We start from the raw sequence: 101,504 nt of genomic DNA on the forward strand, positions 1-101,504 counted from the left end.
GCGAATCATCGAAATTCGCCAGGCCGCCACGGACACGCCCTTTAACGAAAACTCAAAATCTTCGCAATTTAACATCGCAAAGGCCTTTAGATTAGGCATACCAAATTTGGTGTTGATCTGAATAAGTTTCTAGGAGGAGTTCGTTAAAATGCAACTCATGGAAATGGCAAAAATGACACAAAATTTGCTCATAATATAAAAAATAACCGACTTCCTGTTGGGTTTAGAATTTTGCTCTAAGAGACTTTTTTGTAGGTATTGGAGAGTTACATGTGTGTACCGATTTTCATACATGTACGTGAAACATAGCTCGGGGCGCACACCGTTGAACATGTATAGGTGGCGCTGTCGAGCCATTTTGCCACACCCACTTCTGAAATCCATATCAGATGTCCATTTTCGCCGGTTCTGAGGTGTGTGCAAAGTTTCATGACTTTTTGAGTATGTTTAGGCCCTCAAAAATGCGATTCATTCTGGAGAAGAAGAAGAATAATAATAATTAAAGCTGCAAGCAGCGATGAACGGGCCCTCGCACCTGGGCTCACCGGCAGCGAGTGGCTTTAGTAAATAGGTGAACGGTGAGAAATATGCATTTAAACTCATAAATATAAGTGGAATATATCAAAGTTTATTCCATATATGTGCCAATCTTTCTGTTGCCAGCAGGTGGCGCTATCATTATAATGGAATATTGGCCTTCAGATGTATTCAGGGCTGCACTCTTATCGAACATGTGAAGTCTGGGGAAGATCAAACATTTTATGCCTGAGTTACAACAACTTCTCTTGCTGTGGCGAGACATCAAATTTTGTCATTTTTGCCATGGACATGCTCTTTAACAAAAACTCAAGATTGCCACAATTTAACATTACACAGGCCTTTAGATTAGACTGACCACAAAAATACATTAATGTCAAAAAATCTCTAGGAGTAGTTTGTCTCAGCGTAAAATATGTCACTTCCTGTTGCCAGCAGGTGGCACTATGACTATAATTGAATATGGGCATGTAGATCTGTTAAGGGCAGAAGTCTTATCTAACATGCGAAGTTTGGGGCAGATTGGACATTGTATGTCTGAGTTACAGCAACTTCCTTTTTCATGGCGAAACATCGAAATTTGTCAGGCCGCCATGGACACTCCCTTTAACGAAATCTCAAGATCTTCCCAATTTAACTTCGCAAAGGCCTTTAGATTAGGCATACCAACTTTGGTGTTGATCTGAATGAATCTCTAGGAGGAGTTAGTTAAAATACAACGCATGGAAATGACAAAAATGACACAAATTTGCTCATAAAATTAAAAATAACCGACTTCCTGTTGGGTTTCGGATTTTGCTCCAAGAGACTTTTTTGTAGGTATTGGAGAGATACATGTGTATACTGATTTTCATACATGTACATGAAACGTAGCTTGAGGCGCACACCGTTGAAAGTGTATAGGTGGCGCTATCGAGCCATTTTGCCACACCCGATGGAATATTGGCCTACAGATCTGTTCAGGCCAGGACTTTTATCAAACATGTGAAGTTTGGGGAAGATTGGACATTTTATGCCTGAGTTATAACATTTTTTATTCCCATGGCGAGACTTTGAATTTTGTCACGGCGCCATGGACACGCCCCTTAACGAAAACTCAAGATCTTCACAACTTAACATCGCACAGGCCTTTAGATTAGACTGACCACAAAAAAGACATTGATGTAAAAAAAATTCTAGGAGTAGTGTGTCGAAGTGTAAAATATGTCACTTCCTGTTGCCTATAGGTGGCGCTATGACTATAACTGAATATGGGCATGTAAATATGTTCAGGTTCGGAGTCTCATCAAACATGTGAAGTTTGGGGCAGATTGGACATTGTATGTCTGAGTTATAGCAACTTCATTTTTAATGGCGAATCATCGAAATTCGCCAGGCCGCCACGGACACGCCCTTTAACGAAAAATCAAAATCTTCGCAATTTAACATTGCAAAGGCCTTTAAATTAGGCATACCAACTTTGGTGTTGATCTGAATTAATCTCTAGGAGGAGTTCGTTAAAATACACCGCATGGAAATGACAAAAATGACACAAAATTTGCTCATAAAATTAAAAATAACTGACTTCCTGTTGGGTTTCGGATTTTGCTCCAAGAGACTTTTTTGTAGGTATTGGAGAGATACACGTGTATACCAATTTTCATACATGTACGTGAAACGTAGCTCGAGGCGCACACCATTGAACGTGTATAGGTGGCGCTGTCGAGCCATTTTGCCACACCCACTTCTGAAACCCATATCAGACGTAAATTTTCGCCAGTTCTGAGGTGTGTGCAAAGTTTCATGACTTTTCGAGCATGTTTAGGCTCTCAAAAATGCGATTCATCTTAGAGAAGAATAATAATAATAATAATAATAATAATAATAATAATAATAATAATAATAATAATAATAATAATAATAATAATAATAATAATAATAATAATAATAAACGGAGCAATTCCAAGAGGGTCCTCACACCATCGGTGCTCGGGCCCTAATTAAAGCTGCAAGCAGCGATGAACGGGCCCTCGCACCCGGGCTCACCGGCAGCGAGTGGCTTTAGTAAATAGGTAAACGGTGAGAAATATGCATTTAAACTCATAAATATAAGTGGAATATATCAAAGTTTATTCCATATATGTGCCAATCTTTCTGTTGCCAGCAGGTGGCGCTATCATTATAATGGAATATTGGCCTTCAGATGTGTTCAGGGCTGCACTCTTATCAAACATGTGAAGTTTGGGGAAGATCAAACATTTTATGCCTGAGTTACAACAACTTCTCTTGCTGTGGCGAGACATCAAATTTTGTCATTTTTGCCATGGACACGCTCTTTAACAAAAACTCAAGATTGCCACAATTTAACATTACACAGGCCTTTAGATTAGACTGACCACAAAAATACATTAATGTCAAAAAATCTCTAGGAGTAGTTTGTCTCAGCGTAAAATATGTCACTTACTGTTGCCAGCAGGTGGCACTATGACTATAATTGAATATGGGCATGTAGATCTGTTAAGGGCAGAAGTCTTATCTAACATGCGAAGTTTGGGGCAGATCGGACATTGTATGTCTGAGTTACAGCAACTTCCTTTTTCATGGCGAAACATCAAAATTTGTCAGGCCGCTATGGACACTCCCTTTAACAAAATCTCAAGATCTTCCCAATTTAACTTCGCAAAGGCCTTTAGATTTAACTGACCAAGTTTGATGTTGATCTGAATAAATCTCTAAGAGGAGTTCGTTAAAGTACAACCCCTGAAAATGCCAAAAACAACACCAATTTTGCAGAGAACATTCTAAATAACTGACTTCCTGTTTGGATTCGGATTTCGTACCAAGAGACTTTTTCGTAGATATTGGTGTGTTACATGTGTGTACCGATTTTTGTACATGTACGTGAAACATAGCTTGAGGCGCACTCCGTTGAAAGTGTATATGCACTCAGTTGAAAGTGTAAAGGTGGCGCTATCGAGCCATTTTGCTACACCCAATGGAATATTGGCCTTCAGATCTGTTCAGGCCAGGACCCTTATCACACATGTGAAGTTTGGGCAAGATCGGACATTTTATGCCTGAGTTATAACATCTTTTATTCCCATGGCGGCACATCGAACTTCGTCACGGCGCCATGGACACGCCTTTTAACGAAAACTCAAGATCTTCACAACTAAACATCACACAGGTCTTTAGATTAGACTGACCACAAAAATAACATTGATGTCATAAAATTTCAAGGAGTAGTTTGTCGCAGTGTAAAATATTTCACTTCCTGTTGCCAATAGGTGGCCCTATGACTATAACTGAATATTGGCATGTAGATCTGTTCAGGTCAAGAGTCTTATCCAACATGTGAAGTTTGGGGCAGATTGGACATTGTATGTCTGAGTTACAGCAACTTCCTTTTTCATGGCGAAACATCGAAATTTGTCAGGCCGCCATGGACACGCCCTTTAACGAAACGTCAAGTCCTTCGCAATTTAACATCGCAAAGGGCTTTAGATTACACTGACCAAGTTTGGTGTTCATCTGAATAAATCTCTAGGAGGAGTTCGTTAAAGTACAACCCCTGAAAATGGCAAAAACAACACCAATTTTGCAGGGAAAATTCAAAATAATCGACTTCCTGTTGGGATTAGGATTTCGTACCAAGATACTTTTTTGTAGGTATTGGTGTGTTACATGTGTGTACCAATTTTTGTACATGTACGTGAAACATAGATCGAGGCGCACTCCATTGAAAGTGTATAGGTGGCGCTATCGAGCCATTTTGCCACACCCGATGGAATATTGGCCTTCAGATCTGTTCAGGCCAGGACTTTTATCAAACATGTGAAGTTTGGGGAAGATCGGACATTTTATGCCTGAGTTATAACATCTTTTATTCCCATGGCGAGACTTTGAATTTTGTCACGGCGCCATGGACACGCCCCTTAACGAAAACTCAAGATCTTCACAACTTAACATCGCACAGGCCTTTAGATTAGACTGACCACAAAAATAACATTGATGTCATAAAATTTCTAGGAGTAGTTTGTCGCAGTGTAAAATATTTCACTTCCTGTTGCCAATAGGTGGCCCTATGACTATAACTGAATATTGGCATGTAGATCTGTTCAGGTCAAGAGTCTTATCCAACATGTGAAGTTTGGGGCAGATTGGACATTGTATGTCTGAGTTACAGCAACTTCCTTTTTCATGGCGAAACATCGAAATTTGTCAGGCCGCCATGGACACGCCCTTTAACGAAACCTCAAGTCCTTCGCAATTTAACATCGCAAAGGGCTTTAGATTACACTGACCAAGTTTGGTGTTCATCTGAATAAATCTCTAGGAGGAGTTCGTTAAAGTACAACCCCTGAAAATGGCAAAAACAACACCAATTTTGCAGGGAAAATTCAAAATAATCGACTTCCTGTTGGGATTAGGATTTCGTACCAAGATACTTTTTTGTAGGTATTGGTGTGTTACATGTGTGTACCAATTTTTGTACATGTACGTGAAACATAGATCGAGGCGCACTCCGTTGAAAGTGTATAGGTGGCGCTATCGAGCCATTTTGCCACACCCAATGGAATTTTGGCCTTCAGATCTGTTCAGGCCAGGACTCTTATCACACATGTGAAGTTTGGGCAAGATCGGACATTTTATGCCGGAGTTATAACATCTTTAATTCCCATGGCGACACATCGAACTTCGTCACAGCGCCATGGACACGCCTTTTAACGAAAACTCAAGATCTTCACAACTAAACATCACACAGGTCTTTAGATTAGACTGACCACAAAAATAACATTGATGTCATAAAATTTCTAGGAGTAGTTTGTCGCAGTGAAAAATATTTCACTTCCTGTTGCCAATAGGTGGCGCTATGACTATAACTGAATATGGGCATGTAAATATGTTCAGGTCAGGAGTCGTATTAAACATGTGAAGTTTTGGGCAGATTGGACATTGTATGTCTGAGTTATAGCAACTTCCTTTTTCATGGCGAAACATCGAAATTTGTCAGGCCGCCATGGACACACCCTTTAACGAAACCTCAAGTCCTTCGCAATTTAACATCACAAAGGCCGTTAGATTAGGCATACCAACTTTGGTGTTGATCTTAATGAATCTCTAGGAGGAGTTCATTAAAATACAACGCATGGAAATGACAAAAATGACACAAAATTTGCTCATAAAATTAAAAATAACCGACTTCCTGTTGGGTTTCGGATTTCGTACCAAGAGACTTTTTTGTAAGTATTGGTGTGTTACATGTGTGTACCGATTTTTGTACATGTACGGGAAACGGAGCTCGAGGCGCGCTATGTTGAAAGTGTATAGGTGGCGCTATCGAGCCATTTTGCCACACCCGATGGAATATTGGCCTACAGATGTGTTCAGGCCAAGACTCTTATCACACATGTGAAGTTTGGGGAAGATCGGACATTTTATGCCTGAGTTATAACATCTTTTATTCCCATGGCGAGACATCGAACTTCGTCACGGTGCCATGGACACGCCCCTTAACGAAAACTCAAGATCTTCACAACTTAACATCGCACAGGCCTTTAGATTAGACTGACCACAAAAAAGACATTGATGTCATAAAATTTCTAGGAGTAGTTAGTCGCAGTGTAAAATATGTCACTTCCTGTTGCCAATAGGTGGCGCTATGACTATAACTGAATATGGGAATGTCAATCTGTTCAGGTTCGGAGTCTCATCAAGCATGTGAAGTTTGGGGCAGATTGGACATTGTATGTCTGAGTTATAGCAACTTCATTTTTAATGGCGAATCATCGAAATTCGCCAGGCCGCCACGGACACGCCCTTTAACGAAAACTCAAAATCTTCGCAATTTAACATCGCAAAGTCCTTTAGATTAGGCATACCAACTTTGGTGTTGATCTGAATTAATCTCTAGGAGGAGTTCGTTAAAATACAACGCATGGAAATGACAAAAATGACACAAAATTTGCTCATAAAATTAAAAATAACCGACTTCCTGTTAGGTTTCGGATTTTGCTCAAAGAGACTTTTTTGTAGGTATTGGAGAGATACATGTGTATACCAATTTTCATACATGTACGTGAAACGTAGCTCGAGGCGCACACCGTTGAACGTGTATAGGTGGCGCTGTCGAGCCATTTTGCCACACCCACTTCTGAAACCCATATCAGACGTAAATTTTCGCCAGTTCTGAGGTGTGTGCAAAGTTTCATGACTTTTCGAGCATGTTTAGGCTCTCAAAAATGCGATTCATCTTAGAGAAGAATAATAATAATAATTAAAGCTGCAAGCAGCGATGAACGGGCCCTCACACCCGGGCTCACCGGCAGCGAGTGGCTTTAGTAAATAGGTGAACGGTGAGAAATATGCGTTTAAACTCATAAATATAAGTAGAATATATCAATGTTTATTCCATATATGTGCCAATCTTCCTGTTGCCAGCAGGTGGCGCTATCATTACAATGGAATATTGGCCTTCAGATGTGTTAAGGGCTGCACTCTTATCGAAAATGTGAAGTTTGGGGAAGATCAAACATTTTATGCCTGAGTTACAACAACTTCTCTTGCTGTGGCGAGACATCAAATTTTGTAATTTTTGCCATGGACACGCTCTTTAACAAAAACATAAGATTGCCACAATTTAACATTGCACAGGCCTTTAGATTAGACTGACCACAAAAAATACATTAATGTCAAAAGATTTCTAGGAGTAGTTTGTCGCAGCGTAAAACATATCACTTCCTGTTGCCAGCAGGTGGCGCTATGACTATAATTGAATATGGGCATGTAGATCTGTTAAGGGCAGAAGACTTATCTAACATGTGAAGTTTGGGGCAGATTGGATTTTGTATGTCTGAGTTACAGCAACTTCCTTTTTCATTGCGAAACATCGAAATTTGTCAGGCCGCCATGGACACTCCCTTTAACGAAATCTCAAGATCTTCCCAATTTAACTTCGCAAAGGCCTTTAAATTTAACTGACCAAGTTTGATGTTGATCTGAATAAATCTCTAGGAGGAGTTCGTTAAAGTACAACCCCTGAAAATGCCAAAAACAACACCAATTTTGCAGAGAACATTCTAAATAACTGACTTCCTGTTTGGATTCGGATTTCGTACCAAGAGACTTTTTCGTAGATATTGGTGTATTACATGTGTGTACCGATTTTTGTACATGTACGTGAAACATAGCTTGAGGCGCACTCCGTTGAAAGTGTATATGCACTCAGTTGAAAGTGTATAGGTGGTGCTATCGAGCCATTTTGCCCCAACCAATGGAATATTGGCCTTCAGATCTGTTCAGGCCAGGACCCTTATAACACATGTGAAGTTTGGGCAAGATCGGACATTTTATGCCTGAGTTATAACATCTTTTATTCCCATGGCGACACATCAAACTTTGTCACGGCCCCATGGACACGCCTTTTAACGAAAACTCAAGATCTTCACAACTAAACATCACACAGGTCTTTAGATTAGACTGACCACAAAAATAACATTGATGTCATAAAATTTCTAGGAGTAGTTTGTCGCATTGTAAAATATTTCCCTTCCTGTTGCCAATAGGTGGCGCTATGACTATAACTGAATATTGGCATGTAGATCTGTTCAGGTCAAAAATCTTATCCAACATGTGAAGTTTGGGGCAGATTGGACATTGTATGTCTGAGTTACAGCAACTTCCTTTTTCATGGCGAAACATCGAAATTTGTCAGGCCACCATGGACACACCCTTTAACGAAACGTCAAGTCCTTCGCAATTTAACATCGCAAATGGCTTTAGATTACACTGACCAAGTTTGGTGTTCATCTGAATAAATCTCTAGGAGGAGTTCGTTAAAGTACAACCCCTGAAAATGGCAAAAACAACACCAATATTGCAGGGAAAATTAAAAATAACCGACTTCCTGTTGGGATTAGGATTTCGTAGCAAGAGACTTTTTTGTAGGTATTGGTGTGTTACATGTGTGTACCAATTTTTGTACATGTACGTTAAACATAGCTCGAGGTGCACTCCGTTGAAAGTGTATAGGTGGCGCTATCGAGCCATTTTGCCACACCCGATGGAATTTTGGCCTTCAGATCTGTTCAGGCCAGGACTCTTATCACACATGTGAAGTTTGGGGAAGATCGGACATTTTATGCCTGAGTTATAACATCTTTTATTCCCATGGCGAGACTTTGAATTTTGTCACGGCGCCATGGACACGCCCCTTAACGAAAACTCAAGATCTTCACAATTTAACATTGCACAGGCCTTTAGATTATACTGACCATAAAAAAGACATTGATGTCAAAAAATTTCTAGGAGTAGTCTGTCGAAGTGTAAAATATGTCACTTCCTGTTGCCTATAGGTGGCGCTATGACTATAACTGAATATGGGCATGTAAATATGTTCAGGTCAGGAGTCTTATTAAACATGTGAAGTTTTGGGCCCATTGGACATTGTATGTCTGAGTTATAGCAACTTCATTTTTCATGGCGAATCATCGAAATTCGCCAGGCCGCCACGGACACGCCCTTTAACGAAAACTCAAAATCTTCGCAATTTAACATCGCAAAGGCCTTTAGATTAGGCATACCAAATTTGGTGTTGATCTGAATAAGTTTCTAGGAGGAGTTCGTTAAAATACAACTCATGGAAATGGCAAAAATGACACAAAATTTGCTCATAATATTAAAAATAACTGACTTCCTGTTGGGTTTAGAATTTTGCTCTAAGAGACTTTTTTGTAGGTATTGGAGAGTTACATGTGTGTACCAATTTTCATACATGTACGTGAAACATAGCTCGAGGCGCACACCGTTGAACATGTATAGGTGGCGCTGTCGATCCATTTTGCCACACCCACTTCTGAAACCCATATCAGATGTACATTTTCGCCGGTTCTGAGGTGTGTGCAAAGTTTCATGACTTTTTGAGTATGTTTAGGCCCTCAAAAATGCGATTCATCCTGGAGAATAATAATAATAATAATAATAATAATAATAATAATAATAATAATAAATGGAGCAATTCCAAGAGGGTCCTCACACCATCGGTGCTCGGGCCCTAATAATAATAATAATAAACGGAGCAATGCCAAGAGGGTCCTCACACCATCGGTGCTCGGGCCCTAATAATAATAATAATAATAATAATAATAATAATAATAATAATAATAATAATAATAATAATAATAATAATAATAATAAACGGAGCAATTCCAAGAGGGTCCTCACACCATCGGTGCTCGGGCCCTAATAATGCAAAAATGATAGTTAAAGGCAGTTCATCATTGGATTCAGTTATGTCACATCTGTTCAGTTAAATAGTGTCTGTGCATTTATTTGCAATCAAGTCAACGATATCGCTGTAGATGAAGTGTCCCCAACTAAGCAAGCCAGAGGCGACAGCGGCAAGGAACCGAAACTCCATCGGTGACAGAATGGAGAAAAAAACCTTGGGAGAAACCAGGCTCAGTTGGGGGGCCAGTTCTCCTCTGACCAGATGAAACCAGTAGTTCAATTCCAGGCTGCAGCAAAGTCAGATTGTGCAGAAGAATCATCTGTTTCCTGTGATCTTGTCCTGGTGCTCCTCTGAGACAAGGTCTTTACAGCCAGGGGATCTGTATCTGGGGCTCTAGTTTTCCTGGTCTCCGCTGTCTTTCAGGGCAGTAGAGGTCCTTTCTAGGTGCTGATCCAGCATCTGGTTTGGATACGTACTGGATCCGGGTGACTGCAGTGACCCTCTGATCTGGACACAGACTGGATCTGGTGGCCATGGTGACCTCGGAACAAGAGAGAAACAGACAAATATTAGCGTAGATGCCATTCTTCTAATGATGTAGCAAGTACATAGGGTGTTATGGGAAGTGTTTCCGGTACCGGTTTACCTAATTAATGCAGCCTAAAAATCATTTAACGGATTTGGATAATAAAAGCATATTAGTATGTTATGTGTATGCCAGGTTAAAGAGATGGGTCTTTAATCTAGATTTAAACTGCAAGAGTGTGTCTGCCTCCCGAACAATGTTAGGTAGGTTATTCCAGAGTTTAGGTGCCAAATAGGAAAAGGATCTGCCACCCGCAGTTGATTTTGATATTCTAGGTATTATCAAATTGCCTGAGTTTTGAGAACGTAGCGGACGTAGAGGATTATAATGTAAAAGGAGCTCATTCAAATACTGAGGTGCTAAAGCATTCAGGGCTTTATAAGTAATAAGCAATATTTTAAAATCTATACGATGTTTGATAGGGAGCCAGTGCAGTGTTGACAGGACCGGGCTAATATGGTCATACTTCCTGGTTCTAGTAAGAACTCTTGCTGCTGCATTTTGGACTAGCTGTAGTTTGTTTACTAAGCGTGCAGAACAACCACCCAATAAAGCATTACAATAATCTAACCTTGAGGTCATAAATGCATTTGACATTGAGAGCATAGGCCGTAATTTAGATATATTTTTTAGATGAAAAAATGCAGTTTTACAAATGCTAGAAACGTAGCTTTCTAAGGAAAGATTGCGATCAAATAGCACACCTAGGTTCCTAACTGATGACGAAGAATTGACAGAGCAACCATCAAGTCTTAGACCGTGTTCTAGGTTATTACAAGCGGAGTTTTTAGGTCCTATAATTAACACCTCTGTTTTTTCAGAATTTAGCAGTAAGAAATTACTCGTCATCCAGTTTTTTATATCGACTATGCAATCCATTAGTTTTTCAAATTGGTGTGTTTCACCGGGCTGCGAAGAAATATAGAGCTGAGTATCATCAGCATAACAGTGAAAGCTAACACCATGTTTCCTGATGATATCTCCCAAGGGTAACATAAAAAGTGTGAAGAGTAGCGGCCCTAGTACTGAGCCTTGAGGTACTCCATACTGCACTTGTGATCGATAGGATACATCTTCATTCACTGCTACGAACTGATGGCGGTCATATAAGTACGATTTAAACCATGCTAATGCACTTCCACTGATGCCAACAAAGTGTTCAAGTCTATGCAAAAGAATGTTGTGGTCAATTGTGTCAAACGCAGCACTAAGATCCAATAAAACTAATAGAGAGATACAACCACGATCAGATAATAAGAGCAGATCAGATGATAAGAGCCTATATGTAATATAGACTTTTTTTGTAGCATTAAAGTCTTCAAAAATTTAGGGTCAGTAAAATGTTTTTAAAACAAATCAGTACTATATATTTCAAATAAAAGAATATTGTGTGAAAATGTGACAAAGCATTGTTTACACCATTGAAAATAATCAGAAATGTTTCTTGAGCAGCAAATCAGCATATTAGAATGATTTCTAAAGATCATGTGACAATGAAGACTGGAGTCATTTTAATATATATCTTAAAATATATTTGAACAGAAAATAGTTATTTCCAACTGTAATAATGTTTTCACAATATTACTAAAATAACTTCTATATTTTAAATTAAATAAAAAATATGGTGCAAAAATGAAACAATGCAGCCTTGATGATAAATATATATATTTTTTTAAAGATTAAGATTATATACATATATAGTTTTTATGATAAACAATGACACAAAGCCAAATTTTCTATATCTTAAAATGTATTTACATAGAAAAACATTAAGAAAAAATTATTAAATTGTAATAATATTTCACAATATTATTGGTTTTATCAAATACATTTTATCAAATAAATGCAGTTTCATTGAACAATATATTTTTCTTTTTCTGAAATAAAAACATTTTTTGTTTGTTTTTATTAAATAAATGCAGCCTTGGTGAGCAACAAAATAATAAATATAAAAATATGCATAAAATAAAATGTTAATTATATAGAGTAAATGTTATAATTATGCTCTATAGTTTTATATACAATTAGAATAATAATGCAAAATTAAGATTACATTTTCTAATCATAAACAATGACACAGAGCCAAACATTCTACATATTATTCTTTATTTATAGACGTTTGTTCACAGTATATTACAGTACATTACATACAGACAATCCACAGAGCTGTGTTCAAGTAGATTTGTTAGACTGATCTGATATGGCTGGATAAAGCCTATTCAATGTACACATTTAGAACAACCAGCCTAATAAATATAGTGTTTTCTCATAAATGTCATTATAACATGGTAGATAATTTAAAATCTTGTAACAGCTAGGGTTAAAATGAGAAAGACACAAGTCCCTGTACCAAAGTGCAAAGTCAATTCCATGATAGAAGAAAACAAATCACCATTAAGGCTTCATTCTTGCACAGACAGATATTTCCATCCGCAACTGAAGGCAAGAGGACACATTTAACATCAACTCACAGAACTACAATGTAATATTAAATCAGAGAAGACACCACAGTGAGTGTGTCCATCTTAAAAATTATCTACGACCCTCTAGGCAGGTTTTTACGTGACATATGGTTAAAAATTGAGTGAGAACCGTTTCCACTGACAGTATGTCTAGAGGAACAGATGAGCTCAGAAGTATTTATGTAAACATGATGATTCACTTTAAACGCATTCAATCTTTCAAGGTTCATAAGGAACATCATCTCTAACAAGACACCGACACCCTGCAAAGATTCATCCTGAGGTTTGTGGGATACAGCACTTTGCTTGCTTGGACATTTTGCAAAAATTGGAAATCAAGATGATAATTCCTTACCGAGTTCACATTTCAACATAAAAGTCTTCAAATGTAGTTAAGAGGAAAAAAATCTAATCAACACCCTTCAGTACACTGCAAAAAAATCAGTCTCTTGGTCAGTATTTTTGCCTTGTTTTTCAGTGAAAATATATATAAACATTTTTAAACAAGTTTAATCAAAATGTTTAAAGCAGATATTTTTCTTCTCAAATTCATCAAACTAGATTAATTGGATTGAGAAGCAAAACTGTGCATTGTAAAATTGATGATTTTTTTCAGTGGCTGCTTTTTTTCAATTTTGTAAGCTTTATTTATTTAATTATTTAAATTAGATTTATTTTGTTTAAGAACCAAGCAAGAGGAACTTACTTGAGAAGCACAATTGCATAATATCAATTTTACAGAATGCTTTAAAATTAAGTTTATTTTTTTTAATTAATTGCTTTTTTTTTAGATTTAAGCATATAATTATTTTAAGCATAATATTAGATTTATATTTTCTGGTTTTAGGCATTACATTTCAAAACTAAATTTAAGGAGCTTTAAGCCTAAAGCAAAAAAAAAAAAAAAAAAAGTGGCGAAGAATGTGAGAAAAATAATCGCAATTCAAAATATATTCTGGTGTTTATATAATTTTTATATTACACTAAATATGTAATGCTAAGAAAATCTTGGCAGTGTACAAAACAAGATCATTTAAATGAGTGCTGAGCTTACACACATTCACATACTCTTTCGAAGGACATGACCCTGAATTGTGAAATGTGCAAAAATGTGTAATTCCAAACAAAAAAAAGAAAACATGAAATAAAAACCTGAGACAAACAATTTGTTGTACAATCTTGTTGCACGACATTAAAACCAGTCCTGGTCACCGGTGAGTGTTAACTTGTTCTTTCCCTTTAAAAGCCCTTCATCCCCATTTCCCATTGGCTCTTTCATTAGTCCCTCCTCTTTAAATGACACTTGGCCTCTTCCTATTGGCCCGTTCTGGTGGGCAGCTCAGATATGACAGGGTAGTGAGTGTCTGAGGGCGGTTCATTGGTTTCAGATGTTGTCGTCTTGAGGAGCCTCTCGTATGCTCTCTCTGAGCTCGGGCCGGACACGCGGTCGCTGGCGTATGCTGCGTCCCGACACGATGAGGTCGGCGTAGCCGGTCGAGTGTGAGAAGGCGTAAGCAGAGCGACGAGAGTGTACTCCACGCTGGAATGCTGGCTTCTTCTTCTTCCTCTCCTCTTCTTCATCCTCAAGCTCATACTTCTTCCTGTTCCTCTGGACCTGCAGGAAGAACGTGAGGTTGTAGCGGCTCTAGATATGTTGTGCTATATTATATTTAACCCAGAATATTCCTCATTGTTAGGTTTTTTTAAGGATCTCACCTTGTCTCCGACCGAGGGCCAGATGGACTGACAGAGGAACTGGATGCAGATGACGGGAAGGAGACAGATTCCCACCGTCAGGATGATGGTCAGCCACAGGTACGGCTGTCTCAGAGCGTTAGAGGCCGCACCTATGGGTCAGAAACAACAACCGGATTACAACACGACACAGTACAACCCACAGCACAGTCTCTGACCAAACAGAGAACAGGGCAGTAGAGGTCAGGACTATGCCATGGAAGCGGATATTTTAGTATTATTTACATACTATTACAGTATTTATTCATCCTTTAAATTAGATATAACTTTAATAATTTCAGTTTTGTTCTGCTATTTTGTCATCTGTATTCGTTTTTATTTTCAAATATTACTATTAGTATTTATTTTTGTATTTTCAGGCTTTCATTTCAATTTTAGTTACATTTTTAGCAGTTATTTTGTGCATTTGCCATTTGTACTTTTTTTAATAGTACTATTATGATTTGTTTTTAATTTTTCTTTCTTGTTTAAAGGTTTTATTGTAATTTTACTTTCATTTTTAATGTTTTATGCACGTTTGTTTTTTCTGTAGTTTTAGTTTTTACAGATATTTCATTATATATACAGCTTTAGTATAGTTCTAGTTTTTTATTATTAATTTCCAGTAAGCCATTTAAGCTCTTCAACTTAAACTAAAGTTATCATTTTAAATTTTTATTTAGTTTTTCCATCTAATATTTAGATGCTATTTCAGCTTAATTTTAATATACAAAAATGTTTTCAATAGTTTTCATTTAAGCTAGTAAAATATTTAGTTCAGTAAAAGAAGCTTAGCTTTCTTTTAAATGCATATAAAAAAAATTTAAATAGTTTTAAATAGTGCATATTTGATAAATTACTTTTGCTGCAATTTACACAAATATAACAAAAATAAATATATAAAATAATATATGATCACCAATCAACCTTTTTGACCTTCATTTCATACCAAAAGGACTTGGGAGTATAACATTTTGTAGCTTCTGAATTACATTTTGTTTACATGTATATCATAAAATATTTATTGAATATTTAGTTAAATAAATTTAGTTGAAAGTTATATCAAATGCATTTATTTGATGTAAAACAAACTTAAATTTCTTTTGAATGCAACTTTTTTTTTAATCATGTATGCATTTTTGCTAAATTAGTTTTAACTGTAATATATTTTTTAACATTTATTTTATATTTAAAAATAATAATAATAATATAATTATATTTAATTAACATATAAATCTGATGGTTTCTATAAAAAACATGTGCCTAACCTATAAAATCCCAAAAGTATAGTCATACAAAATCATACAATTCTGCACAGATTGTGAAGTTTTGCTCATTCCTATCACCAATCCCTATCGATGTCATTTTTACATGATCATGGAAAGCAAGGACTACTTGTGACTTTGTCACAAACCTGTGAAAGTGAAGGTGGTTGGGAGGATGATGTGGATTCCTGCGCTGTGGAAGTCAAACATGATACCGAAGTAAATGGCTATACTGGCGATCACTGCGAAAAAGTTCACAAACGTCCAGTAGGAGGTGTTCAACGAGATCTGGAGCATAAAGAAACAATATCACATCAGATCGATGAGAAGAGCACTGAGTCATTCAGATCTGATCAACATGCATGTTCAATTCAAATTAGAGACACAGAAGGCCTCTTTATTTGGACACTGAAACGTCACATGATCAAAATCAACCAATAGGCACCTGCAGGTTGACGGTGATGATGAGCGATGAAGCTGCGACCACAGCGAACGACTGGTTATCGGACGGAGCCTCGCCGTCCTGTCCCATGGTCTGCAGGAACGCACCGTACGGGATGAAGAAGATCATGAGGGACGTGTAGATGCCGTGGAACAAGCTGATGAAGAAGTTCTTGTAGTTAAACAGCGATCCTTGCTGCCCCGGGAGATACAGCTTCGGGTAGCGTAAACTCAGCTTGTCGTTCACGTCCTACAGGAGCAAACGTGTCAGTGGTGTTCGATAGGTTTCACGGTGACTTCAGTACAGATCGAAGCTCTAGTGAACTGATACCTGTTCCAGAAGGCCGATGAGGAGAACAGGAAGACTGCTGTAGCAAACGTTGTATAGAGTGATGAACCAGTCTTCATAAACTGTCTACAAAACACACACAACAACAACTTCCTTAAAAACAAGATTCACACTAAATGCTGTCAACTTTATCTCTGCATATGCTGGGAGTGTCATGAGCTTTAAAGACTTGAGGGTTAAAGTGAAGATGTTATCATTAAAACATTGAATATACTTCTGGCTGTATTAGAATATAAATATATTCCTGTTTTAGAAATAATATGGATACTAATAATACTACTGATACCAATAATTATTATTACTACTGTATTAATATCGTAATACAACTGCACTGTAGAATAAATATATTGAGTAATATTTATAACAGCAACAATAATTATAATGCATCTGTTGTTGTTGTTGCGATCATATATAAATGTATTATTATTATTATTATTATTATTATATTATTTCTAATACAGAAATATATTACTATTGTAAAACAAATTAATAGTCAAATAAATGTCTTAAAAATGTGTAAAAATTTATTTGATACCAGCACTGTACGATAAATATATTAGATAATATATTTATAACAACAACAATAATAATTATAATATTTTTGTTGTTGTTATCAGATTAATTATTATTATTATTATTAGTATTATTATTATAAGTTCCTAGACAGAAATAACAAAAAAACTCACTTTACAAATAAATATATTAAAAATATGTAAAATAATATATTAATGATAAGAATACATTATTATTATTATATTAATTTAGCATTATTATTTCTAAGACAGAAATATATTACTACTGTAAAGAAAATGCATAATAAAATTAATATATATAAAAAAATATGTAATTTGTTATTATTATTATTACTACGCTATAAGACCTGAATCTCAATCAAGAGTTTCATTTGATAGGAAAATCCTTTGATTATGGTCAAAAGTAAATACATTTTAACGATGCACTTAATGTTCCCAATGGTATCAAGAAAGCTACTGAATATCAGTATTTTAGTTTGACATTCCAGTATTGTGACAAAACTAGCATTAAATGTCCCAAACGTCTGTAAATCAGCTCTCAGTGTCTCATACCTGTGCGGAAAATCCATTGAAGAAGGCGAACCAGAAGTGCACCAGAGTGAAGGCGAAGTTCTTGTAGAAGAAGTAGCGCAGGAATTTGCACATGCGGATGTAGGACCAGCGTCCGTGGACCAGCAGGAGGCGCTGAAGATAACGAAACTGAGCGAAGGCGTAATCGCTGGACATCACCGCCTGCATCCCCTCCTGACCGCTGATGCCCACACCGATGTCCGCAGCTGCAAAGGAGCATGGGAAGGAGACAACTGCACTTTTATACCCTTGACAAAACACTTAAAATAAATGAATACTTTGAATAAAAGTTGATTCTCTGATCATTGTCTGGATCAAGATTATTATTGTTAACTAAAACTAGAACTATATACATTTTACTTCAAGTGCTATACTTGAATAAATAAATAAAAATAAAATGTATTCAAATAAAATAAAATAAAAGAGGTTAACTAGGTAGGTTTCAGCTAGTTGGCGACTGGGGAAAACATATATATATATATATTTTAGCTTAATTTGAAGAACTAAAATAACCCAAACTTAAATAAAAAGAAGATATAAACAATGAAAACACACAACAAAAAACAAAAATAATAATAATAATAATAATAATAATAATATTATATATATATATATATATATATATATATATATATATATAAAACCACATTTAATAAATATATATAAAATATATATAATAACAACAGACATATAAAGAAAACAAAACAAAAAAAGACTAACAAATTAATAAATTACTAAAACTTAAATTAAAATCATAACAGAGAACATAAATAAGAAACCCTTCACAAAATATTAATCAAAACTAATAGTTGCCTCTACAACTGCACTTTTGAACTCTTTAAAAAAAACTTTAACTGAATTAATATGAGTAAAAAGTTTATTCTCTGATTGTTGTCTAGATCAGGCTTATTATAATTAACAATGACAAACTAAAACAATAAAATAAAATCCAGTTGCCTAAAAACAACTTTACATTTATTTTTAATTTAACTTTAAGTGCTAAAATAACTAAAACTGAAACAAATAATAATAAAAACACATGTAAAAAAAATAAACTTATTAAAAATGACAAAAAGACACAACGAAAATGACTAAAATTGAATTTAAAACTACATTTTTAAATCTTAATGCTAAATTCAGTCATAAATGACAGTCTAAAATTACACTAAAGACTACATTTAGTAACTAAGACTAAAAATGAACATCTAAAATAATAAAAACTCTCTAATAGATTCTGAATGGCTCTAAAATAACATGGGTGTGGGTCAGGGATGAGATCCGGCTCTCACTCACTCTTGATCATGTTGACGTCGTTGGCTCCGTCGCCGATGGACAGAGTCACGGCCTTCTTGTAGCGTTTGACCAGACTGACCACGGTGGCCTTCTGTTTGGGCGTCACGCGACAGCAGATCACTGAGCTGCATTCACACGCCATGTCCACGAAGTCCTCCTGTCTCTTCTCCTTCTCCCAGTCGTCCACAGGCTGGTTGCTGTCTGGAGGATTGGTGGAGTGTATGAACCGCTTCCTGAGCTTCTTCAGTCGCAAGCGACGACGCTTCTTCTTCTTCTCATACAGGATCTCATTCTGCACAGAGAGCAGAAAGTATTATAGTGTCATGAGTCCGGACCCGGTGTTCCTCCCTCTCACCACCAGAGGGCGCCACGTGTGTTACTCGTGCTTGTATTTCGGCTTGTCCCTGTGATTCGTTTCAGTTTTGTTTTTGCAGTGTTGGCCTTTTTGTTTCATTCTTATTAAAATTAATCTTCCCTGCATCTTGGACCCTGACCTTGTTCTTAGTAGGAGATTCATACTTTAGAACATCTTTTATTTGATTCCTGATGACCCGATCAACTTTAGCTATTTATTTCCATTTTAAAAATAATATTACGGGCCAATATGTAAATCTATTATCAGTCTTTGTGAGAAAAAAACATTATTAGATATTGGCAACATATTCTAACACTATTTTAACATCGTTTATGTCAATATTTCTGCAACAGGCACTGCAGCACAATGTCCATATTTTACTCGAATTATCTATTTTTTTTTCTCATGCACATGAAATTAGTTGTCCAGCCAAATTACATAAGGAAAATATTAAAACTTATTTAAAACTTTAAATTTGAAAGTTACAGTAGCGTTCAAAAGTTTAAGGTGGGTACGTTTTTTTAATGTTTTTTGACTCTTCTGCTCACCAAGGCTGCATTTATGTGATCAAAAATACAGTAAAAACATTTTATTTTAAAATAATTGTGTCATATTATGTAAATATATAGTCAAATGTAATTTATTTCTGTGATGTGCCGAAGTATTTTCAGCATCGTCCAGTCGTCAGTGTCACATTACCTTTCAGAAATCATTTGCTACTCAAGAAACATTTCTGATTGTTATTTCTAAGCTTCATATTTTTGTGGAAACCGTCATACGTTTTATTTTTCAGGATTCTCTTACGAACAAAAAGTTCCAAATTTATTTGAATTAGAAACATTTTGTAACAAATGTCTGTCACTGTATTATTAAATCACTGTATAACACTGTACTCACCCCAAACCTTTGAATGATTTTATATTAATTATTATGTTTGTTTTATGTATTTATTTGAAAGCAGTTCAGTTCCACATGTAGCTTTTTATATTTAGTTGAGTTATATCAACCTCATGTCAAATGGAGTGCTTTGGTTTGTGTTTTAATGTGAGAGTGGATCAGTGTTTGGTGAACGCACCAGCCAGCCTCCAGTGATGACGAGCGCGTTCTTGCCAGGCTCTGTGAAAAACGGCTCCTTCAGCTTCTTATTGCGTCCTTGAGGGTCGTTGCGCCTTTGTGTCTGTCTGTTCCTCAGCTGAACACTGAGAGAGAATCAAGAAGAGAGTCAGAAAGCAGACGCTCAGTCTCAAGACACTGACACATTCACCGACACGTACTTCACGTCCTCTCCGTACTGGATCTTCATATCGTCGGTCAGCAGTTGGCAGGCGTAGCCGATGTTCTCAGCGGTCTCTGAGCGTTAAGCAAACAAAACCCATTAGAAATCAAACTGATATCTCTTAAAAGGACTCATTATTTCACATGTGCATCGCTCACCTTTCTTGTCTCCGGTCAGAACCCAGATCTTGATGTCAGCTTTGGCCAGTTTTGCGATGGTTTCTGGGACGCCGTCCTGAAGTTTATCTTCAATGGCTGTCGCTCCAATCAGCTGAATGAATGAACATAACATTTATTTATTATAAATAATTTTTTTTAAATAAATCTACCATAAAAATAAATTACTGTATACATAATATTACATAGAAATATTTATTTTATTTTATATCTAATAATTTTTTAGCGCATTAAAACAATCTAAATACATTAATTAAAAAAATAGATTTTTGAACTTTAATAAACAATTATAAATAAGATATATCTTGCAGATATCTGGTAGGCTGAATAACATAAAAGTTAAATTATATATATATATATATATATATATATATAATAAAATGTAATTCATTTATAATATACATGTAAAAAATATATTAACAAACTTAATATAATTTGTTTTTATTAAGAATATTTCACTGATACCTGGCAAAACATTTAATATAATGCCAATATTTTTGTACAGTTAGACAGTTTCACAAAGTTGCTGAAATTAAATTAATTTAGACATTATCAGCCTAAAATTCAATTGAAAATATTTTTACAATATGCATATTATATTATTTTAAAATTATGCATATTATATAACATTGTTGCATATTAAGTCATCTTGGAGAAAAGTGTCTGCTAAAAAGTGTCTGTTATCAGGCAATAGCCAAACGCTGACTAATACACTAGATCAGTGGTTCCCAACCTTTTTCAACTCGCGGCCCACACAACCAAACACACACAAAAATGTACTGACCCCGCTATTGTTGGGTTATTAACTTAGTACTCAGAAGCTAGATTGTTAACTGTCTTCATTGAATGAACTGGCAATGAACAGAAAATGTTATGACTAAGACATTTTTACATATATGAACAATATTATTATGTCTTTTAATAGTAATTGGCGGCCCACCTGCAATACCATCGCGACCCTCTAGGGGGCCACGGCCCACAGGTTGAAAACCACTGCACTAGATCACTAGTCACTTCCCTGAAATTAATAATGATTTTTTTTTTCGTTCTTATTTCTATACCAAAAGGTTTTCCTCGATCTCTTCGTACACCGTGTCCAGAGCCTCCTCACGGTTCTCCATTGAAACGCTGGCGGCCTGGTGTTTCTGAGACCAGGCGTCATACTCCGCCTGACTGATGTCCTTATAGCAGAGACACAGAGTCCGCAGCGTCTCGTTCGCAAAGATCTGAAAGAAAAATACAACCGTTTAGCACCGTGTTTCTCAACTGGGGGTGGTCTGTGGCGTAATTCCAGGGGGTCCGCAGGATCGATACTAAAAAATATAATAATAATAACAACATAAATAAAATTCTTATTAACTGACATTTTATTTGATCTAATATTGACAGCAATATTATTACAAAAACCATAAAAAAATCAGGTTCAAGTTCAAGTTACTTTAGGTGCATTTTCATATTTGCCGTCATTTTTAATAATTCACGGGAACAGCTTGTTAAAAGCATTCTGTCTATTGAAATATGTTTTACATGTCAATCTTATTGTATTTGACGACTGTGTAATTTTAATGCAAATGTAGAAAGAAAAAATACTTATTTTAGTTGACAACACAACACCAGAATGCAAAATTTTATTTGTGACAAGCCAGTGCAAATTTCACATTTAAAATGGAATGAATAACTTTACATTCAGATGGACCTTTATTAATGTATATGAGTTAATATACAATTGAAGGTCAAGGCAATGAAGCATTACCGTTAGTTTTTTTTCATGTTGTTAAATACTGACCAGTAACAAAAGCAACACAAATGTATTTTTATGTAAATCCTTGTTGACAAGTTAAATTCAGCTACAACAAATGGGAGTAAAATATGTAAATACTGTTTTATATAATGAAATGTTTCACAAGTCAATGTTATTGTGTTTCATGATTGTGTTATTTTCAGTCAAATTAAAAAAAATCTGTTATTTTAGTTGCCAGTTATTATTAATAAAGTATACAATTATTTGGACTCAATTAAATACTAATTTTGAAAATGTGATGTGAATGGAAAACTGAAACTAATTAACTTTTCCACGACATTCTAATTCATTGAGATGCACCTGTTTAAAGGCTGTTACTTAAAATTCGTTTTTTTTTTTCTCAGCTTCAGCAGCATGTACATACACCAACATTTAAAGTTTTACTTCTATCTATATTCTAAAGGTTTTTTTTTTTTTTTTTGGATACTGACAGCATTTTCTGATTTATAACTAGTGATCGACCGATATTGATTTTCTATTTTTACCGATACCAATTATTTGTATGTTTATGTGCCGATAACCGATTTGCAGAACCGATATTTATTAACTGTTATAAAGTAAATAAATGACTGAGTGAAGAAAAAACATACTTCACTTTGGTTTTTCCTCTTTTCAGTCATCTTTTTTTAAGTGTTGAAATTTAGTATTTCATGTTAAGTTTAATCTTTATACAATAAAAAACAGTTTATTAATAAAAAGCATCAAAAGCAACATCACTAATATTAACAATAAGCAAAATAAATGTAAAATGTCTAATTTTTTCAAATGGAGAAAATAAATAAAGGACAGGAGTCATATCAACTAACGAGCTGGTTAGCTGAATCAGGTGTGTTAACAAAGAGAGACATGCAAAAAATTACGAATTGAGAACCGCTGATTTAACTCATGCAAAGTTACATCTTTATTGGGCGAGGATCTTGACTGATTATCTGCGTGACTCTGACTTCACGAGACTAACGATGAGCATAGACAACAGAGAAAGAATTAAATTCAGCGCTTTTATTTCCAACATGCGTTCATTCATGGCTGCATATTCAGGCAGTTACGTCTTTATTGTGACAGGACTTGATGGATTATTTAACATGACTCCATCTCTATTTCTTAGAGCCAAGCTGCATAAACTATATATCAGGCATTTATGTAATGCATCTAACTTCTGCATAACTGGCTGTTATGTTAAATTAAGTTTACGAACTACACCAAATCAACATACACAAGATGGCTGCGTTTATCGGTAAATCCGATATTACAAAACCGATATACGTTTAAGATAAGATGCTTAAATATCGGGGAAAATATTAGTAAATTGATATATCTGTCGATCTGTAGTTATAACGAAAGATATCCAAAAATCCCTAAATTTTTTTTTACTTTTATTACCGTATTTTTTGGACTATAAGTCGCACCTGAGTAGAAGTCGCATCAGTCCAAAAATACGTCATGACGAGTAAAAAAACACATATAAGAGGGGGCGCTCTATGCTTTCTTTGGTAGACTACAGGAGCACTGAGCAGCATAGAGCGCCCTCTCGCGGCTGTAGACGGTAATGTTTTCTCTTGGTTCATGTCAAATTAATTTTGATAAATAAGTCGCACCTGACTATAAGTCGCAGGACCAGCCAAACCAAGAAAAAAAGTGCGACTTATAGTCCGGAAAAAACAGTAGGTTTTTTTTTAACAAGTCTATATAGTTGTTATGAATTTTTTCTTTAGTTTTAGTTTTTTTGTGCATCAAGATAAACTTAATGAAAATTTGAAATGTTGCCTTGGTAAATAAGTTATTTTATATTTGATTTTTTTTTTCAGTTTATTTTAAGTTTTATGATTAGAGTTAGATATAATAACACTGCTTTTGATACAGTCAAATGAGTAGTCTTTTGATATTCCATATGGTGCTTTCTTCTACTGACACATTTACATTTTTTTTTTTTTAAATTATCTCTTTGCATTCATTTGTCATTCTTTGCATTCAATTGTCATTTAGCGCTCTGTCTGTTTACCTCATTAACATATATTAATGGTTTTATTAAAAGTGTTGGTACTCACGTCCAGAGATTCTTGCGTGGTTTCTTTATTTTTGCTATTAGGATCGAGTCGCTGGTAGATCACAGTGTCTGCGCCCTTACAGTACAGACGAATTTTACCATCTGGAAATCTCACTACACACAAACACACACAAGAGTGAGAAATAGATTACAGCAACTGACAGACAGGAAGTGAAGAAGAGAAAGAGAAAGACTCACGGATGATGGACATGCGCTTGCGGTCACTGTTGAAGTCGAGCAGAGCGAGCATCTCATAGCGCTCCTCATGGTCCATCTCCAGGATGGTGATGGTATCCTGCGTTCGGGACAAGAACACGTAACCAAAGTTGCATGCAGCTGTGACCAGAGCGCCCTCATCAGGAGATGCAGCCTGGTACACCAACTCATCTGAACACAGAGAAAATATGCAGCATACAAATAAACAGAAGCATTTTTTAGCTTTTACACAAAATAGGATTAAGAAATGAAACATTCTTGTATAAAGGTTTATTATTGTATAATCTCAGCAGACAATGATGGTTTTGGTCTCCTCACCCCCTTTCTGCTCAACCATGACGGTGTGACACAAGGACAGGAGTTTGAAGAACTCCAGAATTTGGGGGTCCTCCTTCGAACGGATAGAGGAAACGAGGAATTGGTCTTCGAACTGGAAGTTCTTGTCGGCGTACTTATTCCAACTGAAATCCACAGGCTGAGTAAAAGTTAGAGAGAAAAGTGAAATAAATATAAACGACCAATCAAACATTTTGACTAAAAGCTATTAGCTTTAAAGGCTATCTTAAAATGACGTAAGCTAAAACTGAATAAAATCATGTTGAATACGGAATAAAAAATAAATAAAATGAATAAATGCCCTCTATAAATAAAATACGCTTTCTAAAATTAATTAATAAACTGTACACATTTGCCCTCTATAAATAAACTATGAATCAAATACTCTATGAATGCACCATCTATAAATAGAAATCAACCAATCAATAAATATATAAATAAATACATAAAACCCTCTCTCTATAATAAACAAACAAACTGTAGATGTACTCTCTATAAATAAAAATCAACCAATGAATGAATATATAAATGTATTCACTATAAATAAAATATAATAAAATCTATTAATCAAAATACAAATGCACTTTCTATAAACACAAATAATGCTCAATCAAAAAGACTAAAAATGCACTCTCAAATAATAATCAATCAATAAAATTATAAAGTTGTAAATTTACTCTATATAAATAACAATAAAATAATGTCAATATACAAAACTTTATAAATGTATTCTCTATAAATAAAAAGTAAAAGTAATCAAATCAATAAAATTATAAACGCACTATGAATAAAATAATTTAATCAATCAATAAAACTATATAAATGTACTCTATAATTAAAAATAATAAATCAAATAAATCATTCAAATAAAAAATGTAAATGCATATACAGAAAGTGGATCTAACACACACACACACATATATATGTGTGTGTGTGTGTGTGTGTGTGTGCATGTATATATATATATATATATATATATATAACATGTAATTTTAAAGTATAGATGTAATTCTGCGTACGTACCGTTCCATGATCCAGTGCCACACCGTCTGCACTGGTGGGATCTCCTACATATTAACATAAAGCATTGTCAATTTACACACTAATTTAGATCACTGGATTGATAAAGCAATAACACTAAAGAATTAGCACTTCAAATAGTGCTGGATCATAAAGCACTAAAGCACCCTTCTGAGTGCAGACAGCATGGAATGAGACGTCTTAATATACCTTTAACTTAACAACCTTCTCAAATATGAGTCACTCATTTAATACTCACTGTTAGGGGTTTATAAGCATGATTATAAGCAAACAGATGATATCGAGTAATTTCATGGCAAGGTCGAAGGTGTCATCCAGGTTTAAATTCATTGTTCCCAATCACAGAAACCTGACCTGAGTGAAATTTAAGCCTCAAATCTCCCCCACAGTCACACAAACAAACACACACACACACACACACACACACAAGTCTATGAAGTCACAAACACAAACGTGAGGGCTGTGAGCTAGGCTCAAATAAAACCACCGATTAAATCTGATCAGACACATTACACGCTGTGAAAACTTATCCAAATACATTTATCACTCAAGCTCTTTTCTCTTCCTTGATTTAAATGCATCTACTGTTTTGACATATAAAACCTCAATAACAAGTGGTTAAATTTCATGTGACTCGACTGCATGTATTAACCCTGTAAATCCTGACATGAAATAGTAGTTCAAATCAGACTTTTATGGCTCATATAGTATGATATGGTGAGAAAATGAAGTAAAAACACCTACGTTTTATTCAGAGGCCCAAATGGCGCAAGAAATATGCAGTTTGGTGAAGATTATGATAACTATATGGACAAAAAGATAGCTTGTAATATATATATCAATTAGATCTTTATAACAGTATAACATATACTTACATAAAATAATATAAATACACACTATGTCCCAGTAATATATAAGATGATATTTAAATGCTTATTTTGATGATCAAAACACACACACACACACACACACACACACATATATACTGTGTATATATATATATACACACAGTACAGACCAAAAGTTTGGACACCTTCTCATTCAAAGAGTTTTCTTTATTTTCATGACTATGAAAATTGTAGAGTCACACTGAAGGCATCAAGGGCTATTTGACCAAGAAGGAGAGTGATGGGGTGCTGCGCCAGATGACCTGGCCTCCACAGTCACCGGACCTGAACCCAATCGAGATGGTTTAGGGGTGAGCTGGACCGCAGACAGAAGGCAAAAGGGCCAACAAGTGCTAAGCATCTCTCGGGGAACTCCTTCAAGACTGTTGGAAGACCATTTCAGGTGACTACCTCTTGAAGCTCATCAAGAGAAAGCCAAGAGTGTGCAAAGCAGTAATCAAAGCAAAAGGTGGCTACTTTGAAGAACCTACAATATGACATATTTTCAGTTGTTTCACACTTTTTTGTTATGTATATAATTCCACATGTGTTAATTCATAGTTTTGATGCCTTCAGTGTGAATCTACAATTTTCATAGTCATGAAAATAAAGAAAACTCTTTGAATGAGAAGGTGTGTCCAAACTTTTGGTCTGAAAAAGTTTATAAAAAGTATGAATAAATGATGAATTATATTTTTTTATACTGATGAATAAAAAGTAAAAAAATGTTTTTTTTTTTTTAAATAAAATCAATACTTTTATTCAGCAAGGATGTGTTAAATTGATAAAAAGTGATAGTAAAGAAAATATACTATTAGAATATATATTATTAGTATTTTTTTTTATTTAGAATAAATGCAGTTCTTTTTAACCTTTTATTCATCAAATATATTAGACAGCAGAACTGTTTCCAACACTCATAATAAATCAGAATATTAGAATGATTTCTAAATGATCATGTGATAGACTGGATGTTATGTGACATTGAAGGCTGGAGGAATGATGCTGAAAATTCAGCTTTGCATCACAGGAATAAATTATTTTTTTTAAGTATATTCAAATAAAAAACTATTATTTTAAGTTGTAATAAAATTTCACAATATTACTGTTTTCTCTGTATTTTTGATCAGATAAATGTAGGCTTGATGAGCAGAAGATATATATATACACACACACACACATACAGGTGCATCTCAATAAAGTAGAATTTCATGAAAAAGTTCATTTTATTAGTAATTCAAGCATTCTAACAGAAAGTTGAGTGGAAGGAAAAAGTGTGGAAGACAAAGATGCACAACCAACCGAGAGAACCGCAGCCTTATGAGGATTGTCAAGCAAAATTGACTGAACTTCACAAGGAATGGACTGAGGCTGGGGCTGGACTCAAGGCATCAAGAGCCACCACACACAGACGGGTCAAGGAATTTACTGAACCATAGACAACGTCAGAGACGTCTTACCTGTGCTAAGCAGAAGAAGAACTGGACTGTTGCCATTGGTCTGAAGTCCTCTATTCAGATGAGAGCAAGTTTGACGATGCTGATTTCATTTTTCCAGCAGGATTTGGTACCTCCCCACACTGCCAAAAGCACCAATTTTTGTGAAAAAACCAGAGGGGGGATGCTTTTGAAATATTTTATAAAATGCTTTTAATACGACGGAAACTGTATTTAGTGTGATCTCAGTTTAATAAAAAACATTGTAGGCCTACGTTAGGCCTATTAATTGTAATGATTTAATGTCCACTGTTATTCAAACAACAAATTATATAGAGAAAGCGAGCAAAGAAGACAAAAAGCTTTTTGAAATATCAGTTAAACCATTGCGTCGCAAAATAATTCATTTATTTTTATTCAATCATTTGATTCAGATCTATACTTCAAAGCGTGTATCACGAATCATTTGATTCAGATTGGGTTTTCAAAGCATGTATCACGAATCATTTGATTCAGATTGGGTTTTCAAAGCGTGTATCACGAATCATTTGATTCAGATTGGGTTTTCAAAGCATGTATCACGAATCATTTGATTCAGATTGGGTTTTCAAAGCGTGTATCACGAATCATTTGATTCAGATTGGGTTTTCAAAGCGTGTATCACGAATCATTTGATTCAGATCGATACTTCAAAGAGTGTATCACAAATTTTTTGATTCAGATCGATACATAAAAGTGTGTATCACGAATCATGTGATTCAGATCGATACATCAAAGCGTGTATCATGAATCATTTGATTCAGATCGATAAATCAAAGCGTGTATCACGAATCATTTGATTCAGATCGATACATCAAAGCGTATATCACGAATCATTTGATTCAGATCGATACATCAAAGCGTGTATCACGAATCATTTGATTCAGATCGATACATCAAACCGTGTATCACGAATCATTTGATTCAGATTGGGTTTTCAAAGCGTGTATCACGAATCATTTGATTCAGATTGGGTTTTCAAAGCGTGTATCACGAATCATTTGATTCAGATCAATACGCCAAAGCGTGTATCACGAATCATTTAATTCAGATCGATACATCAAAGCGTGTATCACGAATCATTTGATTCAGATCAATACGCCAAAGCGTGTATCACGAATCATTTAATTCAGATCGATACATCAAAGCGTGTATCACGAATCATTTGATTCAGATCAGGACTTCAGAGTGGGTTTGTTAGATTTTAAGTAATTCAGCAGAGGCAGGGAAGCATAGCCCAGATCCCCTCCCCAATAAGTTTTGAGCAGTTAAAGGCCTTACTGTGCTATTCGCGCGTAGTTGGACACTTGGACATTTTGAATTTATTCGCTTCATTCACGAGTGAAATTCGTCACAACAGACATTAATTCGTATCATGGGAGGGGCTTCTGCCAGTTGAGGTAAGTTAATTGCTGTTCTGATCTAATGCGCTACTGCACTGTAACGTACAGTAGACACATAGACAGTAGCTCGTACGTCATGTGCAGATCGCTCGCGCACAGAATCATTGAGCACAGAAATGTACTGTCAACACAGTTCTGTGATCTCTCAATAAAATAGCTTAGAAACTGAAAAGTTCAAGCATATATTTGTTAATAACTAAATCCCACAGCATCACTACTACTAAATAATTCACACACACAATCACTCTCACTAATGCATTCATATAAATGTAATCTTTACGGTGTTACTTTATTTAGAACGAGTAGAAATCTGTGAGAAATAAAACGACCCAAAGGCAAAAGAACTGATAAAAATGAGCTTTTATAGGAGCAATAGTCATGTATGCAGCGCTGTGTCATATGCCATAGCTGTACACGAGGTGTTTTCACAGCTCCAGACTTATTTGTTCATTAATGACGTCATCAGCGACTAGTCGACTTCGACTCAACTTAAAAGTCGCATAAAAGTCGACTTTAAAAAAATCAGAAGTCATTCAACCCCTAGTATGAAGACGTATCATACAGCTTCGGGTATCCACATACAGCGAAGATGACTTTGTCCTCCATTGTTGTTTTGGATTTTCCCTCCGCTCGCTAAGTTGTAATCACATCACTACTAGAGCAAGCTCCTGATTGATTAACACGGCGGGAAATTTTGCCAAAGTTCTGATTTTCCAACTTGCGCGATTCACATTTTGTGCTTCAAAACACCCGAAACGCATAATTCACGCCGCGTCTATAATGCGAATCGCGTCTATCACGCTGCCTCATTCGCACGAATCGCATTGCACGATGTCTGTAGTCTATAAATGTAAATCACTCGTGCTTAATGCTTCATTCACGTCTGGTGTGAACGCACCATTAGAAACTATCAAATGAGATACTGTTGAAATTATCCGGTTGACTTCCTCAAGAAACATTTCTGGATTTATATTGTTCCTCTAAAAACAGAGTTGGTGGTTTGTCTTACCGTAGTTGCGTCCTGTGATGGTGCACTTCTTGAAGGCCATGATGTTCTGCGTAAGCGTGCCGGTTTTATCAGAGAAGATGTACTCGATCTGCCCCAGCTGTTCGTTCAGCGTGGTGGTCCTGGCTTTGGCCGGCGTGTCTTTGTCAGCGTAGTACATCTGCAGATCCCAGTTAATGAACCTACTCTGTCCCAGGCGGATCACCTCCACACTGAGAGAACAAAACCAGTGAGCTATCTGCTGAATAACGAGAGCTGTGTGCACAGAGAGCGGAGGAGAGACGGCTGTCGTACCTCACATAGAGAGAGATGGGCACCATGGTGTTGAGGATGATGATGTAGCCCCAGAAACTGATGAAGCCTCGGGTAGATGAAGAGTAGCCGAGGCCGTCGAACAGATACCAGGCCTTCGAGCCGATGCTCTCGTACCAGTACGTGTGTCCGATGGCCAGACCAGCACACAAAAAAACCAACAACCCAAAGATCTACAGGGAGAACCAGAGAGCCATGGAAACATTTTAGGATTGATTTAATGCTTATGTTACAGCATCTTAAAATATTACTCTTAAAAAAAACAAAATATGCACTCTCCATTATTAAGATGAATAGAGATTTGAAAAGAGACTTTACAAATGGTCTCAATAAAAAACTAAACTAATATATATATATATAACTATATTTCTATAAAACTATATTAATAAATATACAATTAAAAATATAAATAATTCACTCTCTATAAATTCAAGTTATAAATGACAATTTTGAATACAATAAATAAACAAACCTGTGAATTCACTGACTATAAATACAATTTATAGTATATTAATAAAATATGGAATATAACTATTAGATAAACCTCTATCAATTTATTCTATAAATAAAAATATTTAATAAATAAATAAACAACACTACAAAAATCTCTCTCTATAATTACAACTAATAAATAAAGTCTAGAACAGCATTCTCTAGAAATAAATAATATAAATAAATAAAACTATGAGGATGCACGCTCTACACATAAGATAAATAAACTCTAAATGCTCTATAAAAAAATAAAAGTAAACATTTAAATAAAAACACTATACATAAGTTATGTATACATATGTATAAATAAAACTCAATGCACTCTCTATAATAAGATTAATAAATAAGTTATAAATTAACTCTAATATATAAACTTTATATGCAGACTATATAAAAAATCATTAATAAATCTAAGAATGTACTTTTTATTAATAAGCCTCTCAATAAATGCACTCTCTATAAATTAAAATTATAAGTAGGTAATAATGTTAATGATGCAATTTACACAATGTAAATAACAAATAAAACCATGAATACACTCTATAAATACATTTTGTAAATATAAATAATTAAAAAAAATTTTGATTAAAAAAAAAGTCATAAGGAATATTAAAAAGTCAAGGGATGCTGTGTAAAGGTGGGTGAAAAAAGAAAGTCAAATGTCTCTGAACTTAGGAAAAAAGTGAAATGCTAATGAATATGAAGACGAGTTTAACTGACCGTGTAGACCATGTAGTTCATCAGTATGTCTATTCTGGTGCGTTTGAACCTGGTCTTCCCTCCGTTCCTCATGATCTTAGTGTCATTTCCTGAAGAACGAAACATTACAGCTGCTTTAACAAACACAAACACACACCGAACCCTGAACATAAACGTGCACGTATCGAACTGACCTGCGAATATGACCAGGCAGTGGCACTCGTCCGTGTTGCGAATCCTGCATCCTCTGAGCAGCATGTTGTCCAGGTCGAGCGGGTAACTCTCAGAGTCCCAGATCATCGTTCCCATAAACTTATCCAAACGGTTGTTAGGCTCCTCGCACAAAATCAACGCTGAGAAAGACACAGAGCAAGAGATTACACTTTAAAATCGCCCTTAAATTCTCTTGAAACTTTCAGTTGCTTAGTGTCTAAATCTTAACGGTTCAAAATAGACAGAAGGACAGAAGAATGAGCTGATGCTGGATTCAAGTGCCACGCCTGGTTTGGACACGATGCATGTGCTTGTTTTGTCTCAAAGTCTGTCAAACACTCGTATCATACTCACCATTAAATCGGGCCAACTGATCCTCCTCATGAAGACGCTCGTCTGTCACCTTGAGACCCATCTTAAACTTCAGATTCGTCTCTCTGGACAAACCAAACGAAAGCGAACAATCAGAAACTACAAAATAAAAGTCATTTGACAACAACATGCACAAAAACTAGCTCACATCTCCCTTCATGAAACAATGTAAAATATAGATTTTATTTCAATATTATATTATAATATATTTTTATGTATATATATATATATATATATATATATATATATATATATATATATATATAAAAAAAATCCCCTCAACTTCAACTTGCTTGCAGTGGACATTTCACTAATATTGTAATACTATAAAATACTTAAATTAAAGTGAAAAGGATTTTATAAAATAATAAAGATACAATATTCTATCAATTAAACATTTAACATTTACAATTTTATATATTTATGAAACAATGAAAAATACAGATAGACAAACCCAGAAACTGAATTATGATCATACTTAAAAATATAAAAAAGAGGAAAAGCTGACATAAACATGACATTGAAGTAAATGAATATTCAAGGTGTGAGTCAAGAATTAAGATCCATAAACACAGTCAAACTCATAATAATATTAACAAACAATAAAAAAGAAATGTATGGTTTCTTGCTGTTGATATTTCTTTAATATTAGAATACTTTTAGCATTAAAAGATTTAAATTAAAATTAAAATTGTATAAAATTTTAATATTATATCAAATTAATACTTTAATATTTATGAAACAATGTTGTATTAGGACTAAGCTAATTGACTGAATATGTAAAAAAAAATACATTTTAAAAAATGTATAAAACATTTAATAAAGAATATTAAAATATTACATTATTATGTAATGTTTTTTTTATATTAATGAAACAAATGTCTGAGCACTTCAATGTACGTTCATAATGTTGTAATTACAAAAAAAACAAGTCATCAAATTACACAAATACTGATTCATGCAAGCACAAATGGTTTTGTAGTTATGGCCAGAAGTAGATTATGGCTTCCATAAAAAAAAAAACAGGCACTGTGTGTTGAAATACTCGTCTAGAAGTGTGGAAATCTGCAACAGTGTGATTCAGAGAGCCAATACACTGATCACTGTATGGTTTCGTGTGTCTCTTACCCGTCGAGCGCCGCCGTCTCTACATAACACAGACTGTTGGGATTGGAGCTGGACAACAACAGAATATCGGCCTACATGAGGCCAAAACACAGGTGAGAAAGAGAACTTAAAAATGATGATGAAACACATACTGTACAATAAAAGACAAAACGCAAACTGGAGCATAAACTTGACACCAAATAAATATTCAGGGTAATGTTACGACAATCAAATGTTTAATAATCAGGATCCATTAAAAAAGAGAGAAATGCACAAAAACAACAGGATTCAGTCAGGTCCTTTTTAAAATAGAGAATAATGTGATAGATATTAATATTAATATATTAATATTTCATTTATTCTGAACATTAAAATATTGAACTATGCCAATTTAATATTTTTATTTGTATCATTTTATCTAAGTAAATTTCTCATTAAATAAAGTGAAAAAGTGAAGTGACATTCAGCCAAGTATGGTGACCCATACTCAGAATTTGTGCTCTGCATTTAACCCATCCAAAATCACACACACAGAGCAGTAAACACACACACACACACACACACACTGTGAACACACACCCGGAGCAGTGGGCAGCCATTCATGCTGCGGCGCCCGGGGAGCAGTTGGGGGTTCGATGCCTTGCTCAAGGGCACCTAAGTCGTGGTATTGAAGGTGGAGAGAGAACTGTACATGCACTCCCCCCACCCACAATTCCTGCCGGCCCGAGACTCGAACTCACAACCTTTCGATTGGGAGTCCGACTCTCTAACCATTAGGCCACGACTTCCCCCGTATATTTTATATATTTATGAAACAATGAAAAATACAGATAGACAAACCCAGAAACTGAATTATGATCATACTTTAAAATATAAAAAAGAGGAAAAGCTGACATAAACATGACATTGAAGTAAATGAATATTCAAGGTGTGAGTCAAGAATTAAGATCCATAAACACAGTCTTAATTTATAATGAAATAAATTAAATAAATTAAAATAAATTAAATATATCATTTATATTTAAAACGGCATATAACGAACCTTCAAGTCTCTTCGATTTTTTTTTATTTAATAGATAATTTTATTTATTTTAATGTTTCATTTTATTTTTATTCTTTTTTTTATAAATTATAAAAGCTCTACAACAGATGAAAATATCTAAGACAACACTCACATGGTGCATGGATAAAATAACAAATTAAATTAAAAATTTATTAAAACAAATTAAAACTAATTTAAATGAATTTAAATAAATTAAATTAAATTAAAACACTTAATTAAATCATTAAATTTAACTAAATTAAAACTAAATTAAATTAAATTAAAAGAAATTTAAATTAAATTAAATTAAATTAAATAAATTAAATAAATTACAAATTAACAAGACAAGACAAAATTTAATTAAAAAACAAAATATAAAAAATAAAATGAAATAAAATAAAAAAAACAAAATAAAATAAAAAATAAATAAAAATAAAAATAAAATTAAATTAAATTAAATTAAAACATGGGAAACTCTCAACAGGAAGGCAAACAGATTCAATAATGACTTACCGGAATAAAATCATTTTTCTTTAGTCTGACCACATCACCAACTTGTAGGTTCATCCATCTGGTCTCTTCAAATCTGACAAAAAAAGAATTCATTCTGGGCATTAATTTCAAAATTTTTATGCAATATTTTTTCACTGACAAACATGAGCACTATTCTCCTGTACTTGAGTATTAAAGCAGATTAAAGTCGGTCTTCACCTGCCCTTGAGCAGCACGTCACACTTTCTGTTGTTGATTTGTTTGTCCATGCTGTGTCGTGCCTTTCAACAAGATGAGAGAAACCATTAGCACATCATGTCATTAATGATTATTTCATCAGAAACCCTGTGCAGAGGCTCACCAGGTCGTCCACCAGGTCTTTAATGGCGGTGATGGCCAACACCAGCACTAACGGCACCAGGGTGGTGTACCACTGCAGCGTGGTGATTTGAGGAATGACCTGACACATGCAAACACAGCCATTCATATCAATCCTTCAGATGATTCATAAAACAACATGAAAATAAAAACCAAACCGGTTCATTTTCAATTATATATTACTAAATTTAATACAATTCATTTAATAAATGTAATAGATTTTAATATATTTAATATATATAAATATATTATAGATTTTAATATATTTAATATATATAAATATATTATATATTTAATATATCATTTTTTTTAATGATCTGACATACAAAAAGAAGTTTTTATCCTATGTTCATTTGATTCAGAAAAAAAATTATCACCCATGTTTATCTTCAATAATATTTTAATATTTATAATAAAATATTTTAATAAATATTGAAAATATATTTAAAAAATATTACAGAATTATTACATCTTTTAAAAAATTAAATCTTTTTTTTGTTTAATTTAAAATTCAATTACTTCAATTTAATTTAATATTTTAATTAATATTTTATTGAGATATACATTAAACACACACAGATATGTATATATATATATATATATTTTGTTTTGATCTGACAAAAAGATGGACTAAAGTTTAAATCCTATGTTCATATAATTCCTAAAACAGCATGAAATTCAGCAAATGATTGTTGAAATGTATAATTATTTACATATTTATTTATTCAATTAAACACAATATATTTAATTTTATATAACAATATTTGTATATTTCATTTAATTTTAATAATCAGACATATGAAAACAAAATATGGTCATATGATTCATAAAATGACAACATTACATCAAAAAGACCCATCAAAAAGATCTTAAAAAATATTTAATAACTGATTCTGTCATTTTTTTTAATATATTTTGAATATTTACATTAATATATATGTTGCATTTAAGAGCAACAGGTGATTCTCTAAGAGAAAAAAATAATAACAAAATAAATAAATAATAAATGTCTTGATTTTTCGTTTTTCAAAAAAAGTTTGATTCATAGATAGCCTAAAAAACCAAGGCAAATTTGCGTTGCACTCATAAATTGTGTATAATAAGACATTTATTAATGCAGAGTTAGGTCACTATGTGAGGTACAGTATGGCAGTGTTTTGTCTCTCAAACCTGCAGGATCAGCAAACACAGGAAGTAGAGGTTGGCCGCTCTGTTAAACTGCTCGAACAGGTTCAGCGGCAGGAAGGTGATGATGTTATATTTGTACGTCTTGATTGCGTTGCCCTTAAAATGAAAACAAATGTAACTGGAATAAAACTTTATGTCTTAATTTTTGCAGGTTCTCATTCAAAAATAATTGAATTGTGAACTATTGCACTTAACACACTTATCCCAAGATGTAGTAAAAATCACTTTATATAAAACATTCCCCGCTGAACGTGATGAAATGATGTATCAGTATTTCAAAGAAAAAATCCAAGACTTTGTAAAGGTAAATACTTTTTCATTGTAACCCAGGCTTTTCGGTACGTTTAAAGCTTGTTGGTTGTGAAATGATGCAGATTTTCTCATGTTTCTGAAATATGAGGCTGGAATAGAAGATAGATATATTTGAAACCCTAAAATCAAATTAAAAGCTTGTCTTCAGATGTGGGGAAGGTTCCTATGGAAACCTGTTTCCACCACAGAATTCAAACATAATTGTGACAATCTCACAATTCTGATTTTCTTTTAAATCACACAAAATAAGAATTCTGATTTTGCATCTCACACTTTTTTGCCTCAGTATTCTGATATTTGACATAAAAAGAGATGGATTGAAGTTTATATAAATAAGTCATAAAATGATAAAAGTATAATTATTTCATTTAATAATATTTGAATATATTTTTGCAATATTTATAGCAATTAAAAAAATCTATAAACATACATACATGACGGAAAGATTTTTTTCTAAATACAGAATTAATTACTTTAATACGCTTTTTTTTTTTAACAAAACACGTAATTGAAACTTTTTATCTTGGAATTCTAGCTCCTTTTTTTTTTTTTTAATTGCTGAAAAGAAGTCAGAATTGCGAGACGAACCAAAAATAATATTTAAAGATAATAATATTTAGTTACACTCTCATGACTCAATGATTCAATGTGTCTCTAAATTTCATTTCCTGTTTTTTGGTTTCTCTATTTTAGTTCTATTCACGTTCTTTCTGGTGCAGAATTTTAGTTACCAAACCCAACTGATTTACCTAGATGCAAATCACAACACATCTTTTTCCAGTCTTTAACATAACTGTCATACCAAAGATCTTAAACTTCCACCTCTCTGTTGCGTGTGTAAATTATGTAAGAAAATGACCATAAAATACTCAGATTAGATCATATTAGAGGCCAAGCCCAGAAAGAACAGATAAACTCAAACAAAATGCATGGCATGTCACTTAATTATCTGGTGTTTCCTGAAGGCGTTTCTAACCATATAAATGTTTCCAACTGAAGTGTAACCGTAAGATTGACTTGCATTGTTTGTTAAGTCACTGTGAGTACAACTATGAACTATGACGTTGTTGCTGTTTTTCAGGTGAATCCAAAGGTGATTCGTGATTTCACTGACTAGAAATTAAACATTTGACAGAAAAACATACTAGAATGCAGTTTGACATTAACATTTCAGAGTTCCTCCTCAAAGAGCTAGTATTTATCAGGACAATCTGTATAGTTGAGTGTCTTAAATAAGCGCACAATGAACTTTTGTTTACACGTTCACATTAATCACTGCAGCACATCACAACAATACAAAAGCATAAAATCAAATAAATATATCTATTAATGTAAATAATCTTTTTTACTATATACACAACAAAACCAGTCGAAAGTCTGGAATATTTCAGATTTTTATGTTTTTTAAAGGATGCTCTCCCGTTCACCAAGACTGCATTTATTTGATGAAACATACAGTAAAAAAATTTTGAAATATTATTATCATTTCAAATAAGTGTCTTCTATTTAAATATATTGTAAAAAGTAATTTATTTCTGTGATCAAAGCTGTATTTTCAGCAGCATTCCTCCAGTCTTCAGTGTCACATGATCTTCAGAAATCATTCTGATATCATGATTTGCTGCTCAAGAAACATTTCTGATTATTATTAATGTTTTCATAATATTAGTGTTTTTACCGTTTTATAAAAAAAAATGGAGCAGAAGAGGCGTCTTTCAGAAACATGAAAAATCTAATCGCAATTATTCCAAACCAGGAATTCAGGTTTGAGTAAAAAAAATACCAACGGATTCACTTACAGAATATCTGCTTTTTTTGACGCACAGAAAGACCTTCTTCTGAAACTTGGGTTGATTGCAGTATTCCCTGTCATTGGCTCGGATGCTCCAGCCGGGCTCTGAGAGGAGAAACACAATCAGAAGGAGCACTAACAGGACACTTTAACATCAGATCTGTCCTTAAACTCACCGGCGGCAGGCGTGGGTATGATTACTGGTTCTGGCACATGGACATCTCTCCGATCCAGATCGTCTTCTGAATGTACCTCGTCGTCCGTCTCGTCGTCGGTGTAGGGCACCTCCTCATCATCCGGCTCCTCCTGGGAATCCTGGGAAGCGGCCCGATGTCGAGCACTCATCCTGAGAGACCCTCTGCTATGAGTAAAGAGAGAAAAATATTACATTAATGCTTTTAAACAGGCACATAAACAGCACTGAGAGCCAATAATCGACAGATTCGTGTCAGGCAGAAACATGTCAAAACAATGATTTGGCTTGCTAACACCATGAAGAAACACACACAGACACACACACATTTTCCACTACACACTGTAACAAAACACTGGTAACCAGTTTTCCTGGATCTTTATATTATTGATGCACAATGTTATTTAAATCCATGAAGAAAAGAAATGAAGACCAAAAAGTTAATTGGTTGTTCAGGTTATTATAGTTAGCCAAAACTAAAACCATAAAACAAAACATTTTTGTTACTTGAAATAAGATGTTTAAATAATAATAATAATATTATATATATATATATATATATATTACTTTATTTCATTTCTCATTTTTATTAAGTTTAACTCAAAGTGCTAAAATAAATAATCAAAACTAAAATGAACAAAACTTCATTTGTTTATTTTAGCTTGTTTGCTGTAAAAATGTCTCATTTTACTTTCGTTTTACTTAAAAAGTACTTAAATTATAAAAAATAAATATAAATTTGTAAAAATTATATAGACGTGTCTTAGAACAATAGAAAAACAAAATTACTAAAGTTTTAACAAAAATAAAAGAAATTATCAAAACAAAATCTAATTCAATCAAATGATACTAATATAACACTTGCATCTTTCTAAAAACTTTTTGAGAAGTTACATTTAAAATTGAATTCACAATAATTTCATACATTTGAAATGTGTATTTCTTGTTAATTATTAGATATTTAATACAAAATATTTTTAAATTAATTCTATATTTTAATTGAATTATTAAATAAATTTCTGATGATGACAATGATATTATCATTATCAATATGAATTGATTACTTTGTTTTTAGCAGAATTCGTAGTGATTGTGATCAGTGTTTTAATATATATTTCTCAATCCTGCAGAAAGCTCGTTGTTCCTGATAACAATGAAAGGTATGAAAAAAGAATTATGCAAAAATACAAAAAAATTAGTCAATCTTGGACAAAGAGCCTCTATACATCTATATAAGACAGAGAGTGTTGCTGGTGAAAAAATATTCTGATGTTATCAGCACTTTTCCTCAGCTTCAAAATAAAAAGCTTGCTGTCAAAAGAACACGGCTGACGTTACACAGACTCCACCTTGTGCTCGGCCGGCTGATGATGACATTCATTTTCATTTATAAAATACACAATTCCTCTAAAATAAATGTGTGTGTTTTATCATATGTCATTTATCATTAATAAATACAGTTATTTGAACTTTAAAAAGTCAATGCTCTATAATGCATTTGAATAGAGACATTTTTCCGATTTAAGTTATAAAAGAATGATTTAATATTATATATATATATTGACATAAGTAAAAAGTTAAAGGGGTCATGAATACCTATTCTACTTTAATGTTATCAAGGCTTTTACATAAAAAAATGAATATATAATATAGAAGTAACAGTCTATTTTCTGTCCTGTTTTGACCCTCTCATCTGAACACTTTTAATAGCTGTGTTAGATTGTAGACTGAAGTAAACGCCCACCGCTATGATTGAACAGTTTCATATGTTTGACAGTCTACATCCTTTATAGATGGATGCTGCTGTGATTTAAGTTTAAAGGGGTCATATGTCGTTACAAAAAGTACATTATTTTGTGTATTTGATGTAATGAAATGTGTTTATGCAGTTTAATATGGGGGGCCATATAAGCCATAATTCATTCTGGCACTCTCACACACATACATTCTCCTTTCACATACATATATTCTTGCTTTCACACACTAAAATTCTCCTTTCACATACATACATTTCTACTCTCTCTCACACACTTACATTCTTCTTTCACATACATAATTTTTTTTTTGCTTTCACACACACATGCATTCTCCTTTTACATATATATATATATATATATATATTACATTTACATTTACATTTACATTTATTCATTTAGCTGACGCTTTTTATCCAAAGCGACTTACAATTGCTATATATGTCAGAGGTCGCACGCCTCTGGAGCAACTAGGGGTTAAGTGTCTTGCTCAGGGACAACACTGGCGGTTCACAGTGGATTCGAACCCAGGTCTCCCACACCACAGGCATGCGTCTTATCCACTGCGCTAACACCACCCCACCACATATATATACACACAGTACAGACCAAAAGTTTGGACACCTTCTCATTCAAAGAGTTTTCTTTATTTTCATGACTATGAAAATTGTAGAGTCACACTGAAGGCATCAAGGGCTATTTGAGCAAGAAGGAGAGTGATGGGGTGCTGCGCCAGATGACCTGGCCTCCACAGTCACCGGACCTGAACCCAATCGAGATGGTTTAGGGGTGAGCTGGATCGCAGACAGAAGGCAAAAGGGCCAACAAGTGCTAAGCATCTCTCGGGGAACTCCTTCAAGACTGTTGGAAGACCATTTCAGGTGACTACCTCTTGAAGCTCATCAAGAGAAAGCCAAGAGTGTGCAAAGCAGTAATCAAAGCAAAAGGTGGCTACTTTGAAGAACCTACAATATGACAGATTTTCAGTTGTTTCACACTTTTTTGTTATGTATATGATTCCACATGTGTTAATTCATAGTTTTGATGCCTTCAGTGTGAATCTACAATTTTCATAGTCATGAAAATAAAGAAAACTCTTTGAATGAGAAGGTGTGTCCAAACTTTTGGTCTGTACTGTATATATATATATATTTCTACCTTTTTTGCTATCCAATACTTCCTGTTTAAGCAGGACGTCACTCTCAGAGCAGGAAATACATGTGCAAGACCTGCTCAGCTCGTCCTCACAATTTTACAGTTATGCTATTCAAAGTCATCCTGTTTTCTTTTCAAGTACATATTTTAAGTTTTTATTTTTAACATATCATTATGTAACCAACGTGTTTTAAAGATCTGTGTACAAGTACTTAGACACTGATTTTGATCGTATTAACAGGGCTTAACGCTAAAGACATTTTCAACTGCTCCGGTTCGGCCTGTGGTTTATTTATTTTTTACTTGCCCTGGCAAAATTTTCACAGGACTTGCCTCAATCAATCAATCAATAAGACTTATTGTTTTCATTGTTGACTGTAAACATTGTATTGTAATAAATAATAACCATTTTGCACAAATAAATAAACCATGCTTTTTCGGGTCTTTCAGGTAGGCCTAACTATTCCAGTTAAGGATGCACTGATCAGGATTTTATTTATTTTACAATCAAATGAGCCGATTCCCATTCTCGTTGCCAATTTATTTAGTTCTTCTTCTTTTTTTTTCTTTTTTTTTTACATTTATTAAATGTTTATTTTGCTCTGTTACTGGCCATACTAACCTTGAGCAAACAAACAAACAAAAAAATATGCAACATGAAGCAAGTGCACAAAACAAAAACATCAGATTGGCTGAATGAATATTTTATTATTACTATTTATTATTATTAGTTTTATTTCCTTAATTATATGTGTGTCTGCACTATGTTTGTAATTTCTGTACTGGAAGCTCCTGACGAAATTTCTTCTGTGTGTAAACACTTGGCAATAAAGCTCTTTCTGATTCTGATGAAAATGCTAATTCAATCTCTGACAACAGGTGGCGCTTATAGAACACTAGTCTAGCACTGAGTTATTGCTGCACGCAGAGCCGCAATTGAAAAAAAAAATTTAAATAAGTAAATGAAAATCTAAAAATAAATAAACTGCAATGAGTCTTGAGTTATTTAAACAAAGATATCGCTGTCCCTAACTTGCAACATCCCACTTAATTAACTTCCTAAATTAAATGGAAAAAAAAAAACCTTGTACGCTTATAATTCGTCTATCTGGCAACACGACTGAGGCTGAGCTCGCGTCCTCAATCACAACTCGCTCAAAGTACGAGGCCATGTAAAGTTTTCACAATAATAATATTTTTTTTTTTTTAAAAACCAAGATAGCATGCTGAAATACTTCTGCGGCTGCCTCATCTGCCTCACCCATCAAGACCTGTCACGGTGAGCCTGATCGCGCCTAACCTGCCTTGCGTTTCAACTAAACGCCTTCCGTTTCCACTATACTCTCTCTCTCTCGCACATACATACATTCTTCTCTTACATACATCTATATATGTGTGTGTATATGTATGTGAAAAGAGAGTTTATGTGTGTGAGAGTATAAATATATGTATGTGTAAGGAGAATGTATGAGTGTGAAAGCAAAAATATATGCATATGAAAGGAGAATGTAAGTGTGTGTAAGAGTAGAAATGTATGCATGTGTAAGAAGAATGAAAGTGTGTGAAAGCAAGAATATATGTATCTGAAAGGAGAATGAAAGTGTGTGAAAGCAATAATATATGTGTGTGAAAGGAGAATGTAAGTGTGTGAGAGTGCCAGAATGAATTAAGTCTTGCACGGCCCCTCATAGTTTAATGTAAAAAAAACCACATTTTCCACATACTGTACATTATTGTTGCAGTAAATACAAAATCTATTGTCTCACAGGACCAAGTTGCTACATAAATAAACATACAACACTAGTCATAAGAACAATGTTTAAACCTATAAATAACTAACTTACTGAACACGGTAATTGAACTATACATATAAATAGTTGACTATACATGTACATAACCTAAGACAGACTATTCAAGTACTTTACATAATAGCTGTTTATGCTATTGTGCAAAGAGACATTTAAGGTTAAGAAGCCAACAGTGTAATATGATTTGTGGTGTGTTCACAAGTAAACATTTAAGTCCTTGTTATGTTCTTGTAACATCGAGTGTTTATAAGAACAGGTCTGGTGCATTTAGAGAGAAAAGAATGTGTTTCTACAGGTTTGTCCAGCCCACTCACCTCAGAATTGCACAATGTTTTTGAGGTTTTCCAACGGTATACATGTGGTGTGTGTGGGATGGGGGGGGGGGGTTGAGAGGATCTTGGTTTCAGGAGGTAGGGTTGTGGATGGGGATGAGGTGATTGGAACTGAGGGCTCTCACAGACTGGGGGAAAAAGCTGTTGAGCTGTCTTGTAGAGTGGGCTCTGATGCTCTAGTACTGTCTTCCAGATGACAAGAGCTGGAAGAGATACTGGGAGGGATGGGTGGAGTCATTCATGATATTGGTGGCTTTATTGGAGCATCATGCAAGAAACATGTCTAGGATGTAGAGGAGAGTGGCACCAATGACCTTTGCATCTGTGTTCACTGTGCGCTGTAGGGTCTTGCAGACAGCAGCACTGCAGTTCTATTACCAGACAGTGTTGCAGCTGGTCAGCACACTCTCAATGGTTCCCCTGTAGAATGTGATTCTTGGCCCTAGAAGGAAGTGGAGCCGCTTTTGCGCCTTCTAGGAGAGTGATTTAGTGTTGGTGGTCCAGGTGAGGTCTTCTGTTATGTGCACTCTAAGGAATTTTGTCCTGCTGACTCTCTCCACAGTCGAGCTGTCGATGGTCAGTGGGGGGTGGTCAACAGAGTTCTTCCTGAATCCATCATGGTTTCATCATTGTTGCTGATGAGACCTACTACAGTGGTGTCATTACCAAACTTGATGATGTGGTTGGAGTTAAACTTGGCAGTGCAGTCGTGGGTCAGCGGCGTGAAGAGCAGCAGGCTCAGTGTGGTAGTGCTGGAGATGTTGCGGCTGACACAGACTCACAGAAGTCTTCCAGTTAGAAGGTACATAATTCAATTAAAGAGGGGTATAGGCCCAGCAGGTTTAGTTTGTTGATGAGTTGTTGTGGGTTTATTGTGTTGAATGCCGAGCCGAATCGATGATCAGCATTCTAACATAGGAGTCTTTATTTTCTAGGTGGGTAAGAGCCAGATGGAAGGTGGAGGAAATTGCATCATCCATAGAGAGTTTGGACAGATTGCAAACTGGAGAGGATCGAGTGTGTTGGGGAGGCTGGTTTGGATGTTGTGCATGAGTAACCTCTCAAAGCACTTCATCATGATTGGAGTCAGTGCTATGGAATGGTAGTCATTTAGACAGTACACAGATGCAGGTCTGTGAGGTTGTTGTAGGTGGCTGCCTCTTTAAACATGTTCCAGTCTGTGCGCTGAAAGCAGTCCTGTAGTGTTGAGGTAATATCATCAGGCCAAATTGTGATAAAAGTGGTCTGAGATTAGCAGAACAGCAGAACAGAGATGTGATCCGAGTACCTGAGATGGGGGTGGGGTTTAGGCTTGTTGGCGATTTTCTCTGTCGGGTAAACCAAGTCCAATGTTGTTTCTCCTTTTTGCAAAAGCACATGTTGGTAGAACTTTGTCAAAACTGTCTTTAAGTTTGCGTGGTTGAAGTCACCGGCTATGATGAAAAAGCCTTCTGGGTTATTTGTTTGTTGTTCGCTGATGGAGCAGTACAGCTCGCAAAGCGCATTTTAAAAAAAAGTGGTGACCCATACTCAGAATTCATACTCTGCTTTTAACCCATCCAAAGTGCACACACACAGCAGTGAACACACACACACACAACGTGAACACACACCCGGAGCAGTGGGCAGCTATTTATGCTGCGGCGCCCGGGGAGCAGTTGGGGGTTCGGTGCCTTGCTCAAGGGCACCTCAGTCGTGGTATTGAGGGTGGAGAGAGCACTGTACATGCACTCCCCCCACCCACAATTCCTGCCGGCCCGAGACTCGAACTCACAACCCTTCGATTGCGAGTCCAACTCTCTAACCATTAGGCCAAGACTTCCCCTTTAGCGTTCACGCATGGGGGAATGTAAACTGCGACAATAACAGGGGCTGTGAACTTCCGCGGCAGACAGAAAGGTCGACACTAGGGATGCAAAATATCGATTAATTCCATAATCGATTGTCCTTTAAAGGTCACGTTTTTCGTGTTTTTTAAGCTTTGATTGTGTTTACAGTGTGCAATATAACATGTGTTCATGTTTCACATGTAAAAAAAACAGTATTTTTCACACATATCTGTATACCGCTGTTTTCACTGTCATAAAAACGGGGTGATGACTTCCTTGTTCTATGAAGTCCCTCCTTCAGAAATACGTAACGAGTTCTGATTGGGCCAGCAGTTCCTGTGTTGTAATTCGACAGCAGCTGAGCGCGCCCTGCCCTCCTGGAAACGCGATTGGGCTAGTTTTGGACTAGTTTTGAGAAGCAAGTGGGCAGGATTTGTTTTGAAAACATGGCAATCCTGATCTGAACGCACGTGCTGGAGATGTACTTCTAATCACAGAACGTTTACTGACGAGATGCACATGAAAATCGCATTCAATTTTTTTGCACAGCCCTACCATCTAGTTAACAAAGCTAAACAGCGTTGCCCTTTGTGTAATAAGTTACAGAAACTGTTGAACGCACCAACTTAATTAATAAAATACACTTACCGGTTGTAGTCCATAAACAACGCCTTCTCCAGACAAAGAGGGAACTGCTCCATCTTTCAAGAATAATCTTTGTGCGAATCCGGCATTAAACTGATTGAGATTGAGGAAGCTGTCCTCAGCAAAATGTGCTGCACATAGTTTTACATGTGGATTATAATTTTCGGGAACCGAGTTAAACATAAATTGTAACCATTGTTTTCAAAGTACAGCGTCCCTGGGAAGGCAAAAACAAAGGTGATAGGACTCCGAGATGAAAATAACAGCGTTTCGACGACATGGTGACAAAAGCACTCTTCAAACGCAACTCTTCCTCCTTCTCCGTGCGAGCACAACAAGACCACGCCCCCTTTTTGTGTATTCCTGTGGGCGGAGGTTAGTCAAAAAACTGTTTAAGTGACGACATTACTGCAAGAACTAGAGGGATGTAGTCCAAACGGGTCGTTCGTTGTAGGCGAATTCTGTTAAATAAAATATCTCGCTTGGCATTGAACTTTGAGCTTTAGAATTTTACCGATATTATTTATACTCTAACAACAGCATTACACACTAACTAAAGTTTAAAACATGGGATCACGAAGAACGGGAACTTTAATTTAAAGATCAATTACTCGATTAATTGTTAAGGCATTAATTGTTAACCATAATGCTGCAAAATGGATCTATTGCAGGCTGCAGTCACTGGCATGACAGGATGTGCAAAAGCCACACACACACACAAAACGCTTTCTCACTTGAATTTAAGGGGTTTTAGTCTGAATAAAATGCTAGTAGAAGGATTATAAAATGAATAGATGTGATTATGATTATTTTATAAAATAAAGAGAGCGCGCCATACGTTTGAGATCATTTACTTTGTTGGCTTTTCTATCCCGCACGGAGACCGCTGAATGCGCCTCTTTAAATGGTTTTGTGGAGCTCGTTGTTGTAGCTATTTTAAAACACAATTGCAATGTTTTCAACTGACAATATGGCATTTAAAATAAAATGATCCCAAATGTAACTGTGGCACGTGTGACTGCACTGTGCAGTAAGTGAAGCGCATCCTTCGGCGCTGCTGCAGCAAAACACTGTTGCTCACATTAATTTGATCCTTCTGAATTCTGTTCTAGAAAATGAGTGATTTTGAATTTTTGCGTTCCAGTAGGCCTAGCCTATTTGTTTTGCAAAATCCGACATACAGTGCGAATTAGATCGTGACAATGTGCGTGCATACGAAGACGAGGACGAGCGCGGCTTTGGCTAGATTTATTTGGAGATTACTGCTTATGTCTCATTCGGCACAAATCCAAATGTTTCCATATTCGCAATGTATCTGAACGTTAAACTATTATTTATGTAAACTACTTACACATTCGCACATAGACAGAAAAGATGATCCTCTTCATATGAGTAAAAACATCCTTGGAACAGCAGAGAGGACCGGTATACGGTCTATTTAAACTGACCAGTGTAACCTTTTAAATGTTTAGTTGACTATTTTATCTTGATAATGAACAGACTGCGATGCAAGTTTGAATCGCTAGAATATACGTGTGCTCCAGGGTCTGATGTGATCGAAACAGCTGAGACAGAAAAGAAAAAAAAAACAGGGTTAGAAAAATGTTAGATGACAATTGCCACAAATTAATAAGTCGTAGAAACGAATTAACAAGTTGTAGGAATGAACAGACTATCTGTCCTGTCACTGTGTCCTGCAGTCCTGCAGAGCGCAGTTATCTGGTGAAATGACTTAGTTAGGCTACTACATTTCTATTGCTTTTCATGTTGAAGAACTTCTGTGTTGTTTCTATTTTAATGTACATTTAAAGTTTAAATCACATTAAAAGCTTAAATAGTACACTGTGAATTAATGATGATGAATTTATATACGGTCACCGTCAATCACAGCCGACCGCACGTGTTCTTAAACCTTAATAACCTTTATCAGCCTTAATCGATCAATCTCTTATCGACAATTAACCGATAATCGATTAATTGTTGCATCCCTAGTCGACACTTCACAAAAACAAAAACTTCACCAGTGATGAACAGTGTTTTGTCACTACCACAGCATTGTTAAAAAAAAATTCTACTTGAAAATTGCATTTAATAATTTACACAGGGAAAAAACTAGTGTCACTACCAATCACATTGTAAAAAAAACTAGTTTTTTCCAAGTTAATAAAATTAATAATATTGGAGTGTTTTACAAAAAAATTATAATAATGATTATATATATATATATACTGTTTCAGTTTTTATATTTAATGTTCATTAAATTAGTAACTTGCAACTTCTTTTTGATTATTTGTGAAATATTATAGCAATTTCTGAGTGAAAACTCTTTTTTGTTACTGCAATCCATTTACATGTATACATCCAAAGTCACTGCATATATTCAAGAAATATTAAACATTTTATATTTTCTATATTTTGCCATATAATTTATCAGAAACAAACTCATAACCCATGATGCCTTTCTCTACAGTTTGAGCAACATGAATGCCTATAAATATGCAAAATAAAACAAGGAAGGACTTGGAGCAAACTCAAAGTCACCAGTGTTCGCAACCTTTTTTACATTCGTAAAGTGGTGCATTTCTGAGTGAAACATGATTCTGGATAAAGCCCCCCACCATCACCACCAAAATTTCACAGGGATTAAATCAATTAGGTATGACTTTGATTAGAGTATTAGTGGGAAAGGGAAGCATGTGGTTGTTTCAGAGGTGGCAAACAGAAACATGGTTTAAGAAAGTCTATAGTAAACAGTCAGAGAGTCCGTTTTGATTTCATGTTGACTTTAGTGATGGATGAGTTTCTCAGGACGATCCTCCTCTGGTCTTATGGAAACCTGAGGTGTTGTTCATGATCCAAATGAGTGCTCAAGCATCGCTAAAACATCTACACCGATATCAGGTATCAAACGTCATTGTTTGATAAGAGATTAATTTGGAAAAGAAGATCCTTCTGTAAACATTTAAATGTGTCCTCCTTTTCATCACATGGGGTATTGCTTAACACATTTACCAAAATCAAAAACCCCTTTTCTTGGTTTAAATATTGTATGAAAAACAGAAGGAGGTGCCATGTTTTGGGAATGAGATAAATCTACTTAAAGCCCGAGATAAAGTTGCACAAATCAAACCGCGGAGATTAATTCAAACTTGCACGCATTCATTTGATTAAACGTGGCCCACAGCGCTGAAATAACACACAAGCCACCAGGATGCTACTGCGAAACTGTGAAGAGAATAACAGAGCACACATCCGGAAAGAAAAAGAAACTCAGCATGCAAAACACACACCCATGTTTATCCACGGCTCGCTTTGCATATGTGATGTAATGCCACATGACGTGACATTTTTAGCAATGAAGAGAAGAGGCCTGAGAGAACCACTGAAGAAACTCTCAACCGGATCCATCAGAGAATTTCATCAAGGCTTTGTTAAGGAGCCACATTTACATTAAGACGGTTTTAGTTTAGTGTTGAGCACTGAATACATGGTTTATTCCTTCACAATGAAGATTCTTCAGTGGTTTTCAGATTCTACAAAACCCTCTTCAATAACCATTTGTGGCCATATAGAGTTATTGAAGGGATACTAAAAGGATCTGGATGTAACATTTCATGTACATTTCAAGATGATGATATTTCATTACATTCTGAGCATAACCTGATCTCTGTGTCTGTTTTGCCACACTGCCCATCCACCTCAGGTCCAACAGTCAAACAATGAACAATACAAGATCTTCTGTTTTTTTTAAATAGTTTTGTGAATTTTGAGAAAAAAAAAATGAAACGTGTAAATATATAAGTATACATATCATGGACGAGGCCAAAAATATTAAAATGAGTGGACCTTGGTGGAATAGGGTGGACCTCAATGACTACTAGTGATGCGCGGGTCGTCTCACATTACCCGTGGGCCCCGCAGGTCGGGGGGAAGTGGGGGGGTTAAGAAATTGGCCCTTTATTTGCCTTTTTATTTTGACCTGAAACCAACATTGGATAAATAAATTAAACTCCCAAGAATTGTCCAAACAGCGATGCTATTAGAGCATTTATTGTAATATAAATGTATTTCTATTTATCGATCGATCGATCTCTCTATCTCTCTATCTATCTATCTATAGGCTATAAGTACACAATATATATAGGCCTATATGACCACATTTAAGAATAATATGCTTTCTTATTTGTTTAGATAATTTTTTCAGAAGGGTTTGACCAAACTGTTAAACTAAGTTATTTACAAATAATCCAAACACCTGATTACTTTCTAATACAATTAAATTGTAAAGAATTTACAGATCCATCTTTGAAATCTGATTGGTTGATAACTTTTGACAATATTTAATTCAGGTTTGAAAATTATTAATAGCTATCTACAGCGCATGAACCCAGAGAGATTTGAGCGTCCACAGGACACAGTTGAGCGAGAGGAGAGACAAGTTTTAAGTGAGCACGCTGTTTTCGGACGAGAGCAGGTATATCTGAGTGCGCGTCCGGTTTTGTGCAAGATCAAAAAATCCGCGCGCAAGCGGAGAGATTTGCGCTCACACATTGTATTAATGTGCTTTCGCGCTACAATAATGCGCTCTCTCCATATTTGTCAGTAAAATAATGTCATATATTTTCATATTTCATTAGGTTCTTTGATAAGGTTAAAATACAAAGACAAAGTAACAAGACATCAGTGTTCAGTAATTGTGTTCATTTTAAACTGGATTTCTGACAGGCGTTATACTTTTCGAGAGCGATCAGATGTTGCTTAACGCTTGGTGCCGCTCACAAGCCTGCGTGATGTGTTTCCAGTCTAGGTACCATTACGAAAGGAAAATATATTTACCAATATATATTGTGATATATTGTAATATCATATTTTCCCTTTTTATTTTCAAATATATTATATATTTGAATACAGTTAATAATATATTAGTGATACATATATTATATAATATATTGCAAAATATACAAATGATTGCCGCTTTCAATATATTGCAATATATTGGAAAAAAATAAATATATATAAGAATATATGCCTAATATATTACATGATATTTTCCAATATACTGCAATATATTTTTGTTTCATAAGTTAAGGGTTGATGTCGACGTTTCGGGTTCTGTTCTTGTTTTTTTTTTTTTAAAGATATCTGTTTCGACATGCTCGTCTCGTGTCATGCGTGTTAAAGGTTTATTTCACTAGCAGACGTAAACTCATCTTCCCATCCCCCGAACAATATGCGATTGGCTAAACAGTACTACTAAGCTTATTGATTGGCTGTTGCAGTAGGGAAATTATATGAAAAAGTTTTCGCTCTACAGTAATTATCTTTTTATGAAACTTATTGTACGTTTTTAAGTAATTAGTATTGTCATATATGCAATTTTTTATTTTTTTGTCTGTTCTGATTCGGTGGGCCAGCCGTCAATCTGAGTGGGCCAGTGCCACCCTGGCCCTTATGTAGCCTCGCCCGATACATATACACACAAATGGTAGAATAACTGATAGAACAACAGATAGATAGATAGAGTGATGGATGTAACATGGATAGATAGAGTGACAGAACGACAGATCAATGGATGGATGGACGGAAGAAACGGTAGATCAAATGACAGAAGGATGAAAAGACAGACAGAACGATAGAACGATAGAACGACAGATAGGTAGATAGGTACATAGGTACATAGGTAGATAGGTAGGTAGATAGATAGATAGATAGATAGATAGATAGATAGATAGATAGATAGATAGATAGATAGATAGATAGATAGATAGATAGATAGATAGATAGATAGATAGATAGATAGATTGATAGGTAGATAGATAGGTAGATAAGTACATAGATAGATAGATAGATAGATAGATAGATAGATAGATAGATAGATAGATAGATAGATAGGTACATAGGTAGATAGATAGATAGATAGATAGATAGATAGATAGATAGATAGATAGATAGATAGATAGATAGATACTTCAGACTGACACGATCTGAACAACACGTTCGGTGAGAACGAGATCTCAATGAGATCCACTCAGACACAATCAAACCCTTCAGCTGTCTGCTGCTCTATTCACACCATCACAGCTCAAACATCGCCTTCTGTCTGCGATCAACAGCTTGTGTTAATGAGTTAAGTGTTGAGCAATTCAATGTTCACTGTATATAGCAAACCAGTTCTCCATGCATGCCAGCGTTTTATGTCAAGTATCTCCGGAGTGCTTTACTAAGAGACCTTTGGTTTTAAACACATGCTTTTAAATGTCAAACCACCTTTTAGTTCTGTCTATGGGTTTGTGTGTTAGGTATGTTCAAATGGAAAAAACAAATCACAAAAGGCTTATTTAGTACACCTCTTCCCTGTACCGTGAATGACACTATCCAACAATCCTGATGTACAGCTCATGCAGACGTACAATCACACGTGTCATCGCATACTCTCCATTCTATGATGACGAGAGCAAAGATACTCATTCAACAGACAAAACAACCGCCCAGGGCCACAAAGAGCATCTGTAGGCCTGCAGTACTGTGAATACGAGCGCGCAGGTGTTGGGAAACAGGTATAAAGTCTCACCCAGAGACACGCTATGGAAACCTTTTCACGTGGGGGAAGGGTTCAAGACAAAAAAGGGAAGGAGAAAACGAAGGGATCCCTTTGAGATCACATTCACCTGCTGTTGTGCAACCTGAGAAGAGAGAAACATCAGCTTCTGTGAACATCTCACTGCGTCAGAAGCGACAAAGACACATCCAAACTGATCTCTCCTCGATTATATGCATAAAAACAGTGTGGAAGAGACTGTTTGGGGATATTTAATAAATATGCAAAGTAGATGTTAAGCATAAAGTTGGTTAGGTAAGTGGTTAGGGCTTGGTACACACATATATACAGTATGTCCATTTTGAATAGAAATAATAGAATTAGACACTGACAATATACGTCATGCGATTATCGATGTGACGTGCACTATGAAGGACCATAAGATGCCATTCACACAGAATGTGCTTTTGTGTTAACAAAGATGCGACGCGGGCAGTCGAAAAGGAAAAAAAGCATGAAGATGGGTGTTGAACTTTTTGTAACATGAGTGCCTTGTTTTCAGAAAACCGTTTCATGCATGAGACAATCAACACCACACAAACGCGTCCATTTTTACATAGTAAAAACAATGTAAAAGCAGCAGTTGAATAAAAGCCTATAAAGAAGTACTACTGTATGTATGATCTATTTCATGTTTACATTATGGCGACAGACTGGAAGCTGCTGTTCATTGTTTATTTTTAATGTTCTGACTTATACCTTTTTCCATCAAAACCTCAGGTCTTGAATTTGACCTCCTACAAGTGAAAACAGCCATCAAAACGATGCAATTAATTAACTGATGACATGCCTCCAGCATCTACTTAGATTTCCTCTCGTCACTTCTTTTCTCTTCTTTGGCTGTTAATTAAACACATTTGATTTGTGTTCATTAATGCGTTTCATTTGATTGAACACGTTTGATTTTTTCAGTGCGTGCGTTCGTTATTTAAAGAAGGACCGTTAGTCTTAAATGGTCCTAATCTTAATCAAATGAAGCTTTGTTCTACTCCACGTTTCTCTGTTAACAGTCACTCATCGGTAAACTCAGTGTTATATTTGTCTAAGAAAGTAGCAGTAAAGGAGCCAAGTGCTCAAAGTCATTCAAGACTTTCTGGACAGATCTTCCCTAAAGTAATATATATATACCTTTATTTAACCAGAATAAAACTCATTGAGATTAAAAATCTCTTTTCCAAGAGCGTCCTGGCCAAGACAGGCAGCAGCACAATTAACAAGGTTACAGACATAAAAACATATAACATCAACATATAACAATTTATACAAGTAATAATTATAAAGTCATAAGAAATCAGAATTTCACATATTATTGCAAGCAAGGATCGTCCGTCATAACTGAGTCAGTCATAACATCTACAGCCAGTTTGTGTAGCTTCCATGTTATTTAAAAGTAATTTAAAATCAGCTAATGAAACTGGCTCCTTAAGATTCAGGACATTTTGCAGCTGATTCCAAGTGCAGGGGGCCGCATACTTGAACGCCCCTTTTCCCAGTTCGGTCCTGACTTGAGGGACAGATAATAATAATAAGTCCTCAGAACGAAGACAATATCTTCCTGTATTTTTCTTTTCGATGTAAGATTGGAGGTATGGGGGAAGCAGACCAAGAATTGCCTTGTAGATAAAAATGTACCAATGGTTAAGTCTACGGTTGGACAATGCAGACCAACCAACCCGATCATACAAAGAACAGTGATGAGTAAGTGCTCTAAAGTTTGTGATAAACCTAAGAGCTCCATGATAAACAGTATCCAACAGTTTCAAGCTTGTGGTGGAAGCATTCATGTATATAACATCGCCATAGTCCAGCACTGACAAAAAAGTGGCAGCAACAAGCCTCCTTTTGGCCTCAAAAGAAAAAACATGACTTGTTTCTAAAATAAAAACCCAATTTCAGCTTTAATTTTTTTACCAACTGTTGAATGTGAGGTTTAAAAGAGAGTGAATCATCAATTAGGATACCAAGATACTTGAATTGAGATACAGACTCAATCTCGGAGCCCTGAGAAGTAGTGATGGGTAGAAGGTTCCGTGACTTTGATTTTGCATTTGAGAACAACATAAGTTTTGTTTTGTCGTCATGCAAGTTGAAGCTGACAAAAAACTTGGTTTGGAGTTGATGCAGAGCAGTATATCACAGTATCATCAGCATAAAAGTGAAAATTTGCATTGAAGACATTTTGATCAAGATTGTTGATATATAAAATAAATAGAAGTGGTCCCAGCACTGACCCCTGGGGCACACCCTTGGATATACTAAGAGGGCTGGAAGTGAGACCATCTGCCTGTACACACTGGGATCTACCTGATAGATAGTTGTCAAACCAGCAAACTGTTTGTTCTGACAACCCGACACTGAGAAGTCTTTGTTTTAATATTGCATGATCCACAGTATCAAAAGCCTTCGATAGGTCAATGAAGAGAGCTGCACAATGTTGTTTTTTATCTAAGGAGTCAATAAAATCATTTACTACTTTTAGGGCTGCTGTAGTTGTGCTGTGTTTTTTACGAAAACCTGATTGAAAATTAGACAGAATATTGTTGATAGTTAGAAACACTTTCAATTGTTCGTTCACCAGAGTTTCCATAACCTTGGTCAGGACAGACAATTTCGAGATGGGTCTATAGTTATTTAAATCAGTCGGGTCGCCTCCTTTTAACAGAGGAAAAACAAATGCGGATTTCCATATAAGTGGAATTTCATTCGTGTCCAGAGAAAGATTAAAAAGATAAGTCAAAGGCGGTGCAATAAAATCAGATGCTAACTGTAGAAAATAAGGCTCCAAGTTATCAGGACCAGCCGATTTTCTAATGTCTAAAAGTGTGAGGGCTTTATGCACTTCTGAAACTGAAAATGGCTTGAAACTAAAAGAATTACTGACTCCAGAATGACCATGCGAATTACCTTTGGGATGATTCTGATGTGAAGTGTTGAGGGAATCAAATAATGAACCAGAGGCAATAAAATGCTCATTAAAACAGCCAAGCATCTCAGACATATCGGATAATTTATGTGAGTCCTTAAGAATACATTGTGGCAGCTCAATGCCAGTTTTATTTCCAGCCAAGGATTTAATTGTCTTCCAGAATTTTAAGGGGTTATTTAAATTATTTGAAGTTTCTATAAGAAAGTGGTCAGCTTTGGCCTTCCTGATAGCCACAGTGCACAAATTGCGCAGTCTCCTGAAGAGCAACCAATCAGAATCCAGGCTTGTTTTCCTGGCTTTCGCCCAGGCCTTATCACGCTCCTGAAGAGAGTTGGCTAAATCTACAGTGAACCATGCATTGTTTCGGCCTTTTACTCTATATTTTCTGAGGGGAGCATGCTTGTCAACAATTTCTTTAAAACCATCATAAAAAAATTTCCAAGCATTTTGAAAATCTGCAATAAGATACATTTTATCCCAATCAAAATAAAACAGGTCATGTAAAATCCCTTGTACCGAAAAATGTTTTGCGTCACGCTTAATAATGATACGTGGCTTGGTTTTGGGAATTTTTGTGTTCCTGACCGTGGCAACAACACAGTGGTCACTAATGTCATTTGCAAAAACAGAAGCTGCTGAGTATTTGTGAGGAACGTTGGTTAGGATAAGATCAATTAAAGATGATTTATCTGGAAATTTCAGGTTAGGTCTGGTGGGACTGTCAACGAGCTGAAAGAGATTTAGCGAGTCACAGTAAGCTTTAAATTCATCAGATACTGGATGTAACCAGTTCCAATTTAGATCTCCAATGACTACAATTTCGTTCTGATTTAGACCTGATAAAAGCTGCATTAAAGAAGGCAGAGCATCCCTGACAGCTGATGGTGTCCTATAGCAACCAACTACCGTAATGTGGAGAGTCTTCGAGACCTCGAGGTCAAGAGCTAAAAATTCGAATCGCTTACTCACTGATTTAGAGAGAAGCATATTTACACGAAACTTATTTTTAATATATACTGCGACACCCCCACCCCTTCTGGGACGATCAGTCCTATATACGTTGTAACCATCAATACTGATATCCTCAATCAGAACAGATTTGCCTAGCCAAGTTTCTGATAAAACAATTACATCAGCTTCAGTTGAGTGTGCCCAAATACGAATCATATCTATCTTTGCAATCAAACTACGAACATTCAAGTGAATAAAACCAAGGCCAGCCCTGGATTTAAAATCAGCAGGGGTATTGAGACATATAGCAGAGTCTGGGCCTGGATTAGGTTGCACATTTCCTGAGATCAACAGCAACAGAAAAATTAAACACCTCAGCTTAAGTGATTTAAATGATTGAATAGAAGATTCATTCTTTGAGCTTATTTTTAGTACAAAGCTACGAAGGCAGCTTTCAGAAATAGTAAAATTATTTTGTAAAGCCATAACACTGATCAGACGGGCCAAGTCCGCAGTGCCAGAGGAGAAGAACAGAGGCAGGTTCATTGATTTAATGTCTGATGCACAAACAGATGCGCACGTCCCCCAGCGTGTTGTGACTGTAATTAAAAGACCTGCACGGGAGTAGTTGGTCCTGTGCGGGCTTCCATATATTCCGCTCAAGATTAGTAAACACATTACAAAAAAGGGCAGCGCCATTGCACGTTCCGTTCCTAGCCAATGCATAGGTAATCCAGTTCAGATTTTCAGACCTCCTGAGAAAGATGACGTTGCATCACGTCATGTGTAAACAGGAAGACAAGCCCAATGAAGCAATGCTGTGAAAGAAGTGATTAAAAATCAGGACCCGCCGGATTTTAAAACAACAAAGATACAGATTCAAGCACAAGGCGCAAAGACAAGAAAAAAGCACTTCCCTTTCTCATGAGAAGTTTGGACACGTAAGATTCGAAGGCGTGTCGGCGATTTTGATGCACTTTAAAAAAAAAAAACATTTTGCTATATGCATTGGTGCAAGCATGCATGAAGCACACTGCAAAGTGTGTGTCCATGTGTTAAAATGACATGGTTTTGGTGGTGTGTTTTGTAGACTTCAGACTGAATTTTAAGCTTTATGAATGAAACATTGGAAATAAGACATTTTTAATATTCTTCCAGACGGGTTTAAATGTGGAGTAAATTAAGAAAAGGTTCCTGGTTCTCATATGAAATCTCTCTCACCTAATTCCCTCTAGATTGTTCATTTTAGTGACTAATCTGTGTTTATTTTAATGCACGTGATGACATGTTCGGGTTAAAAGTGTTTTTGAGAGTCTCACTCATGTTTCTGTTCAGGTTGCACTAGTAAAATCTTCTTTCCCTCCAAAACAACACAAGCAAATCGCTCCCCAGAATTGGAAGGCCACCACTCCAGGATTTGACTTTCCTGACTTGTGAAGCAAATGGGTGAGAATTTGAATCCAGCAAATTGCAAAACTGATTTGCACAAAGCATCTTGGGAAAATATCTCTGAGTCACTCTTCTTAAACCCGTGCAGTGTGTTACATGAGCTTATGAAAGTGTGTGTTTAATCTGTGTTTAATCACATAAGTATGGTTTTAAATACGTCTATTTTTTTAATAAATGGAAATACAGTTCATCTATTAATTATCACAGCAAATATATTGTAATATATAAAAAATCTCCTTGTTAATATTAAGTTTAAATAACATATTTAAAATGACTAATAACATCATCCTAATATTTTTTTAAGCAAAATATGGTATATCGCATAAAAATGCTGGATGGAAAGGCCGAGATGTGCATAAAATCTTTTAAATGTGCATATAATAAAAATGTGCTCAACTGCAGTGAATTATTTTTTTTATATATTTTTATAAGAAAGAAAAACAAAAAAACGTATTTATACATTTCTGGCTATTAAAAAAAGGCGTAGGTTGCAACATCCTTTTATTGTTTTATTACTGATATTTTGCAGCAGTTTTGCAGGAAAATAAGATTTCTTTCTTTTGAACACATGGGACGAAAACAGCGCTTTATTCATAAATGTTTTATGCAATATTGCAGTTTAATTGACACATACACTGAAAAGAATATAGGCTGTGTGCGTGTGTGTGTGTGTGTGTGTGTGTGTGTGTGTGTGTGTGTGTGTGTGTGTTAAATAGCTTTAGCTCTTCTTGGGTCATTTCTAAAACATTTACCAACAACGCTATAATGGTCCGAACTCTTGGTGAATTCAAAGAAAAAGCATGCAACAGAAATATCTTTTTAATTTTAGGAATTTTGCAGCTAAACTCTATCACTCTCATTATTTTCTAGACATTGACATTAGCATCAGGCATTTACGAATCCATTTAATTTACCATCTTAATAAAAAAAAAATGTATATTAAGTTGTCAAAAGAAAATAACAATTTAAACAGTTTTCTTCTTAAATGTCATGTTTAATATGTTACTTTGTTTTTTAAATTTACTAGCAATTTCTGAGTCAAAATTGTTTCTACATATTTTTTTTTTTCAGTGCAATTAAAATGTAGTGCAACGACATGCATGGATTTTTTTTTTTATATGATCAGGAACATGCATTAAGGAAATAAACAGCTGCCTTAAAGTATTATATATGTATATATAACTTTTCCCACGTCTGCTTACGGAACACAACTGAGTCGTGTTACACTCCACTACATGTGTTTGGCCTCTCATGCCTACTAGAGCACTATGGGTAACAGTATCCTCCTTTAGAGAAAGAGCAGAGGAGAGCAGAAACATGAGATGGTGGAGATGTGCGAGGGTCTTCCGGGACGGATAACCCATGCATTAACCATGCACCTGATGTTTAACTCACAACTAACTAAACTACGTCTGATGTGGTTTCAATGATGCACATTTAACCTTCAAATGAACTACAGGGAATTCAAGAATCACACCTGATGATGTCATTTAACTTCTCTGGATCTAAAAGACACTACGGTCACAAAATAAACCCTGGGGTCCTGTATCAGCCTAAAGGTTTTGTTTTTTCAATAATGACTGTATGCTATTAAACAACTACTGTAGAAATCAATATATAAATGCACAAAACATTCTGATCTGAGTTTATCATCTTAAAGATAGATTCGTTTAATGCTTCTCCTGGGAAAAACAGACCATTACAACACAAGCCATCGATCAAGCCACAAGATGAACATGCAATTAAGTTTAGCAAACGTTAAACAAACATATTTAAAATCGCAGAACGCCTCAGAGAACAAATCAAGAATCTTACGCAAACTCTTTTTTAAAGTACTATGGTGCAAGGTTATTATTTTTAAATAACACGAAAACCAAAAAATAATAATTGAAATAATATAAACATTATGATATAATCTAATTAAAACTTAAGAATATATAGCTTATATATACCAACGATAAAGACATATAAAAAAAAAAAAAACTTAAGCTTACGAAATTGTATTACAAAAATTATAATAATATCTCTATGAGTAATGCATCTTCTTGCCAAAAAGTTCTGATTCTAGATTTAGATTTAATAGAAACTAAAACTGATATAAAAATTTTAACACATGCTGTAAAAATGTTAGCATCATACTGGTTATCAGAAGTACAAATACTGGTCATCCATCAATATATTAGCCATTCTGACATATAAAATGTACATTTCTGTCTCTTAAACAGTAGCTATAGCCTTGACAACACCAAAGTCCTGGGTTTTCATTCCCAGGGAATGCATGAAATTATTAAATGTATACCTCGAATCTACTGTAAATGGCTTTGTATGAAAGCATCTGCCAAATGCATAAATGTAAACCACATGTTTAATGACCTGCTGTGTTTATCTGCTACCCATCAAAACTAACCTGCAGCAAATGTTCAGATCAAAACTGTAGTTCAAAGAGAAAGCAACAGAAACTGCACCCACTCCATTTCACAATGTTTACGGTCCTTCTGGACACAGAAGAAACCAGTTCTGTGAGTAATTCGGCTCTTTCTGAACAGAGGCGGTTAAATTTAACCCACATACAGCAGAACATTATGCATTTCAGATGAAAAGAACGGCAATCGAGTCCAAACACGTTTCAAAGGTATTCTCACAGGAGAGAAGAAACCCACCGGTGACGTTTACACACATCATTCATTCATTCAGACAGGACAGAAAACTCTCTGCTTCTTGTAAGTTTACATACATATGATTGGCTCAGATGTAACCAGAACTGCTTCTCAATGTCCCAACATATTATCCATTAAAACTGAAACTTCCTCTGAATTTACCCATCAGACTTCTACAAACTTTGGGAATTACTTTTCGTTTTATAAAGAAATGGCAGGTAACACATTCAATTAAACATGACATTTTAAAGGAGAAAGGCCGAAATTATATTTTCTTGTAAAGCGGATGTCCTAATATTTTCATCTTTGAAAAATCATGTTTTAGAGTGTGGAAAACAAAAATTATATACACTTTGGAAACATGTACTGTATTCAGATTTTATTTTAATGCAGCTTCTATTTATTTTCCAGGCCTGGAAAATTTTCATTTTCATCAATCATTTTAGAGGGATAGCACTAACAAAAAGCTATTTCTATTAAATAAATTACATTTCATTACAAATGAGTATAACTGCACTAAAAAATGGTCCTGAAAAACTATTTCAATTAGAAATTGCTAGTTAATCTCATAAATAATTTCAAAGAAATAGCAAGTAACACCTTGAATGAATTTAACATGAAATTACGTTGAAAGACTGAAATGGTTTTTTCTTGTAAAATGGATACTTAGAAAAAATACATCTATTCATTACAGTGTAGAAAACATTATATTCACTATGGAAGCATGAAATTCATATTGCATTAATTTCAGTGAATTTTCAAGGTTTCCAATACATAACCCTCATTAATAATAACTAGTATATGTTAAAATTACGTGCTTATGTTGCTCTCCAAAAGATGCTTAAACTGTATTACATCTGTGTTTCATGTGCACCATTTGTTTCTGATTATAAAATACATTTGGTATCACTTCAAGCATGGCATTAATTTACCTTTCTTTTATACTGTATGTGCTACACTCTTGACACCTGCCCGTATCTGACACATGACGGAAAAGGTGACTTCCAGAAAAACATGAAATAAACACTTTACACTTCAAATTCATAACAGTCTATTTTAGGGGTTCCTTTTAGGTTTAAATGTGTACAATTGCATGTAAAATTAGATCGCATTTATTCTTATTTTTATATCTGGGGTCTCAGAAACCTCAAACAAAAGTATTGTTTTGATGAAAGACATTTAAAATATGTTTGATAAATACTTTAAATGCATAATCAGAAAGAAACAAACAAGAGTGCACAGTAAGTAAAAAAATACAGGACTGTACTTTTAGTTGCACAAATGTCAAGCAAAATCTGAAATTCTGTTTAGAATCACTCATAAGAAAAATACTACATTAACTGATACTTCACTAAGAGCAACATAAGGGTTTCAAAAACTAAAATAAAGGTTACAGACATGTCTAAAAGCTTCATGTAAACATATAATAAAGCATCAACCTCCAAAGAAAGAATCAGCATCAGCCATTAATGTTTTCTCATAAGACAAACGCTTTATACTAAATCTAAAAATCATTAAAGAACATTAATGAGAGTTTAAATGCATGTTCAAAAGATAAAACCGGGATAATTCTTCTTTAAACACGCAGGTGAGGATCACCTCCATCAAAACACGCACAGGTAGAGGAACTCAGGTGTGACACACCTTCAATAACTCCGTTTACAAGCACATAAACCGCTTAAAAGCATATTTTAAAAGTCAAACATAGCTTACCGATCTCAAATCCTCTGAAGGGGTTTTGTTTTTTATTCTTCCATGTTCTCTCCGTGTCAGTGTGGAAGAACTGTTCTCTGTGTGTTCTTCTCAACCAGACTGGAAAAACTGGTCTGTCGAGAAGTTTACTTATTACACACACTGGGATAGAGGCTGTCTTTTTCCCTTCTTTGAACGGACACGCTTCAAGACTTGCAGCTCATTCTTCAGCGATCACGTGACCGCTCAGGTAAGAAAGGTGTGACTCATTTTACTCTCAAATCATGAGGGAAAATTTCTGCTTTTGCTTGTTGTTTTTATTTCCGTTTCCTATATGGAGAGGGTGTCATATAAATAATAGATCATTTCTGAGCATATACAAGTCATTTTTTATAAATAATAGATATTAAAATAATTTCTAATCAATTTTAAATGTATTTTCTTACTTTGGGTTGAGTGTTAAAAAAAAATTAAAATTAATGTAAATGTAAAATTAGGCAGTTTTGATCTAAAAACACTTTCGTGCGAGTAATTTTGAATAGTGGTGCAGTATCGCCCTCTATTAAGAGAAAACGTATTTTGGTGAATGGTGACTTGGTGAATGGGCGGGGTTTCGTGACACAATAGTTGTCTTCAATTGGTCAGTTATGAAGGGTATAAAAAATGATTTTTTTTCACATATTACTGTGTGTTTTCCTAGTCAATCGCTATTAGCGTTTTTTTATGTCATTATTAAGATATAAATTATTGTTCCGATCGCAGATGAAGCGTAACCGAGTAGCACGTGACTTCTGTTACTTTTCTCAACGCTGGTGTGGCCGAATCAATCAGACGCGATTACTGAATAACAATCTTTTCAAAAAAAAAATTTGAGGGAGAGATTTCTTTTAGCTGTATGTGAAATACTAATCTAGAAAGATCTGAAGAATTATATGTTTTCGTCTACAAATGTCAGCAAAACGTCTAATATTTCACTTTCTGAATCACCGAAAACTATGATTTATTGTCTCATCCTGTTTTACCTAATCGGATTTATTTTAATCGAATTATAGTCTCCACCGCATTTTTGTAGTGTTTAAAGTATATATAAAATTAAAATATACATAAAACAATTGCAAAATATTCAAAATTAGATGATTATGCAAAAGTATTTCTAATGCATTTCGATAGAACCAGAGCCTGCCTACGGAGAGCCTTCCCACTCCCAATTAAGTCCTTTTGGTTGCAGTACCACCAGAGTGCCATGAGTGCAAAATGAATGGGAATCTAAGGGGCTAGAAGGCTAAATTTGTCCCATTCACCCGATTGCCGTTGAGAAATCTCAGATCTGATTGTAGGTTTTGCAAGTTCAACATGGGTTATAGGTCGAAAGTTGAATGAACGAGTACTTATGTCCTTTCGATTTCTTACAGGTTGAGTTGTTGTTGCCCATAACACGCTAGCATTTTGCTAATGAATGTGAATGACGTCATTGACATTTTAAAAGACCTTTTAAAGCAAATAAGTGACTCTAAAAAAATCTAACACCCAGCAATGTGTAATTTCTTTGCATCTCCTTTCGAATACAACATTCAAATTACTAGACAAAAAATTATATCTTGAGAAAAGTGGATTGATGGGTATACCGCCATTGACCTCCATTCATTCTGCACTCGTCCTGTGAGCGCCCTCATATGGAAACAGAGTGGAACTGCAACCAGTTCAGAAGCCGGAAGTGTAGTGAGTGAAACTTCTCGCCATATTAGACATTCTCTGATAGAACTATGTTTGTTCTGAAATGAAATGTTTTTTAAGAGCAAAGTGAAGTCAACAGGTTGAAAAGGAAATGCAAATGCAGTGTCCATTTCACCAAAAGCAAAGAATTTCCCCTTCAGCTCTTTTGTAATGTGTGTGTGTGTGTGTGTGTATATATATATAATTTAAATTAAACTCACTACATAAAAAATAAGACACATGGTTAATGTAGTTTTTTATTTTGTTTTTGTTAATACAATAAATATACAAAACTCAAACTACTCAACATGCGACTAAGGGAGCGAGACAGGAGTGCATTTGTACAGTACAATGAAATCCAGGACGACAGGCCACCATTCCTTTAGTTATACAAAATATACAAACATCCCTCGTCTGTTTTAAATAATGTCAATGTAGTAGCAGTAGTACAACCAGTGATGCTTTCTCTTCGATCCGTTCCTCACGTATCAGTGTTTCAACTAAGATGACCAACACCACTAATTAAAAAGGACAGATTAAAGCTACGATCCATCGCACCAAACACAAGAGGTCACATTAGTTTATCTGCCGTCTCACGCTCCCAACAGATTCTTGTGGGGTTTTTCCATGTTTTAAATGAAAGCGATTCAAACCAAACAAAAACAGAGGAACATTCCGGTGCCATTTGTTGAAATGTATTTATAACAGGAAGAACGACTTGCAGTGATTCTCACACACACACACACACACACACACACACACACACAGAGAGAGAGAGAGAGAGAGAAATAGTGTAAAAAGAACAGTACATGACTGAAAAATGATTCAGAACACAAATATGACACACAAAATAAGGAAAGTATTGAAACAGTTCATCCCAAAAATGACTTTAAATAAACAAATGCAATACTGAAAATAAATGAACACACAGTTTGTTCTCTCTCTCACACACACACACACACACACACACACACACACACACACACAGAGTGTTGAAAGATTACGATCAAGATCAATTCGCATCTTGATGCATATCCCATAATCGCAAAAACTTGGCTGTCTCTTGGCGACAGTAACCAAGGCTACAAGGTTCTCTGCTCCAGTCGATAAAAAGAGGAAAACAAACATCACTTATAAAGCTCTACACTTCAGACAACGACAGACAAAGTGATTCGGGATCCAATATCAGGACGGCCCAGCACGGCACAGTCTTACACACATCGCAGGACAAATGTCACGCGTCGCTGGCGATACACGGATTATAATTGTGAATTGTTTTCCAGTTTATCTTATAGAGGTCGGCAAGCTTCCCATGCATGTGCAGGAACATATCCTGAGCGCTTCACTCTTTTAAGATTTAGTTTTCATTCCAAAACAACTCTATTAGAAAGAAAAAAGAAACCAGAAAGCCTCGAAATCATTCATGTTTAAAATCAGTCAATACTTCATGTCGTCATACAGGTTTAATTTATATATTTACAGATAAAGAGACCCTCTGAGTTGTGTGTGGAATGGACGTCTTTGTGTACTGATGGCTCATTTGCAGGAAGAAGCGCCAAGAAAAGGTCATATTATCCCACAAAATCCAAAAGAAAAGCCAATTGTTTTTATGTAAAAATGTTATGTTATACCCCAAAATTAAAAGAAAAGCTACATTTTGTTTTGCAAAAGATCGTATTATACCTCCAAAAACCAAAGATAAACTAAATTTTATCTTTTCTAAATTTTATCTTAATAAAAAAAGTCCATTAGTGTATGCAAATGTTATACACTTAAATCTACAGAAGAGCAAACATTTTTTTAATATAAAAAATAATTTGGCATACGTTGCATTTGCATTAAGACATTTTTGTAACAATTAAGCAGAATGCAGATTTTTTTAAAAGGTTAATAATAGGAATTTAATTGTGCAAAACAAAATATCATAAATGTTGATTTTCTGAGGATTTTGAATTTGTGACCTGGAAATGTTTTCGGTGTGATTTTATGAGTGTTTCAGCGGAGACGATCGGTAAGACAGACCTGTGAGGGCATAACCATTCTTTTTTCCTTGGATCCCATAAAAAGACACTAGATGACATCACTTCCTGTTGTTTAACAGGGACAAACTGACGTGATGTGAACATATAAGGTGACTCTTTAGGCTGTTCACACACAGACAGGCTTTCCACCACACACACACACACTCCAACTAAAGAACAGGTGAGCACACCTGCTGATTGACAGGAGGGGCGGGGCTGTGAGCGGGGTCTCATTCAATGAGAGTGGGTGTGGTTTTGAACAGCCAGTCAGAGCTGACCAAATGCTGTAAAGACAGTTTGGAGGAATGCGGAGGGCGGGGTCAGAGTAGCATGGGCGGAGTCAGAGTTCTCGGGGCCAATCAGATCTGCTCTTTGAAGGCTCCCCGGGCAGCAGAGGAGGCGGCGTTAGCGGTGGCGGTTTGCACAGTTTTGTTAGCCATGACGCCGGTGGCGAACTCCTGCTGCGCCTTCTCAAAACTGGCTCCAGTGGTTCGGTACAGCGCATGAACCTGCAAATAAACACACATGAGCTTGATTACTAACTACAAGCCTGATTCAAATAAAACACCAGGATTTGACCTTCAACACTACATACAGGCACATAACATGTAACCTAGTTATGATGAAATAACTGGAGAAATTAAGGGACTGTAAAAGCAATTTTCAGTGTGTTTATGGCTTAGTGTTATTTCCGTATCATTTATGTACCACTACAGTATTCCTTAACATTCTGAATTAGCTTTTATATTCATATTTGTAATTTTATTTTTGTATTTTATTTTGTTTTAGTGTATTTGTTATGTGCTTGTGTCATTTTTATTAGTGTTTTTGCATATCTAAATGTATTTTTTTAGTCATTTTAGTACTTTTGTATTTTATTTCAGTTCACTGAATTATTTTCATATTTATATTTCCAGATTTTATTTAAGTTTTAGTCATTTTGTTATGTGCTTTGGTCAGTTTTATTAGTCATGGGGATGAAGCACTTAGTTTTGGCGGTGAAGCAATATTGTATTTATATGTTCTGAATTGTTTAAGGCGAAGCACCTTTTTAAACATGATGAGAGAGATGACAGCCGATGCGGTGAAGAGGGCAGCAATCAGGATCATGATGATGCCGACGGGAATACTTGTGTTCAGGCCGGTCAGTGCTGAGATCCAGCCGCTACAAACACAAACAACACAACGTTACAATGTGAACTCATGAGAAATGGAATGTAAGTGAAAGGGTCTGTGTCACAAATTAACTTTTTTTTTTTTTTTTCATTGTCACATCGGAGCAAATTAAATGACATCAATCATCAATGTGAACAAATTATAACTGTGACTTACAAATGAATTCAAATGTAGCTCTAAATAGCCTATAAAATACATTAATACAATAAACATAAACAAGCCATTTTTTTTATGATTATCTGGTCACTATGTTTGATTAAACGGCTCTGTACTGTAAATTATTGTGTTTTCACGTTTTGAAGCTGTTAGGGAGTGTTGATTTTACTTTTTTCTTTTCAATAAAATTAGCATTTCATTTTAGTTACATATTCAATCTACACATCTAGTGTCAGAAGCACTAAATGCATCATTACACAGATCCAGAAGAGTGTATGTGAACCTGGACCACAAAACCAGTCATATGGGTCAATTTTTCAAAATTGAGATTTAAACATCATCCGAAAGCTGAATAAATAATATTTCAATTCATGTATGGTTTGTTAGGATCGGACAATTTTTGGCTGAGATAGAACTATTTGAAAATCTGGAATCTGAGGGTGCAAAAAAAGCGAAATATTGAGAAAATCATCTTTGAAGCGGTCCAAATGAATTTTTAGCAATGCATATTACTAATCAAAAATTAAGTTTTGACATATTTATGGTAGAAAAATGCAGAAAATATCTTCATGGAACATGATATTTACTTAATATCCTAATGATTTTTGGCATAAAAGAAAAATCTATCATTTTGACCCATACAATGTTTTTTTGGCGATTGCTACAAATGTACCCCAGAGACTTCGGACTGCTTTTGTGCTCCGGGTCACATTTATATTTGTTTTCATTTAAGCAAAATGTCAGCCATAACAACTTATATATTCATGGTAAGTTTTTAAAGTTTAAATTTGATAAAAAACAAATTGTATCGCAAATGTTAAGCTATAAAGAAAAATGTATATTCAAAATATATAAAATGTTAGAACGTATATAAAAAAATAATGCATTTTAAATATCTGGAGTACTTGCATCACTTTCAGCAGTGTTTTTTGCCGGGTTAATTTCTGATTCTGATGTGCACGTTTGTGTGTGTGTGTGTGTGTGTATTTCCTCACCTTGCACCCCAACCTGCAATGCCGATGGCTTGCAACACATGGACACCAAACTGGCAGATATAGACGAAGAAGAATACAAAGAACCTAAAAGAGCTGTCACTCCTTCAGAAAGAGAGAGATACAACGGTTAGTGTCTATAATTCTGTATTCTCCATAAAGGCAGTGTGTGTGCATATGTGTGTGCCTGTGTGTGTGTGTGTGTGTGTGTACCTGAACGCTCCATACAGAGGTCTGTACCAGCAGACAAATGAACAGGGGGTGAAGAGCATGAACCAGAGCATAGCCAGACCAAAATCCACTCCCCTCGACGCATCTACACAGAACCACGACAAACAGCCGAATATATTGGCAAACAGCGTCCCCGTGTGGACTGCAACAGAGGAAAGGGAGAAAAGAGACCTCACCCATGTGTTTAACACAGAACATGATATGCGGAAAGAAATGCACTGTACAGCTGGTTTCATTTCGGGAATCTCTAATCAATTTTTGGCACAAAAGCTGTTGGAACTCTGAGATTTTGTGCGAAAAACTATGACTAAAACTAATTAAAATTACAAATCAATTGATAAAAGATCTAAATACAGTACACAGTGTGTTTACTGTATAGCAACCTTCTTAAATAAAAACTAATCTGAAATGAAAAAAAAAAATTCAACTGAAAACTTTCCAAGCAGTTTACAATCTGTTATGAATGTTTCTTCCAAGAACCTGTTAGTGCGTAAAGCAGTCTAAACATTGACCATCTGTTATATTAACTGTATCACTGCTAAACCTCTCCACAGAAGCCTTTAAGAGTGGAGCTCGAAGCCAGACTGTTCAGTCATTCATATGAGTTAAAGCAGCCATTCACATACACATTACCCATCATTCACTGGGAATCCTCTGTTTAGAATGTTACAAGAGAATTCTATTTCAAATAAACACTGTTCTTTTGAACTTTCTATTCAAAGAATCCTGGAAAATAAATTGTATCGCAGTTTCAACAAAAATAAGAAGCTGTTTTCAACATTGATAATAATCAGAAACATTTCTTGAGCAATAAATCATCATTTTAGAATGATTTCTGAAGATCATGTGACACTGGAGACTGGAGGAATGATGCTGAAAATACAGCGGAGCATCATGGAAATAAATTACAGTTTAAAACATTTTCAAATAGAAAACCATAATCTTCAAATATAATATTACACATTTTTGTGTAACAAATAAATGAAGAATTGGTGAGCATAACAGAAGTGTATTACTTATTGTTAGTTCATTATAATGAATGAATTTAATGTCAACAAACGAAAGCTAATTTTTTTACATTTCCGATTATATTATCAATTTAAAAGTAGAGGTGTCCGATCAGGATTTTTTGAGACCGATCACAGAAAGCAGTATCTGCCGATCCGATCAACATTACCAATCTTTTTAAAGCCTTGTTCATATCATGTAGAATTATTTATAGTAATGATCCAATCAAGATTTGTATACATTTATTCAGGGCCTGAATTTCATTTTTGAAAAGCAATTAAATTTTTTTATGTTATTTAATTTAATTTATATTATTAATTTTCAGGTAAGTATTATAGTTTACCTTGCATAACATCTATCTTACGAATATGGGATTGCCTTTACAGTCACTACAAAAAAAGAAATGGCACTGCAAGTTCCTTCAATTTGAGTCATAGAGCCCATCTTCAACTGCAGAAGAGGGTGTTAAAGTTTTGGTGTGGAATTTGGCAGTGGGAGAAAACACCTTATGCTTCTTTCACCACATTTACTGCACAACTGCCAAGAAAGTCTCCGGTCTCTCTTGCTCTCTGCCCAATTCCCTCCCAAATTCCTATGAATCAAGATCAGGCGAAACCTAAACACTAGTCTGATGCTAATCGCATGATACTTCGATCACATGACGCGTGGTGGCTCCGCACATCTAATATCATGTGACTGATCTCATCCAGTGTGAAACGCATCAAACAGACACAAACGCTGCTGAAGTCTATTCATTTCACTTCCTCAGAGTCCTTACACTATTATTACACAAACCAAAACCAGACGCCCTTCCCAGACAGACACAGCTGTGAATCAAGGTTATTCACGTAGGTTTAAAAAAATATTATTTCAGGCTTTCTACATTTTAAATTTAATTCAGTGTATTACTTGCTATTTCTTTGTAATTTTTGTTAAAGAATGAATGAATGTGCAACTTAACTATTGCACATGATTGCAGCATGAAAATTTTTTCACTCAGTTTTTGTGAGAAAAATTGGTTTATTTTGTTGTTAATGTATTCTTATTTTTATTTAATTATCATTATTTCATAAAATAATTCAAAGAATATTTTGAATCTGTATTGGAGTATATATATATATATAAGGGATATGCCGGTATCAAATTTTCCTGTTGCGGTTAATTGATAATGCTTTTATCACTGTATACAGTATTATCACGTTATTGAAATTTTGTTTTAAAAAAGTGGTCATAATACAGTATAACAGGTTAAATAACTTTTTTTCTTATAACAAAAATAACTAAACATTTAAAACAATAAAGCAATACAGAAAAATAAATAAAAGTTAAATGTTTTACATATTAAAGTGCAAAAGAATTATAAAAACCAATAGGTATCACTTTACAATAAGACCTCGTTAGTTAATCTTAGTTAATGCATTAACATTCAAGGCAAGGCAAGTTTATTTATATAGCACATTTCGTACACAATGGTAATTCAAAAAGAAAGTAAAAAGAAGAAAACAAGCAATTTAAGAACTTGAAAATGAAAATGATTTAAAAATTTACTTAAAATTAATTTAAGACAGTTTAAAAATAGAAAATGATTTTACATAGAATACAGTGCAATACATAAAATATAGTGTAATCAGTTCGGACATCGCATAGTGCTCATTCAATAAATGCACAGCTAAACAATGAGCAATAGCTACATTTACTATAGAAGTTATTAATCTTTGTTAAAAAATACAAGTCTTAGTTCATGTTAGCTCAATAAATAACACAGTTGCAACTTTCAATTTTAACAATGTGTTATTAAATATTGGAATACCTAAGATGAATGAATGTTCAGAATAATTTTTTCACTGGCAGTTTATGTTAACTAATGAAGCCATAATGTAAAGTGTGACTGAACAATAAAAGATCAAAACACTTTCAAACAATATCTACGGGATTTGTAGTCCAGATTAAAAAAAATTAATAAAAATGAATGTTTGAAGATAAATAGCCTATTAAGTCTAAATGTTTCAGTAGTTGGCTCTGTAATAAACACCATAGGGAAAACACAAATCTGAATGGTTATTTAAGATGATTTAAATATGGTTTAGAAAGTAACAGCTGCTTTATTTACTGTGTTTACAGGGTAAGGGCTGCATATAGCGCCATCTGCTGTCTGAGAGTGAATGTGCTTTCATTCAGCGTCTCTCACGTGTTCCTCCATGTGCTTCTCATGCGCGCTTGTTTACATCAGAGCACATGCGCTCTTTCAAGCAGGATACAGTGATGTTGTGCATTTTAAGCAGCTGATGGGAATACTATTCTTAAAATGCATTCCAAATTCTGAATAATTTGTAATGTATATTTATTCACGGTATTTACAAGTGCCCACGATAACAATATCGTGCATATTAATCACCGCAATATATCGCATTACCGATTACCGGCACAAGTCTAATATATATATATATATATATATACACACATAATTTCGTGTAATTCAAGAATTTCGAAAAAATTTTAATTCATAAAAAAGGGCTAAATGCAACAATAATGTGGTTATAATATGGTAACATTAAAAACTTTAGTTTAAAAATATTTATATTCAATTAATATTAATTATTTTTTAAAATAATTTTTCGGGTTAAAACGGACCTGGAAGATGAAAATATGAGGGTGACACTGTATTGCTCTATAGTTTCTTAGCATTTATTTTAAAAATACCATTTACAATGTTAGTCAAGGTTTCTAATTGATTATTTTAAGGTTTCTAATTTAGCATTTAGTATAAACATTTTCCACCTTTTGACTGACCTACATTGTAGAATTAAACAGGTAGTTTTTTGTTACTGTCTGTTTAAGACTCTTACTGCATATGTAAATGACCTCTGTTGTGATTGGCTGGCCTTCACAGGCAGTATGTTTGGTGGCTGTTTTTTTTGCACTGTTGGCATCATGGGATTGCTCAAGAGTCACTCACACATCCACAGATAGTACATGATCTTGACGGTTTTCTGGAACTCCACAGGGATGTCCACAGATATGTCATGATAGAAACACGGACCCACCGGAAACTTCTCTGGAAGGGGCGGCCAGTTGTTTTTCCTCCCTCAGAGACAAGAAGCAAACAGGAAAATCAATTAAAATAGGAAATAAAGAGGTGGATGATGCAACAGGAGCATAATGACAAAATTGTTTTTCCTCTCCTCCTGGTGCACGGAAACAGTAAATCTCACTAGATCTGAAGTTGATTGTGTGAGATGACAAGTATGATACTGTTTCAACCTTAGAGCAAATGACTACAGATCATCTGATGCCTACTGCACATAAAAAAACGTCAAGAACTGTAATATAACTCAAATATATATATATTTTTTTACCTACTATTATATATATATATACATACACACACACACACACACACACACACGCGCGCGTGCATCACTTCCACTGCTAAATGTAATCTATACAAAATAATTTTAAGATCTTTATAGATAACTGAAAATACCTCCTTTCTGAGCAATCATTAGCTATGAATTAAATTAAAAAAGGAATTTAATTTAATTCAGTTAAAAGAAGTTAATTCTGGAGATAACATTGGAAATTCTCACATTATACATTGTTATTAATTTCATACAAGAATAAATTCAAATAACACTTCTGATCTTCATATAGCATCCTTTATTGTTTTTTTTTCTTGGTGTGGTTCATGTGTAATTATTGTTATTTATTTATTATTTATATATGTGTTTCATGGTAGCCAATCAGAGCCAGTGTTTTTACACACACGCGCCAGCGGCGCCAAACACACACAGTCACACACACGCAACAGCTACACAGAGATTCGCAGCAGCAGCAGAAATGGCGAGTCAGGAGCAATCCGATGAAAAGTTGGCATTTTCAAGGTGGAGATATAAGCACTACTTCAAATTCATTGTAGTCAAAGGCAAGAACATGCATGTAATGTGTGACACACGCATCTACAAAGCTAGTCCCAAAAACACTTTTCTTACAAAGAGTGCAGGATAAAACTCTCGCTGTCTGTTGACGTGCAGTACATCTCGAAAGTTATGTATGAACACCTGTCTGTTCTACTTATTTCAACTGACTTGTGAAAACTGCTAAAATAAAAAAAATCTTTGACATAGCAACTTTTTTTTTTTTTTACAGTAACGCAAATAGTTACTTACCCTGGTAACGAGTTACTTTTATTATAGAGTAATTCAGTTACTAACTCAGTTACTTTTTGGAACAAGTAGTGAGTAACTATAACTAATTACTTTTTTAAAGTAACGTTCCCAACAGTGGTCATATGTAAAAAGTTTAAACTTTTCAACTTTTAACTTACAATCTGCAAATCAGGTGCAAAAGTGGAAATCAGGATTAGGCATAAAATAATATCATACATGTGATCATACACAGGAATCATGTGTTTGTGTCAGTTTTTCTGATGATTAAGGGAGAATACAAGCCACAAATGGTCATCAAAAGCAAAAATGCTATGAAATGCATCATATTTTGTGGGAAAGTGAGACGTGTTTGAGCACATTTTTGGAATCAGCACCTCAAAATTTTTAAGAATCTACTTATTAGTAAAAACACACATTGGATTTCATTCATCCAAATATGATTCATGGCAGAGTGTAATTGTGCACTTTTGAAACTTTTGGTCAGAATAGGCTGCAATTCGGATGGGATTTTATTCTGATGTCTGACTATATGAAGCTTCCTGTTCCATATGCTGTGTAAAAAGACCCAACTGTGTCAGGTCAGTACCTTCCTGTCTGAAAGGGCAGTTTCAGACCAGAATAAGCGATGCAGCATGGACAGGCTTGACGTGAGGCTAATAACTCACCTCCTGATGCGCTGAGAGACTGCATCTCTCTCTCCCTGCGGTCCAGCTCAGCAGCTTTTCTCTCCAGCTCCTCCTGTCTCCTTAATAACTCCGCTTGGGCTCGCACCTGATCCTACAGACACACAGACACAAGGCCCTGATGAACAAAACAATTCTGCTTACAGGCCCAGCAGAACATGACTTCAGGAGAGTCGACATCAAAACACACCAAAGGCATTTTCTCAGACGCAGCTGGCAGGACCAATCACAAACACGACTGAAACTCAGATCCATATATGAATATTTAATAAAATATTAAATACTGATATCAAATAAAGGAATTCAATATTAATATACAGGTATTCAACACATATCTGGCCGGTACTATAACACACAACAACATCACAGTCTCTATTATCATCAAAAAACAATAAACCCCTATTATCAAATATAATAAGGCCATCCTTAAAAATATTTTGGTTTGCAGTAACAGTAAAAAAATTTTTAAAAAGGGTCGGTAGGTAGGTCTATGTAATTAATGTTATTGTATTGCTTTTGTATTAGTTTTTTGAAGAGTAAAAAAAAAATTGGTCGGTCTTAACGCAAATTTACAACCGGCAAGTCGGTCGTAAAGCAAAAAAAGCAAAAAAAATAAAATATTTGAGTCGGTCCTACATTGACAGGGTCGGTCAGGTTATGGAATAAGAATATTTTTAAGGATGGCCTAAATAGGTAAAGACATAAAACCTGAACTGGTTGTAGTGTAAATCTAGCATGGGATTGTTTGTACTTCATACTCTTTATTTTGAAGATGAGTTTTTAAGCACTTTTGTATTAGAAGACGACTTTCAAAGTCACGAAACTTTCAGCATGTAAAGTTTGTCCCATAATTTTGTGGAAATGATAAATTTCTATTGATTCTTTGAAGAATAGAAAGTTCAAAAGAACAGCATCTTTGATGTCTTTACTGTCACTGTGATCAATTCCATTTGAAAGATTATTTGCACTCCACTGTTTAGCAAATGCACTTAGTAAAGATAAAACAATTTTCACAGTTTTTTTTTTTTTTTTTTTTTTTTTGTAGAAAAACATGTTTTGACCAAAAAAATCAATTTTAGCCGCTGGATCTCATAAAGTGGCGACTCATCCTGCACTCGTTACAGCAGCGTCCCAGTTATGACAGATTACGATTTTAAGAATCACTCTTTTATCTAAGTCAATCTGTTGATGCATACTGCCCTTGTTTCTGGGTCATCTTAAGGGCTCAGAAATCCCAGCTTTCCCTGAAGGCAGCATCATGTGACACACTCGGCTTAATAAAGCCAGTGGGCAACAAGTCATTTAACAATCCTTCTGTTGTCAGCCTGAGGCTCAACTCCTCTTCACTGCTACTACAAACCAAAAACTACAGCGATAGACCCTGAGCTTCTGATTCGGCCTCCTCCTGAAGATCTGGATCACCTTGTTGTGTCCTAACTCGAAGCATCTGATGTCACATGTGGAGCACGAGCGCGTGAGTCATCTAACACACACCCAAAGTATGCCTGTGTGTCCATATGCCTGAAGCGAGGCAGCCCTGTCCCGCAGGCGTGCTGAATTATACAGTATAACTGCACTCGTGAGCAGACCGGCTCGCAGCTCTTGCCTGCTGGAAGCTTCTGTTGTCCTACTGAGGATATTTCTGTGAAATCAAGCAGGATTTTCAACGCTGTATACCCTCTGACAGCGACATCTGCGTCAGGGTTCATGTTTCACACAGACCCAATATATATATACATATATTCACTCGTTTTCTCGATGCATCGATTACAAGCCCTGACGATTCATATGCATTGACCTTGAAACATGATTTTTGACATTCAGAAAATTACCACTGTAATGGTAAAAACTCCATAACTATGGGAAGAAGGAGGCGGGAACCGGCGGACAATCAACTGATATTTAATAATGACAAAAGAAATACAAAACAGCGCGTCAGCCCCTCACGGACGACTGACGCGCACAAATAAAAAGCAAAACACAAACTAAAACCCAGGCCTGGTCCTCTCTCGTCCTTCACTGTCCTCGCTCCAGTTTTATATCCTTCCATCTCCTCCGTGGGAATCGAGACCGGTGGGTCGAACAGGTGTCGTTCATCTCCAATCACTCCACCGGCCTCGCTCCTGTTCCCACGTCTCTCGGCCCCGCCCCACTCGTCACAACCACTAAACATTATTTTATTATCTTAAAAACCTAAGCAGCACAAACAAATGTTCTTTACGCGGCACAAACGAAGTACAAACAAACAAGACCACTTTTGTGAATTTGGAGCATGTAGGCCTATGGGGCTGAGTGACGTCATCATCTATAATTCAATGTCTAATTTTTTAAAAACCAACGCAGCACAAACTAAACTTTTACTGGCACAAACCAGCACAAACAAATAAGTCTATTTGGGGTGAATTTGGATTATGTGGGGGGCTGAGTGACCTCAGATTGACCTATAAATATTATTTGAATATCTAAAAAACCAAAGCTGCTCAAACGAAAATTTTTATAGCACAAACTAGCACAAACGATTGAGAATATTTTGCTGATGTTTTGCATTGGGCCAACTTCGAGAAGGTGTATTTTTTTTTTTTTTTTTTTTTTTTGTTATTTATTGATAAAAAGTTAAATGACGCAAAAAAACGCAATTGAAATTTAGTGCAATGTTAAAAGTACGATTGAAACAACTTTTTACACTTTTCTACTTTTTGGCTGCTATACTTACATTTTAAGTGCATTAAATAGAGACTAAAGTGAGATGCATGTACCTGTGTCTGCTGAGGTTGAGTGTAAGCTGGCGGTTCTTCGGTGGGTTTCATGATGGCCGGCTGTGTGTTGGCTGTGGGTGGGACTGATTTAGGGGCGGAGCCAGGCGGGACCTATTACGCCACAAAATAAAACATGAGACACTGTCATGCAAAACACCACACAATTTCACCTCACCTGCAACACAATAGCAACATAACATCTTTTCTTTTCATTCAGAAATCCAGACTGGATGTGTTTGACTAGGTTTCGAATGTTCTAAGATCATCCAGAAATGAAGCAATTTATGTGCACAACTAAAGAAAGGGAAAAAATGTAACAAATGCTTTGAATGGCACAAAATCTGACGGTTTGTGCTGTAAGTGTGGGCTGTTCTGGGCAGCGAGCCATACGCTGGTACAGCTTCACTAGTTATACCACACTGTGAATGATGTTATTTGTTGGTGCTGTATGTATCCTGGTTCAGAAAGAAACATACTACTAATACTAAATCTGAATGTATACAGTGCTCTCTTTACACACATTTGGATGACCCATAACATTTGCCACAATGTGAAGTATAAAACAGAGCACACCACATGGAATACTGCATCCCACAATGCAACTGACCTTCCATTATCAGCATGACGAAAGAAATTAAGGTCAGCCACTACCTCACTGTTTGATTACATAAAAAAATTCAAGATATTTTTGTAAAAAAAAAAAAAAAAAAAATGCTTTTCAGCTATAATTATTTCTGAGATTTATATAACATTATAATACAATAAAAATATATTTTGAAATCTAAATGTTAAAATTATAATGTTTTAAATATTTATTTAAAATATTAGGTAGTATTTACTATGTAACAGTGTCATTATAGTTAACTAAAATCATAAAAACATATGTTACTTGAAATTAAATAACTGTTAGCTGAAATAAAATAAAAACTTATTTCAGACATCTTATTTTCAGTTTGTTTCACCTGATGTACTAAAATAAATCGACAAAAATAATAATAAAATATAAAGAAATATTATTTAAATAGTAATAATAATTTCAAAAATATATATCCCAATTACTAAAATGTCCATTCACATTAAAAGACTTAAAAATAAAAATTACTTTGAAATATTAATACAAACTTTAACAGTATCTCAATAGTACCAAAATAACACTGATACAGTCAGTCTCCCATTCTCTCTTTTCTTTGGACCAGAGCGTGTTGGCGGATTGTATTTTCAAGCCGTTCTATTTATTATTGTCCTTAGAAAACCTGTGCATTTATCAATTTTATCATAGTTATTCTCATATAGGAGTCTGTTTGTCTCTGTCCTGGGTATCTGACCGGCTTTGTGTCGGTGAAAGGGTTATACTCCTCCAGGCCAGGTGGGGCAGTCTGCGTTACTTGTGTCACTGATGGATCCTGCAAAAAACACAGAAGAGACAGTTTTTAAGTATTTTTATGTTACGGATATTTTCACATTCACAATTTGCACACACCTTTATAAAGGTTTTCTGTTCTCTTGTTTACATATACTAATACGTTTTTAATCTGATTGTCTGATTTCATGCATCAACCTGGTTCATTTCGTTAATGAAAACTATGATGAAAAACATTTGCTGATGTCCTTTTTTCCCCATGAGTAAGTGCAGAAAAGCAGCGTCTATTTCATGCACAACTTGAATAGATTACAACAGGTAAAGGTGTGTGGACATTAACAATATCATAAAAATTATTGTTTGTAATCAATACTGATATGGCTTCTTGTAATTTAAGATCTTTAGTCTTCATGCTGTGTTCTTTTAAAACGTAAACCTCATATTATTTGTAGCGCACTTGCCGTCCAATAAATCGCAATGTGCTTTGTGCTCTTTTACTTTTTAATAAACAAAGTATAAGTTTTATAGCTCCCCTAAAAATTGCCCAGCGATGTCCATGAGTTAACGTGCATCAAGTGATAGTGCATTGCGTTAGTAAGCGCAAGGTTGGGGGGTTCGAATTCCAGGGAACACATAATAGGAGAAAAATTGTTAGCTTGAATGCAATGTAAGTCGCTTTGGATAAAAGCGTCTGCTAAATGCATAAATGTATATATTACATAAAAATACTTTTATTTCCAAGGTAACTGTAGTTTGTTGAGCAGAAACTAAATAGCAGAAATCATTATGATTATGACATCACAACATGTCTGTTGTAAAAACCATAAACTGAGACCTTAACGACTCTGAACGAACTCAAACTTTCCCCTCATGTGCGGCTGATAAAGGCACGGTTATCATGACTAGGGCTGTGACGGTGGCTGATTTTTACCACCGCGGTAGTCATGGACCAACAACCGCCGGTGGCGCGGTGTTTGAAAAAATAAATAAATAAAATAATAAATAAATATAAATATATATATAAATAAATAAATAAATAAATAAATATAAATATATATATATATATATATATATATATATATATATATATATATATATATATATATATATATATATATATATATATATATATACATATATATATATATATATAAATTTATAAATATATTAGTGTCAAAATTTGCTCGTTAACGAAGGCGATAATTTTTTTCCAGTTTAACGTATTCAAATTATTTCACGTAGGGGCGGGGATGGCCACCCACTCACAACTGCTGCTTCTGTCACTTTTTCTCAAGACAAGAAGTGAATTTATTCAGTCGCAGAATGACTGAACAGGAGACATTTCAGACACGCGCTCCACTTCACTTTATTATCAGGTGCAAGTTAAGCGAGCGCGGACGGTCCTGTGCTCAAAGGCGGCGCGCGCTTCCTTTGTGCGTATCCTTTCATATCAAACTGCGAAATAAACTATGTGCAAGCAGTGTCGTGGTCAGTTAATTCATGGAATTACCAAAAAAGGTGATTAAAGCTGACTTAAACTGTGCATGCATGTAATATATTTTATATATATTATATACAGGATAAATTTATATGTATGCACGTCTAGAAATCAGCCCAGCACTGTCTCACTCATCTAACACATCCTATTTAACTCGTCAGTTAGTGTTTATTTGAACACTTCTGTCAGTGAACGCCGCCTGCAAAACACTAAAATAAATATCAAAGAAATAATGCAGTTAAACAAGAAAGTAGCCTAAATAAGAAAGTTAAATACACCCTATCTAACGGACATGAGCGACGCAGCGCGACAAAATACTGATTATAATCAGTGATGCTACACTGGATGCAACACAACACGACATGATAAATCCCCGTCCGGTCTGTGATGTAGGCTACTGACACAGAGTTCATATGTTCTGTATAGACACTAGACAGACTAAACCTGTCGCAACGCGGTTGTGTTGCGTCCGTTTACTTTTCCGCCACCAAGCAAGCTCAATAACTAACTCTTCATCTGAACGCGCTCTCTTTGAAATAGGAATCGTTGCCATATTTCTTGTTACCATCGTTTATCGAGAACTTGTGAAAACGCCGATGGGTGACATGAATGCAGATGACTCCAGATCGGTGATGCGGTATTTGCTTTCCCAACAAGATCCATCGCCCAACACTAAATTAATTTGCTGAATGCATAAACTGTATTTTCCTGCGCTCAAATCTGCATATCTAAAGGAAACGCTGTGTTTGAGGTAATTTGTTAATTACCATAGACTTAGAATTTGCAACTATTACAGTTATTACACTTATATACAAAACTTTTTATTATGCTTGCTATAGAGTTTGTGACGTCACGTGCACTACCGCCGGTGGCAGTAGACAACCGCGGTAGCAACCGACCACCGCGGTGACACGGTTGTCACGGCAACCGCCACAGCCCTAATCATGACTCATGTTTTATGTTTTTTGTAATTCAGTTGTGATTGATGATAAGCTAAATTTCTCAGACTAAACTGCTAAAACTGTCCAGTCCTGCAGATTTGCATAATACAACATTAGGAAGATCAGAGCCTTTCTTTCTGAACATGCTTCACAACTCCTTGTTCAAGCTCTTGTTCAGTCCAGACTGGACTATTGCAATGCTCTCTTGGCAGGTCTTCAGCCAGTTCTATCAATCCTCTAACTGCATTATGCTAGTCGAGACTTGTCATTTGCACTTATATATTGTTTCACTTTTGTAAGTTTTGACTGTTTTTATTTTCCTCATTTCTAAGTCGCTTTGGATAAAAGCGTCTGCTAATTGATTAAATGTAAATGTAATGTCACACAGATGTCAGAGAACTCTTAGAACTCCAGAGCAAGCCAAACTAATCCTGATGCCCAGTGCTGAGTCGGCATCAGATTACAGAACAGAACAACACAGAGAACGCAAACAAACATTATGTCACGCTTCACCGGGGAAATACTACACATTCTGTCCTCTGCTTCCACAGCCCAGAACATCAGGAATATCAGACGGAAAGCTGTAATTTTCTCCTGCCTGATTCCAGTAATTTACACCGAGCAAACGCTATAAATACATGAGTGGGAGAGATCAACCCTGAGTTCAGACTTCAGAATAAAGATTGCAACCAATATGGCCTCTTTATTACCAATACCATACCAATTATTTATTTTAATGGTTAAAGCAGTATTTTAAGTTAAAATAGTTTTATTTATTCTTTAAAATAGAATGCAACAATAAAAACATACATATAATTATTATTAATATATACAAATATATATATATATATATATATATATATATATATATATTAATAATAAATATATTAAAGTCTTAATTATTAAATTAAATCTATTTAAAATATTTGCATGGAAATGATTAGGCCTATTATTATTATTATAAAACAATGCAAAATATATAAATAAAATAATATTCAAGATCTTTCTTCAAAATAATAAATATATATTTATACACACACACAGACACACACATATCCAAAGTTATATCATCATCAATAATAGTAATAATAATAATAATAATAATAATAATAATGCATATTAATAAATACACAGAATATACATTGCTTTATTTCTGCAGCAATAAAAAATGCATGGTTATTAGGGCTGCAACTAACGATTATTTTGATAATCGATTAATCTGTCGATTATTTTTCCGATTAATCGGTTTATGTACTTATATTTTAGTTTTTCCCATTTTTTCCCCCCCAAGTAAATTATTAATAAATGGTATTAATAAAATTATTTACTGGGAAACAGCTTTATAGCTTTTGCTGTGAAATTGTAAACAATCCTTCGAAAAAAGTGCCAATGGCATGTAACCTGAATGGAACTCACAGTTTAAAGTAAAATCCATCAGAAGGTTGTCCAGAAAAAAAAATTGGACACACACAAAAAACCTGCTGTGTGAAAAAGAGCAGTGAATACTTAGGAAAAAAAGTGCATTTCAAATATCTTTAAACATTTACCTCTCTCATTCAGTCATAATTAGGCTGCACGACTGAATTTTGAACTGGTAAACGACAAACTGATCACAGAACATGTTTGTAAAGCTTTAAATGTTAACTGTTAAAAAGCAATGTTATCAGCTTTTACGACTAAACATTTGCAAACAACATTGTACTGGAGAATCTGCACAAATGAAAGTCTTAGGGGCCGTTCACAAATCGCGCCTAAAAAAGCATGGAAAACGCTAGGCTAAATGGATTTGCAGCTCAAAAAAAAAAAATCGCTTGCAGTAGCTCTGCTACTAAATTTATTTCAAAATGGAAATCCATATACAACTATGATCAGCCGTTCCTTTCATCTTGACTGAGCTTTTAACGTTGTTACGGGAAAGGATGAAGCTGATTGGTTAGTTCTTGTCACATGACCCGCGGTGCGCTTGCGGCATTCTGAAAAGTTGAAATGTTTTAACTCGATGCGGTGCGGTGTTGGAAATAACGAACTTCAGCGCGCAAATACGCGATATGTGAACGTCCCCTTAAACAGTTCAGTAGTGCAGAGTTTACAGGTTACTCTTCTTTTTTGAAGGCTCAAAGTAAAGTACTCCCACATCACGCTGAATGCTGCAGAGACGCTGTTCGGGAAGCACGTGGCTGAGTAAAACCTCCGGTGGCTCATTACTGCCACACTTTGGTCACCGCAGATTTGAAATATGCACGAAATGAGCCGCTTACGGCAAATAAAAGTTATTTAGCAACAAATCGATGACTAAATTAGTTGACAACTATTTTAATAATCGATTTTAATCGATTAAATCGATTCGTTGTTTCAGCTCTAATGGTTATTATTAAAATTAACAATAATTTGTCAGGTATTGCCAGTATACAGCAGAACACACAATGTGAAATACTTTAACACACAATGCAATGCACTCCAATTGACCCGACTTCAGTGTGACGAATGAACCAGAATCTCCTTCGATGCGTTTTACTCGGCCCGGCAAATGTTAAGTCATCACTGGAACCGTCTCTCAATATATTCATTCAGGTTTACTACTGTTTCAAACACTTATCCTTTCATATTGTTTCACATACAACTATTTACATTAGGCAGTTCTGTGCAGTAAGTTCACTAGTATTAATTACAAACACAAAGCAGGAAAGATGCTTTATTAAATTACTGTGTTTCTGGATAAAGATAGTTGACTATTCACTCACTGACTAAACCAAAGATCCTTTTAATACGCAAGGTCCAAAGAACGTTAACTACAACACCACACACACACACACACACACACACTAAACCGTCCCTTGTTTCCATAGCAATCCCAGTATGCAGCGCTCAGGTCCTGAGGCGGATCCGTTTCATTCGGCTGGTGAACTGTCAGGACTCCAGAGCCATGAATATTTCAGACTGTATAGCAATGAATGTTTTATGGGATAATCTTGCACACACACATACAGATTTTTACTAGCAGGAAGACACTTTCTTTGTCTTCAGTATATTTATCATATACACATTGTCTGATATCACACTGTATGATCACCTGACATGGACGCATGCCTGTATCTCTAAACCTAGTGACCTGCCTACCTAGAAAGCAATTTTAGCCATTACAGTAAGTTTATTATATACACTATACTAAATCTTAATATATATATATATATATATATTAGGGCTATCACTTTTGAGAAAAAATCATTTTCGATTTTTAAGACATAAGTGTTCATTGAATCAATTGTAAAATCGATTTTCCATGTCTAAAAAAAAAACGTTTCCTTTTCAACGTAAAATAACGGACGAACGTAAAGAGAGCGCTGGGAACGCACAAGTCAGCAATATTTCTTATTTATTGGCATGAAATGTCGTGCAGAATAACAAACAGCAACTGGAGTGCAACATTCTCGAAAAAATATATATGCAGAGGGGACGGCTGCCATAACAAAAGAAAAACATCCCTGCAGGCTTCAACCCGGCTGCATTTATGATTTAGGCAATTCAAAAATCTCCAAGATTATTTTAAATAATGATTCAATCCATTTCAAACAACTGTTAAAAAAAATGAAACTTTAAATGGACTTGAGAACAGGCCATGTGCGTTTTATATTGAACGTAACCGACACTTATGCTAGGCGGAACTAGGCAGGCATAATGAAATGCGCAAAAGGGCCATTACAAATTTATTGGACAGGAAAACAAGTCGATCAACATTTTCGGGGTCCAGAGCAGAGCGTTTTTTATTCACTATATGTTCAGCTGTTGAGAAGACGCGCTCCGACCGCACTAATGTCCCAGGGACGCTCAGGTACAGCTGCACAAGGTGGGGGTATTACTGCCAATTTTCCACCACAAAAGCCGGTCGCTGTCAGCTTGCATTGGTCCTTTTCATAACTCAGAATCTCCTGTAACTAGATGCGCGAATGAGCCGAATTCGCGTCTACCGCGCCGCGAGACCTTCAGACGCGCGTAAACCCATCTTTACATTGACTTAACATTGAAATCATTCGCGCCATACGCTCTATTGGCGTTTGGTGTGAACGCAGCATAAGAGGTCGCTTTCGACGTCACTAGGTCTTTAAGGCGCATAAAATTGCTGGTATTTTCTGTCTAGCTTTCGCATACTGCACTCTCGGAATTCTTTATTTTCTTTTTCTGCTTGTTTGTGAGTTTTGTTACATCTATATTTTTAAATTGTTAAATTATTTTAAAATTAATAGTTTACATATTTGGTTAAAATCGATTCCCTATTTTCATTTTCGAAACTTTTTTTGGTTGGTCTGATCGATTTTGCCATCGATTTTCGAACTAAAAGTGACAGCCCTAATATATATATATATATATATATATATATATATATTAGGGCTGCACGATATGAGGAAAAGCTGCGATGTGCGATAACATTGTTTAATATTGCGATGACGATATGATTTGTGATAAATATTCAAATGTGAATGTTAGCTATACTATTCCCATGTCAGTGCTTTAATTGGTTATTTGCAAACCTAAACATTGAATAGCCTATTTCCACTGAATAAAGAATCAAAATAGATCATTTTTGACATGCTTTTATTGAACAAATTGCACATAAATGAAGCATTATAACTATAAAAAATATAACGTTCAATTTCCCCTGCTCCTTTTAGATTATTTTCTTGTAAACTCAACAAAAAGATCTCTCTTTAAACAAAACAAATGTGGGGAAAATAACTGCAAACTAAAAACGAAAATTTTAAATAACTGTATGGCTCATAAAATCAGCAAAAAAAGATCTGCCCCTTAGGACAAGTTACTGCCTTGGCCATCTCTTTAGGACAAGTTCTTGGCCAAGAAAACCAGCATGTTAACTTTGCTAGGCTTCAAACATGTTCGTTGACATGTTACTACATTCCCTGAAGTGCTGAAGAGCCTCTCGGAGGGAGAACTAGTTGCAGGTATACAAAGATACTTCCGAGCAAGTTTGGTCAGCTTAGGGTAGGTGACCTGGTGGAGTTTCCACCAGGCCAAAGGGTCGGCTTCACTGTGAATGGTGGGGGAGAACAAGTAGCTGTTAAGTTCAGCTTCAACAGCTTGCTCTAGATGCATGAAAGATGCTGTTGGAGTGGGGCTTGGATTTGTTTTGAGCAAACTGCCCAATGATCGCTTTGTTTTTTTTTCGCTGGGTGGCTCCATGGTCTGGGCCTCTGTGTTCTCTGAATGTGTCCCTTCCTTCTGTGCAGAGTCTTTCATTTCTGACATGATCCTGCTCTTGATGTCCTCAACTTTTTCACTGCTGATGTAGGTGACATTGAACCTTGGGTCCATGAAGGATGCGATGTCCAGAAGTTCTTGTGTTCCTGGGTCATCATACTTTGTATTCATGTAATCCAGGATTTTCACTTTAATGGACTTGGTTAAATCTGTGTCATCTTCCTTTTCTACAAGGACCGATGTTCTTAAGGTTTACAGACTCTAGTACATCCAGGTCCTGCCAGGAGGGAACCAGATGCCGTGTTTTACGGTCTGCTGAGAGGACATCAGAAATGGCCCGCCGCTGCTCCAAGACCCTCTCAATCATCTTTTGTCTTGAGCCCCACCTAGTTGGACATTCTGTGATGAGTGAGTGCTCAGGGAGGTTGTGCTCCTGTTGTGCTTTTTTCAGTGCCGTCTTCTGTTTCCAGCTGTGGGAAAAATGTCCCACCAATTTTTTGCACAGCCCAGCAGCACGGTCAATGCGGCTGTCATCCTTAACAGCATTTCCTGGAAAGAGGATAAGAAATAAATTGTCACAAACTATTCAAACTACCAGTAAACATTGTAGCCAATTATTTAATTATTAATAATTTAACTAAATTACATTTTATAGTAATATAATTATTTTATTAAAGTAATTTCAATTTCAAATGCTGCATAATTAACTAAAATTCTTACACAGTGATAATCCTGTTAACGTTAGATAAATGCTGACGATGCAGTGGGGAAATACAACAAGTGCTCAGAGTTTCCTATTGTTTATAATAAAATAATACTTGCATTAGCCTAATAGTAACTTAGCATTTATTACATGGCTCAGACCGTATATAAAAAACAGATCGTTGCTATGGATACGCTTCTGTTTAGCAAAAGCAATACACTTATTTTTAAATCAATAAACTTCTTTTTAAATTAATATTTTGTGTCAAATTATTTATTTGGAAGGCAGCCATGTAATAAGCGGGATAATGTAGAGCGAATCTGTTTGTTATGCAGCGAATACAATGCCTTCATGCTGATTAGGACTAACGTTAACTTTAGCTGCTATTATAACAACCGCCTCGCTCTATCCCTTACGTAACTTAAAGCAAATATTATCATCACACTTACCAATAGCAAGATGCAGCCTATGGCCAAAGCACTGAAGTCTGACCCAGTGGTTGAGTTCTGTTGCTTTCACAACGTTTGCCCCGTTGTCGGTAGTAATGCAAACCAGCTGCTCTTCCCGCAAATGCCAGCTGGCCAAAGCATCACTTAATCCACAGGCAATGTTTTCTGCGTTGTGCTGCCCGGGGAAATAGGATGTCTGTAGACATCGCGTTTTCAGTTCAAAGTCTTGATCCAAAAAGTGCGCAGTGAGGCTGATGTAGGGCTCTGTCGTTCGACTGGACCAAAGATCTGTAGTACACGTGTAGTGTTCAACTTGACTCAGTTCCGATTCCACAGTCTCCCTGCATGCGTCATACATTTTTGGAATGGCGATTTGCGAAAAATAGGTCCGTGATGGAATCTGGTATCTTCGGTCCAAACTAGTTACCAGGCTCACAAAACAACCTTTGGTTACTGTGTTTATCGGCATCATGTCCTTCGCCAAATAACGCGTTATTGCCGCTGTGATTTCTCTGTGGCGTTTAGATGTTGTTTCATAAGGAGTCACGCTCGCAAAACTTTGAGAAATTGACTGCTGTTGTAACGTTAGTGATGGCAAAGTTTTAGATTTGCTACTCTGATTTTTTGGTTTTGTTGTTTGGCTAGTTTTAAATTGTTCGTGTAGGTCTTTATGGTTGTATTGCAGGTGGTGATGGAGGTTGGTCGTGTTTCCTCTTGAAGTTGCCACTACTGTTCGGCATGTTCGGCACAGTACCTGTGTTTGTAGCACGTCATCCCTCCTAAATCCAAAATTATTTCCAGATATCTGAAGTGCTGTTCTTATTCACTATCAATTCTTCGTCAACCACCACCTCACTCTCTCCTTCCTCCGCCATCGTATAACACACCGTGCAGACTCGCAACTAAATTGACAGCTGTCAGCCACTTTCCCGGGGCTTCATCTGATTGGCCAAATAGCATGAACGCGCCAGCCATGTCTTCAGATCTAAACGTGATAGGTCAAACGTTTATTACATGCGCTTAGGGCATGTTTTCCCTTATTCATCGTGTCAGGCTGTCTGCTGCGATGTGTTCATCGCGCAAGTTCATATCGCGATGACGATGAAAATTCGATGTATCGTTCAGCCCTAATATATATATATATATATATATATATATATATATATATATATATATATATAAAAATCTAAAATATATACAAAAAATATACGTGTTTCTAAACATTAGGGCTGCCCTCGACTACAGATTTTTCTGGTCGACTAGTAGTTGCATTTGTCGACTAATCGCACGTTTTTCAGATTTCAGAATTGTTTCATTTGAAAGTAAACATTACACTCTTTATAGATATATTTTCATGTCAGTAAGGCAAGTATACACTGAGTTTCGTGCTCAAGTTCACAGATGCCGAGATGGCAGAAAGTACATCCCGTTTGCTTTCATTATTTTACAAAAGCACAATGCTTTGTTGTTATAGAGAGTGCATGCAAATAAACTTAGAGGCTTAACAGATTCAAAAGATGTATTAACTCTTATCTGTATGACCAAAATGAGAGAGTATTTTAAGAGCAAGTGAGCGCACTGCACCTAAATCTGTCACGGTTTGAGCGCATACAGTTCAGCTTTCACACTCAGCACACACTTTTCTAGGTTAACATTAGACGGAGTAGCCATGTAAAGTTGCTACTACTTACATAATTCAGATGATAAGCCATTAGAGATCAATGAATGATAGTTGAGTGTTTGGATGTACTGTATTACCACAAAATCCAGCCATAACAATCTGTTTGAGCACCAGTTCCTGTGGATTTTGTTTTTCTGCAACTAAGCGACTAATAAAGTTTTGGTCAACCATGCCTCTTTTCGTCGACTAAAGGTTAACTAAACATTCAGACTCACAAAGGAAAGGAATATGGAGCACTAATGATTAGTCTAATTTTGCATAGTTCACCCAAGACTTAATTTGCACACCCTCAGTCCAGAAATGGATGAAAGGGTGACGTCAGAATGAGAGTCCAAACAGCTGATAAAACATCACAATAATCCACAAGTAATCCACACCACTCCAGTCCATCAGTTAATGTCTTGAGAAGTGAAAATTGCAATTTGGCAAGAAACTATCTATTGCTTTCAGCCAAAATATGAGTCCTCTATTTTTTATATTATTTCATCCAGTGAAACAGTAATCTGAAAACAAAAGTCTGAATTAGGAGATAAATCTGTACAGATCAAGCACTGTTTAAATGTCAAAACAATCCAAAACATCTCTATATATGTGGGTGGATTTTAATGTGAGAGAACAAAAGGATATGGACTTTTTCCCTTGTGGAAGAGTTATTATTGATTATGTAATAATATTTTGTCCAGAAGTGATGATTTCAAGTTAAAAATGTTTTAATGATTAATGTTTCATACAAACACACAGCCTTTCCCCATCACAAGACATGGACTGGAGTGGATTACTATGATGTTTTTGTTAGCTGCTTGGACTCTAATTCCGACGGCACCCATTCACTGCAGAGGATCCACTGGTGAGCAAGTGATGCAATGCTTCATTTCTCCAAATCTGATGACGAAACAAACTCAACTACATCTTGGATGTTCTGAGATTAAATTTTCAGCAAAGTAAAATTTTGTGGTGATTGTACATTTGGGTTATGACCTCCTTCAGCCCTGCAATTCTTAATGACCAAAAATGATTTTAGGATGTCAGCAGAGGCTCAACAAGCACAGCAATCGAGTATTCACAGAATGAAAGCTTATTTTAGACTGTTACAAGATTAGCGTTGAATGCAGCGGAGATGAAAACGGTGCAAATCAGATTAACGCAAACATAACTGCTGCAAACTTTCCTCAGCACATGCAAAATAAAGGTACAGGCAAAATATTAGGCTGGTGTGACTTGACTGCAGTTAATGTAGAGAAGGATAGTCTAAATTCACATTTATTTGTCTTGTAAAGGCACTTTCAACACTGAGAGTGCTGTGAATGTTCACATTTAAGGTCAAATGTGGTTTTGTAAGGCACAGGCTAAATGAATGCAGGTTTGTGTGGGCTTGAAGACAAATGGAACCTAAAATGTCACCTTACAGATATGCAAGTGAAACCTACAAGACCGCAAGTAAGTGGAAAAAGTAAAGCACATTTTAAAACCGTGTGTGCCCAGCACAGTTTAAAGCACAGAAAACACAAAGTGCTGTGAGAAACTTCTTCGCACCGTTATATTTGTGTCTCTGGAATGTCTGTATCAGCGCTGCTTTTCTTTATTTTACACAAATTTTTGACTAAAAGAAAACCGAGATATAACGTACGTTGTTGAATTAACATTGTAGATTATGCCTTATCATAAGCTACTTCAGAAAAGGTGACAGAAACTTGATTTTTAAAAATAATGTCTTTCTCATTAAACATCATTTAACCAAACAAATATTCAAATATTCGTTTTTTATAAGCCCAAATATTAGAATACAATATTTTTTGAAAAATGCACATCCCTAATAAAAAGAAAATATGAGAATAAAATAGAACCCATGCTATTTGAGACAATAGTATGCAGAAATGTATGCAGCTTCCTTGTGCCCTGTCTATCTCACAGGTATGAATATATTTCAGATATATCTGTGTCCAAGTATCACTGAAAGCAAAATGTAGAAAAAAAATCCATGCACCCACTCTTTTAGACAAGAAAGTGACAACATATCTTGATGCAGAGCCAAAATCTAGTGAGCTTCCTACCTGAACAGCATTATAAGGCATCATATAAACTTTGTATGAACAGTGTTACATAAAGTTGAATGCAATATATATGCACATTAAACATATTTATAGTATTTGCTGTGCATTTTATTAATTGTCTATTTTATATTTATTGTAATTTTATGTCCCGAGTCCCATGACAGTACCATTTCACCCCAGATTATGAGAGTGACTCAAACTAAAATTAACCGACTCTGTTCTTAGTCACCGCTCCCTCAACAAACAGTGTGAATGAAGGCAAACACACACGCAGTGACGGCGGCTCACTGTAATAGGTTCCCCTGCATCTGCAGAGCAGCCCACATCTCCAGAAACATCCATCTGATCAGATCATTAGAGTTTTCCCTCTCTGTTCTCATGTTCTCATTACGACCGCTGAGTGACAAACAGAATCAGATGGACATCATTCAGACAGCCTACTTTCTGACCACTGGGAAACTGCACACACACAGCTGAATAGTCTTAGGAGTTTGACAGATGCTGCATTATGAAATGACTGTAATACGGTAATATGTGCTCAGTCAGGGCCATATGCATGCATGCATTTAGTTAGTCTCACACACACACACACACACACACACAGTGCAGCAGTTCTGCAACATCCTGCAGCATGCCTACTTGTTGATGAGGCTGCATCATTTCAGACCGTTTCCGCACAACGTGAGAGCCGTTTCTACCAGGATCTCATCCGGGATAAAGACTGTTTGCTCTGTTAGTAATTGCCTTTATAGAGTCAGAGATGTTTAACAAGGATTACTGAACTCTGTTGACGCAAAGCATTTGTCTTTTCTTAAGTTAACAAATAAAAATTGCCATCATTTACGCACCCTGACATCATTTCATAACTGCATGACTTTGAAAATGTAGTCATTATTCAGTCATCCTCTCCCTCTAAGCTGTATTTATTGAAAAGATCTGATTCAAAAGAATGATTCGTTCAAGAAATTATTCAGAAATAGTAATTTCTTCTCTCCCGAACATAACGAGGAGAGTTTAGGTGGACGTTTAGATTCAATTTCAGTCAGTTTCTCACACAAATTCTCAATCTTAAAAAACCTACAGTATGATTTCCTTTGAAATAATTTTTAGACATTTATATTAAATTCACAGTTATTTAAAGAACAAAGCAGCACATTATTAGGGATGCACCGGTTGACCGGCCATAAATCGGCCGTTTTTTGGTCTTTTTTCGGCCGATTTTTCTGGAAGTGCGCCCGCGTGCACAGACTACATTGTAATCATTCGCTATGCCATTTGTGTGAAAGTATTTCGAAATCTGTGCGCAGGACACGGACAGCCGTTCAGCACTGGAAGTGCAGAGCTACACGTCTGAGGCACAGAGAGCAGGAAGCGAACAGCTGTTGGTGTACTGGCGCACAAATAAGAGTCCCTTTCCTGCGCTCAATGAAGCTGCGCGAGCGTACTTTATCTGTCCCTGCACAAGCGGAGACAGTAAAGCGATGTTCAGCTCAACTTCTCACGTGTTGGATGAGAAATGAAACAGACTAAACTGTGACAAAACTGAAATGCTTTTTTCTGTTGTTGTAGTAAAGTAGAACTTGCATATACACGTTTGAAAAGCCAGAAGTAAACGTCAGTTATGTATAGGATGATTTTTTTGTATTTTACCTTAAAATTATATCAACTGAATTTGATTTTAAAATCACCTGCTGTAGCACACTGAAAAAAAGTGTTTCATTCAATTAAAAAACTTCAGGGTAATGATTCACATCTATATTTTTTAACTTGAGACAATAGTTATTTATTTTTCAATGATGAATGAAACACCTTGCATCTTTGTTTTATTCCCACCCACATTATTTGATTATAACATTTTGGAATAATGTATTTATATAGCATAGTTTTATTTAGTCTCACTAGTAAAGACCTTGTTTTAAATTTAAAACCAAATTTAAAAACTAAAATACTGAATGCTGATTAAGAAACATCTTGTTGAATGTGTTTATGGGGTGTTTGGATTGTATAACTATGCAGTTATTGCCTTTAATTTCACATGGTTACAGTTAATCTTTTCATTTAAGGCCAGTATGTGGTTTCAACCCAATTCAAAAACAAAAGCTAAATGCTGATGTCTGTACCATCTATGTTTGTATTGAATGTAGGCTACTTACTGTGCAGTTACTGCCATTAATTTCAGATGGTTACGGTTATTGTTTTCAATAGCCAAAAAGCCAGTTTGGCCTATTAAATACCAAATAAACATCTTGTTTATGCACACTTTCCTTCTTTCTTGTTTGTTGCTTAAAGATTTTAAAAAAAATCGGAAATCAGTATCGGAATCGGCCAGTTTACTTGTAAAAAAAAATCGGTATCGGCCGTGAAAAATCATGATCGTATGATAGCCTAAATGGAATGATAGCCTAAATAGAATGTATTATAACATGACTGATTTGTTTATTGTTCATAGAAATATAATGTTTATTATTAAATTTGAGTTGAAAAATAAATAATGTAGGGACGTGGTTCAATCCATCAGTTGTTAAATGGTCTAAGTCTAACTTCCGTTGACCTAGTTTGAGGTGTCTGTGTACCTGTGTCTTGTAATTAGTCCCTCATTTGCCTATGTATTTAAGTTCCTGTCTGTTCAGTTTCAGTTTTTCGGGTCTCAATAATGTCTATGTGTGTCACCAGCCTTCCTGTATATGGATTTATCTATATGTGGAATTATTAGACTGTTTAACCTCATCTTAGTCTCGGTGTCTGCTCTACGACACAGTACCGTAAGAACTATATTATAAAAGGAAAATAATAAATTCAATACATTCCCTGATATGCAAAAAACAGGTTTAAAATGAATTGTTCCAGCTCTGAAGTCTCGATAAGCCAAGTTCAATGTCTTAATACACCTACACATCAAGTTCAGAAAGTTCATATAACAGGGAACTACACTAACTTTTTCCACTGGTGGCACTTGCGCTACTAACTTTTTCAGTTACTGGCGCAAAACATGATTTGGTCGCACAAATTATTTATAGTAAGGGACTATGGATAATAATGAACAATAATGAAACCGTATTGCATACAGATGTGCTTTTTATTTTACTTGCCATCTTCTAAACCACATGCCTTCTTGTTTTATTTCTTACAGTACACACAGTGCATTGCTCTGTCTTGGTACCTTAACCCAGGGCCGTAGCTGGAGTTAGAGGGGCCCTGGTGCAGGTTGTACAGTGGGCCCTGTTTGAAATGGTTTAATATTTACTGTATGTTCGTTCCATTTATTTATTTGTGCTATTTGATAAATGGCAGATAACTTTGATAGAAAGATATGTAATGGAATCAACCAAAACTTCAGACAACTGTCAGTATGACAATATTTACACAACTATCAATTCTTTGTTGAACAGTTACCAAGCAAGCAATGCTTAATTTTGTTCAGTCTGTGGTGTGAAAAGGTTGCATTTGCAATTAAAGAAAGAAACACTTAAGCAAAACATGGTCAGGTCCCTAATTATTTTTTTTATTTTTTTAAATCAATTTCACTGGTAGTCTACAGTATAAAGAATTTTTGGGTATAACATTTCACAGATCACTGTATTTTGCTATACTCACTTACATAAATGAACTAGTGTCCTGCACCCACCAGTAAAACAATTTAATCAGTTATATCTGATTTTTAGTTTGACTGTGGATAAATTCTTGTTAAAACTACAAAGTAATTCAGTCAAGAGCAGTGAGTGATTTACTTTAATTTTCATACATTAAAGACACTGACAGCAGAGCTAGTAAATTAGGCACGGTCACTTTAAGAGACAATGCATCCATTATAATGATACACACCCGATTTCTTTCTCAACTCTTTACTTTCACTTAAGACATAACCACAGACGTTTTCGAACACACTTTCCAAGACGGGTATTTTGATGTATTTGTCGGTACAGAAGCAAGACTTTGAGACGTGTCTCTGCTTGCTCCCTGAACACCAGAACACCGCGGTGCTCAATTGAGCTTTTTTATCTGTTTGCTTAAACTGTGATTTGTATTTGTTCGTTCAGGTGCAGGAGGACGCGAACGTCATAAAGGAGAGCTCGGTTCAATGTCGCTGTCCGTTAGACGCGACTCTTTGTGTGTGCACCGATCACAGCGCGCGAGTAACCAGCTACTCAGTTCAGCTTTCCCGCATCTTGTGTTTGAATGCTTTGAACTCTTTTGAATGTTTAAATTGGCAAGCCAACTTGATGTGTTGATTGCTCGAAACACTTTATAAAATGTATTCTTAAAATACACATTTCTGCTTTAATAATTGTTCATATTAAATCACAGCATAACACATAAGTAGATACAAAATTAATCAGTGATACATATGCGACCCCATAAAAATTAGGGTCACAATGGCATTTCAAAAGGTCGCATATGCGACCATTTTGGTCGCAGTGTAGTTCCCTGTATAAGTCACTATGTACAGGGTATAACAAATCAAACATGCCATTTAAAATGTTCTGAATGAATTCCACCAACATCTGGCATCATAACAGCAGCGCAAACATGCCATTGAGATGCCATTGTCTGCATGCTGATTGGCTAAGATGGATAAAACACCAAACCCAGGATTGCCACATATTTACTGATGTCTGGTTTATTTTCAGGTCTCGAAGCAAAACCAGCAAATCAATCAAGACAATAAGAATCTACAAGTTGAAGACAGTCTGTACACACTGAAGATGTGAGTCAGAAACACAATGCAATCAGGAGGCAGCATTAATTATTGAGACATGCCGTTACAGTCGATCAGCTATGGTGTTGAGTTACCATGGCAACTCCTCGACGGACCGCATATCATTACTGCTGATCACTTACCCAAATACCTGCTCTGACCAGTTGAGTTTATTAATGGCTTTAACAGAAACACTTCCGAGAAGGAGAACTGCTGCTGATGATTATGACGCATGTGTGTGTGTGTGCAAACGTGGGTGGTTTGATATTGGAAATAAGGAAAAGAGAGAGACCTGGGTAAACAAAAGCAAAGGTTCTTTCTTTAAGAGTTCTATATTATCGTGTCTGGACGAACAAAGGCCACAATCTGCTAAACATGAATTTGCATTTGTCCCCCCGCAACTCCAAGATGGGTCCGATCCCACCTGTGATTCTACAACACCTGTTATGTCAAATATACAGACACTCCCCGGAGAATACAAGAAGGAAAAACTCAAGGCAGATGGCCTTTGTGTATTAATCTGTGAAGACTGAGATATGAAATAATAGTTAATAATTAAAAGAAAGTGTTTGCATGTGTGTTTTATGTTAAGTATCGTATTTGGTACATCATGATTTAATGGCTCAAAGGTGCATCTAAAAAAAACAGAATATCATGGAAAAGTTCTTAATTTTTTTGTAATTAAATTCAAAAAAGCTAACTTTCTTATATTCGAGATTCATTGCACACAAACCGAAATATTTCAAGAGTTTTTTTAGTTTTTAGTTTTAATTCTTATGGTTATGACTTACAGCTTAGGAAAAATTTTAAATAAAAATAATATTTTTTATTGAAAATTTTTCCAAACACCGCACCACCACAAATAGAATCGAATTATGTGGGAAACACTGCTGTCTCTCTCTCTCTCAAACACACACACACACACACACACACACCGTCTCTCTCTTTTACACACACACACACACTTTCTCTCTTTCACACACTTTCTCTCTCTCTCACACACACACACACACTCTCTCTCTCTTTAAACACACTTTCTTTCTCTCTTTCACGCTCTCTCTCTCTCTCTCTCTCTCTCACACACACACACACTCTCTCTCTCTTTTACATACGCACACTCCCTCTATTTCTCTCTCTCTTTTACACACACACTTTCTTTCGCTCTTTCTTACACTCTCTCTCCCACACACACACACACACACACAAAATCTCTCTTTCTCTCTTTCTCTCTTTCTTTTACACACACACACTTTCCCTCTCTCTCTCTCTCTCTCTCTCTCTCTTTCACACACACACTCTCTCTCTCTCTCTCTCTCACACTCACACACACACACACACACACACACAAACACACTCAAATAAAACATAAAGCCCAAAACATGCCAAATGAAACCCAGGTCAGAAACCAAAGCCGTTTCGTCTTAATAATCATAATAAAGCCATTACAGAGAATATGTTGATGTGGTCAAATGTAATTCATAGTTTGTTTCGGACTGACTAAACATTAAACTACCACACAATCCGATCTAGAAACCCAATAATGGGAATAAAAATAACTATCAAACAAACCAAAGACCTAATAATGACATATTTACACACAGGTGACCGTTCTGCCATTTTCACTTAAGATATTAGGATTAAATTACTTAGAAAATGCCTAGAAAATGTAACGTTATCGACTTTCTGTTAAAAAAAAACGTTACGCCGAGTCACTATAAGAAAACAGCACTGAAATGACATTACCTGAAAAGGGTTGCTGAAGTCCGGGTCTGCGAAGGGGTTGCTATCAAAATCTGACATTATGCCAGTTTATTAGGGCTTTATTGTTAAGACTATATTATCGGTATTCGGTAAGAAACGCACCAGCAGCTCGAGACCGATCCGCAAAATGGCAGAACCGGAGATGACGTCACGCGTCAGCGGCACGTCTTACAATTTTCAGTGACTTAAAATGTTCCTGTTTACTTATATTTAATATACATATAATTTGCTTCCCTTTATTGTTAATGCTATTATTATTATTAATTGGTTAATTAATTGTTACTTTTTTCACTCCCTTTAATGTTTAAAGGTGCAGAACAGAATATGTGGACATTGCAGGCACCTAGAGTACATAGATAGCAATTACAACTCAAGCTGATTATTTATCCATCCATTTTCTATTATTTCCTAGATTAAGTACTAACACGATATAATCGGTTAACTATGACAATTTATCATGGATATCTTACTCATCAAGATCAGCTTTTAACTTCTGAATTAAAACACAGCAGTCATGGTCAGTTCTTTGGTTTTTGTTTGTTTTACATACTGTATAGGCAAAGAATTAATGTTTTTTTTATATTTATCCCATCCACGGTTTATACTCTAACATAATATATTTCCTGTTTTTATTTGTATTTATTTATGTATGTATGTATTTGCTCATCTCAAAGCAGTCTTCAAACTTTAAAACGAGATTCAAAATTCAGCAAGATCATGTGAACCAAAAGCACCGCCAGGAATGAAGAATGGTATCAAAACGTCCTGCAAGAGCGACTTCATCCAGCGATCCAAGAGCAATTTGGTGATGATCCGTGCATTTTCCAGCATGATGGAGCACCAAGTCACAAATCAAGAGTGATAAAGAAGTGTATTGAAGATTTTGGATCTGTGGCCAGGCAACTCCCAGGATCTAAATCCCATAGAGCAGTGGTCCTCAACCCCCGGGCCGCGGACCGGTACCGGTCCGTGCGTAATTTGGTACCGGGCAGCACAAGAAAGAATAAATAACTTACATTAAAGCTGCAGTCGGTAACGTAACATTTTTTGTGATCGCGTCTGGCGGAGGAACATTGTAGCCGGAGCTACTGCTCTCTGTTTATATCTATGGCGAGTAACGCAGGTAGTGTGATACTCTGCAGCGTTGCTGACCCCAACCAGACTAAAATAGTCCGAATATAAACACTTATTATAGGAGTACCATAGTGATTCAGGATAAGACAAAAACATGGTTTGGAAAATGGATTCATGATGTACTCGCTCATTATATATATTTTTTACATTTGCAACACAAACAGCCCTGTGCTGATTGGACCAGGAGAGCCGGGAGCGGTGGATTTTTGCAAAACAAATAACAGGTAGAAGTGCGCTCAGCCATAACGATCTTTTATTTTGAAAAAAAAGTACGGATTCTCTGTGTTACATCTTCTTGGTCATGTAAAGGTCACAGTTGGTGGTCACAGTTTTTATGCCAGTCCTATCATTTTATTTTGTTGTATTTATCCGTCACACCTTAAAGCCCGGTCCGTGAAAAAATTGTCTGACATTAAACCGGTCCTTGGCGCTAAAAAGGTTGGGGACCGCTGCCATAGAGAACCTGTGGTCAGTCTTCAAAATGTGAGTGGACAAAGTTTGATCAACTCTGAGAACTTATAAGACAAGAATGGATCGCCATTAGTCAGGATTTGGCCTAGAAGCTATATCCAGCATGCCAGAGCGAATTGCAGAGGTTATGAAAAAAAAGGGTCGACACTGTAAATATTGTCTTGCATCATTTATATATAATATATCATATTATATATATATAATCATTTATTTTTTGCCAATAAAAGCCTTTAAAACTTATGATGTGCTTATTGTTTTTCAGTATACCATGTGGTACAGAAACGTGGAAAAATAATCTACATATACTGAAGCAGGAAACATTGCAAAACATAAAATTCATGTCACGAACAAAACTTTTAAACTGTGATAACATCTTGTCTACTTCCTGTGGCTCAGTGCGTTAGCGGTGCAAAAGGTCATGGATTCGATTCCCAGGGAGCACACATACTGTTAAAAAATATATAGCCAGAATGCACTATAAGTCCCTTTTTGATAAAAGCGTTGGCTAAATGTAATAAATGTCTATTAATCAATCTGGTTTCCATAACGGACATAGTACTTCAGCTGTTTTAAATGATATCGTAGAGTGCAGTCCTTAGATAAGAAACAACACTGTGCATGTCTTTTTATTTACCTATCAAAGGCCTTCGATACCATGGACCACAACATATTATAGATAGGAGGACTATCGGAAAATGTTGTTTTATGGTTCACTAGGGCTACTTATTTAAAGGGTAGAACCAAATGTGTCCAGATGGAAGGTGCTCAGTCAGATTTTTTGGGAGTTGTAAAAGGAGTCCCACAAGGATCTTTGTTGGGGCTGTTATTATTCAGTGTATATATATATATACATATATATATACAGTATATATATATATATATTGCCATGATTTTAATACTGATAATGCAAGGTTACATTTTTATGCAGATGATGCTATGGTGTACTGTTCAGCTTCTTCTAAGCAACAATCTATAACAATATGTATTTGATCCTATCCAAAATAGGTTCTGTGCTTTGAAGTTGGTTTTAAATGTTGAAAAAAATAAATGCATGTTATTTTTAAAATGTAGAACTTTTCAGAGAACTCTACTGTCCTTCAAACATCCACCATATACGCAGAGTGACAGGTTCACATTTTATTACTCCAGGTATATTCAGTTATAAATATTTATTTTTTATTATTATTATTATTGTTTTATCTAAAAAAAATAAAATAAAAACATATGGCTAAATTAAGCTAAAGTAAGTATTATCACCCCATTG

The 101,504-nt window shown here is 35.5% G+C and overlaps 2 protein-coding genes across 2 annotated transcripts; both read right to left on the reverse strand.

The window, feature by feature from the left end:
- Window positions 1-14,151: 14,151 nt before the first annotated feature.
- On the reverse strand, window positions 14,152-63,527 carry LOC132130509 (phospholipid-transporting ATPase IC-like). Its single transcript, XM_059542229.1, has 28 exons — window positions 63,404-63,527; window positions 39,570-39,754; window positions 39,401-39,498; window positions 37,272-37,385; window positions 36,085-36,183; window positions 35,943-36,004; window positions 35,745-35,817; window positions 34,211-34,281; window positions 33,065-33,147; window positions 32,692-32,850; window positions 32,519-32,607; window positions 31,289-31,479; window positions 30,998-31,206; window positions 26,206-26,249; window positions 25,165-25,321; window positions 24,829-25,017; window positions 24,632-24,744; window positions 21,847-22,011; window positions 20,768-20,879; window positions 20,608-20,683; window positions 20,409-20,532; window positions 18,979-19,270; window positions 17,668-17,891; window positions 16,565-16,648; window positions 16,238-16,483; window positions 15,942-16,080; window positions 14,510-14,640; window positions 14,152-14,408 (listed from the first exon to the last, which is right to left on the reverse strand). Exons 2-28 carry the CDS (start codon window positions 39,736-39,738, stop codon window positions 14,178-14,180), a joined length of 3,744 nt encoding a protein of 1,247 aa, XP_059398212.1. The 5' UTR covers window positions 39,739-39,754; window positions 63,404-63,527; the 3' UTR covers window positions 14,152-14,177.
- A 3,381-nt stretch (window positions 63,528-66,908) lies between these two features.
- On the reverse strand, window positions 66,909-98,783 carry LOC132130033 (secretory carrier-associated membrane protein 1-like). The gene is made up of 9 exons (XM_059541619.1): window positions 98,618-98,783; window positions 79,610-79,687; window positions 78,285-78,395; window positions 75,511-75,622; window positions 73,636-73,764; window positions 69,654-69,813; window positions 69,444-69,545; window positions 68,164-68,281; window positions 66,909-67,625 (listed from the first exon to the last, which is right to left on the reverse strand). The coding sequence occupies exons 1-9, from the start codon at window positions 98,672-98,674 to the stop codon at window positions 67,476-67,478; spliced, it is 1,017 nt and encodes a 338-aa protein (XP_059397602.1). The 5' UTR covers window positions 98,675-98,783; the 3' UTR covers window positions 66,909-67,475.
- Between the last annotated feature and the right edge of the window lie 2,721 nt (window positions 98,784-101,504).

The sequence above is a fragment of the Carassius carassius genome, chromosome 47 (genome assembly GCF_963082965.1).
Source record: "Carassius carassius chromosome 47, fCarCar2.1, whole genome shotgun sequence".
Taxonomy (NCBI): domain Eukaryota; kingdom Metazoa; phylum Chordata; class Actinopteri; order Cypriniformes; family Cyprinidae; genus Carassius; species Carassius carassius.

Excerpts from the sequence above, each read along its gene's own strand:
- LOC132130033 (XM_059541619.1), bottom strand. The coding sequence starts at position 98,674 with ATGTCAGATTTTGATAGCAACCCCTTCGCAGACCCGGACTTCAGCAAC. Across the intron at positions 73,765-75,510 it reads GTCTCTCAGCGCATCAGGAG|GGAGGAAAAACAACTGGCCG; the intron begins GTGAGTTATTAG and ends CTTGTCTCTGAG. Across the intron at positions 67,626-68,163 it reads CTCTCATCATGTTTAAAAAG|GTTCATGCGCTGTACCGAAC; the intron begins GTGCTTCGCCTT and ends GTTTATTTGCAG.
- LOC132130509 (XM_059542229.1), bottom strand. The coding sequence starts at position 39,738 with ATGAGTGCTCGACATCGGGCCGCTTCCCAGGATTCCCAGGAGGAGCCG. Across the intron at positions 36,005-36,084 it reads AAGACCTGGTGGACGACCTG|GCACGACACAGCATGGACAA; the intron begins GTGAGCCTCTGC and ends TCTTGTTGAAAG. Across the intron at positions 34,282-35,744 it reads AGAAAAATGATTTTATTCCG|GCCGATATTCTGTTGTTGTC; the intron begins GTAAGTCATTAT and ends GGCCTCATGTAG.